The 144,179-nt window shown below is 42.7% G+C and overlaps 1 protein-coding gene and 1 non-coding gene across 6 annotated transcripts; one reads left to right on the top strand and one right to left on the bottom strand.

Moving 5' to 3' along the window:
* Nucleotides 1-35,520: 35,520 nt before the first annotated feature.
* On the bottom strand, nucleotides 35,521-35,630 carry LOC116589598. The gene has a single exon (XR_004285362.1). It is a non-coding gene; the product is annotated as a U6 spliceosomal RNA (small nuclear RNA).
* A 12,638-nt stretch (nucleotides 35,631-48,268) lies between these two features.
* ADTRP (androgen dependent TFPI regulating protein) lies at nucleotides 48,269-115,550 on the top strand. Of its 5 annotated transcripts, none has more exons than XM_032341111.1 (9): nucleotides 48,269-48,397; nucleotides 49,255-49,325; nucleotides 59,103-59,237; nucleotides 60,816-60,917; nucleotides 89,015-89,130; nucleotides 101,781-101,932; nucleotides 106,829-106,948; nucleotides 109,936-111,713; nucleotides 114,268-115,550. In XM_032341111.1, the coding sequence occupies exons 1-7, from the start codon at nucleotides 48,355-48,357 to the stop codon at nucleotides 106,882-106,884; spliced, it is 675 nt and encodes a 224-aa protein (XP_032197002.1). In that variant the 5' UTR covers nucleotides 48,269-48,354; the 3' UTR covers nucleotides 106,885-106,948; nucleotides 109,936-111,713; nucleotides 114,268-115,550. The 5 variants fall into 5 exon arrangements, with proteins under 5 accessions (XP_032197002.1, XP_032196999.1, XP_032196998.1 ...); XM_032341108.1 differs by having other exon boundaries at nucleotides 48,308-48,397; nucleotides 49,117-49,325; nucleotides 114,365-115,550; XM_032341107.1 differs by having other exon boundaries at nucleotides 48,308-48,397; nucleotides 49,117-49,325.
* Nucleotides 115,551-144,179: the final 28,629 nt, after the last annotated feature.

The following is a 144,179-nucleotide window of genomic DNA, read 5'->3' as shown; positions in this document are numbered from 1 at the left end:
TTCCTTGTTTTTAGGCAGGTCTTTTATGTTATTTTGTTTTCAATCAGTTTAAATTAAGTGGATCTACTCCTTGAGGGGATGGTGATCATCCATGAGTCAATAAGAATGATTGGCGTCAGTTTAGTTTGAGAATTTATAAGGCAATCAACCAAGAATCCCCCAAAAATATGTCCCATGTCCCTTTTTGTTGTTCTTGCAAATGTTTCTTTCAGATGTACATGTGTATGTTAATGGATATATATGTGTGTGTGTGTGTGTAACATATATATATATATATATATATATATATATATATATATATGCCACTTGCAGAAGGGGATGGCTCCCAAGGAGTCTTTGGTTTTGAGCAATTAGGGGAGGTGGAATATAATAACTTTTTTCAATTTGGCTGCCTCCATTTAACTATGCAGACCCACCAAGGACAGAGGAGTTGTTGGCGTTGGTGACTACATCCTTCTGTCACCTCCTGCCACATGTAGAATGCTGGGTAGGTGGGGACCTCTGAGACACTTCCCCCTTTGTATTGGCCACACCTGATCTTGGAGTAGAGGTCCTTCAGCTTGTGTCTGCCTGGATGACAGAGATCACCGGTGGGATCAGGGCATGGACAACTCAATGCAATGCAATTAAAACACCAGTTCACTGGGGGCCCCTGGGTGGCTCAGTGGGTTAAAGCCTCTGCCTTCAGCTCAGGTCATGATCCCAGGGTCCTGGGATCGAGCCCCGCATCGGGCTTTCTGCTCAGCAGGGAGCCTGCTTCCTCCTTCTCTCTCTCTGCCTGCCTCTCAGCCTACTTGTAATCTCTGCCTGTCAAATAAATAAATAAAATCTTTAAAACAAACAAACAAACAAACAAACAAACACCAGTTCACTGACTTATCCAGACCACCAGCTCCCACTTCCACACCGCTGAATCTACTTAACTACATACAGACAGTGTCTTTCTTATCCAGAACTATAACCTTAGCACCCAGGACAATGCCTACTGCAGAACAGACATTCAGGAACCACATTTCAACTGGGTGAATTGCACGAGCTATTGGGGTAGGAGGAAAGAAACTCTAGTATCTTATTTCCACACTGCTCAAGTTCACAGCTGTCACACCTTTAAGCTCCAAGGTCAGCCATGGCTGGGCAGCTGGTGGAGGCTGCCGTGTTCACCCTGGCTTATGCTTAATCTTTGGTCATTCCCTCTAAACCCACTGCTGAAAGGAACTCCTTCAATATATTCAGTAGATAACCAATGCAGTAAGAAATGCCCAGAGGTTTCTGCTAAAGCTAGTGTTCCTTCGCTAATGCTGGACTTTACCTTGGCTTGGATTGATGTCTGTGCCTACTGTGATAACATGGCTAAATGTGGGCTCACTTTTTTTTCATATTAACAATACTTGTGACTCTCTTGAGAGTGTACTATACTTGGGAGTATACTATACTCTTGGGAATATGACTTTGCTAAAGGTGCTTGATTTTCCTCTCTCTTTCCTCCTACATGTGTGGTGAATAGGAGATATTTGCTCGTTCACATCACTCAAGGCAGCCTAAATAGTCACTTTTGATAATATGTGAAGTTACACTATTAGTGCAAATGGTGAAGAAAAAAGTCAAAATGTATCCTTAATATTATATAAAAGTCTATATGTATAAGAAATACAATGGAGAATTTACCTCACAGTGAAATCAGAAACAATTAAACGTAGAAACCAGAGAACTATTCACTGTGTGTCTATATACTATAACAGTGGGTTATCTTTGGCCAATCGACTAGCCCTTTGGTAACTTAGGTTTGTTGCACAGGTGACTAATCATTCAATCATCCTTCTGGTGAGCAGACACCCTCTGCCCACCTCAGAGATTTCCTCTGAAGAGATGCCATTGTTCTGGGTCCCAAAAGGATGCTAGGAAGGCAAGGACATGTCTGTGCTGTTGATTAGTGGGCCCGTGGTGCCTTGCACAAGACTGGCCCAAACAGATGGAAGGAATATTTGTTGAAACAACTAATGAATGCTTGAGGTGTTCAATATGCCTGACAAATATTCCCATACCCTAGACAAGACTTACAGATTTCGTTCTTCTCAAACAAACAAGCTTGTCATGGATTCTGTGGGAAGAGAAAAAAAAAATGTCATCCAAGCAGGGCCCCCCCCCCCCTTCCTGTATATAAGAAAATAAAAATTAAAGTAGTGTAAACAGGCAAATATAGACACCAAACCCTACTAAACAAATTTCAATTGTTTTTAATTGAGTTCAATCAAATTATTTCTCCCTTGGAAAATTGAATTTTCCTTACTCAGCTGGCAGTCACTTTCAACACTCAAGAAGAAATGACTGGATTGACAGAAAGAATCTTAGAGAAACGCATATGGAAATTAAATAATTGAACACCGTCATATCAAAATGACTTAAAGCAACAGAATGTCTATTCCTTCCCACACCGTGCTCATTTACTATTCTCATTGACTGAAGTGTGGCATTCAGCTCATATCAAATAGCTGCATGTCCTAGGTTTCCTTTTCCCCCCACACTGACCTTGGATTAACCCCTCACCTTTCACTCTACAACTAATTAAATCCAGTGACGGTTCAGTGAGACATTCTTTGCTGAGATGTTTAGTGAGGGTCTTAAATTCCTTCATATTTGTCCCAACCGCTATGCCTACCTCCCCAAAGTACATCTGCTTCAGTGTCACAATATTTTGTCAGAGACTACAGGACTGCCATGGCAACATCATAAACCCACCCCTCGCCCAGCTCTTCAAGGAGTTTATAAAACTCCAGCTGTAAAAATTGGCCATAGACCACATGAACTGGTTGTTTTATGTGGGGAAGTTAACCTTTCTCCCCCTTTCTGTCTCCACCACTCCCACTACAAAACCACTCATTTTAAAATATTTGCAAAGCAATTTAACATTTTTTTAGCAGTCAAAGGGGAAATGGGAGTTAAGCTCAGGTTGACTTTCCTGACTACTATACCACTTTCTAAGGTCCAAATTGTCCTTTTTTTTTTTTTTTTTCCTTTTAGCCATCTGGGTGAACTCAGCTAAACTCAGGAGTTCATTTTTCATCTCCCCTTGTTTCCTTTTGCTTGGAGAGCTTCACTTCCCTGAGGTCCTTCTGAAATGAGGGACTGCCTTCTATATAGGAAAAATGTACAGGCATCCACAGGTAAGAGGCAAACATGTTGGGGGACAGGTCTCTCTAAGGGCTAATCTCCATTTTCACTGGAACTCACTTAACTGCATTTGAAAGATATTCCTTATTTTTTCTCTTCAAAGATGAGTTACATAAGGCTTCTCTTTCTCCATCATTCCTAGTAGTTAGAAGGGTATTCTTTCTCTCTTCCTTTCACTGGTTTTGGGCGCTTCTGCCAAAATCCCATTTATCCTTATCCTAAAGTTGTAGACAAGATGAGGTTATATCACTCATAATGGAGGAAGTTGATACGAGGGAGCTCTGATGTTCCCAAGGAAAGGGAGAATTTGAAGTTTTTTTTTTTTAATTATTTTACTTATTTTTATTTTTTAAGATTAATTTATTTTGAGAGAGAGAGAGAAAGCATGAGCAGGGGGAGGGGCAGAGGAAAACAATCTCATGCAGACTTCTTGTGAAGCCAGGAACCTGATGGGGACTTGATCTCACGACCCTAAGATCATGACCTAGCCAAAATCAAGAGTTCAAGGCTCTACTGACTGAGTCGCCCTGCCAACCCCCTACTTTTTCTTTTTAAATAAAATTAACTTTATTAGGCAAAAGGAGAAAAACAAAAACACCCTAGAAACAGTCAACCAATATCCACTGGAACTATTTTGGGTTACAACCTTTGAAAGAATATAAATATTCAACTACACATATGTTAATTATATGACATTTCCTAAATTGGATGTCCCAGAGCGAAATTCAGTTGTAGCTTTTGACATGATTATCATTGAGGTGAATTCACCTACGAGCAAACATGGATTGTCTGTGGTTCAATAGATACTGGTGAATGGAGTTTAAATTGTCCCCATCTCAGTGAAAAGTGGGGTTTCGCTGCCTCAGGACAAACATGCCTGGGGACCGTTCTTAGGTTGGCCAGCTAAAAGCATGCGTGGCCAAGATGGTCAGAGTGATTCTGAGAAGAGCAAATAGGCTGACACTGGGGAGATAAGGACACGGGTGAGCTCAAGGAGCTTGTCTTTGGGACCTTCCCATCTTTCTTTATCCTTGCCTGTCTCCCTCACTTATTTGCACAATACTTGATACCCAGTACTCAATGCATGTATCATTCTGAATGATTGGATTTTCTCTTTTCATTTCTAATTATTAACAGTTAGTAATGTATTATCTCAGGAACATATAATCACATCTAAAATCTAGAGCACTGTAATATCTTGAAACTGTCCACCATAACTCAGCACATGAAATACCCCAGCTCAGACTAAAAAAATCCCCCTCTTCCACACTGGTAGTGTGTGGTAACAGCAGCAGAGACCTTAATCATAAAATGACAGAGTTGCAGAATGTTTGCAATGGAGATGGTTATCAGTCAACTTTAAAAAATTATTTTCATGCACCCTGCAGCTTGGAATTCCCCCCCACCCTGCCCTGTCACCTTGATGTCAAGAGGAGCTATACATGTGGGTCCTCTGTCAAGGGTCACACAAGTTCATCTGAGATTACCCTGGAAATTCCCTCCTATGGGTGTTATGGTACCGTGGAATGAAAGGTGATTTTACACACTAAATGTGTTTCTATAAAGTAACCATTCTGAACAGGAAAAAAGAAAAAAAGCACTGTGTTTTTCTCAATGCCTGTTATACTCCAGGCAGGGGCAAATGCATGGGGAGGCCAATGCAATGGTACTGGTCTGCAGGTAAAACACTGAGTATTCTGTATATTATTCTGTGATGAAGCCATGTGGAGAGATGAGTTCAAAAGAAAGCAAGTACAGTGTGAGAAGGGAAGGAGTTGAGGTCAAAGTCTTAAAGAACAACATTTCATCATTAGGGAGTGAAAGATAAGTTTGAAAATGGGACTCTGAGGAGTGGTCAGAAGAACAGGGGACAAACCAGGAGTGGATAGGAGATGCAGAAAATTGGAGAAGAGAGGGTTTTTAGAAGATAAGTATGGTGGGCGCCTGGGTGGCTCAGTGGGTTAAGCCGCTGCCTTCGGCTCAGGTCATGATCTCAGAGTCCTGGGATCGAGTCCCGCATCGGGCTCTCTGCTCAGCAGGGAGCCTGCTTCCTCCTCTCTCTCTCTCTGCCTGCCTCTCTGCCTACTTGTGATCTCTCTCTGTCAAATAAATAAATAAAATCTTTAAAAAAAAAAAAAAAGAAGATAAGTATGGCCAATCTCTTGAATCCTCATCTTAGGTCAAGTAAAATAAGCAAAGGAAAAAAATTATTTAACATGGGGCACGTGGGTGGCTCAGTGGGTTAAAGTCTCTGTCTTCAGCTCAGGTCATGATCCCAGGGTCCTGGGATCGAGCCCCACATCAGGCTCTTTGCTCAGCAGGGAGCCTGCTTCTCTTCCTCTCTCTCTCCCTCTCTCTCTGCCTGCCTGTCAAATCAACAAATAAAATCTTTAAAAAAAATAAAACTTTCCAATTTGTTCATCTCTGCAAGAGCCCGCCCACCCTCCCGACAAGACCTCCCTGAGGTTGCCTCGAAAGTACTACTTTGCTGGTTTCAGTGACTCTCCTAGAATCTGAGGAGGGTTCTGAAGGCTGTGCTGCTTGGGCTTTGACCTTGGTTTTCTGGAACTGAGTCTTCAAGTCCCAAAAAACCCCTGTTGCTCCCACAGTGGCATACCTCCTGAGTAACTTAAAGGACTGATGAATACAGAATTCTTCCCACTTCCTCCTAATCAGCGAGGGTTCTCGAGCTTCCTAAAGGTACCTTCTCTCCTCTGCCAACCATTAGGACATTTTCCAGGTTCTGTCCTTGGAATGAGCAGCCCAAACTGTCTGGGATTTGCTGAATCTAAGTCCAGCACCATTAAGTTTCAGAACTGTCCTTAGAACTTGGGCAGAATCTTGATAGTAACCCTTTGGTGTAGTATGTCTTGAGATATAGACTTAAATAGCATCTATAAATGTATAAAATGATTCCCACTTCTTCAAATTTTGTTTTTTTTAAATGAAAATAAAATACTTGATTTTCTAGGAAATGGATTCATTGGGAAACTAATGGGTTTTTGTCTAAAAAATGTACTCATATTCATAACATATTATGAACTGAGTCATGTCCCCCCAAATTTGTATGTTGAAGCTCTAATGCCCTATGTTACTGTTTTGGGGTATAAGACCTTTAAAGAGGTAATTAAGGTTTAGTGAGGTCTTTGGGATGGGCTCTAATCCAGTACAGCTGGTGTCCTAAGGAGAAGCAGAGACATAGGGTTATACACACATACAGAGGAAAGACCATTGAGGACACAGGGAGAGGGAAGCCATCTATGAGCCGAGAGAGAGTTCTCATGGGAAACAACCCTGCCAGCACCATGGTCTTGGACTGCCAGCCTTCTGAACTGGAAGAAAATAAATTTCTGTTGTCATTTAGTTTGTGGTATTTTGTAATGGTCACCTCTGAACATTAGTATAAGCAACAAGGGGTCAAAGATAATCTATGATAATGTTATTTTGGGAAGTGATGGTGGTGGAAAACTGAATTAGAGTGTGTTGAGGAATGAGCAGGGAACATTGTTAACTCTTCATAAAATTTATCCAAGATTTAAGTGCAGACACATTTAAAATTTGAATATGAAAATAAAGAAAAAGAGAGATGTGCTGGGAGAAATGTGGGGTTTTAAGGTTACAAGGATTAAAATTGAAATTAACAAATAATGAATGAGATCATCTATGCATGGCCACCTTAAAAAGACAAAATAACTCTCAGATTTAACAGCAGAATTAGAATTTGATCATAACATCAATAACAATACAAATGACAACAAATTGATTTTATCATTTATTGACCAACTAATATAACCCAAGTTGTAAGCATCTTGCTTTACATATTTTTTAAAAGATTTTTTATTTATTTATTTGACAGACAGAGATCACAAGTAGGCAGAGAGGCAGGCAGAGAGAGAGGAGGAAGCAGGCTCCCCGCTGAGCAGAGAGCCCGATGTGGGACTCGATCCCAGGACCCCGAGATCATGACCTGAGCCGAAGGCAGCGGCTTAACCTACTGAGCCACCCAGGCGCCCCTTGCTTTACATATTTTATTTTATCTTTATAGCACAGTGTCTGGGATTTACTAGGTAGTCAATACTTACTTACTGACTGAATACTGAATATTTACTGGATGAATGACCCTACAAAGTAGATATTATTATTCCCAACTTATTCCCCAGTTATATATGAGGAAATTAAGACTCACTAGTTCAAAAAATTTATCCAAGATTTAAGTGCAGACACATTTAAGGAAATTATGTGTTAACTAAAGGAAAACATCCTAAGTGAAAATAAAAAAATGAAAGGATAGGAAGGCAAAACCAAGTGCACTTTTGTACTGCTCTCCAGGGGAGGGAAAATGTTAGGCACTATTAGCCTTGGAGACTCCAAGCAGTTTTTTTGTAAAAGGTATAGGAGGTTTTAGGTGTCTGGTGATTAAGGTCATTCCCACATTCACTCCCATCTGGGATGTGGGGACCATACTCTGGGCCTTGGAGGTATCAGTAAGAACTACCATGAAGATGGGAAGTTACTGGAGAGTTTGAAGCAGAGGAATTTTATTGTCTCAGATATTGGTCTGCAAGGGCTGCCCTAACAAAACTTCACTGGTTGGGTGACTTAAAAGTAATTTATTTTCTCACAGTTCTGAATGTCAGAGGTATAAGATCAAGATGTTGGTAGGGCTGATTTCTCTCCTTGGCTTGTAGATGGCTGTTTTCTCCTTGTGACCTCACACGGTCTTCTCTCTGTACATGCTTGTGTCCTAACTTCCTCATCTTATAAGGACTCCAATTGTATTGGATTAGGGCTCACTTTTATTGACCTCATTTTAACTTATTTACCTCTTTAAAGCTCCTATCTCTAAATATAGCTGCTTTCTGAGGTACTGGGGGATAGGGCTTCAACATAGGAATTTGGGGGTACAAATCAGTTCATAACACCTTGCTTAGATTTTTTTAATAGATTTTATTTATTTATCTATTTATTTACATATTGTGCACATGAGTGGGGGCAGAGGCAGAGGGAGAAGGAGAGGCAGAATCTCAAGCAGACTACATTGAGTGTAGAGCCCAACTTGGGGCTCAATCCCACAACCCTGAGATCAGGATCTGAGCCCAAAACAAGAGTCAGTCCCTCAACTAACTGAGCCACCCATGTGTCCTGCCTTGCTAGATTTTAAACATGATTACTGGGCTGCTATGATGAGAAGTGATTTCGGGGCTCTAGGGATACATGAGTGTAAAAAGGGAGAAAAATTAGGAAGCTTTTGCAACAATTCAGGTGGCTTGATCCAAGGTGGTAAGATGGTGGAGGAGGTAATTGGAGTTTGCATTTGGGAAATATTTAAAAAGTTGAGCCCAAAGAAATTGCTTTTGAATTGATTGTAGGCTATAAAAGAGAAATGCAAGAATAATTCCCGGATTTTTGCCCTGAATAGCTGAAAGAATGGAGTTTCCTTTACCAGAGATGAAGAGAATATGGGGTAGGCATCCTGGGGAGGGGGAATTAGGAAATCTCTTTAGGACATGTTAGGTTCAAGATGTCTATCAGACATCTAAACCCAGATATCTGGTGGGTACTTGAACCTGAGTCTGAAATTTGGGGTAGAGTTGTGGGCTGCACGGTATAAATTTTGAGTCATTATTAAATAGATGGTATTAAAAACCAAGAGAATGCATGAAATTGCTGAGGGGTGGGTAGGTGGGTATGGAGGGGAAAAAAGGCCAAGGGTTGAGCTCAGCATCATTCCAATGATAAGGTGGTCAAATGCATAAGGAAGAACCAGCAAAGGAGAATAAGAATGCGTAGCCATGGAGGTAAGAAGAAACTCAGGTAAGTGTGATGCTTGGAAGCCAGGTGAATCATGGTTCTGGAGCAAAAGAGGGTTTGCAAAATGCTAGTTTTATAAGATGGGGACCATTAGATTCAGCAACATGGAGGTCACTGCTGACCTTAGATAGAAATTTACTTCATATGATTCGGTTCTTAAGAACCTAATTAACTCTCAAGCACTGAAAAGTTGAGTTTGTGGCTCAAACTGTAGAGGGAACAATGCCAAGAAAAGCACATCCTTCATGGTCTGCCTTTGTGTCCAGCTGCCCTCTCTAGGTAATCTTCTGCCTCTTTGCCACTCAAATCACAATGACTTCTTTGTGTCTCAATGATAAGGCAGAAAATAAAGTCAACATGGTCTTTGAGTCTCTGTAGGCTTCAAGGTTTTTTTTTCTGTTGCCATTAAATGGTACCACAAGGCTTGGGACATCATAGATAACAATCGTTATCAAACGAATGGATTAAAAATGAATGTTGTTGAGTAATTAGATATCAGCCAAGAAATGGTTTTCTTCCTCTATTCTGTGTTAATCTAAATCCCCCAAGAAGGAGACCCCAAGATGAAATTAGCCATGAAAGAGATTTTTTAGCAGAAACGCCTTTGTGAGAAAGATTTGGAAGGGGCCATTAGACCTTACGGAAGACATGTAAGGAAGGCAGGATGGTTGAGTGGAAGTATCTTACACTGAAGCCCAGTGAAGACAGTATTGACAAAGATGATGGGAAATCCTTAAGCCATGGAAGCCAGTCAGGATAATCCTTGTCTTCCAGGAAAGAAGATAGTCATCGGCAGGAGATATGGCCTTGACACCAATGTGGCGGTATTTTTCAGAGTGCAATTTTTGGGGCTCTTCGTCAATCATACCACCTATAGCCAAGATCTGAGAGGAAATTTTAACAGTCACCTGATCTCTCATGTAGCTGTTAACTTAATATTTTCTCTAAATGATTGTGTGTAAATAAGAGTACCAAAGGAAATCTGGAAAACTTCTTTCTCAGTCTCTGCCTGAGTCTCTGCTCTCAGTCCACTGCCTGAATACCCATAATATTACTTAGTTACATACGCCAACAAATGGCAACAAAGCGTAATTCAGGCAACATAAACTGGTAGAAGATGAATCTTTTGTCATAAGTTATCATTATCTGATAAAATGACTTTGTAGCTTTTAATAGACAAGAAAAGATAAATGAACATTGTCTTTGTTCTTCTTTCCATTTATCCCTTTAGTTACTAGCCTTGTATCAGCTCAGACATCAGCTTACCTCCTCTTCTTCTGTTCTCTCTCCCCCTCCCTGTCAAAGTTACTCCTTAGACTGCTGCTCAATGTCTATCCCAGAAAGTCTAACAAAACCATGTGCTCTCAATCTATTTTTCAAATTAAACCTTCCATCCCGGAATGCACACTTGTGTTTTTGCAAAAATGGGATGCAACAATCATGTACTAAGAACACGCCTTTTGCAAGATGGGTATTGAAGGGTCAAGAATGAATGATTTTTTTTTTAATAAAGAAAAAGAGTGAAGGAGAACACCTGGATGGCTTTTTTTCCACACTGTGAGCTAAGACTTTTGTATTGTAACGTGTTCATTTTCAAAAGAAGTCAACAGAGCCTCGAGATGATGAGTGATTTTATCTTTACGTTACCTTGTGAATGATCTGAATGAAAGTCAGAATCTGATGTTCTGATCATGCACCACACTCCGCCATTACCTTGAGCTGGCACTGCTTCTGCAAGCTGAGCACATCAATAGCTGAGAATCATGCATTATATGTGCATGAGAGGAGAAATAACTGGACTTTTGAAACTGAATATTGATTCTTCAGTGGTCTGTCTCTAATAGACATACCATTTCATTTGAACAAAGCAATTTTTTTTCAGTATTGCAGAAGAAAATAAAATAATAGCCACAGAATAGATTTTCCTGCCTCCTAGTATATCTGTTACTCAAAAGGGAAGTTCTGTTTTTAATTTCCCAGTAACCATGCTAATCCCTGCTTTTGTCATTCTCCCCAATAATATTTATGTATTTGGGATTTAAAGTTGGGGGTAGGTAGGTGGGAGAGAATCACAGATCAGGGGGAAAGGAGTTTCTCTTTTTTTCTAGGGTGAAGGAAGGCAGGAATTCATAACTAATACAATAACTTTTATTATTGTCGTTTTTCTTCTGGGATTGAAGGCAGCTCGACTGGCCCTATACACTGATACCAGCATCTTCTACTATTTCTGAAGACCAAACAAAAAAAAATTTATAAAACCTCACTCACCTCAATTAAAGCATTCATTTACTGGGAAGCTTAATTACTCCATGTGAAAAAGTTGAGCAATTCAGAGGCATTAAAAGAGTATTCTTAGGTCTCCAAAAGACCATTCCTATTTTGGAGTCACAAGGTCATGGACTTACAGTCCTAGGATGGTCCCAAATATGTATCATCTACTATTTTGTTCAGAACATAACTTGGAAAAACACAGCTTGGGGAAAGCAGTTGGGCCTACTCTGCAACCTCTGCAGCTCGGGGAAAACTTGCTCTGAATTGTGGAAATGAGATATAATACAATGTTCTTTAAAAGACTTAGTATGAAACTATCACACAGAGATATATCAATTTTATTTCATATAATAAATTAGTATTTTTTAAGTGTGGCCTTTGGTCAGAAAAACTAGTGAATTCTGGTTCCCATCCTTATTTAGTTTGGCCACACTGACTGGATGCCTATGGATGGAATTAAACTTGGACTTTTTCCCATGTAGATGAAAATCTGTATAATCTTTGGTCTAGTTTACAAAGACCTTGGAAAAACAGGCAGATTATGCAAGCTTTGCTCCAGAAAGTTCTTTCCTTATTTTTTTTCTTCTCTTCAGTGATTCTTACTCCCTTAAAAGTTTTTGTTTGTTCATCTGTTTTTTTTTTAAAAATATACCTGTATATCTCGTATATACCAACTTTCTACCAACTTTCCGGCTACAATGATCATTTTTGTCTTATACTTTATCCAACTTTCTACCAACTTTCCAGCTACAATGATCATTTTTGTCTTATACTTTATCCAAAGATCTTTTATCCCAGACTTAAATAACCTGAGAGGTTTTTTTAAAAAAATTATTCATGTAATAAATTATTTGGGTGTATACCTTGGGCAAAGCCCACACTAAATGTTCTGAAGAAGGTCTGCAGTTGACATAGATCCTGAGTCTACCTAGGCAAAGGCACACGGCCCCAAATCATGCAGAACCCCCCCACCCTGTGCTTGTTTCAGTTTAGTGTACTTTTGTATTTGTTTCATCATTACATTGCTACCAAAGGACAAAAGAAAGAATGGGATGAGGGCTGACTGTTTCTTTCTTTCTTTCTTTCTTTCTTTCTTTCTTTCTTTCTGATCCTTCTTTTATTTCTCTTTTTTTTTAGAAGCAGGAAAATTTTCCCTAGAAATCCTCCAGAGCTTTCCCCTAGTATTCCACTAGCCAAGATTTGGTTCTAAGACCATTGCTAAAACTATTGTTAATAAAAGGATGGGTTATTATCTTTGGCTTAGATGAACCATTTCAGATGGTGTAGATAGCTACTGGGGAGTCAACCAGAAAAGCTACGTCGGGCATGTATACAAAACATAAAGTGCAAGATGAAGAGTGTTGAATCAAAAAAGAAACATAACTAAAGTATCTTGGGTGTTAAACCTGGAGAGACTTATTTCCAACTGGGGATTAAGAAAGAACCAACTTCTGAATTGTAGGCTGGAATCAGGCACAGGAAGACGAAAAAGAACACTTTAGTTTGCCAGTTGAGAAATGGCAATGGGAAGGAAGGGGGCATGGACAGAGTTACAAGTTACATTTGGCTGAGATAAAGGTCTCTGGAGGTGTATTGGTTAGCTTTTGCTGCAATAACAAATACCTTCTCAGTCTCAGAAGTTTATTGCCCCAATTATTTGTGGACTGCTCATAGATCTGCTGACAGTCTGCAGCTCTGTTGGGACCTATAACAAGAGTCATTTTATTCTAGGGAACCAGGCTTAAGGAGCACTCTTTATCTGGGGTAGAATCCTCTCATGGCAAAGAGCAGAAACCCACACCTACGGTGAAGTTCCTAGGGGCCCAGTGGTCTGGCCTACATTTTTTTTTTTCAGATTTTTTTATTTACCTATTTGACAGAGAGAGACATAAGTAGGCAGAGAGGCAGGCAGAGAGAGAGAGAGAGGAAAAAAAAAAGGAAGCAGGCTCCCTGCTGAGCAGAGAGCCTGACGAGGGACTTGATCCCAGGACCCTGAGATCATGACCTGAGCCAAAGGCAGAGTCTAAACCCACTAAGCCACCCAGGTGCCCTGGCCTACCTTTTCTTTTGAGGTGAAAGCGAACTTGCACCATCTCGCACCCCCTACCACTAAGGAAGTGGCACAAAGGCTGGTAGAAATCTTTAGATTGTAGAGGCAGCATGTGTCAGTTAACCATGCTCTTAGATTTGATCTACCAAGTTATTTTTCAGCCAGGCTGCTTTGCGAGGGGTCAAGAGAAAGAGAAGGATGGGCCATGGGTCCAGGCTACATGAGCTGTTCTACAATTTGTGCGCTTTCACCTAGCAGATTGGAGGACAATCTGCTTCTCTGCCATGCAGAGGCCTTGGGAGCCATGGTAGTGACACCCAGCTGGCAATGGGAAATGAGATTGGGAGGACAGATTGGGACTCATGGAGAGCCTTAAGTGTTGTACCAAGAAAAAAAGCCAAAAGGGAGTCATTTGAGGTTTTAAGTAGAGCAGTGTCACGGGCAGGGATTTACTGTGAACCTCAATCAAGTTCTCTGTAGGTAGAAAGCTCACATAGGTGGACCCAGAAGAGTCAGAACACTTACCCCTTCACTGTGTTCCTTTGTTCCTGGCACTGAAATATATCCTTTCATTTAATCTTTCCCCTCCAATCTTTTTAATCCATTATATATAATCCTTTACATATTACCCTTGTAGGGAGCTTTTATCATCCCTGTTTTTAAGGTAAGGAAACTGAGCCTCGAAGAGGTTAAGGAATTTGCTCAACTTCCCCCAGTTGCGAAGGTAGGGGAGCTGGTACCTAAGTAAGTTTCCCCGATTCCAGCATCCAAATAAATACCCACTGTGTTAGACTGTCTCTCTTTATAAATGAAGATAAAAAGACAGGAACCCCAAAGCCAGAGGAGGTATGTAAATCTGAGGGGAAACAAAAATCTCCTCTTGGCGTTTATTCATTCCTCCATTCAACAAATAACTAGTGTCTGGAAGTCAGGCAATACGTATGAGGATTAAAAGACACAATTTTGACATACCTTAAACTATGGATTTTTATATTTATTTTATTTTATTTTATTTCATTTCATTTTTAAGCAGGCTCCACATCCAGTGTGGAGTCCGACATGGGGCTTGAACTCATGACCCTGAGATGAAGGGTCATCTGAGCTGAGATCAAGAGAACATCCCTTAACTGACTTAAGCCACCCAGAGGCCAGAAACTTTGGATCTTTAAAGGTATTTAACTTGGGTCCCAGTGAATTAAACCCAATTCGAATTGCTGATTTAATTGTCATCTTTTCCACTACAGTTTAAACTCCAAGAGGGGAGACCTATGTGTGTTTTGTGGCCTCAGGGTCTAGGACATAGTAATTGCTCAATAAAGACTTGATGAATAAATGTTGAAGTGACTAAGTGATGGCTGAATGAACAAGAACCACAAAGAATTTACTTGTAGCAATATCAAGTTGGCAAAAGGAAACGAGATTGGAAAGACAGATCGGGACTCATGGAAAGCCTGAAAGAATCAGCTGGCAGGCTTTCTCTTGATGATGGGACTGGTCATTTAAGCCTGGAGCCCTCTCACTCTCTCACACACCCTCCAGGTCAAGAGCTAATAGCCTGAGAGCTCTCTTCTGGCCTCAGTTCTACTTCCTCCCCATCCCTTGCTATAAGGTAAAGTGTCTAAAACAGATACCCCATTCATCATGTTATTCTCCCAATGACAAACCTCCAAAGATCCTCCATTTGACTCCGAAGTTTAGCATTGCATCAAATTTCCTGTTAAGAGTCTGTCTTCAGCCCATCTTTCCATCTTGCTTTTCATCTCTCACCATAAGGTCCTTGACCCAATCCCCAGACCTATTCTCCATCCAAGCAAGACTATTTGCAACTCCACCAACACTCCAGTTTCTCCTCCATCTCTCCACCAGGACTCCAAGGAACCCTTCAAGATACGGTGGCTCAAAAGTTGTCTTGACCTCACACCTCCATCAGAGGTAGTCCCACCTTCTGAGATCAGTGGCACTTCGTTTGTAACAGAATCTTAGCTCTTTCCATGCTACATTCTGATAATATATTTCCATGTCTAGCTCTCTGCAGACTGAGAAAGAACTCAGCACTGAGGGTTTATTTATCTTTACATGGGTGGCTCTTAAAGAGATGGTCAGCAAATCATAGGTGTTCAGAGAGTTGTGACTGGATGAATGAGTCTACAGTGAGCGACTAGAAGACTTCCACTGGGCCACGAGGCTTTGATTCAGGTTTCTTTGCCTGGGTGCACATTCTGGTTGCAGACTATTCCTTGCCTGGAAGCTGCCACAACAAGCAAAGGAGGAAATTTCCACCAATGTCAGCATTGAACAGGTCATGTCTTTTCAGTCACAAAACCATCCTCTGCTGGTAGCAGTATCCTGGGGTGTTGTGTCTGTGTACCCAAGAAGATCCCAGGAGATCTCCTGGAAGAGACTGAGAGGTTTAAAGCTGAGATGCTAGCTTTCGAATCAGCCAGACCCACTTTCAACCTGGTTCTGTTGCTCTGACTAATTTGCTTTGTGGTGCAGGCTAATTTGTGAAAAGAGAAACACACAGTTGATGATTTTGTGAAACCATTGCCTTGTGTGCCTTTTCATCAAGGTCTGTTCTTAAAAGGGGACAGATGTAATGTTGCCTTTTTATTTATTTATTTATTTTTAAAGCCAGGGATGTCGACGATATGACCAGACCCATTCCCTTTCAGCTGAGAAATATTCCCCTCGCTTTTGTGGCCAGTATGAGGATGACAGCAAACTTTCATCTTCCCTGACAAGATAACTCAGACACTTTTCCTCAGGGAAAGGCGATTGATCATTTGGTTCTGCTCAAGGATAACATGGAGTGTATAAAAGCACTCACACAGCTCCATTCTTTATAGTCACCTCCTTTGAAAACAGATGAGGACACACAGGATGTTCTTCATTAGACAAGGAGCCCACTTGTGATTTTTATTTCTAAAGGCTCTTAAGTACTGGGAGGCATGACAAGAGGTCATTTCTGCTCTATAATGCAGACCAAAAGAGCTCTCCTCAGCCCCCTGAACATGCCTCTTGCCTAACTACTCTGACATTCATTTCTCTACTCTCTGAACTCTTAAAAGCTCTTTCGACCTGCAGCTTATTGCAAAATGTTTACTATACTGGGTCCTATGTTCTTCTCTTATGTTTCATATTGTTTCAGGTAGATTTAAAACTTCTGAAGGGCAGGGGACCCACCAAACACTCCTTTAGTAACCCTTGGAGTGCCTTACACAATGCTGAGTACATAAATCATGCTTAACAATTAAAGTGACTGATATATTCCCAAGCACATAGTGTAACAAGGACATGGGAGAGAAAATTAATTATATTATGTCATTTTTTAAAGGCAACTTGACAAGTAGTCATCACCAATTTATAACTGAACATTATGGTCTTTCTGTGACCTAGATAACAATGCTGCATGACCCATGACGCATACTGTTGTCTGTCAATGTGAAGTTGATTTTTCAGCAATAGAATTGAAACAGCGTCACGGTGTTGAGCCCAATCAGGATACACCTACCTGAGGAATTCTGTGTACCATTCTGTGGTCATACCTTAAAAATGATATCTGAGAACTGCAGAGACACATGGGAAGGCATTCCAAGAGTAAAGTGATTGTATGCATTATTTTAGGAAAAACAATTGACATACTGGAATTCTTTATTCTTTTTTCAGACTACAGAGAGAATGATAAGAAACACAATTAAAACTTACGAGATGCAACATGGGGGGTTAAGGGGGTAGAAGAAGAATAAATGAAACAAGATGGGATTGGGAGGGAGACAGACCATAAGTGACTCATAATCTCACAAAACAAATTGATGGTTCCTGGGGGGAGGAGGGTTGGGAGAAGGGGGTGAGGTTATGGACATTGAGGAGGGTATGTGCTATAGTGAGTGCTGTGAAGTGTGTAAACCTGGCGATTCACAGACCTGCTCCCCTGGGGATAAAAAATATATTATATGTTTATAAAAACTAAAAAATTAAAAAAAAACTTACAAGATCATGAAGATAAAAAGAGACTGGCTGCAGAATTACCTACTAAATCCTGTAATTCTACTACCCAGAGACACCTGGCAAAAACAAGCTTGGAGGGGCACCTGGGTGGCTCGTGGCTCAGTGGGTTAAAGCCTCTGCCTTCAGCTCAGGTCATGATCCCAGGGTGCTGGGATCCAGCCCCACATTGGGCTCTCTGCTCGGTGGGGAGCCTGCTTCCTCCTCTCTCTCTGCCTGCCTCTCTACCTACTTGTGATCTCTGTCTGTCAAATAAATAAATAAAATCTTAAAAAAAAAAAGCCTGCAGAATCCCTTACTTAGTGATCATATGACTAAAGATGTAAAGAAACCATAGAAGGATTGAAATTAATTGATGGTGGAAAGAGTTGTAATATACTATTAAAGAAATCAGGAACACTTGGGGTTCTATAGATTAACCATCACTTCCTGCAAATATCTTACTTGATGTTCTTTTCAGACACGTATTACTGAGGGGATGAGCATTTTGGGTTTTTCTATTGTCATATATGTCACATTGCTACTTCCACTCTGAAATTATTTTTTATTTTTCTGGATTCCTATAGCATTTAATCTGTACCAACAACAACAACATTGATACATCTGTACCAACAAGTATGTAATCTACATACTTTCTGCCTTTTATTACAATTATGTGCATACCATTTATCCTATTAGATTTAGAGATTCTTAACAGAAATACACTGTTGGTGGGAATGCAATTGGTGCAGCCACTTTGGAGAACAGTGTGGAGATTCCTCAAGAAATTAAAAATAGAGCTTCCTTATGACCCTGCAATTGCACTACTGGGTATTTACCCCAAAGATACAGATGTAGTGAAAAGAAGGGCCATCTGTACCCCAATGTTCATAACAGCAATGGCCACAGTCGCCAAACTGTGGAAAGAACTAAGACGGAAGAATGAATAAGGGAGATGTGGTCCATCTACACTATGGAGTATTATGCCTCCATCAGAAAGGATGAATACCCAACTTTTGTAGCAACATGGATGGGACTGGAAGAGATTATGCTGAGTGGAATAAGTCAAGCAGAGAGAGTCAATTATCATATGGTTTCACTTATTTGTGGAGCATAACAAATAGCATGGAGGACAAGGGGAGTTAGAGAGGAGAAGGGATTTGGGGGAAATTGGAAGGGGAGGTGAATCATGAGAGACTATGGACTCTGAAAAACAATCTGAGGGGTTTGAAGGGGCCGGGGAGTAGGAGGTTGGGGGAACCAGGTGGTGGGTATTAGAGAGGGCACGGATTGCATGGAGTACTGGGTGTGATGCAAAAACAATGAATACTGTTATGCTGAAAATAAATTAAAAAAAAAAGAAAGAATGATAAGGATGATGATGATAATAATGACAATGATAAGAACTAAAATTTATTATGCTCTTACTGTGTGCCATTCTTTAGTAGGCAACATTGATTCACATGTAGTCACATTGCATATTTATCTTTGTATGTCCATTAGGCCTACTATCACTTGGATTAAAATTATCTATGAAATCAATAAGTGGTTTGCAAGTTCAATGGTTTATTTTCCCTTTGAGTAAACTGGAAACATATGCACATTTGATTGAGATCTAAACACATGACTGATTTTTCTCTCTTTTTATAATTTTTCAGAAGCCTCTTCTATCAGGCAGGGAGGATCCATGCCTTCTGAGTGTATACTTCCCTGCCAGTCCCTAGTGCATGGTAACTACCTAATACGTTCTCAGAAAATACCCTTTGACAGCATCAGTGATGATAAAGCAATGAAGGTATGCATAAGCAATGATGATAGCTTGGGGACATCACTGTAGGTTACATACAGTTAACACGCTACCTTTTCAAATTTGCAATGGAATAAATATGCAGTGTTCCATAAAGATCATGAGGTCTAGGAGATATATATATATATATATATATATATATAGAGAGAGAGAGAGAGAGAGAGAGAGAGAGACAAAGAAAGAGACACAGAGAGAGAGAGAGAGAGAGAATGCTTATATCATTCACATGTTAGAGATGTGAGTTTGAGATGCCCCTGTGTATTTCTACCTAATTTGTCTACATCTCTGAAAGTGCCTGGGTTTGAAACCTTTGAATACCATGAAAATAGTAAAAGAGAAACTGCAAGTGTTATTCTCAAGCTCTACAGGGTTTAAAAATAAATTAGAAACATCCTCAAGAAACTCCCACTCTTGGGGAAATTATTAAGTTGTGAGTAATGTGAAGACATTCTCAATAGATTCCCAGTTACATATCCCATGGTGTTCATTGTTTACTCTTTAATTACAGTGAGACAGTCTCATACTTCTTGTGGACTCTCAAATGCATGGAATGACCCAACGAAGGTAATTCCTCTTCCTACTCTCCTTTCTGGCATTTTCCAGGGGGTGCAGTCTCCTGAGGGACTTTACTCTGGTTCAGCAGAGGTTGGGAGGAGAAGGTCAGGGGATATGAAAGTAGACAACCATGGCAACTTTGAATTCTCTCACTATCCTGAAGAGTTCTTCAGTGGTCTGTCTTTGCAAGAGTCTGTGGAATTTGCCGCAAAGAGAAAGTTCGATCCTATGGAGTTTTCTCTTTTTTCTAATTAGGGGAATCTTAGATCCTGGCACTCAAAGTTGCCTGTTTCTTTTTGGTGGTGGGCAGTAAGTCAAAATGGCTGAATTCCCAAGCTTTCTGAATCGATGTGAAAGTTCTCAGCCTCTACCCAAGCCTTTTTCACTGCCAAGTGGTGTGATAAAACTTGTGAGAACAGGTTTTCCTTGTGAGGTAGCTGATGCATCTGCATCTACTTCTGGCACAAAACCAAAGGAAAAAAGGACTTGGAGAAACCTTACAGAACATCATAAGGGGCTGCTTAATATGAATTTGCTTTGGGAGTTTGATGATTGCTTCAGTGGATGTGATTTTTGTCCAACCTTTATTCAAGCAGTTTCTCCCTGTCATAGCACTCACACTTAGCTATAACACAGCTTAACTAGACAGGACCTAGGTAAGCCACTTTTATTTGGATGAATTATAAGACTTTTCCTGTTCAACATGATCAACATGTGGCTCAAGAGGTCTTTTTCAACAATGAAACTTCACTATAATAGAGTCTTAGGCCTATAGTAAGTATCAGAGATTTCAAAGGGCTTTGACATGACTTGATCCTAAGAGAGAATTGCTTCATCTGTCTGATAAATTCATTGATTCTAATATCTCAGTAAAAGCAATGTTTCCTATTTTCCAATCTTTCCCTTTAATAAGAAATAGAGTCAAAAGCTAAATATGTATCCTTGGTATTTCTTCAGAAACAAAGAGAGCAATACTGTTGTATTCTCCAGGGACTGAGATCTCAGCTAATCTCTGATGATGTCACCATGATCACTTTTAACTTTTGTTTAGCCCTCCAGTCAGACACAAGGAAGCAGCCATGGGGCCTGGGTTCTCAGATCTACCATGAAAAACCCACCGCTGTGTAGTACATGTTGGCAGAGAGTCCATGCAAACCTCAAGATCACTAACCAATGTAAACTTATAAAATGCTTTACTGGTTATCTCATTGAACTCCTAAAACAATACTTTGGGGGCAGATGTTATTACTTCTTATCTTATAGATGAAAAATCAGAAAATTAGTGAGATTAAGTCACTTGCACAAAGTCACGTAGAAGGTGGATTGAACCCATGTCTTTTGACTCATTGACAATGGAGTAAATTCACCACAACCTTGCTATTCAAAGCATGTTCCTTGGACCAGCAGCATCAGCATCCCCTGGGAGTTTGCTAGAAATGGAGGATCTCAGGAACTTCTCAGACCTACTGAATCTGCATTTTACCCAGATCTCAAGTAATTTGTATGTGCATAAAATATGAGAAGTATTGCTCTACAACATAACTATTCCAAGCCACAGGGAAGTTCAGTTGAGGCCCCAAATTCAGAGTGACCTAGGGAGATGAATGTGTTTCTGGGAAGAATATTACGGCAAGCTCACTCTAACTCTGTATTATTTATTTGTACTTAATGATCAAATTTGAATCCCTCCAGCTTTTCCAAGTCTAGTAAAATAGAATCTCAACCTCTATGAGGCAGATGGATCTTTGTTCAACACTCTCTTGGAGGAGAAAAGGCACTGTCTTCATGTGAATCTTTTTGAAGATCCTTAAATGAAAACACATTCATTGCCCCTGTTAATGTCGGGAGTCCTAGCTAAAAGCCCATATGGCTTGAGTGCTATTGGAGGTATTCATAGATAAGTAATATTGATTTTTCTTGAATGAAAGATAACTTAGTGGTAGGGGATGGGTAGTGGTAAGGAATGGGAAGGATTGGGAAGAAGAGGGTTGTAAAGACCCATGGGGTAGCAGGGAATCCAGCTGCCTCTGACTTCATTCCTCTGCCCGATAAGCATCCTTTACCAAAGAAGGCTGAATAGGCTACTCAAGGCCTGTCTTTGAGATATCCCTATCTAAATAAAAATATTTCTGGATTCTTTTCACCTTCCCTTCTTCCCAGTTTCTCATAACAGTGGTCAGGAAACCAAAAGGTATGTTTTCAGATATTGGAAACATCCAGCTATCCCATATCCCAACCACCACTGATTTCCTATGCCAGGAATTTCATTAACCAATGTTTTTGCTCAAGGCATACTCATTCATATTCTAGAAATCTCTGGGTGGTTGATTAATAGCCATTGGTCCTACTGCACATACATGAAATTTGGGGAAAAGATTTCAATCCCCAAGGTTAACTTGTTTGTTTGGGACATTGGGACTCAGAAATAGACTCTTCATGACAAAATGACTCCTCTTTCTACCTCCCGTTTTGAGTGTCCTGGGTGCAAGAGACACCCACCTTATTGGACAGATGTGATTCCTCTCTTTCTGCACAGGCTGCCCATATCTCTGATGCAAGGCATGATCCAGGCTGCTTAGATAACTTTGTATTATTAGAGGACAAATGTGTGACAGTTTTTAGCATTATCTTTTTCACACTGTGGATGTTCCATTTGATCAATTGTACATGAGTTTGACCCCCATATATATTGTTTTATCTTTTTCTGTTCTAGAACAAATATAAGAGCTCCAAGCACAGTCTGTCTAGACACTAGTACAACTTGGCCTCTAAGAATCCAAATCCAGTGTGCCCTACCTCATTGTTCAAGACTCACACCAACCTTCGAATTCTCCATTATAAATCTCTAGGTATTCTAAATATTCCATGTTAACCTAGTATTGAGCTCTCGCTTGTGCCTTTTGATTCCCAGTTCTGTTTCTGATCTTAGTCTCTACACAGTGATGATTATTTTGTTCTAGCAAATCTCTGCCCCAGACAGCATCTTTGTTTTGAAAAACTGACCTTCAATTCAACATAAAAGCGTTTGTTGAAGTAAGTAGTTTATTATGTAATCAATGAAGAACATTTAGTTTTTTTTATAATATGAAACTGATATGATTCAGTCTGTATTTTAGAGACCTCGCTCTTGAAGCTGTGTGAAGAGTAGAGCAGAAATAATTAAAGAAACCCGTTTCAACCTCAAAATGAATGACACTTTTCTCCCTACCTAAACTGTGAGGTTTACTAGAAATTGTAAGTAGTACATATAAAGCATTAGATAAATGCAATGTATAAGAAGAGTTGTTTTCTTTTTTTAACACCATTTCATACACACACACACACACAAAATCTGGACCAAAAAATGGGCTTTTAAAAGATCTATTTTGGCTATCCATTGTTGAGTGACAAATTACCACAACACTTAGTTGTTTACAAAGATAAGTGTTTTTGGTTTTTTCGTTTGTTTTTGTTTTTATTTCCCACAATTTGGGCAGTTCTCCTTTCCATGATGTTGTAGGGGTGTTGGGACAGCCGGAAGTTTCAAAATGACTTCTACCACATGGCTGGTAGTTGGTCCTCGTGGCTATCTGGGAGCTCAGCTAGGAGCTTCAGCTCTTCATATGAGCCAATCCACATATCTGCTTGGGCTTCCTACTAGTATGGTGGTAGAAATACAAGAAAGAGCCTTCCAAAAAGTAAAGGAAAATTTAAGTCTTTGCCTTGGAGGTACACAGTGTGATTCTGCAGTATTATATTAGTCAAAAGACGTCACGGGCCATCCTAGATGCCAGGAGGGGATGGAGAAGGAAATAAGTTCTGCCTGTTTAGGACAGAATGGCAAGATCATAGTTCAAAAGAGCTATAGAATGAAAGACATTGTTGTAGGCACCTTTGAAAATGGAGTGCACTTGTGTGATGAGCACCAGGGGAAGTCCAGAAGTGCTGAACCACTATATTATACACCTGAAATGAGTATCACACTAACTAATGAGTATCACACATTAACTAAATGGAACCTAAATTTTAAAAAAATTTTAAAGAAAAGAAAAAGAGAAAATATAGTCTATGATGAGGTATTTTAAAAGTCTTATTGTGTGGCACTTGAACTATTCAAAATGGTGGGGAAAATATTCTATCCCTCTAAGAAAATAAAGAATAAGATGCCTGAGATTTTGATAGCCTTCCTGTTATAGAGGTATATTGCTATCCAATGGGTTCAATATATTCCTAATCATTGCACAGGGTGGAAAAGAGTTAGAGTTCATTTTCACTACTTGAATGAAAGTATTAGTTGACACAAACGAATGGAGCAACCCAAATACATTTCAGGTGCTCCCCACTGCTAGCACTAGACTGGGCGTGGTGGGCTGCACAGGGAGAAAGAGGTAGTCTTGCCCTCCTGCACTAGCCCACAAGTCTTGCAAACTTAGATGTATGCTTGAAATGAGAATCCCACTAGCATGGAGCACTCAAAAATCTACCTAGCCATATACTTCTGAAAGCCATATACTCTGGAAATTTGGCTAAACCTATCAAGAACTTAATGGAAACCAAATTAAGGAATCATTGTTTGAGTTGCTACAATGCTTTAAAAAAGAAATGGTTGGTATAATGTGGTCTAGGGTAAGATACAGACCACTCTTCTGGGGGCACTAGTCATAGCAGCATGGTCAAATTAAAACTGGAGGCTTACTGGGGAGTGCAGGAGGTTTGGAAGGAGAAGGCAACAATCTTGAGCATATTATCCAGGCATGAAAAGCTCCTAATGGCCTGGGCCCTTGTCGCAGCTTCGTGTAGGATAATAAGCTTTGTTACATGACCTTGACCTCAATGGAGAGAACTTTTTCAACTACCATGTTTTGGTGAACTCTGGCAAGACAAGAACTGGGCACTCCAAAATAATCTGGTGGTTTTATTAGAGTAAGAGACAATAATGTGATTTGTCTGTTGGCATGAGACAAAACTTTCTTGTTTTATATCATGAATAAAAGGTTGGGTCTCAACCTGCCTGGAAGGAGCAAACACATAGTAGGTATTCAGCCATTTTTGAGTGGATAATTGCATGATTGGAATAGACAAATTAACCAGATTTCCAAGTCTCCCCACCTGCCCTCAGTTCGCACCTTGCACACACATGCCTACTGTTTGAATTGCCTTCAAGGACCCAAGAAACTATAAGCTGCTTCAGATTCAGAGACATTTCAGGCGAAAGTTTAGTACACATTTCCTAAATCGAAACTGCACAGGCATTCACTCATCTACTACTTGGGAACAGTTGCTTTCCATAGCTAGATACTCAGCAGTTTTAAGTAAGAAACAGGGCTCAAGTGGAAAATATTTGTACAGGGAACAAAAGCAAATGATGTTGTGTTTGCCAACGACATCTTGGAGAACCAGTGGGTAGTAAAAGAGGGAAAACAAAGAAGCTCGATATTATAATATGCCTTTCTTTCAAGCACACACATACACAAAACCAAAATAAGGCAAGCCCCTTTAAGGGGGAACATATCTGGCAGAAATAATTACTCTATACTTATTGCTGTTGGAGTTGTGGCCCAACAGGGGAATAAAAAGTACAAGGCAATGAAGTAGAGCTGCAAGGGGGACCAACGGGCGTTGAGCAATTTACAAAGTCTCAGTTTGTTCTACCTGGAGAAAGGAGTGTATATTTTAAAATATCACATTTAATTAACACTTGAAGAGAGGAACCTAAAGGCTCACACAGTGATTCTAGGCAGCTTTTGTATGAAACAGATGAAGAGGAAAAAACCTGATTAGGCACTGGCCTTAAGCACAGTTTCCTTGGATTTCCTTTTTCCTCTTTACCATATAATAACATGGCTGAAAATTAGTTCTGACAGCTAATCAGGGTGAGTGGCTCTTTCTTCTCCTGGAGTGGTTAACAAGTACTGTGCATTTTGCCAACACACCATACTATTGAATGGGTGTGGAAAGGAGAGAACGGATTAGTTATTTCATTGTGGCCAACTCTGAGCCTCCCTTCAGTTGAATCAGAGGGATCCTGTGGTTACTGGGGTCTGGTATGTGTCTGAGGGCAGTCTGGGAATGTCAGAATTCAGTTCTGCCAATATGGTGGCTCTTCTCCCTCCCTACTGGTCCTCATGTCCCCCCCAATCTGCTTCCAATGTCTCCCACTCATAATTACTGCTGTTTCTGACGGCATATTGGAAATCTGTACATAAAGATGGAGTGTTGGCCTATATTTAAGCTGTGGAATGATAAAGCAGGAATTAACTAAAGACAGAAGAACAAAATCCAATCCTGGCTAATTCATGATAGGACAAGAATTCGTGTATAAAGGTCAGATGTGAAGTCAGGTCCTCCCCCAGGTGAGCAGGCAGGTGCTTCCATCACTAAGGGGTGTCTTTTATTTGTTTGAAGGTAGTTTGCCTCACAAAGAGTTTTGTTTTTTTCAGCTTGGAATGCAAAAGGACGATCATTGCTAAAAGGGCTACAAAGGTAAAGAGCTTTAAGACACTCAGATGAAAGCTGTGCAAAGGAATACAGTGATTGCCCCACAAATTAAAAATAATAGCAACAGCAAAAGTGGTCAAAGGGTGGTATCTGGGCCAAACACAGCCCACGGATTCCATGACACCTGCCCTGGAGCTGATCTCCTTTGAAATCCGGAGAAATATCTCCAAAACTACAGTTTCTGACATGTCCCCTTCCTAGGGAAGGAGCCAAGGGAACAGGTTCTGGGTTTAATGGGCAACATGACAAGCCAAGACCTGAACTGTGGCATCTCTGACTAAGCCGAGGGTAGCCATGTCCACATCAGTGAGCTGGGGTGCTTGATCATGCTTTTGGCTGGGCTTCTGGAAGTTCTCCCTTTTAGGTCATCCTTTGAGGGAGAAGTGGACACTCATATTTTCCAGGCCAGTTTTCGTTGGCCTTCTGGAAGGAAGTACCCCTGAAACAAGAGTGAGCCTTTCTCAGCACAAATGTCCTGGCATTTCGGGGCTCTGTTTTGCTGTGTCCCTGCAAGAAGGTCAAAGAAAAAAGTAAAAACAAGTCTTCAAAATTGCTTAAAAATTGCACCAGCTGTATTTTGGTTGGACGGACACATGTCCTGTCTTTTTTTTTTTTAAATGTGCTAAAACACACATGACAGAAAACTTATATTTTATTTATTTTAAAAATGTACAATTCAGTGGCATCAAGTACGATCAAAATGTTGTACAATCACCAGCACTCTCTAGTTCTAGAACTTTTTCATCACCCTAAAAGGAACTGGTACCCTTTAGCAGTCACCCCCACAACCCCCATTCTTACCTTCTGTATTCTAGGCAGCCCCTAATCTGCTTTTCATCTCTATGGACTTGCCTCTTTGGGATATAGCATGGAAAGGGAATCATATAATACATGGCCTTTTGTGTCTGGCTTCTCTCATTTAGTATAATGTTCCAGGGTTCATCCATGTCAGGATTTCATTCCTTTTATGGGTGAATGGTATTCCATTGTATGGAGAGACCCCATTTGGTTTAGCAGTTTGTCTGTTGGTAGACATTTAGGTTATGCCCACCTTTCACGTATTGTGAATAGTGTTGCTATAAACAGTTTTGTTTGAACCTGTGTTTTCAGTTCCTTTGGGTACATGTCTAAACAGTGGAATTGCTAGGTCATGTGACAGTTGTATGTTTTCCTTAATAAAAGACTGCTAACCTGTTTTCCATAGAGGCTGCACCATTTTTTACTCCTACCAGCAATGTATGAAGGTTCCAGTTTCTCCACATTTTCGCCAGCATTTGTTACTTTTCTGTATTTTTATTGACATCCTGGTGGCTAGAAGTGATATCTTGTTGTGGTTTTGATTTGCCTTTTCCTAATGACTAAGGATCTTTCCATGTGCACATTGGCCATTTGTCTATCTGCTGTGGGGAAATCATTATTCAAGGCCTTTGCTTATTTTTAAATTGGCTTGCTTTTGGTTTTATGTTGAGTTGTAAGAGTTCTTGAAATATTCTGAATAATTGACTCTTACCAATACGTGATTTGCAACTATTTTGTCCCATTCTGTGGATTTTTTCTTTGCTCTCCCGACTATGCTGTTTTTAAAGAGAAGATACCACACAAAGCATGTGGGTGCTTTGGAGGAAAGAGTGCCAAATAGGACAGCAACAGCCTTAATAGTCTGATCTAAGGGAAGTCTGCTTGCCATTATTTTTTCTTTCTCTCCTGGCCTCTAGTAGGTAGCCTTAGTCCCAAAGTCTCCCTGAAATAATTCAGCCCCAGTAAGTCATGTAAAGATTCCATGTACCAGATGTGGTGCTGGGCGCCTTCACATCATCTACGTCCATCTTGGTAACCAGTCTGCAACAGGAGAGCTTTTTTAATCCCATTTTCCAGATGAGAAAATCAAGGTACAGATAGGTTCATGAATGACTGAAGGTCTTCATGCTCACAAGCAAAGAGACAAGGATCCAAAGCCAGGTCTGCCAGATCTCTTCCTACTTACCCACATGTTTGTTAAATTTTGTTCTGGAACACTCTGGGGCCTCCATGTGGGTGCCCATCTGGGGCCCTCCTGGCAGGAGGAAGGAAGATCAGTAGCAGATTGGGGTCCCTGAGGCCAGCATCCACTCCTAACGGAGCAACTCTCCCCTGATCTTTTTTATAATTTGGGACTCAGGTGGAGGATTTAAAACAACAACAAAAAAGAGGCTTCCAGTGCTTTAAAAAAAGCATTTAAAAACAAGTGTTAAATCATGCTGCTTCACGGAAGAAAATCCCAACGTTTTTATAACTTCTTGTAATATAGGAGTTTGAAGAAAAGTCAGTTCTAAATGGGGAGCTGTCGTGCAGTGGGTATAAGGTTTCAGTTTGCTAAGCGAGTAAATTCCAGAGATCTGCTCTATCACGCAGTGCCTACGATTAACAATACCGCATAGCACACTTAAAATTTGTTAAGAAGGTAGATCCTGTGATAAGCATTTTTACCACCAAAAAACCACAAACCACCACCAAAAAAGCCTAAGGCACACAGGAAAACTGGGCGGGGCAGGGAGGGGGGGCGGATAAGTCTATTACTTTGATCGCAGTGATGGTGTCACAAATGCTTGTGTGTGTTCAATCTCATCCCATTGTACCCATTAAATATATGCAGTCTGTTGAATATTGATTTTATGTTAATTAAGCTAATTATTTATTTATTTGAGAGAGAGCAAGCAGGAGCAGAGGGAAAGGGGGAGGGGAATGGGGGAAGGGGCAACTTCCTGCTGAGCGGAGAGCCCAACAGGGGAATCCATCCCAGGACCCTGAGACCATCCCCTGAGCCCAAGGTAGACGCTTAACTGACTGAGCCACCCAGGTGTCCCTCAGTTAAGCTGGTTTAAAGGAAACCAGTTCTTAGCTTCACCGACAAAAACCTGTTGTGTTGTATTTGCGCGCCTCACACTACACACTCACAGTCTCTCTCTCAGTCACGTTATTCGTGCACATTCCACTCCAGGTGGGCGATGCCAGTTTGGGAGGGAGTTGCCTCTGAACTCCTACTCACAAAAAAAAAAAAAAAAAAAAAAAAAAGAAAGAAAAAGAGAAGAAGAAGTAAGAAGAAAAAAAGTAGCTTTTGCCAGGGACCACACCCACACTACTTCCTGGCAACCAAGACTGTCACCATTCATCAGTCAGGTATGCGGCTGGCTCACCTTTGATAGCAGCTGAACAGCCTCAGAGACTCTCCAAACCAGAGACAACTCTCTTGTTCTTTTAGTTTTCAGTCGCAAAATGAGTTAAGGGAGCTAAGGGGGTCCTTAGCATTTCATCAAGCCTAGTCGCGATGGTGGTATTCAGGAAGAGAGCCATGGTGCCCAAAACACACGCATCTGAGGCCAAATCTGAAGACAAATAGCGTACAGGAAGGAGACTGCCCTTCCAGTCTGACAACTGGCCTGGAGGGAGAGGTGTGACCAGGTGAGGGGTTCCTGAGCGGCCCATTCCCACTTAACGCGTCTGATCCTCTAGCGGGTGCTGCTCCGGGTCTGGAAATCTCCCCTGAAGAGACGGTAGGTTTGGCTTCCAGCTCTGGCATTTCCCTTCTCAGGAGTCTCCAGCAGTCCTGGGTGTGTTTCCCCACATTAGAGCATGGCTCCGTGAACACGCAGATCTGCAGAAAGGGTGAGGGGACCTTGTCCCAGCAATTGTGGGGACATGGATTTGTGGAGCTTCTGGGAACTCTATGCACCCTGCATGCATTTACTCTGCGTGCCAATAAATTGTTGCCAGGTATCTGCTCAATCATGGTTCTGGTGGGAAATCACATGAAGACATTTAAAGTTATTTACTTCTTTGGTCAGAGATGAGGAAAGGGTAAGGGGAAAATTTCCTGCACACCAGAGAAATTGAGATCCAAAGGTGGAACGCCATTTTATCCTTCGCTTAGGGATTCTTTCCCAACTTACACATAATTCAGGCAATCTTGTTTCCTTTGGTTCTCAAAAGTTACTCATATGAGTATTTATTAGCTAACTCCTATAGGGTGAATGGTGTTTCCTGCCCCCCTTAGGCATGAGCATTTGGGTCCAAAGGACCTGCCAACATTAACTGTGGAGCAGGCAGGTGTCAGCAGGATGTACCTTCCAAAATGGCAAAAGGCCTTCCTCATCTCCAAACCCTCCCCTGATGACTTGACCAGGTACCACTCCTCTTCTCTGATCTAGCCAACACTTTTGTAAACTTTAAACCATTGAATTCACTCACAGGTTACACCCATCAATATGGCGCCTTTGCTGCCAGAAGGCCCCTGGCGAACGACACATAGGGTCACAGACTCAGCAGCAGGGTGACCCCTTTTTGGGCTCCACAGACCACAAGATCTAAGGAGATACAGATTAGAGCAAGCCCAGGTTTGTCCTGCCACATGCTGCTTTGGTGCGCCCACCCAAACTGGGCTGCGCCTGACTCACCTGTCCAGATAAGCAGCAAGGTCTCCAGGCTCCAGCCACAGGAGTAAACAGTGAGTCATCCCTGAAACACCGTGAAGTTGAGAAAATGACCCTTTTCCTCCATTTTGGCTCCTTTCAAAGCCTAGGAGTTCACCTCTCATTTATTGTCTTCTTTCCAATCAGGAAAAGTTCTTCCTATGTCCTGAGAAAGAATATAATAAAGAACAGTCTGTTATAGCCTAGTCTGCCTTCCTAGTGTCTAAGAGATTTATGCAGTGTGGTGTCTAGTTTTTTTGTGGAAAAAATTTCCAGCTGGGAGTGATAGGTTAGAAGGAAGAGGTGTGCCATTTGGTCAAGCATAAGAGTTTTCTAGCGTCTCTATTTACCAGAGGTGAGATTAGTTGCTATGCCTTTGGGAAACAAAAGCTGTTCTGAAGGCATACAAGAGAGGGAGCTGAGATTTGGTGGGGAGGCATGGCATCCCTGGAAAGAAGGCATTGCCACGAGGTGCTGACATAAGTCCTCTAGATTACAGTGTGGCCGGCTGTTTAGATCTTCCTATTGATCCAAACAAGCAAATTTCAGGGACCCTGGGTCAGAAAACCCATGGATTTGATGCAGAATGATCTCTAGAATATCCTCTTGGGACTGACAAGATTTCATTGAGTGAGAAATATGCTTGAGAATATGTCTCCTATGAAATGAAAAAACAAAAACCAAAAAAACTCGAGACTCCTGGGAGGCTCAGTTGGTTAAGTGTCTGCCTTTGGCTCAGGTCATGATCTCAGGGTCATGGAATCGAGGCCCGCATCGGAGGTCTCTGCTCAGTGGGGAGCCCACTTCTCCTTGTCCCTCTGCCCCTCCCCCGACATGTGCTTGCTCACGTTCTCTCTCTGTCAAATAAATAAATAAATAAGATCTTAAAAAGAAAAAAGAAATTAAAAAAAAAAAAGAAACCCTCCTTGATCTGAAACAATGTGGATTGTAGGCAGCATTTCAAAGTAATCACAGGACACAATTGAACAAATTAGGTTACATATACAAAATGCGATCAGTACAAACATGCTTTTAAAAAACTGTAGCTTGCCGAATTAATTTCTATAAGCAATGAAGAAAGTAATTAGATTTTCTGGCTAATTATGTTTATTGGTTGTTCAAGGTCATGCTTCAAAACAAAGAAAATGGTGAAGCTTTTAAAATTGCAATAGGACTTTATGAAGAACCTGTATTTGAAATAATGTTTTATTTCTATTTTGACAAAACCTGCCATTCTTCTAATCAATGAATAGATCTAGGCTCCTACTTTCAGCTTTCAAAACAGAGCCCTGTGGTCATGCTGGGATACAGATAGTTCTGGACGTGTTTCAGATTTGAGGAACAGGCTCACCAATTTAGGGTCTATTTGTTGGAGCTTAAGAAGTTTCTAGGAAGTAGTGACTCAGTTCATTAAGCATCAGACTCTCAGGATTGTGAAATCAATCCTGTTGAGCCCTGCATTGGCTCTGCACTGAGTATGGAGCCTGCTTAAGGTTCTCTATCTCCCTCTCCTTCTGTACATCCGACCTGGTTACACTCACACACACTCTCTCTCTCTTACAAAAAAAAAAAAAAAAAAAAGAATAAAATAAATAAAGAGCTTTCTAGGAAGTAAATCATCCATCTTTTTTTACCCTCCCAATTATATAACTCACCGGTGGCAAATAGAAAATTGTATAATTGGAGGTCATATGATGCCTGTGTGTGTGTGTGTGTGTGTGTGTGTGTGTGTGTGTGTTTTAATGCCTCAGTAACAGTTTTACCTTGGGACCAAGATTCACACCTGAACTAAGTCTCATTGTTAACCAGGAACCAAGACATCCAATTAGGGAAAATGACACAGCTGCTAATGAGGCAGGAATTCAAAAATAACTCCTTGGAGCTATAAGACTGAAAAGCTGTAATTTCCAAAGGATTGCTTAGTTTATTGAAAATAGACATATTCAAGACAAGACAGAGAAAAGGAAAACCCATTCTAAGAGTTTCGTCTCATTATATAAAAATCTGGGGTTATGTTTATACACATCTACAGCCCCGCCTGCAACCCCACATCCTCCTCTGACAGAGGTCATTCTTCTGAACAGCAGTGACCCTGTAATAAACCTGAGATGGTTTTACCCAATACTGCAGTTGTCTTGGTGGCACCCTATTCCCACTCCACCTCATTAGACAGCACAGACATATAAATTTCTGTTGCTGTAGAAGGTTCTATGGAATAGTGCTGAGCTAGAGGATATTTCCTGTAATTACCTAGAACTAACATCTTTTAAAACAGCACCCGACCCATCACCAGTCGGTCGAGCAAACATATGATGGGCCCGCCATCTCAGTGAACACGCACAAGCATGCTGGTTCAGCAAAGTCACAGCGAACACTTTTGTTTCCAGAGTTCACATTTCCTGATGCATCAGGCTTCTGGAGCTGTGCCCTCACTCTTCCTAGGTCCCACAAATTTATAAACAGTGCTGGCATTCAGTGGAAAATGGGGACACGGCATAAGAAACATTGAATGTGACAGCTAGAAAAGATGATTTGATCCCTTTTAAATTGTGTCCAAAGGGCATGAGATCACCTTAATTTTGTTCCCATGGGTAGATTTTTCCTTGATGCACGGCGTAGCAGAGAGGACAACCGGATTTAATTGAGTTAGAGCTGAGGGAGGACATGCTGCAGGAAAATTACCTTTGGAATGTGTGGTTTTATGTCAGTCCCATCCCTGCGCCCAGCAACAGATGGCTGGAATAATGGGGCTTCGCCTCTTGTAAAGGTGGCCAGGAGTCGTGGAGAAGACAGCCCTTTGGCAGCAACCCTCTTCCTCTAGGGCAAAGGCAAGTTAGAAACAGAAACAGAAACAAACTACCTGTCTATTTGGTGATTTATTGCTGAAAGATCTAATTGTGAGCACAGAGATTTATTTGTTTTATGAAATGTTAGTGAACACTTACTGTGGTCTCTACTCTTTTATTTTATTTTATTTATTTATTTGACAGAGAGAGAGAGAGAGATCACAAGTAGGCAGAGAGGCAGGCAGAGAGAGAGGGGGAAGCAGGCTCCCTGCTGTGCAGAGAGCCCAGATGTGGGGCTCGATCCCAGGACCCTGAGATCATGACCTGAGCTGAAGGCAGAAACTCAACCCACTGAGCCACCAGGCACCCCACTATAGTCTCTACTCTTGAGTTATTTACAGTCTAGTGAAGGAGTTTGATATATTCACTGATTCTTAAAGTATATTGTAACAAATGATTATTTGTGAAGTCAGTGATGATGATGATGATGATGATGATGATGATGGTGAACATTTATTGGAAACTGTTCAAGGGGCAAGTGCTTTTCTAAGCGCTTTACATGGAGAAGTACAAAATAATATTTTGGGAATATAGCTGCCGGGAGGAGCCCCATGTGAAACTATACCACACTATTTTTCAAAATTTCTGGTAAACTCGGCATATAAACAAAACAAAACTTCCATAAGTTATTTGGGAAGCTAGAATTGTAGAGCAATTTAGATAATGGCTTTTATTTTTTTCAAATAACCTTTTTATTTTGGAATTATTTTCCATTAATGGAATAGTTGCAAAGAAAGTATATGGAACCTGAGATGATAGTGTATTTCTGATTCAGACAGCAATGACTTTAAATCCCAGGTCTGCTATTTGTTATTGTGTCCTTAAACAAATTATTTAACCATCCATTTACTTAGATGTGACTTCTTGAATTATAAAATGGTACAATAATAATTGTTTTAGAAGTCTGTAGGAAAGAAAAAAAATGATAGATATGTGAAGTGCTTTGTACACGCTTGGGCTATTGATCTGCTTAATAAACAATTGGCACTTACTATTATTTATATGGATGATATATTTGTTTTAAGAAATTAATGAAAATCATACATTGCAATAACTTTAAATGGCTGGTGTCTAACAATTACAGTTTTAGTTCTTCAAGGGATAGATTCCATTTCCTTCCTTATCTTTCTCCTCTTCTTAAGCAGTTGAAGGAACTCTTAGCTCTAACTTCCACCCAGGCTCAGTTCCCATCACGTCAAATGGACTCACCATCTTCTTGTCCCCCATGGTCAGCAAGCTCTTTCCACCTAAAGAAATGGAGGGAAGATAGAATGGATATGCCCATTGCCTTAGCAGTTCAGACTGCTTAAAAGGTGGCCAAGGGTCAACAAACATCTATTTTTCACAGTTCTGGAGCTGGAAGTCCAAGCTCAAGTTGTCAGCAGATGCAGTGTCTGATGAGAGCTCACTTCCTGGTCTGCAAAAGACGATCCTCTCATTGTCTCTTTACATGGCAGAGAGCAGAGAAAGGAAACAAACTCTCTCCATTCTCTTCTTATAAGAGCTCCAGTACCATCACGAGGGCTCTACCCTCATGATCTAATTACCTTTCAAACGCTCCCATCTGCAGATAACATCACCTTGGGGATTGGGGTTTCAATAGGTGAATTTTGACATTGAGTCCGTAACACCCATCCAGGATGAGAGGCTGGAAGAGGCTGGAACATTCTTTTGTGATCTGTTCAATGGGAGCTCACTGAGGGGCCTCACAGAACACCGTCTCAGGAACTTTGGGCATAGATACAGGACTCCTTTTTCTGTGGGCCTGGCCCATGATCCATTACTCTGTTTCCCAGTGTCGCCCTGCTGAGCTGGGAATGAGGTGGAAGGGAAGAAAAACTAGAAGACCAAGTAGTGTCTTCTGTGAACTCTGAGATGCTGAGGGCAATTTCTCTACCTCACAAACACAGAGAACTCTTAGGACTCCCCTGGACTTCTGTGTGGTCCATTAGGGTCATGCATGTTTACCTTCATCATTAACCAACAGTTACTCCTACTATCTCATTTCTTTAGAAGAAAATACTTTTATCTAGGTATTATTTGGGCTATGCATTCAAAATCGGTTTTCTCAAGCTTCAAAATTTCATGAAGGACAGTCATACTTCAATTGTCTCTGTATTTCTCTCTGCTACTAGAAGAGATGTCTTGCGCAGGAGCGATGCTAGTGTTCTCTGTTATCATTCCAATTTTAGTATATGTGCTGTTGAATGGAGCACTAGAAGACATTTCTGATGATCACTTAGCACCCACCTTGATTACCCTTGATTAAAACAAAGACACCAGCTCAACACTGAGGATTTGCTTTTCCTCCTACCCTTCCTTTCTTATGTGAACCTGCCCCCTCACACCCCCAGCACAGGCTCGCTCTCTCTATTTCTCTGTTTCTTTCTTTCTTTTTTTTTTTTTTAAGATTTTATTTATTTATTTGACAGAGAGAGATCACAAGTAGGCAGAGAGGCAGGCTGAGAGAGAGAGAGGAGGAAGCAGGCTCCCTGCTGAGCAGAGAGCCCGATGCGGGACTCGATCCCAGGACCCCGAGATCATGACCTGAGCCGAAGGCAGCGGCTTAACCCACTGAGCCACCCAGGCGCCCCTCTCTGTTTCTTTCTTAAAGACATATGTAGTGATAATTCACCAACATCGGCCTTTTGGTCAATTTCAGTTGCTCTTTTCAATTCCTAACAAACTTAGCAGAGGCATTGGGAAATTATGGGTCATTACAGTCTGAATGGAAATCCCCAGGTCAAGTGTAGTAACTTTTCTTCAGTTTAAAAGCTAATGTTGCCCTTAAGGCAATTCTAAAATATGTCTGAAAGTTGTTCCCATCAATGTTTTTTGGAAAGAATTTGGGCTTCTTCCAATGGAGAGCCTGTTGATAGATTAGGTACCTCTACTGTGACATTCATCAAAGATACTGCAAACATACTTCCTAGTGGTGAGGTACTTATGGTCCAGATGGCCATTTTTGATCAGGTGGTGGCTGTGAGGATAGACATTTTCCAAGCACTTTCTATGATAAGACCTAATGCTTATGGAGCACTTACTACTCTATAGGCTCTATCCTTAGCACTTCACAGGTACTATTTCAATTGTCCTGTATGGCAACACCACAAATTGCACACTATTATTATCCCTATCTTACAGTTGAAGAAACTGAGACACAGAAAGTTTCATTGACTTGCTCACAGGCACACAGGTGGGAAGAAGTGAAACCAGGATTTGAAGTTGGGCACACTGACCTTGGAACTCACACTCTTGACGACTGTGTGAAAATATTATGCCTCATTATTTTGGAGGCAATACTTCTTTAGAAGCCAACATTGACCTGTAGGCTGACAACCTCACCAGAATAACAGAAAACAATTTGAGAGCCATTGAAATCATCCAGCAGCTTACAGATATTTCCTCTGTCACCCTCTTTCTTGTAACATCCTCACAATGATGTCATTGATGGCAGACAACAGAACATCAACAGTGCCAGGACTGAGGGCTGGATTTTTCTACTTGGCCCTTGATCCCAAGGCTTCTAGACCCAGTACATTCTCTCTGTACTTTGAGCCAGTCTTTACCTTCAAGCTTACAACCAGACCGATAGAACCAGAGTTGCTCATACTAATGCCACTAAAGAGCCAAAGAACTATGTAAAAACTCTTTTTAAGTTGCTATTATGGTGGGGGAGGATGTCATCAGGCCTTTAGTGAAATAATCATTGTTACCAAAAACAGGGGGAAAAAGTCAGCCTCCCAGCACTTTAAGTAAATTCATTGGCAAGGAGGCCTCGTGGTTTGAGGACAGCCTTGAAGACAAGTGGTTATGCTTAATTTATTCCCTATTAGGCCTTTTCCAAATCCTTTAACAAGATTGCCTCTGACTCTTGGAAGGTTGGACAGAGACGGGGAGTAGGCAGAATATCATGGACAAAGTTCTTACCTCTTTGAAGACCAGTATACAAAGGGTTGGTGCCAGAGTTGAGGGCCAGAAAGAGACATTTCCTCCAATCAGCTGAGAATGAGCTGTACTTCTGTTTCCAGGAGCTCATAGTCTCTAAAACATTCTTATTCTGAGCAGGCCATATTTCAAAGAAATCTACCCTTAAAGGTAAGAGAGAGAGAGGCTAATTTTATTCTGTATTGACGTGTGATTTATTTTGGATACCAAGACATACTGGATTCACTTTTAGTAGCCCCAAATGCCACGAACATTCTGGGGAATGGTAGAAATTGCTTAGTGATCATAGAAGCACCTCCATCAACCAGATAATGTGAAATAGTTTGGTCTGAATAAATAATATGTAGTAACTCAGACTTGCTTGGTACAAAAAGGCCAACAGATTTGAACTTAAACTTCAGTTATTTGGTAAACAAGTATCCTGTGAGATTTCATTTAATTTTCATACAGTTTGAAGATGGCATTTCTATTCAGAGGGCAGCTGAGTAAATGATTAGCCAAAATAACTCTTTTTGGCCAAAGGAGTCAACTCTGCAATAAACAATCTGGCAGCTTTTTCTTTTCTTTTTCTTTCTTTTTTTCTTCTTTTCCTTTTTTAAGTTAAGGGGATTTTTTAAAGCATAGCAACCTTTTCCTCACTTTTATGAAACACTGCCCTATGTTTGCCAGCAGAAAATCAGAAACTTTCAACAGGTCATGTGATGACATCTCAGCAATGTAGAAATAAGAAGAAAACCAACTAACAAGCAAAAAGGATGTATCTGATAACGATCTTTGGCAGCATGTCTTAAAGCAGAAAATATAAATATGCCTTCATATATATGTAATGCTAAGAGGATTTCACCTTGAAACTTCATAGCTGTAATTTCATAATAAAGACCACTTGTTTGTTTGGGGCTAGATTAGCCTTTGAACTGAGTTATACAAGAAATCAAATCTTGTTTCATTATAGGAGGCATTGTCAGTATCCACCCTGAGTGCAAGTTTGAGCAGAGGCAGTAAGAAGCAAATTAAGCTTCCTCTTTGTCCCAGGCCAGAGGAGTTAGGCCACACAAACACAGACGGATCCTAAAGTTCTCCCATGAGGGTTTGGGGGACAATATATCCTCCCTTCCCCACAGGATCATGGCCTGTCCCACACTGGGGTTGAATTCTGGCTCGGGGTGATATTCTTCCCAAGTGACTTATGAAAATGTCTGGAGATATTTTTGGTTAACCTACTAGGAGCTCCAGTGGCACCAAATGAACAAAGCATATCAGAGAGGCTTTATAATGTCTCAGGAAATTAAGTAATCATTGGAACCATAGCCTACAAAAGTTAAACCGGGATCTGAGTGCCAAACCTAAACAGGTGACTGATTGCTAAAATAAAAGGCTTAAATAAGACTTAGAGACTCTTAAGATAGTAATCAAAATGTCTAAGATATAAGGAAAATCACCTGCCACACCAAGAGCCAGGAAAAGCACAACTTGAATGAAGGAAGGTAATCAAGTGACACCAACACAGAAATGAAACAGATACTGGAACTATCTGACAAAGATCCTACGTAGTTATTGTAAAATTGCTTTAATGAACAACTACAAATTCTCCTGAAACAAATGAAAAATAGAAAATATCAACAAATAAATAGAAATTATTATAAAGAACCAAGTTGCAATTGTACCACTGAAAGATACACTAGCAGAAATTAAAAAACAAAACAACACAACTCACTGGTTGGGTTCGATAATAGACCAGAGATAACAAAGGATAGAACCAATGAACTTCAGGACCAATTAATAGAATTTATTCAATATGAAGAACAGAAAATAGACAGGAAAAAATATAAACAGAGCCTCAGGGAACTGTGGGACAATAACAAAATCCCAAAATTCATATCATTGGAGTCCCAGAAGGAGAATGAAAAAAGAGTTGAAATAAAAGAGTATTCAAAAAAAAATAGCAACTGAAAATTTCTCAAGTTTGTAAAGACATTTACAAAACTGAACAATCTCCAAAAATGATAAGCCCAAAAACATCCATACCACAACATATCATAATTACACTTCTAAAGATTAGAGATAAGGTCATCAAAGCAACTAGAGAGAAACAACACATCAACCATAAGAGAACACAAATCCAAATAAAAATAGATTTCTCATCTGAAACCATGAAGGTCAGAGGGAAGTTGCACATTTTTCAATTGCTGAAAGACAAAACTGCCAATGGTAAATTCTGTATCTTACAAAAGTCTTCAGGAACGAAAGGGGAATTTGCAGATGAAGGAAAACTTAAGGAGTCTTATGGCTCACATGCTTGTCTTTAGAAAAATGTCTGAAGGAAATACAGTTGACCATTGAAAAACGTCAGTTTGAACTTCCTAGATCAACTTAAATGTGGATTTTTTTTTCTTTTTAAAAGTTGACAGCAAAAGCCAGGAAGTGTTTATTTACAGCTGTGTACCTGAGTCTCCACAAGATCAGATCAAAAGGTGACTGGGCAAAGGCCCCACCTGCTGCCCCCTGAGTACTCAGGGAGGCCTACTAAAGCTGTCAGTAGCCCCTGGGGGTCTAGGGACCAGGCAGATCTACAGGTTTCCCTCTGTGCCAACAGGGTGGTTGGATCTAGTGCTGGGGACTGGCAGAAGGCTATGCTGACAAAGGAACAGCCCAGAAGGCAAGGACCCCATTATGTAGGGAGTGTGAGCCCTTGATCCTTCATGCACTAGTCTCTGGAAGCTCTTCAAGGGGTGCTGGGAGCTTCAAGTCCCTGCTGGGCTGCCATGGGTCCCTCCCCAGTTGGTGTCCTGGCTCTGAGGCCTCTTGGAAGCTCAGGCACTCACTAGTGGCTATGACTGCCAATGGCTGTAGGCTAGTGGTATACTTCTCGGTAGATGGGGCGACTGTACTGTACCTCCAGACTTTTATTGCTACCAGTGGACCCCAAAACAGCTCATGCTGCTGAGCTGAAGCCAGCAAGCAGAGGAACATAGCCATTGTGGGCCAGGCCCACCACCACTGGTGCCCCTTGGCTAGCCCAGCCTACCTATACACAGAATTTTTTCAATAAATATATGGTTAGTACTATAAATGCATTTTCCCTTCCTTATGACTTACTTTTTTTTTTTTTAAGATTTTGTTTATTTATTTGACAGACAGACATCACAAGTAGGCAGAGAGGCAGGCAGAGAGAGAGGGGGAAGCAGGCTCCCTGCTGAGCAGAGAGCCCAATGTGGGGCTCGATCCCAGGGCCCTGAGATCATGACCTGAGCTGAAGGCAGAGGCTTTAATCCACTAGCCACCCATGTGCCTCCTTTTATGACTTTCTTAAAAACATTTTTTCCTCTAGCTTGCTTTGTAGTAAGAGCACCATATATAATACATATACATAATACTTGTTAGTTGACAGTTATGTTGTTGATAAATCTTCCAGTCAATAGTAGGTTATTACTAGTTAAGGTTTTGGAGCATCAAATACTACATGCAGACTGTGTGGGGATTGGTACTCCTAACCACATTGTTCAAGGGTCAGCTGTAATTCAAATTGAAAGAAGATGATAAAAGAAGGAAATCTGAAGCACTGGAAAGGATGAAAGACCTGTGTTAAGGGCAAAAATATGGTATATACAGTAGAATAACTCTTCTCACAAGCTTTGTAAATAATATTTAATGAGTAGAACAAAAATTACACCACCATCTGATGCTCAAGACTGTAATATTCAGAAGTGGTAAAAGTAAAGGGACTAAAGTAGAAGCAAGGAGTCCACACTTTGTTTGATACGATAAAATGCTAATGCCAATAGGCTCGTAAGTCACATATGTATATTACCATGCCCAAAGCAATGAATAAGAAAATTTTACAAACAGATACACTCAAACTACTATAATTCAATCAAGATAGAATACTTAAAAATATTGAGTTAATACATTAGAAGACAAGAAAGGAAGAGCAGAGGTATAGGAAATAGAGGAGACAAAGAATAACAAATAATTAGGGCGCCTGGGTGCTCAGTGGGTTAATCCTCTGCCTTCGGCTCAGGTCATGATCTCAGGGTCCTGGGATAGAGCCCTGCATTGGGCTCTCTTCTCAGCAGGGAGCCTGCTTCCTCCTATCTCTGCCTGCCTCTCTGCCTACTTGTGATCTCTCTCTCTCTGTCAAATAAATAAACAAAATCTTTAAAAAAAATAACAAATAATTATATGATAGACAGCTATCTTAAATGTAAATGATCTAAATATACCAATTAAAGGGCAGAGATTGACAAAAACAAACAAACAAACAAACAGAGATTGGCACAGTGAATTTAAAAAGAACAAACCAACCACAGCAACCAATCTATATGCTATTTACAAGACATTCACTTTAATTTCAACAAAATATGTGATCAGCAATAAAAAGATTTAAAAAAATATGTGCTACGTAAGCATCAATTTAAAAAAGAGAGAATAGTAATATTAATATCAGATGAAGGTAAATTTTATCCGAGCAAAGAAACTTACTAGAAGCAAAGAAAGACATTACATAATGATAAAAGGATTAATCACCAGGAAGACGTAGCAATCCTTAAAATGTATGTACCAAACAAGAGTCTCAATGCATACAACAAAACCTGATTGAGCTGAAAAAAGAAATACACAAATCCTTAATTATTGTTGAGGATGTCAACATCCCCTTTCAGCAAATGGTATAATTATTAGATAGAAAATCAGTAAATCAAAGTGCAGTTTATATATCTGACAATACATGACTCGTACATATTTCTATCCAGACTGCCAAAACAAGATAAACAATAACTGCTGATCTTCTTATGGTGAATTTCCCAGAGGAGCAGAAATTCACATGAGAATTTCAAAAGATTGAAACTAGAATGTGCCAACTGGTCAGCACTGAATATGTTTCTCAATTGGGCCAATTAATTCAGGATGTAAAAATCTGTTGGAAATATCTGCGTTCTCTTATGAAAAACTTAAGCATGTCTGATTAATGTGATATTTGCAAAAAAAAAAAAAAAAGCAAGCAATGAAATTTGACATGGAAGCTGAAAAGGGCATTTCTAGGAAGAAGTTTGTCTTTAATAACTTCACCAGACCTCACATAATCAAGTGACATACAAACTAATTCAAGCAAGAAAAATTCACCTGAAAATTCTAGAACTTGGGGACAAAATGAAACAATTCAAGAAACAGTAAGAGATCCCTGTCCTAATCAAGAGCCTTGTATTCTCGTCACTTGTGTTCTTTTTATTCTTGTCACTGCTCCCCCATCACTGCTCTGTGATTTGGAGTAAGTCCCTTAACCTCTCTGAGCTCTGTTTCGCCTCTGAAAAATGAAGAGGTTGAATTAACTGACCTCAAACGGTTCTTTCCTGCTCTGAAATTTTACAACGTGTCGATTTCGTGCTGGTAAACAGGAAGAGTTCTTTGGCTTGTTGACTGAAAATGGATCTTCAAAAAACTACCAATGGAGAACTTTTCTCCTCTGAGTGAGTCTGAGAAGAGCAGCACAGAACACTGCATGCCACCATGAAAACCAGCCCCGAGAGCAAAGAGAAAGGCGGGTTTGAATGAGGTTTCCCAGCACAATAGGCAAAGCTGGTGGGCCAGGAAAATTCTCGTAGACAAAGAAGATAGATTCCTCTGCCTTTCAGAGTTGGCTTGATTTGGTGGCTGGAAACCCACACATGCTCTCACTAAAGAGACTTCAGAAGGGGCCTTCAATGAATGTTCTAGTTTTTAAAAAACAGGGTAGTCACAGTGACCTCTGAGAAAAGCAAATGTTCTGAGGTGTGACATAAATAATCCAATGGGTGCAACGCTCCATTCACTCATAGCTTCACATACAGCAAATGGACAAAGGCTCCTAGGGATGCAAAATCTACTGAAAATAAGAGCTTATTTTCCTGCACCTTGGCTCCAACTGGACATCACACACACACATTTAATTATTTCTAGAATCACTTACCTTTTACTGGGGAAAGGTCCTTTAGAAGTTGGTGAGGTGACACTGAGTCAGAGGCAGCAGGGATTTTAAGGAAATATAAACAGCTCTGGGTGACTAGGATGGTAATAATCTAGAAACCCAAGGGTTAGAGACCATCCTCCACAGGTCGATATGAAGAATACCACAATACCAGAACTGAGCCTTGCAAACAGACCTTTACCAGCATCTGGAATTTACCTACATGCATGAATAGTTCTGAGGTCCCAGAGGTATTATTAGACTCCCCTGGAGGAGCTCACAGTCTAGTTGGCTACACCAGTTAGGGTTCCAGCAGGAAAAGATTACCCACTTAGAGGGGAATTTAATGATGGGACTATTTACTGAAGCGTGGGCAAAGTTAAGGGAGCCTATAACGTGTGTGGAGGTATTCTGGTTCTAAAGACTTTATTTATTTATTTTTGAGAGGGAGAGGGGAAGGAGCAGGGGTGGGGCAGAGGGAGAAGTGGACTCCCCACTGAGCAGAGAGCCCAGTACAGGACTCCATCCCATATAACTTCAAGAAGACTTTAGAAGGCTTTATCTACCTCAACTCTAACCTCAAGAATTCTGAGCACTGACATCCTGATTTCCTTCACACCACTGTGCTACCTGTACTGAACAGCACAGAGCATCTTCCAACACGTTGTGCTCTAGTTGGCTTCATTGTATGTATGGGAGTTGGTGTATATCTATGGATTTTGGGCTTCCCTCCAGTGCCTTCAGGGGCTAGCCTTGGTCAATTATTCCCTTAGCTCAGTAGATGTCCTGGCTTCAGGAAGCAAGACAATCACCCGCTCTAGGTACCCCAAGTTCCATTTCATACTTCAGGTAACTAATGCCCCAATGAAGCATTGGCTGACCAGCCCAAGGTCACCAGTAAACTTGAGCCCAGGTTAAGCCCCTGCTTTTCGTACCTCCTCATTTTGCGACTGGCCTGGGGATGGGTTACAGTCTCTACTGGACAAAACCATTATCCAGGCTGGTGGCCATGGCTACTTTGCTTAGAGAGATCACATTAATCCTTATCTTCTACTACGTAGCATCTGAAGTTTCCAGTGATTCACTCAAGGCATTTACCTTGAAGTCAATCTTCTGTATATTTAGAATGACAGAAAATGTGCAAGATAATTGAAGTTCCATTAGTAGGTTATGCATACCTCTATACCTCTATTATAGTACTTATCATGTCATGCTATAATTTTTTTGTTTAGATTTCTGTCTCTGCCACTTGACTCTGAGTTGCTCCAGGGCCTGGGCTATATCTTACTCATCTTAGTGTTCCATCTCCTCCCAAGAAATCAGCAGCTGAACACTTTAAACATAGTTAAGTTTTTCATGGGTGAGCTGGCTTTATAGTAAGGCTCAGTAGGCAAGTATGCGTGATATACACATATTTGTCTATTCAACAGACATTGATTAAGTTTTTACTATGTGTCCAGCACTATGCTAAGCTCTAAGAACCCAAAAACACCATCTCTGAACCCAGAGAGATAACAGTTCATAAAAGAGATTAATTTCTAATTGCTATGGACTAAATGTTTTATTTCTCCAAAATGTATATGGTGAAATACTAACCCTTAAAGTGATGGGATTAGGGGGTGGAATCCTAAGTCAGTGGTTGGACCAGAAGGGTGGAGTCCTCATGAATGGAATCATTGGCCTTACAAGGGAGTCCTCAGAGGATGATCATCCCTTTCCACAGGTGAAGACATAGCAAGAAGATGACGTCAATGAACCAGGAAGCTCTCATCAGACAGAGTCTGCTGGCACCTTGATCTTGGACTTCCCAGACTCCAGAACTGTGAGAAATAAGTTTTTGTCATTTATAAGCTACCTTGTCTATGGTATTTTTGTCATAGCACCCTGAATGGACTAAAACAGTAATAGTCATCATGCAATTTTCAGAGATGTATGGGGTATTAAGGAACTAAAGGGGGATATTTAATATGGCTTAGTTGAGAAGATGTTCAGGGAAGAGTTCCTAGAGAACTGCTGAGCTGCATTTTGGAGGATGGTTATGAAATATCCAGCCAAAGACACATTCAGAGGAGGTGGTAGGAGCAAAGCACTTGCATGTGACCTAGCCAAGTGTGGTCAAGGAAATCAAATATGAAACCAGATGAGGCTGGAGAAAGTACCAAAGCCAGATGGGTATTTGTTTATAAAAAGTTATGAAACTTGGATGCTGTCCTGTAGGTGATATTGATGCAGTAAAGGGATTAAGCCAGGGAGGAATATGTTAAAATTGGCTTTTTGGATAGACTCATCTTCTGACCTAGGGGAGAATGGAGTTGGGGATAAGACTAGAATCTGGAAAACTGGTTAGAAGACAGTAGCATCTGGGAAGAGATTGGGAAGATCTTGAACGAGGGCAGTAGACAGAATGGAAAGAAGAGGACTGACTTGAGTTTGATTTGGGAGATGAAGTTTGCAGGACTTGGGCAGTGAGGGAGGCAGAGGAGGGAAAGGAGATTCCCAGGTTGGACAATGGGGCTATCTCCCCCAAGAGAGAGGATAGAAACAAAAGTTCAGATTTGGGGCAAAGTAGTGCATGCATTTTAGACATCTTGAGTTTGAGGTGCATCTGAGTCATTCAGGAAATATGCAACAAGTACTCGAGACATGTTGGAAGCTTTGTGGGGATGGGGAGGGCTGGGAATACAGATATAAAATTTGTGGCTATAGACTGGAAAGTCGTGGCAGAAACCATGATAGTGGGCAGCATCACTTGGGTGAGTATGTAGGGAGATGGACGGAGGGCTGGAGCAGCTCCCTGAGAAATATGAACACATAAGGAATGGGCAGAGAAAGAGGGGCTCACAAAAAAGATTGGGAAGGACAGTGGAGTTTCTTGGGAGTGTTGAGAGGACACAGCTCTGCTCACAGGTGGTTTCCTAAGGCCAGCTTCCCTGACCTCAGACCACTGCAAGTCTCACACTGTTTTTCTCCACAGAAGCTACCATAATTATAAATTAACACCTGATTTTATTATTATTTAATGTCCATATTCCTTACTAGAATAGAAACTCCATCAGGGCAGGCATTAGAGCTCTCTTATTCCCCAGGGAATCCACAGAGCCTAGTAAGTACCCGGCAATTAGCAGCTGTTCGATAAGTATTTGTGAAATTAAAGATTGATGTTCTAAATTCCCAGAAGATAGTTTCAAAGGATGTTACTTTTAATAGTCAAATTATCTGTTCCATTTGAAATGTGAAATGTGCTTATTTTATATTTTTAGTATTTCCCATGGAAAAAAAAAGTGTGTATTTCTGTCAGTTTTTTATTAAGTTAGGGAACAATTCTCTTCTCCTCCTGGAAATGACATGAGGCCTCCAAATACTTGCCGAGTGGAGAAAGGCAGGCAAATAGCAGATTCAGTACATATCAGTTAATAATATAATGTAGCTAAGTGGTGACACTGTCTTTATTCTCCAAAGCTCCACCTGGTCTCAGAGCAGGAAACAGATGGTTAAAGTGTTTCATGGAAATTTATCTGGTTATTCAACCACAGATACAATTTATGATGTGAACATGGTCACAAGGTAGAATTTCCTTTAGACATTTCTGTGAAAATTTTTATAAGAAAATATATAGAATTTTAAAATTACATATTTTCTCTATATAAATCCTTATAGATGGTTGATAGGTAAAGTTATCATTCATTAAAAAAGCTAACAGTTGGATTCCAATATCAAACATTGAACAACATATACATAAATTTGAATAACTGTATATATCTATATTTATATTTATATTTGAAGCGGGGAGGGGTAGAGGAAGATGGTGAGAAAGAATCGTAAGTAGGCTTCACACCTAGCACAGAGCCTGATGTGGGGCTCAATCTCATGTCCTGAGAGCATGACCTGACTCAAAATCAAGAGTCAGACACTTCACTTACGTCACCCAGGTGTCCCAACTGTATTGATATTTATCAAAGTCTTCATCTATGGCCATTGAGGTTAATGCAGGGGAAAAAATCCAGGTGTTCAGGGACCAGCTTCCAGGTGGATATACATGTTCCAGAGACTTGGGTCTTTGTTTCCCTCTCTTTTCTCACTTTTGCCTCAAATCCTTACCCTATCTGCAGACGACTTAGGCTTGAGATTTTTTCTATAAAAGGATAAAACCCCTAAATCTATAATGATGTGTACCACGAAAACACCCCAGGAGGCATAGCACAATAACTTATATGTGCACCAAGTTTCAAAACAGATCTGATCCTTTCCTGAGGGACTTTTCCCTTGGGAGAAAGAGAGGCCTAAAAGAGGTTCAGCCACAGGTGGAGACACTTTGCAGAGGCTGCCTGAGGGTATGCAGTGCAAACATTCCTTCGTTGTGGTTGCTGGGCAGAGGACAGACTGCCGCTCTGCCTCTTGCTACTTTTTGCACATCCTCTTAGCAGCCCCATCTGAAAATGAGGTTCATAGTAGTGAGGTTCAGAACAGTGCTTCCCTCAAACTGGTGTTGAGAGTGTTAAATGAGCTAGTATGGGTAAAGCACTTAGAGTAAGGCCTGTTACACAATAAACATGGTCAAAGCATGAGCTGCTCTATTTGCAGTTTTAACCGAGGCCATGGAATTGTGCACAGAGTTTTATGTCACCATTTGTCAGGTCATCCTTTTCCTTGGGAACACTTTCAATGAAGACCCTCTAGTGCTGGTTCAGGTTTGCTCTCCCCACCCCACCTCCCTGCCACCATATACCATATATTATTCTTGATGACTCTTAGGAGGTGGGTTTGGTTTGGTTTTGCCCTCTATGTGTAGCCTGCAGTTCTTTCTCCCAGGACATTTTAGCCCTGATTAAACCATTGAACAGCACCAGCTCCAGACTTACATAATAGCATTGGGAGCCTTTCCTGTAGGGATTTGCTCAGAACCCTCAGAGTCAGTTGCCCAGGGAAACAAGCTGGTGATGTCACAAGGTAATCACACTTCTAGTGCTCTCTCAGGTGCCTTCTGCTGAGCCTGAGCAGGGCCCAGTTCTGCAAATTCTGCCCAGCCTAAGCACATTCTCATCCTCTCTAAGGCAATGCAGAGACTCCCCACTCTTTCCCAGCAATGTCTAAACTCAGGTATGTTGGGGTCATGGCTACACACCTCTTCCTTTGCTTCTTTGGCCACAGACCTCTTGCTGTGCTTCTTCTCATGGCACAGAAACACCCTTGTAAATGATCTGGGGCAGCCCTGGGTAACCTTTGGTTCTCTAGGGCATAGATACAAAACTTAAAAAAAAAAAAAGTGCCTTGGGGCCTCTCCTTGGAGGAGCAGTTTGCTGCAGATTTTATAGGGCCCTAGAGACCTCAGGAGCAAGATTAGAATATCCTTTCCCTTTCTCCTGACCTCCCTCTGTGCCATAAACATGCCCATAATCTCTCCCATCTCCTCAACCTGATCCTCATCTCTCAAGAAGTATTATTCCAACTTCCTTGTTCTGCCCAGATAAAAAGAAAAGAACAGAGGATATGGCCCTGACAGTATTGATTAGGGTTTTTTGGTGTTTCACAATAAGGTCCCTTAACCCTCACCCCAGCCAAACAGTGCAAAGTGCAGATCTTGCCTTTCCCCCTGCTCCTCTTTCAAGCCTAAGCATTGAAACTTCTGTAAATCTGGGGATTACTTATCATTATCTAAATAAAAGCATCTAAAAACCAGCAATAATCCCATCTCCCAAGTTTATCAGGGAAGGAGCCTATGAGAGAAGCCAAATTCAGCCTTGCTGGAACTCCCAGTCCCAGAGGGGTGTGGTTTACAGCTCTCGGGCATGCCTTATGACTTCGGCTGTGACCCACAGACGGACACCAGAGGAAAGCTACCTGAGTCATCACGGCTCCCTGGTCAGAGCTAGCCATGACGAAGATTTGTACCTGCGTATACCACTTCCTTGTTTTGAGCTGGTATATTTTTCTCAATTATTACATCTCACAACAAGGAGGAGACCAGCGGAAATCCAAAGTCTTTCTCAATGGCGGACAGTGGAAGTACTTGACATTCCTAAATCTGGTAAGTCCATATGACCATACCAGGAAGCAAGCTGTTTGTCCTATAGAGTACCAGTGTTTTTACATGTATCACCTTTGAGTTTTATTAAATACAAAATTCTATTCTTTGTCTTCCTTCTTCATTGTCTGTGCATTTTGACTTTCTTTTTGACTTGACAATCTGCTCTGAGAAACCCAGCTCAGAAGTTATCGGTAGCTGTATTTTGTGCTAATTGTTAAACACTCTTTTGAAAAGAATCATATCTTGCAGTTCTTCTTGGATGAGCTCAAATGGAAAGACTAAATTAATAGTTTCACTGTGGGACTGACTACCAACACAAGCAGGATTTTGAACTTTGCTTGGGGAAATCTGTGAGGGAAGACAGAGTGGCGTATGTTGCGTGGGAAGCACAATTTCCAATGGGGGAATGATGCCATTTTCCAGCACATACTAACAGATTTATCTAAGAAAAGCAAACACATTTTGCCATGTTCAGATCCCACTTCAATTTTTTATAGGCTCAGGCTCCATTGTAAAGGATGGATCACTCAGCCAAATGGCAAATACACATTTTTAACAATTCACCAACCAATCCTATGACTCGATTCCTTCTTGTCTCTCTAGCCCAGCTGACCACATTCTGATGAATGAAGTGTGAATGAATGAGAGAAAGACGGGTTTTTAAAAAATGTTTTGGGAGTATGTAAAAATATTAGTTAAAAGCTAAAAATAGTCCATCCTTTGGGGATGCTAATTACTGTTTCAGATTTTTTTAACTAAAATGTAGGGTGCTGTAAAAACCTGTGATTTCAGGGCGCCTGGGTGGCTCGGTGGGTTAAGCCGCTGCCTTCGGCTCAGGTCATGATCTCGGGGTCCTGGGATCGAGTCCCGCATCGGGCTCTCTGCTCAGCAGGGAGCCTGCTTCCCTCTCTCTCTCTCTCTGCCTGCCTCTCCATCTGGTTGTGATTTCTCTCTGTCAATAAAATAAATAAAATCTTAAAAAAAAAACCAAAAAACAAAACAAAAAAAAAACCTGTGATTTCAGAAACCGGGCAAAATATTCCAGTCCTTGGGATTCACAATCCTAAGAGAAGTTATGCATGGTCAGAAAAAGTGATATTCCAAAGGGCTACCGAGAGGAAATGCAGAAGGTTCAAATCCAAGGGGCCTGGACATTCTCTTCCTGTCTGGCTACTTGCTGGCTTTTGATTTTGACTTGAAAGTTTCCAGCCTGGGCCTCTCTTGTGTACTTGAAATTATCAAGGTGATTCTTTTTAATCATAGGATTTTTTGAAACAAACACACAAATAGAAAACCACAAAGAAATAGTTTTGTGGAGCAGGATAATATAGTGAAAACCTCAGCTTTGAGTTATCCATTGGCTTTATATTAAAAATAGTCAACAAAAGACAGGGGTGTCTGCAGCCAGGATTGATGGTGGAATCTAATCCAAATTCCGATATGGACGTCCCACCTCACAGTAAGCATGGCTGAGAACATACTTCTCACCTACTCCCACGAACCATCTCCCTGACTTCTTCATTCTCTGTTCCATGCCCCGGAGCCCTCATATTTCCAAGAATGGAAAAAGCCACTTATCTTGTGGAAGACACTCTTCTAGTATTAATACTCTTTTCACTTCCCTGATGAAATCAGCCACCAGATCCTATGTTTTTCCTTCTTCCCCAATCTTACTATCCCTGTAATTACAGGCTCTTATTAATTTGTACCTAGGTGACAAGATTATCTCTTCATTGCCCTCTTATTAGCAAGCAATCCATGCATCTACCTCTCAGATTTCCGATTCATCTTCCCAAAGCACTGGTTTTGGTTGGGTTTTGTTATAACCGTCATGAGCTTGCTTGCACAAGGTGGTTCTGCCCCTCAAGAAATCACAGTGGCTCCCTCCTACTTTATGGATCCAACTGTGAACTCCTGACTGAAGAGCTCACCAGCCGACTCAGCCTTCAGGTCCCCTTCTCCCCAGAAGAGCTGGTCTCTTCTCCAGGAAGGCCTGTGTCTTCTCCAGCGTTGGTCCCTAGGCTTCTTGCCATCACCTTTCTCACACTATCTTTGGATGAAAGGCCTATCCACCTCTCTCCACCACTTTACTGCTTTCATAGACCACCCCAGATTCCATGTTTTCTTTAGAATCTCTGCTGACCAACTCCAACCCACATTTGTTTTTCGTTTGCCTGAGTTTTCATGGCATCATTCAGTCTCTGGTTATTTATGTAATAGTATTATCTTCTTATTTCTACCCACGTGTGAGTCTTAACATTCCAATCAAAGTGTAAATGGCTCAAAACAGGAGTTCTGTCTCCTAACATTCTATGAGTCTACACTGTATTTGCTACAGTGGCTGGCGCGGAGTGCCCCCAGAAAAAAAAATTGAGCGACTTCGTATGTTGAGTGCACTTGAACTTCAGTGTTTTCTGCCTTCCTGAGCAGTATTATCTCTTCTGACATCTTTTGGCTCTTGAAATGAGCACAGAGGGGCTTGCTTACCTGTGGCTGTTTCCTTTCCAGGCTCTGTTAGGTGTCATCTTGAAAGTATGACTTAATGTGAAGTTTTCTTAATAAAACATTAAGTTTTATGACTTAAGACGGGTTCACTGTGTTTCAGAGGATCAGTTTAAAGATAGATTCCAAGCATGTTGCTCAAGGTGAGATCCTGAGCCTTAACATTTCTCGCTCTTGAGGCCTCAGGGGCTGATTTCATAATTGTGTTTCCTACTGATTAATTGGTGTGTCAACTAGTGATTAATTAATGACTAGCTAGTGGTTGTGTTTATAAAGGCACAGAAGTCTCATAACTTGCTGTAATACTCCTTAAGTTATTTTATGTAAACTTGCTGGCTTCCTTGCCTTCCTTCTCTTCCTTGCCTTCCAGGAAATTTACCACCTCCCTTTAAACAGCTTTAATTTTTACTTGGCAAAATATCTGTTTTGCCCCATTTCAAAAGCACTATCCACCTCAGCGCAGGTCAACTTTCTGACCATCCTCATTTTTCTTCTTGAAGCATCCAACGGCATTCAGAGGGAAGATGCACAGGATTGGTGGCAGGGGGCGCTGTGGGAGGGGTACCACTGAGAGTTGGTCCCAGTGGCCAGTTCCTGCCTAGTTCCCAAGGAGAGTAACGAAAAGAGCGAGGAGATGTGAGCTTTTGCCTAATGAGGGAGTGCACCCACCCTAGGGAAGGGGCGGCCACTTCTCTGTTGGGAAAGAGAGGCTGTGTAGCCCCATGGTTATAAGCATGAGCTCTGCTGTCGTGAGCATCTGGGATGGCAGCTCAGCTCTACCGCCTCCAGGGTCTGTGATCCTGGGCCATGTATTTCTTTGTGTTTTGAGTTTCCAAATCTGCCAAGTAGAAATAAAAGGAGTGCCTCATCACAGAATGACCATGAGGGATATGGGACTCAAAACACAGAAAGCTCTCAGAATGCTGTACACACTGGGTGTGGAGATAGGAGGGTGGCGATAGGCTTCTAATCATCTCATCTTTGGGTAGAGGTCATGCAGAGGCCAAGGCAATTTATTGGGATGTGGATCACCTGACCAAGGTTGGTGGGTCATGGGTCCAGGCAAGGGTCATCCTCCTGCCTCACTGCTCTGGCATCTCCCTCTGCAGGGTGCACACTCCAGCTTCCCAACCAGAGGACGGCCACTGTAGAGCCCCCTTTAGCTGCGCAGATACAGCCTTCAGGCACCAGGGCTGTCCTGGGGGTGGAGATGGCCAGCTCCAGCAGAGAGCAGTGAGCTGTGCTGAATGGGGACGCCCCTGAAGCTGGGTGTGGAGACATGGCTGTACTGTGGATATCTTCAGGGGCCTCGTGTCAGTTCAGGCTTCCAGTGCCTGGGACAAATGTTGTGTCCCCTCCTCCCTATCCACTCCATTTCTATCCAGGGACTGCCCCTGACCTCAAGGAAACTAAACTGGGAGACAGGGGATTGGAGGGGATTTTAGCTATAATTTAACTTGTTGGCTTTATACAGTGTGCTGGGTTTTCCTCTTTTTAAAAGTAAAATTCCTCATGAAACTTTGTGCCACATAACTGGGATCTCCAGGGGAGATTCTGGATGGTCCCCTCCCCCCTTAACCAACAGAGACACGACCTTTCCCTCCATTTATCATGAAGTTGCCTAAGCCTCCCACAGCTCTGACCTCATCCTCCTCAGTCTGTCACCCTGACAACAGTAACTTCATCACATAGGTCCTCAGAGATGGCAAAGCAGGGCCGGGGGAAGAGAAATCCTTGAGGACCTTCCATTGGTCCAAACTCCAGAGCAGTGCACAAACAATGAGAAGACGGGATCCATTTATGTTACAGGACCCAATGGGGGCCAACATTTAATTTTCATTAACAGGCTAATACATTCATCTGTGGAACAGAGAATTTGTTCTCTGTTTTGACTTAACAGAGTCAAAAATTGATTATATGTTCACAAAAATGCTTAAGGCCACTGTTTTCACCTCTCAGATAGCTGAAAGGGTAAGAACTGATGGCAGGAAATCGTCACCACCAGTACCTAAAATAAAATAGCTGTAACATCCCTGGGCAACCATGACATTCTGGTAGGTTCTTTATATACACACTGTATAGAGGTCAGTGATTGAAGACCCCTCTTCTGGGGCCAGGTTGGCTGGGGGTGAGTGCTGGCTCCTCTGTTCACTTGTTGTGTGATCTTGAGTGAGTTACCTAACATCCCTGAGCCTCACTATCCTCATATGGTGTGTATCCCCTGGTGTGGCCCCCAGATTCTCCCATGTCCCCAGCATCAAGGTACTTGTTCCCTAGTTCCCGGCAGGAGTGTTGGCTGCTGATGACTCACAGCTGAGGTCTTATCCCAGAAATGCCCTTAGGAGAAGGGAGCTGTCTAGACAAGGCTCAGGGTCCTCCCTGAGGTTGCTGCATCCAATGACTGGTTGATTTGGGGTAGAGAGGCGGGTCGCTAGGACAACTCTGAAGAGCCAGCTCAGCTCCAGAGCTCCTTCGGAGACCAGCTGATTCCATGCAAGTGCATTGCCTTTCATCTTTTCCTGCAGCTCTGTCCTCCTCCCCCACCCCCGCCCCTCCCTCTCACAGTTGTTCTGAGAGCACTCCTCTATGAATGCTCTGCAGGCAGATCTAAGAATCTGGTTCTGTTTCCCAAGGAACCTGACTACATGATGTAAGATAGTAAACATACAGAAAGGGTTCCTCCTCCTCTTTCTCCTCTCTTTTTCCTAATAAAGACACATGAGCACAGAGCCCGCCCTAGCCTGTACTATGTCTAACACAGTCTCTGAGTTTCTGGCACCTAACAGGCACTCTGTGAATGTTGGTTGCACGAATAAATAACCAGGTCATGGGTCTACCTGGTCAGAGCCACTTTCTAGGGAACCCCACCCCACCTGTAAGGGAACCTACCCCCAGCCTGTCCATTCTGCTGTTACTCTGATGCCAGTGGTCCACAGCTATGCAACCCTGGCTGAGCATCCTTAGAACTCATCTTCCAACCTGTCCTTCAGTGCTCTCTGGGTTTCTTCTCTTCTTATTTTTTTCCCTCCTTTTTATGCCAGCTTATATTCTTCATATCATTTCTTCTGTTTTTTTGTTTGTTTGTTTGTTTGTTTTTTCAATCTCAGGTTTTTTACTTAAGCTAAGTGCACATGAATGGTGCTTGAAACAGTCTATTATATAAACTACACATCTATTTCAGCAAAGGCTTTCTCTACCTGCACCCAAACTACCCTCATCATCCCAGTTATAGAAAATCGTCACCACCATTAGTCCCTGTTTGCTCTTTTATTCTGGAATAGTCTCCTACTGCAAGTCTTGCATCATTTTGAAGGCGAGACCTAAGAAAAGTCCCAGCGTGTTCAAGTCAGGCATAGAGCTGGGCTGGGTGTTGGATGACTTGACTCATCCAATAAGATTTGTAATGTCTTGTTCAGGAAACTTTTGGAATTTCCCTCTCTGGAATTATTATTATTTTTTTTTAAATAGAAGAAATTCTCATTTCCTGAGATAGTTGAAGAAGGTTCTGGCTTAAAGGCAAAGAAATTAACTTGATGACTTAGAAAGGCGAAGTTTCCATCATTTCAAGATTTTTGTGAATCTTGTGAAAGCATGTGAATGCAAAAACAAAATTTCCTTTAGCTATGGTTTCTTAAATTGCACTACTTAAATTGCACTACTTAAATTGCGCCTTCCCAGGTGGTAAATTTGTTAGCGAGCAGCAAAAACGGAAGCCAGCTAACAAACTTAGACCAGCAACATTTCAGAAAAAAAGCACAAGGAACAAACAGACTTAGAAAAGAATTGGTAGAAGAGATAAATCACAGAGCTGTAGCTCTGAAATAACCCCTGATCAAGATTCCATCAGCTCTGCTTTCCTGGGCAGCCCAGATAGGTGAGAAATGTAAATGACAATCATTTTATTGTGAGATTCTTCAAAGGAGGCCGGTTGTTGCCATCTTGTTTTATCTCTACTGTGTTGGTCTGCTTGGACTGCCATAGCAAAATACCACAGCCTGGATGGCTTAAACAACAGAAATTTATTTTCTCACAGAGGCTAACAATCAAGGTGTCAGCAGGGTGGGTTTCTCTTGAGGTCCCCTCTTCCACCTGTGGATGCCACCTTTTTCTCCCTGTGTCTTCACATGGTCCTGCCTCATGGTGCATGGGGTCTGCATCCTAGTTTCCTCTTTTCAGAAAGACACCAGCCATATTGGATTAGAACTTGCCCTGACTGACCTCGTTTTCACGTTTTTACTTCTCTAAAGAACCTATCTCCAAATAAAGCCACAGAGGGTCATAATTTCAACATAAAAATTTGGGGGGGAGCATAATTCAGTCCCTGATAGCTACCATTTTCTCCCTCAACTTTTTTTTTTTTTTCTCTGCTCGTTTTATAAACATTTCATTATATTGTCCTTGGGGAACGTGCAGACCCTTGTCGCATTGGGTGAGCTGATACCAACCTGACCTTGGGGCCCTTCAAGAAGCCTCTCCACTGAACGAGCTCATGGTACCTCCCTCTCCTTGCCCTCCAGCTCTGTTGCGTGGCTTCTCTCTGGCCTAGTTCTGGCTTATTTATTTCTCTTGGCAACACCCTAGCACCTCCCTCCTGAGTTCCTTTGTGAGGGCTCCACAAATATTCCCTGTTGGTACAGATGATGGCATGTCAATGCAGATTGAGATCAGTAGGGACAAGGCTGCCCCACGCACGCAGTTGGCATATACAGTGAGCGGGGGTGGGGGAAAAGGGGTGGGGTGGGGGAGGTGGAGACGTGAGTGGCAAGTTTGTGGTGTGGAGAAAAGTTTTACTGATGAAGGAGAAGCCAGGGAGGCTCTGAGTTATGTGTTCTTTTCTCCCAATCCCATTTCCACATTTTTGACTGGGAAGAGCCAGAGAAAGTTAGGATGAGCTTGACTCATGGTGACCCTAGGAAGGTCTTGCTAAGGAAAGCGGTCACATGGACTTCACATGCTGGGTGGAGGCGTCCTCTCCCCAAAGACAGAAAACCTGGCAGACATTCAGTGCTCAGTACGTGATTAATTGCTCTGTTGATAGAAGAGCGCAGGCCTCCTTGCCGGGGCCAGGCCCCATGCCTGCCCTTCCCAACTAAAGCAGCTGCCTGCTGTGGTCTGAACAGCTGGAAGTAAAACCAGGGGTGAGGTGAGAGCTGCTCTCAGGGGTGGAAAGAGTGGAGGAGGACGCAACTTCCTCTAACATCCATGTGCAAAAGACGGCTCCCAATGCTACAGCCCAGGGGCGGAATGTCAAAAGTAGATGGCGGGTGTTGGGGTGACCTCCTCTTCAGGACATTCAAAACCATTGCCCACCCCTCTTTGGAACCACCCTTCTGGCTCAAAAACTTCCTCCTCCTTTCAGGGATCATGGGACTCTTGTACGTTCTCCGTTTTCTATCTGGTCATTCTTTGCTACTTTGCGGCCCCCTTGTCCCTCATGCCTTGTGGATAGGGCATTGCCCCCGCATTCACTTTCCACTTCTCTCTCTCTCCAAGCTCATCCCACCAGTAGTGCTCACTCCTGGATCTTCACTGTCCCACCTCTCTTGGATCTAAATGTCCAAATGAAAGTTCCTTTAGGCAAGTGGTTTTCAACCGTAGCTGTCCTGATGCAAATCACTTGAGAGAATTTTTTAAAAATCCTGAAGTCCAATCCACACCTCTTAGGAAATTAGACTCTCCAGAGAGATAGGTTGAAAACCAGGCGTCAGTATTTTTCAGAGTCAATTTTAATTCTCCCACCTGGAGATAGCTGGCTTTCTTCTGACCTCCTTTGGTGCTTTACTTTTAATGAAACCCGACTTCTTCTTCTTCTTCTTTTTTTTTTTTTAAGTGTGACTCACGAACCAGACTCTGCGTTTTAAATCCACATTTACCAACCTTAAGACTTTAAGTAAGTTTGTTCATGTCTCTATGCCTCAGTTTCCTATTCTGTAAAATGAGTTAGGAGAGAGCATAATAATAGCACTTACCTCATAAGGTGGTTATGAGACATTAAAACCTAGATCAGTGCCTGACACATAACAAGAAATCCATGAAAGTCTGTTATTAGAGCTTTGAGTAGTCACTAGGAATTTTCAGTGATAAATTTATGTCTAATCCAGTGAGTGTTTCCAAAACTTGAGCATCTGTAAAGATCACCTGGAGAGTTTGTTAACAAGTTCCTGGACCCCACTCCCAGAGATTCTAATTCCCAGTCCAGGGTGGGGCTGAAATCCTGCATTTCTCACAAGATTTTGGGTGACACTGGTGCTGCCAGTCTGAGGACCCAGCTCAGGTCTGGGTCCTGGGTCTGGATTAGGCTGGACTAATTCATGTCTGGATCCTCCCTCACCCACCCATTCAGGCTGGGAGGAAGGAGGTCCGCTCCGCTAGAACTTCTTTTTTCTAGAGTTCAGACCTCAGAGGTTAATTCCCCAACAGCTAATCTGATCCATCCTGAGAGCAATGTCCCAGGTTCCAGACCTTACCTGACTCATACTCTGCCATAAGGCCATCAGTCAGAAGCCACATGTTTGTTCAAAACAGTAAGAATGGGCAAAGTTTGCCCTTTCCTGGTCTTACTTCGCTGAAAAGAGCCCTATGTCTCTTTGACCTCGCCTCAGGGACCTCATGGTACTTAGTGATGCACCAGAGCCTGGCCTGCTCTATCTCTCTGGATTTAATTCACTCCTTTAGCCAGATTTTCTTTGTAAGGCCTTCAGGCACCCCATTCAATCAGGGAAGATGTCAACTTGCCCCTCAGATAAGCAAGACACCATTTTGTGCATCTCCCTCAGAAAGAGCACAGAGCCCCTTTGTGGCGCTCTTAACCCTGACTCCAGCTTCTTTAATGGGATTACAGCACTGGGCATTTAACATCTTTTTTTTTTTTTTCTTTATGGGAAGAGGCCAGAATATGTCCACCATTGTGTCTGGCTCTTTGCCCTTGTGCTATTTTATTTGGTTTTTCCCACCTCCGTGCGGCTGAGGTAACTCTCATTACATTCTCCTTTTAAGCTGACTCTTTATTTTGTTTCCATTTTAGCTCGAGTCCATTACACTAAATACTGTACACATTATTATCCCCTAAACGACTTTACTCAATCAGTTTTAGCGAGCGAGGTCAGGGCCCACTGAGTTGGAAGACCAGCCCTTGAATTGGCTCTCAACCAACATAGCCAACTGCCCCCTCCTTCTCAAACCAACATTGCTCCCAGAGGGATGGAGCTTTACATCAGTGAAGAATGTATTAATTAAAGCAAATGAAAATGCCCTCATTTGTTGTAATGAATTCAGCTCTTGCAGGCCATTTTCTACGGGGTCGTCTGTGTGGAAGATGTACTAAAAAGAATTAAGGGGGAAAAAGACATTAAGTTCATGACCGCCTTCAGAGACCTGCTTTTTACCACGCTGGCTTTCCCAATCTCCACAGTAAGTCACAAAGATGTATTAGTAATATCGTACACATGTCCCTTTGGATGAACATCACTCCTCCTGGTCAGCAAGGCTGTTCAGGTGCCCATTATTGTGAGCCAGAACAAGGACTTTTGCATGAATGTCTTGTTTGAGGACTGTACTGTGTTGTCCGGTGTCATCAGGAAATAAGGCTCATTACTGACGAGAATTATCACTGCCTTCTTATCTTTGGAAACATTTGATTCAAAATCCTTGTGGATGTCCAATGGGGAAGTTTGAAGGATCTTTCTTAATCAAACTACAACTAAGATGGCCTTGGCTCCACCAGAGTCCTGGGAATGCAGTGCTGGGGAGACAGATGACTCATTTTCCCTTTTATACATCTTGTTTCACTTGCTACAATGAGCATATGTTACTTCTGCAAGTGGAAACCATTAGAAAAAGGGGGGGTGTGCAGGGGTATGAGAACTTCAGCGTTGGCTCGTGGAAAAGACAATTGGGGAGAGAGTGAGACAGTCTGTCCAAAATATCTAGTGTAGGGTGCACAGTGAGTGCCTCATTCATTTTGTTGAATGAATGGACACTGGAAAGAAGCCTGACATATGCCAGCGACAGCGAGCGTATTTGCTGACACTGCCCACGTTTTGATGACATTGCTTCTGTTTTCATTCATTGGTTAGAATGGAAGCAAACTGAGATCAAGCCTGCAGGTTGCCCAGCAGGGCTTATGCTTAAGAATGACTGCCTCCCTCCGCCTGTCCTGGTCTTGCCTCCTATATTATTGAGATTTCAGACTTAAGTGCAAAATGAAACTGCCCAAACACTGACAAGTTCTCAGATAACAGAGCAAGTCCTGGCATTCCAGTTTTACTTTGCAGGAAACCTCCTCCTCCACCCCCATAAATCTAAAGGCCAGGTTTTTAGTAGCAATGGAATTTATTCATTTTTTTAAAGACTTAGAAATGGAGGCTTTGGAATTCAAGAAGATAGGAAGATGGGAAAATTAATGGTTATTTTCACCCCCATCTCTACATTGGCTTTGTAACCCAGAGGATAGACACTTGGCCAAGAGGCACGAGAAGATGGGGATCATTTCAAAGCTCTGAGAAAGGGGGAGATACAACTTTCTAATATTAACTAGCTTGTGAATTATCCTGGGCGCTAATCACTTCTGTCCTCTCCCATTCTCCCTGCATCCTCTTGCCATGTCTACTAAAAGGGGTGGGGGGCAAGGAAAGGGTAAGACTCAAACCACCCAGGTGGCTGATCTTAGTACTCCCAGTGAAAGCTTAGACAAGAGATGTCATTGGTTAAAATAAAATGACTTAATGGTCTGTGAAACCTGTTCGTCCATATCCTCCCTGACTGCCATGGAGACAATTAATTGATCCCCAGTTCTCTGGAATCCCCAGAGAGTGGACAAAGGACTTCAACAGTCAGGAAGTCTGTCTTCATTTTACATTTCTATAATGTGTCTATAGGATATCTGTAAAACTGGTGTCTATTTTTATTTTGCCATGTTTCCTTGGTTAACTTAGAAAGCTCTGATGGAAAACAAACTTAATGATGCTATTTTTGTCTTGTGTTTTCCAGTTTGTGTTTTTGTCGTTCTGGATCCTCTTTCTGTACGATCGAGAGCTTGTTTACCCTAAGGCCTTAGATGGTATCTTTCCAGTGTGGTTGAATCATGCCATGGTGAGTAAAGGGCAACTTCAGTGACTACACAAAGGCATCAGCCTCCGTACTGAGAACTCCAAAGGGCCTCATTTGTTTCCAGACTTCTCAGTCCCCATCATCCTGTACGTTACTTTTCCATCCCATCACTGTTTATTTAAAGAGCACTGGGAGGGGGCGCCTGGGAGGCTCAGTCCGTGAGCATCTGACTCTTGATGTCTGCTCAGGTCATGATCTAATGGTTGTGAGAGGGAGCCCTGTGTTGGGCTTCATGCTCAGCAAGGAGTCTGCTTGAGATTCCCCCTCTTTCTTTCCCTCTGTCCCTCCCCCTACTCTTGCATGCTAGCTCATGCTTCTTCTAGATAAATAAAACCTTAAAAAAAAAAAATAAGTAAAGAGCACAGTAAGGATACAAAATAAACAAAACAGCTACTGTATTTGGAGTCACTGTGAGGAGAGGGGATGCCCAGGCGACATTCTTTGCAAGTTGCCTCTGAAGTCATTAAGAAGACACCCAACCATAAGGACAGGCAATGTCTTGGCAGCTGCAGTCCTGAAAGAGAGGTGACTTCAGTGAATAGCATGTAATGAAATTCTGACCTAGGAAAGAAGTTAAGCCACCTTCAAGAAAAACCCACTCCAACACCCACAGGACATATCTCAGCCCATCAGCCGCTCTCCAGCTAATACTTGATTGGGACCATTGGTCACAAACGTACTTCTTCTTTACCTGTTTTTATGGAGTTACCCCCATTTGGTTTTTTATTCATGCATTTATTTTTGAGGGGCTAAATAGTAAATAGAACCTGTTCTGAGAGATTCAGGTCACTGGTATCTGAATGCCAGGAACAGTGAGTTGGACAAGAAGTGCTGGTACATGGTAAGCCCCATCTTGGATGAAAGAGGAGGTCTGAGTCGTTAACACTGCATGTATGCAGGAAACATTCAAAGTCCTAGCTCAGCTTCTCAATATTTACAAATGCATATCCACATGAATCAGGAGTTCAGAAGGAGGTCTCAGATTCTGCAAAGCAAATGACATTTAAAAAAACCCAAAAAGCCAAAAAAAACAGGACACCACAAGGGAGAATAAGAAATCTCTTCATGTTCACAGATTTTCTTCTGCTCCTAACCTTTCCATTGTCTTAAAACCTGCGTAATTGCCAATTTGGAACAGCAACTCCATTAACTCTGCCCCTTCATGTGCCCTCCCCCCAGAAAAGTGTACTTTCGCTTTAACTATGTAATCAGTGAGATAGTGATTATTAATTGACAATGATATACAAGTTCCGCTCTAACTCAGAGTTCAGGACCAAAAATTTATATTAAAGAAGTCCCACCTCTCAGGGACCCCTCCCACCACCTCCTTATCTTCCCAAATCCCCATTGACATTAATCTGAGACACACATGTGGGGAATATTCCTGATTTTTAATGGTGCTCTATACTGTGCTATGCTAAGCCTGTTCTTCAAACATGAACTCATTTAATTCACACAACTTTCCTTAGATGACAACCATATCCTGATTTTTTATAAATTAGAAAAAAAATAAAAGGCTCAGAGAGGTTAAGCAATTTTCCTGGGACTACCAAGCTCATAAATGGGACAGCTGGAATTAAATCCAAGACTAACTCACTCTTCGTTGTTTTTTGTTAAAATAAGTGTAAAATTTGTGGTTCCATCTGGTTTCATAATTCAACAGGCAATCAAAAAGGATGTCACTCTGCTTGATTAACATAGTAAAGTGGGAATTCTCATTTAAAAAAAAAGAAATCCAGAATCCCCATCTGTATGGTAATAAGCCAAAACTTGACTTAAGAAAATGAAGTGATTTGGGACAAATAACTGATGTTACTAGATGTTACTAAATGAAAAGGCAGAGTGTAGGAAGTGTCTTTTATTTATTTATTTATTTATTTTTTTTTGGAGCCAAACACATATATTGAACACACTTTATGGCTTTTTCATGGCTTTGTAAGCTCATGTAGGAGTTTTCCTACAACCATTACAAGCTTCCTACCTCTTTGGGGTTCCATGTTCCACATAGACATGAAGTTGGATTTCTTCCAAACAGTTGTAATGGCAATGCCCAGCATTTGCAACCTTGCTAAACAGCTATACAGAATGTTGGTAATTTTGTAAGCAGATAATTGGATAATGTATGTCGTATCTGTGAACTAATTAGCAAGGCAGATATTATACAACAGGGGTCTTAAGATTATTTGTGCCTTCACAGTCTGGGGGTTTCTGTTGACCCTGCTCCTTGTCCTATGGTCAATCAAGTAAATCCCTTAGGGAGAAAGGGCCAGAGTCTACGGAGGAATGACACTGGTGACAGAGAAGAGAGGAGGAAGCAATCTGCCCTGGGTCAGACACAGACTCTTCTGTTTTCTGTTCATTTAATTGGAGAAACTCTCAACAGAATCTTTATTGAAAAATGTTGACATCAGCAAAACCAGCACTGGGTATCCTTAATGTGGTCACCTCCAAACTTCTATGCTTCCTTTTATTCTGCTCCAAACACAAGATCTTCAGGACTGCATTTCATCCCTCTTTCCCAGATCATGTCCCTTTCTCTGGACATTTTCTGTCCTTACTGTTGAATCCCCTTGGTGCCCCTGGTCTGTTGCCTCAAAAAACGCTTTCTGCTAATTTCTCATACCAGTGTGAATGAATATGGAAATAGCTATTACTGGGTCCGTTTCTCAACTCTTTCTCCATGCTAACAGTGTCCTTCCATGACAACCCAAAGGAGTGAGTACCTGGAGACCACCACTGTGGCAGCCAGACTGATGGTAGGCAATCATGCTGGACACTGCACTAGTTGCTTCCATATGCGGCTGGACCTGCTCTAACCAGAATCCCCCTTTTTTCTCTTCCACAATATCAGGATTATTGCTGTACATAGCCAGTGTCATGCTTTCCTGAAAGATTCTTTCATTCCATAACCGTACTTAGTTTGCTATTCTAGTCTTAGCTTTGAATGTTTTTCCCATTACCATTTGTGATACTGCCCTGGGTTTAATGAACAGCATTTGTCAGATTAAGAAATAACACTTTTCCCTTTGGCACAGTGAGGTTCTGAGATCTTTGTGATTCATCAAGTCTTTGGAATCCTCCCAGCCTGATCCTTCTAGCTCATTGGAGACTCATTATTGAAGTACGGCCATTCAAAGTTGACTGTCATCTCTAACGGACATTTTTCTACCCTTGCTTTTTATTCAAACCAAACAGTAACATCAGTGAGATATTTGCACTCACGATTGACAGGCTGCCATTGGCTGGTGCCCGAAGAACGCCCATTAGAACCAGGCTGCCTTGTTTAAAGTAGATCCACCTGCCTCTTTCATTGCTAAGCCTTCTCCAGGCTTCATGAAAGAAGGAAAAGAACAGCAAAGTGTTCCTCCAGGTCTTGCCAGGAAAACGTTAACTACCCGGTTCTTATCTAAATGACTACTAAAGATAGAACGAGAGCAGGCAGACTTAAATAGCAGGAAGAGGACTCTGTAACTGAGGAAACCATCAGATCTTAACCTGAAGGGAACCAGGGAACTTATTTTTCTAGAAACCAACCCAAATTGTCCAGGTTGCCACCAGGGAGAGTTGAAATAGATCAGAGAACCCCCTCAGAGCCCCTCAACATTTGAAAATAGTACACAGTCTTTGAGAACGTGCATGCAAACACTTTACAAAGTAGCATGGGTGGCATAGGTATCTTATCATAGAAAACTCTCAATGCATGGTTACAGAATTTTAGAACTGATAAAACTTTCATTGGTATTAGGTTTCAAAATAACCTGCTCTTACGAGATAGACCTTACTCTCGCTCCTTACATTGGAGCAAGTGCCAATGTCAGTCTTAGTTATTTCATGCGTTGTTATTTATTCATTTGAAAAAATAATTAAGTACTGACTGTGTGTGTATCACCATGGTCAATATTGGACAAAGCTTTTGATTTCTAGCACACTTAAATCTGGTTGAGCCTGGTATATACACACAAAAGTGAAATAATAAAATAACAGTTAATACTAATAGAAGACATTATTGCCATGTGAGGTGTTACTCTGCCTTTTGTGATTATTGACCAATGAATGACATGAATGGGAGGAGGGCTTCTGTGTCCCCTGTGTCTGGCCTTGCTGTGACCATACATGGGTCATGAAAGAACAACCCAGAAGGCCTTTGGGCCCTCTCTGAGGGTGTGCTGGGGAGTTGAAATGTTGAGACAGGGCAACTCTACACCTTCATGGCATGCAAGATGTTGTCTCTCCCTAAATTTTGACCTAATCTCAGATTTTTCGCTCCTACCCCTAAGCCTGATGTATCATAATTGGTTTGCTAAGTAGAGGAAGTGAACTCTGATGAATAAAAATAAAGACCGTCATCTGTCAACACGTCAGTACCAAAGAGTCACCTTTTGTCACACAAATTACCACCCCATCCCCAAGCCCTCCTGACTCTTCACCCCACCATCCTTCTAAGCAGAGGAGATCCACAATCTAGATACTACGGGTAGCTCAGTGTTTTTCAACCTTTGGGAACAGATCGTTTTGTGAATCAGGAAATCTATGACTCTGTAGATTGCTTTTATGGGACTCAGGTTAAGATCTCCTGAAGTAACTGAGCTTATACTTGAAAAGAGGACTCCCAGATGATTTTGATACTTAGTTCGATTCTAAAAGACAAAATCAAGAACTATTCATTTTTAAAAAGCCATTATGATATATAAAGAGCTGTTTTCATCTGTATGGGGAGATAAGAGAAATTTCTAAGAAGTGATTAGAGAAATGATCCACTCTCCTTGGGGCCAACCTTAGCAATTTAGGTTGGTTTCTAAACTTCAGGAACCTTAAACTATAGATATTTTATATCTAATCTTTTACATATAAATTACTTACTAAAAGTAGAAACTGTGTTAAGCAGCATCTTTGACAGAATGTTTGTGGCAGTAAAAACAAAGGTACAAAAACAAACCCCGCTCCCCCATTACCATTCCCAGAAAGTCCACATCTGAAAAAAAAAAAAAGGGACTTGGTCAAGATTCCCACGGGAGACTCCACCTCCCATCCACCGCTGCCTCCCCAGGACACAAGATACCAGCCAAAGTACGTTCTGCTGATATCAGCCCATGTCACTCATAGGGTGGTAAGTGAGATCCATCAGAGAATACTTGAAGCAGAGCTGAAAGTTAATAGAAACCATGCAGCTCTTGTATAGTGAGAACTGGAAATGCACTCTCTTCAAAAAATAACTTTGTAACCATATCTTCATTGATGCCATTTTTATCAAACATAATCTACTATAGGGAGACTGCATTATATATTTTTATATAATATATAACCAGCTAATACATATAATAATAAGAAAGACATTTAACTTTAACATGAGTGATAATAAGCATTGATAGAGTGCCTTCTGTATACAAGGCCCTCTTCTAAGCACTGAGGATGCAAAAACAAACCAACCACAGAAATCTGTCCTTGTGGAGAACATATACATCCTAGTGGGGAAGACAAGCAAATGAATAAAGAATAAATGATGTCAAGTACTTTAGTGAAAATACTAAAACTAAAAATAAAGCAGGGTGAGGGAACAGAGCACTGTGTGTGTGTGTGTGTGTGTGTGTGTGTAGAACTAGTGGGTCTATAGGATATATGGTAATCAGAGTGGTCAGGGGATGTCTCTACGGTAAGCTGATGTTTTCAGAGAAACTTGGATAAAGTGAGGAAGGAAGCTACTGAAATTTTGTTCTGCTTAGACATGTTTGAGATGCCTATTAGACAACAAAGCTGAGGTACAGAATAAGCAAGTTATGTATAGAGCACAAGGGAGATTTCCAGACTGGTGCCATAAACTTGGTTGTTTTCATCATAATGATTCTTTTCCAAGTTAAATAAGATCACCTAAAGAGTAAATATGGTTGGAGAAGATACCCCAGGATGAAGCCTTAGAACCTTCCATTTTCCATGCCTGGAAGGGAAAGCAAGAACATTTGACAAAGGAGATTGAGAAGGAGGTACCCATGAGTTAGGAGGAAACCCAGTGGCCTTTGGCCTCCCAGAAGTCAAGTATGCAAAATTTTCAAGAAAGGAATTATTGCATGTCAAAAGCTTCAGAGAGGTCAAGTACGATGACATTGTAAGATGACTTGAGTTAGAATTTTCCACTGGTTTCAGCAATATCAAACTCTCTGGTGACTTGCACAAGAGCAATTTGATGGGGTGGTGGTAAGGGGAGGTAGAGCGTTTGTCATGCTGTATGCATTAGTTTCCTGTTGCTGCTTAACAAAGTAACACACACCTAATGTCTTAAAACAACACAGATTTATTACTGTGTAGTTCTGGAGGTCAGAACGTCAGAATGGGTCTTCTGGGATAAGGTCAAGACATCAGTAGAACTGCATTTCTTCTGGAAATTTCAGTGTCCTTACATTCTCCACTACAGTCTGTCTACATTCCTTGATTCACTCCTGTACCTTGTTCTTCAAATCTATTTTATCATTACATTCTGAAATCTTCTCTGGCAATTTTCTACTTTAGACAAGGTCCACATCAGGAAGAAAATATGACCACCAACAATGAGCAGAAAATAGTATTGATAAAGAACTTGTCCTGTGACTCTAGGGAGGGTAGAGACATACCAGAGAAGTCCATGAATGGCTGGTTTCGTGGTATAATACAGAAAAGATCTCTTCCAAAGCCTTGTTCCCAAGGTCCTGAGCAAGACTGAAAAGGCAGTGATTGGCTACATGAGGATATTTCCTTGGATATTTTCTTCAGGTTTAATCACTATGATTGTCCTCTTGTTTGAAACCATTTGTAGCTATGCCTTTATTCATTCTAGTTACTTCCTAATCTTGGAGGGGTTAGCTGTTCCAAGGCCTTCACCTGGGAAACACTGAGAAGTTGAATGAATGCTTCAGGCTCCGAGGTGAAATCCGAAGCTAAACCAGGATTAGGGAGGAGAGTTAACTGAGGAAGGACAATGAAGCCATCTTGCCCCTCAGGAAGTCTTAGGGTAAACAGGAGATTGTGATAATGAACTGCCAAAGGATTACCCAGTCGGCTCACAGGTTTATGTAACTAGAACCAGTGAACACCGGACCTGCTTGCTTCATCTCTTGAGAGCAGGAAACACAATGGCCAAAATTTATCTTTTTTTATTTTTTAAAATCCTGTTTCAGAGAACTTCTAATGTGTGCTGAAGAGTGGCTTGCTTTCACAATTCCATTACCCTGTGGTTTTCTAACAACAGGCTGCTTTCTAAATAAAAAATACCCCTTAGAAAATACATCCCAATTTCAAAATTAAGGACAAAGGTTTTTTTATTTTTTTAATTTATTTGACAGAGAGAGAAGAAGAGAGGGAACACAAGCAGGGGGAGTGGGAGTGGGAGAGGGAGAAGCAGGCTTCCTACTGAGCAGGGAGCCAAATGTGGGGCTGGATCCCAGGACCCTGGGATCGTGACCTGAACCAAAGCAGACAATTAACAACTGAGCCACCCAGGCACCGCCCCCACAAAGGTTTTTTGGTTTTGTTTTTTTTTTTGTTGTTGTTGTTGTTTTAATGATCAAAACAGTCTACATATTTTTTAAGAAGTTATTAGGCATTTGGATAATTAAAATCCTTCCGTGTCCTTGAGGGTGTGCTGGTGGGTCTCCCTTCCTCTGTGGCGTAATTCATCTTTACTTCTCTGGCAACCAAGGAGAAGAATGACTTTATGTCGGAGAGTAAGCAGATGGAGAAACTCATAACAGAAGATCCTAAACCCTTCCGAATAACCAAGAGAAAGAAAAAAAAAAAAAAAAGCTAAGTGGGTGGGTCAGAGCTAACGTCCCATGATCTCAGATCAGAAGTGAAAATGTCCAAGAGCAGCCCAGGAAGGAGAGCCTTCTCTGTCAGATTCCAAGGAACATCCCTGCTTGATGAGAAAGTCAGCACAGAAAAGCCACGCCATGCTTCTGGCTATTTCAGAAGCCTACTGCCAGCCGCCCCAAGACAGCTGTGGAGCCCCATCCTTGCCTGGGGCAGGGAGCTGCCCAAGGGCTTTCTCCTAGCTCCCACCCTTTTTCCTGGTCTCAACATCTTCCCTGTTGCAGAGCAGTCCCTCCTGCCTAACTGGAAATTCAAGTTTGTCTAAGTCCACCTCTCTCTCACCTCCACCGTCCTTGCCTTACTGGACAGGGGAATATTCCTGCTGGGCATCATCTTGTCTCCTGGACAGCGGTGATTCCACTCACCCGCAAGCCATGGATTTCTAACTCTCAAACACCTTGAGTTTTGCATGGCTGGCCCTGCCGTTTACCCCACCCCCCACAATCCCATGGGAACATCCGTGTCTACAGGGGATTCCTTTGGCAATTGATTTCTAAATTTTGCCAACTCCACCCCCCTACTGGTAGCCTTACGTACTTAACAGCTCTATTGTTTCTCACCTTCATGTGCTCATGAGATCCCTCCATCTTCTCTAACCTTTCTCCCAAGAGCAAAGTTAGGAGGAGTGAGCCCACGGGGACAAGAACGAGCTCCGCACACTGAGCTGCATGGCATTAGGTGGCTGGTCACCTTGGGAGTGGGAGTGAGAGCTTTGCTCAAAGTGGGGATCCTGCTTTTATGCTCAGTTTTTATGCTACAGGAGTGTAGAGTGTATCCTTGAAGCCTTTTTTTCTTTGTCTTTTAGATTAAATCCTTGTTGCCCTATTCTCTGTGCTTTTGAGGGAGAGATGAATGAGGGAGTCTTGGGTGTCATGTTCATGTGTGTTGTGTGTATGGGGGCTGGCGATGTAGGATCCAGACAGAACCCCCGCCTTCACGGAGTGTATAGTCTAGTGAAGGGATGGATATTAATCTCCCAAGTTAATGTATGAGGACAAACTTTTAAATATTCTAGGAGAAAGACCGGCAGGAGTGCCTAATATGGATTTGTGGGTCAGGAAGATAAGATTAGGTTTCTGAAGATAAGTAGCTGCTCACAGGTAGGAAACAGGGCAAAAAGAAGTTCAGGCAGAAGTCAGCACCCGTGTGAAGCCCCCTGGGGTGGGAAGGAACTCAGTGTGGAGGAAGGAAGAGCAGGGGAGGTGTGCCAACTAGGAGGGCAGCTGGCGGGGTTGTGGGAGCAGCCCAGGAAGGCCAGGCTGAGGATTGTGCATCCTGGTTTTCCCACCATGGGAAGGCTTTGCAGAGTTGTTCCTGCGGTGTGACATGACCTGCTCTGTATCAGGAGAGGCCCACTCTGGCTGCCATCTATAGAACATTGTGCAAGTGGGGAGACCAACAATGACGCCATTGCAGGCATCCCGGTGGGAGTCCTGGTACTTGGGCCAGGGATGTAGGTGTGGAGATGGACAGAAATGGAGAGACTGCAGGAGTATTTTGAAGGCAGAATTTATAAACTTGCTGTTGGATTAAAGGGGGGCAAAGGAAAAAAATCCAAGATCATGCCCATGATATTTAGCATGAGAAACTGGACGAATTTGCATAGATGGGGAAGACTTGTAGAGAAGGGGAAAGGAGAAGGAGCCCAGGGGCAGGGAGAGAGAATCTCAAGCAGATTCCCCATTGAGCACAGAGCCTGATCGGGCGCTCGATCCCACAACCCTGAGATCATGACCTGAGCTGAAATCAAGACTCAGATGTTTCACCAACTGAGTCACCCACGTGCCCTTGGCTAGAGCTTATTTTTAGGGAGACAAGTTGGTGTGGTTGTGATACGTGCCATGTGCCCAGCACTGTGTGAGACACATGGTTAAGACGTTAGCAAATGGGGGCTTGCTTTCCCTTTTCTGTGGCTGTGGCCTTTTTGTATTCTGTTTAGCAGCCAGAAGACCTAATGGCCCTTCTAAACTTGAATGGTGGGTCTACCTGTAATTGGACGCATGAACCCACATACAGGTAGACTTGGGGTCTGCCATCAAGCAACAATGGTGGTTGCATTTTCAGTCCCGACTTGGAAACTCTAAAATTACCAGATGTGCCACATGGATCATTTATTACTCAATTTCCCTACACTGTGGTGTCCCAATGCTGATCCTCCCCGTGGGAGACTCTCCAAGTCCCCAAAAGGTCTCTGGTGCTGCAAATATGAGCCATCACTTATCTTCATGGGCCCTTCTTCTGTGAGTACATCAGGATTTAAAAGAAAGCATTTGGGGCGCCTGGGTGGCTCAGTGGGTTAAGCCTCTACCTTAGGCTCAGGTCATGATCCCAGGAACCTGGGTTCAAGCCCCGCATCGGGCTCCCTGTTCCACAGGGAGCCTGCTTCCCCCTCTCTCTCTCTCTGCCTGTCTCTCTGCCTACTTGTGATCTCTGTCTGTCAAATAAATAAATAAAATCTTTTTTTTTTTTTTTTTTTAAAAAGAAAGCATTCTTGAAGGACAGCATTTTTTAAAAAATCGCTTTGGGTCATTATTGTGATTGCTGTAATTTCTTTCTAAATAAAAACCAAGGGGCAGATGAGAAACATGATGCCAGGCCTGTGTAGTTAGATGGGTTGGGGTTGATGGCAGTCTGAGGTTGAGTTCACAGTTACACGGATATTCTGCAATTTCCTTTGGTTTTCTGGATCTGGCCCTGGATGGTACACTGATGTGGTGCCATTGGGCCAATAAAGTTAAAACCCAATTCAAGGTAACAAATGTGGGTGCTGGAGGGGCTGAGTGGGTAAGGCAACTAAGGGAAGCCAGCAGCAGACAAAAGAAACCTCACTGAGATTCCAGACTTCACTACATTCCTCTGTAATTTTCTCGTCTTTGAAAACAGAGCAGTTCTTTAAGCACAGCAGTTCTTTAAGCACAGCAACAGTGAGAAGGGAGAAAAATCCCCCTCAGTGCTGTGGAAACAGTAGGGAGTCATCTCATATGGTCTAAGGGGTACCTGTCATTAGGGAGGGAAAAAAAAAAGAACAAACGCAAGTTGGAAATCTGCATTTGAGCAAACGTGAAACCTCCATATTTAAAAATAACGGCTCACAGTTTTTGGGACACTGCTAAGGGGGACAGTATATGTGCCTACCGGGTACAGTTTTGTGGGCTGGGTGCCTTTTACAGCCTCTGACTTGTGGGGTCAGCTCTGAGATTAGTTGAATGTACTTTCCTTTTAATCAGATTGTGTTTCTTATCATGAATGCCTTTCTCACTGATCATGATGGAGAAGATCAAAAACATAGCAGCTTCTTCTGCTGATTTCGACCCACGTAAGACAGCCTTGATTAAGTCTGGAAGTGAGGGCTGGGCTGTGAGACGCATACTTGTGTGGGAAGCTGGAGTTGGCATAATCTGGGTGGAACTTGGACTTCCTAAAGCTTTCATTCATGCTTCTGTGAAATTTTTTTGCATATTCCCATCAGCAAAGTATATCTTTTTGCCAATTATCTCAAGGGTTTCTGAACCCTATGGACACTCTACTTTTTGTACATTTTCTTTCAACAGACGTTTTTTGCACATTTGGACCTGCCTTTCTTGTGGTGAACTTACTTGCCATCCTTGAACAGCTAAAATAATTGAAAATGTCCTCGATGTCATTAAAGAGACCCCCCACACACACACTTCACACAAAAATCTACAGTCATGTTGGCTCATACCCTCCCTGTCTCAGCACTCAGAGAATCAGCTGCCTAATTATGAATGTTTAAAAACAGAATGAAAACTTGATGTTAGTAAGTGGCAAGAGGGCATGGCCATTGCTTGAAAATGCTGCTTTTTGCTATTGCCTGAGACATCTGATTCAAACAGACAATAATACAATGATCGTTCCCTTTTTCACTATTTCATGACTGACAATAAATATTCTCTTATTCATTTTTATTCAATATGCATTTATAGCAATGATTGGCAGAGACACTAAAATGCTTAACCTACCTATCAAATAGTATTTAATAAAAGTCTTTTGTCTCCCATCAGCCCAAGAAGGTTAGTATAAAGCTTATATGTGGGAACATTTTAATTAATATGCATACTTTTACTGACATATTTTAAAATACTTTGCTAACCTAATAATGTCAGAGGTAGTAGCATTAAAATATCATTATGATCACAGAAATTGTAAGCCTGACACAAAAAGTGCTTAAGAAATATTTGTCGAACGCTATTTGACAACTGGAATATGAGTTGCATATCCAGGGAGAATATTTATGGGGTTTTTCTTGAGGTGGTGACTTCTGGAGCATGGCACAGATAATCTGAGACATCTCCAAGTGTAGGTCATCAGGAAATGACCATCTGGTGAAGCATTTTCTGTCTTCACACGTGTTAAGTTGCTTCTTAGGCTGAAAAGTTGAAAGGGATAAATTATTAGAGAAAAGGGCACTGGAGGTTGATCCTGAAAGGTCAGATTAGGGTGAATGGAAGCGAAATTTCTTCGCTCTCTATCAAGTTTCAAAAAAGGATTGATCTCTGATGTTTCCTACAAGTTAATTTTTGATTTCATGAAAAGAATTGCCTTCGGGACGCCTGGGTGGCTCAGTGGGTTAAGCCGCTGCCTTCAGCTCAGGTCATGATTCCAGGGTCCTGGGATCGAGTCCCACATCGGGCTCTCTGCTCAGCAGGGGGCCTGCTTCCCTTCCTCTCTCTCTGCCTGCCTCTCCATCTACTTGTGATTTCTCTCTGTCAAATAAATAAATAAAATCTTTAAAAAAAAAAAAAAAAGAATTGCCTTCAAGTCCCAGAAAATCCCAGTTTTGGCTCCTTTTCTGCCATTGTCTTACTGCATGATTTGGGGAAAGTGGATAAACCTCTCTGGGTAATGGGTTCCTTAAAATAAGTGTGTTTAGGGGGTGAGCTTCTGACTCTTGGTTTCAGCTCAGGTCATGATCTGAGAGTCCTGAGATTGAGCCCCGTGTCCAGCTCTGCGCTCAGAAGGGAGTCTGCTTGACATTCTTTCTCCCTCCCACTCTGTCCCTCTCCCTGGGTTCTCTCTCTCTCCTTCTCTCAAATAAATACATAAATCTTTCTTTAAAAAAGGTATTCTGTTCTTTTTTAAAAAAGATTTTATTTATTTGACAGAGAGGAAGAGAGAGCACAAGCAGGGGGAACGGCAGAGAGAGAGAGGGAGAAACAGGTCTCCACTGAGCCGGGAGCCTGATGCAGGGCTCCATCCCAGGACCCTGGGATGATGACCTGAGCAGAAGGCAGATGCTTAACTGACTGAGCCACCCATGACTGTTCTGTTCTAACTCCGTCTCATCCCTTTCTCTGATTCTCCTTAAAGAAAAAAAAAATTTCCTGTTCTTCTCAATGGTATTACTAGGAACAAAGAAAATAATATATGTAGAACATGGAGATTTCAGTGATCCATAAGGACCTATGCCCAGTCGTTGTCTACTTAGAATCCCCTTTACTCCTTCTCCATCCTCCACGGAGTAGCAAGGGATAAAGCCCCAAACCACACACAGCTCATAGAATCCCTTTCTCCATATGGTTCCCAGTGAGAGTCATCAATAAAAGGCACTCTTGTGAGTGGTACAAGAGAAGAAACGATTGTTCTGTAGTGGTGGCTAAAAAGAGCTATGTGGAGAACAGACACAAGGTCAGCCGTGGCTACCTGGACAAGCACCTAGGAATCACACACTTTACACTACAAGCAGACGCCATCAATGGTGGCAACTCTCAGAGATTTATGATCTCACAGAAGATCTCAGAGAAGTTTCCCACTCTTACTACCCTACTCTTTCCAGCAGCTGCCTATGCCTCTAAAACCTTCCTCCTTGCAGTCCCTCAGTGGGCTTCTGTGTTCCTGCTGACATCCTGACTGATACACATTCATAAAATCCCTGTTTCCTTCCGAATCATGTCCACACCCTTCGTGGGAGCGAGTTATTCTTCCAAAGGAAACAAGGTCTTGAGTGACTTCTGTTTCTGGCAGTAATATGCAACAGGAGTCCCCCCCCACCCAAAAAAAAACCACAAACATTACAAGACACCCGTAATGTTGACTAAAACATTTTTGAAAAGATGTTTAGATGTTTGACTTATTGACAAGAAAGTAATGAAAGTCCCCAAAGCTAAAATAAGACCAAAGGGGAGCTAACAAAGAGAGGGAGGTGCCATATTTGAAGGCGGGAGGCCATGTTGGAAGAGAGAATCACTGATTATTTCCTAGAATATTGGAAAAATAATCCTCAAATTCAAGAAGTAGCAAAAATCGCCATGCAGGACGAAGGGCAGACATCTAGCCATGTGTGTGACCCTGCGGACACCTTACACGTGAAGAAGATGCTAGAAGCAGCCAGATTAACGAGCTGGGTTTCCCCAATAGCAACTACTGTTAGACTGAGAGCTGGTTTCTCATTAGTGACAAAGAAGCTGGGAGACAGTGAAGTAACAGCTTCAAGGCTTGACACACACACACACACACACACACACACACACACAAAAACCCTGCCAGCCTATTTACTCCCTGAAAGTATCTTCTGAAACAGAGGCAAGATGAAGACATTGTCAGAGGCGTGGAAACAGATTTTATCACCGACAGACCCTCAGTAATGGGAAAGGCTAAAGGGGAAGCTTCAGGAGGAAGGAAAAGGATCTCAGAGGGAAGGACGGAGATACCAAAAGCAAATGGCAAGCAATTTGCTCAACTTATGGTGATTTAAAAAAAGAATGAGTTAAAATGCTGGATGAAAATAGAATGTAAATTGGGAGGGCGAGGATTGGAATGAAGGCATTCTGAGGCTGTCTTGGGCTGTGGATGGGGGGGACGTAAGGGGGGGAGGGGCTAGAGATAATGACTTCTATCATACCGTACCAAGTTAAATGAGCATGTTATAATGTCTAAAATAGCCACACGGAAATGGAGTGTATGACTTCTGCATCTGTAGGAGCAGAAAAGCTGAAGAGGAAAAATAAAACTATACTGATGAGAATTTGAATTCATGGTCAGGGGCTTTTCTGAAGCACAAAGAAAAGCCTGAGAACAGGACTCCACATGGGATGGGTTCAAACCCATGAATGTAGGCGTGCTTTATGGCAGACAGACCTTTGTGTATGAATAAGATACCTCTTCCCCTTCAAGCATTTCTACTGCTCCCCAAGGCACAAATCTCTAAATTGTGCAATTAACCCCTAATCAAACTATTCTGGTTGATAATATAGTCAGACATGGGGAAAGGAGTGGCAACATGGGAGGGTCAGGGTACATTTGAGGGAAAATGCAAAGTGTTGAAAGTGGTCCTTTAAAGGGGATAGGCATACACAAAGAAAAGAAATGATTCAGCAATCCGTTTTTGTTCATCCCTTTATCAGGGACAAGAGCCCTGTTCCCCAAGGCGTATTCCATGGGCTGCTCTTTAATAATTCTAAATTGTGATTATAGATGAATTTGGTGGAGTGTTCTCCTTTCTAATCCTGGCAGGTGTCCCTGGAGGGGCGGCCCTTAGACATTTCTGGCAATTAAGGAAAAGCTCTTGATCATAAAGTGATCTCTCGAGGTGACCAGATTGCCTGCCTTCTATGCTGGGCAATGTGACAATTAAGCTCAAGTGTGTGTTTCTTTATATTCTGGCACACGCTGCTTCATTTGTATATAACTAATGCTCAGGGTCAGGTTTTTATGTTCTCAGGTTTGCTTGATTTGCTTTCTAATTAACATCAACATGGGAGTTCTGGACAGACCTATAGAACCACCTGGGCTACCTCACCAGGGGAAGGGTGAAATGCAAGTTCTGTTTATAAACTAGGATATGCCCCACTGAGAGATTCAACCAGAAACCAAACTCCCGGCGCTCCTCTGAGCTTCCAGTAGCTGCAAATGCCCCAAGACACAGACTTTGCCAACGTAGATGCTGCTTCTTCCCTACCACACCCCACCATTTCCTAATCCCTTCTATTCTTGTCACAGTGGCCCATCTTGTCCCCTTAGATTAGGGCCTTGCTGAAGCAAGAGGGCAGCCTGCTGCTTGGCTCTTTCTCTGAGATTTATTCTCTGGCTTCGCGTCTTCCAAACCAACCACTCTAGGAGAGGATGAAAGGAAGGACATCCCTTCTCTCTACCACCCAAGGCAAAGACAAATCTCAAGTTATAACTTCAGTTTCCAGAGCCCTGCTCTGATTCTTACCAGGATTTGGAGGGGTGATGGTGGGGTTGGCTAATTAGGAATTTCCTTCTGGGCAGACCAGGCACACGAGAAAGCAGGGAAGCCTTTCTGAATGGAGCAGACCCATACTAAGGATCATCTGTGCTTACTCCACTCATTCCTTTTATTCTGGTCACCAGCTATCTCCACATGGCCAGCCAAACCCCGGACTCCTGCTTTTGTCCCCCACTTACACACTTCTCAGCAGCATTTGGTATAGTCGACTCTTCCTTCTTGAAACTCTGCTTCTTTGGCTCAAGTGATACCACACTAACTAGCTTTCTTCCTCTTCGGTCTCTGCTGTGTCCTTTAGCTGCCCTCGAAATAATGGTGTTCTTCCAGTCTTGTCCCGGGCCACCCTCTCTATCAGGACTCTCTCCCTGGGAACACATCCATCTCCATCCAGGTGTCCAGTCTACAGCCCAGCCCTCCTCTGAGTTCCTGACTTCCGTCTCTAACTGCCTACCTTATGCGGCTGTTACAGATGAATCTACAGACGTGTCCCAGACACTTCTGAGTCAACAGGTCCTGAACTGGACATGTTATTCTCACTGCCAAATCTGGCCAGGGCTCCTCTCTCTTAGAAAATGGAGCCGCCATTTTCCCCAATGCTTAAGAAAGAAACCAGCCTTGACCTCACTACCTCCCTCCATCGCATCATCCTCATATCCAATCCATTAGCTAGTCATGTCCATTCTACCTCCAGAATGTTTAGCAAATCTGCTCACTTGCTAGCTCCATTGTCAACATCCTGGTATCCACAGGCTCTTCTCATCTAAAGCACTCACCACCTCCAAACAGGTCTTCCTGCTTCCACGCTCAGCCTTCTCCATATAGCAGCAAAATAGACTGAAACTGAGTGTTCCCTCCTAATATTCTTCAGTGATCTTGTGTTACACTTGGAATATACCCAAACTCCTTCCTGTGGCCTACCAAGTCTGATGAACGCGGCCTCTTCTCTGAGCCTGCCACCCTTCTAGAGCTCTTTCCAACACCATGACCTTTACCCATGCTCTGTTCCCTTTACCAGAAATGTTCTCCTTCCGTTCCTTCCTGGATCACTCTTATCATTTAGATAAGACCTCTTCAGGATGGCCTTCCCTGTCTGCCCTACTTAAAGTATGCCCCCCACTTTTCTTCTGGTGAAGATTCCTGTTTGTTTCCTTCATAACATATAACATGTTTGGTATCCGTGTGTTTTACTTGTTTATGGAAAATCTTGCTGACTAGACTATAAGACCTCAAAGAGGAGGGACCACAAATGTTTACCTTTTTTGTTTTGTTTTGTTTTGTTTTGTTTTGGAGACAAGGGGAAGGGCATAGGAAGAAAGAGAGAATCTCACGACCCTGAGCGGGGTGTGTTGACGTGGAGGAGGTGTTGGAGGCAAAGAGGAAGCTTTGGGAGGTCTTCCTTTAGAGTCTGTGGCTGACACTAAGTGCTTTGAGACTGTAAGGTGTTCTTTTCTCTGGTAAGTTCTAAATGAGAAAAATTCTAGAGGGATTATGGATGCCTTGAAGTATCTGTGCAGATTTTGATTGTTCTGACACATGGTACACTATTGACTGACTTATGTTCAAAGAGATACACAGTCATGGCAATTATATATCTTTTATTAAAGGAAAGATACGGTTTTTTTCTGATCGGGACTGAGGCTCAGAGGTGGATGGTTTTAGGCAGAAACGTGTTCAGTCTTTTCAGGCTGACACCTTCCTCTGTTACCAGCATCGACAGACGTTCATTAGGTAATGGAGTTTTCATGTAGCCAAAGGGAACTCAAGAAGCCATTGCATCAGGGAAGAAGATTGGGAGAGGCTGAAACTAAGAAGAATGAAGACATGACCACGTTGGAGGTAACCAGATGAAAGAAAGGTGGTCGAAGGAAAAACAGGGAGAATCCATCGAAAGAACAGCCTGTTCCCATCTCTGTGAACATGTGTGAAAGGCCAGTTTCCCAGCCTCTTTAGTGCTGGGCTTGCCTGGTTGGTGATAGAGCCAACCACAGGTTTCTAATGATAAGCAAAGAGGCTACTAATAGAGTACATTACTATATGTATGTGAAAAGTGAACCCACAAATGTAGAATTCAATAGAAATAGGACAAGTTCTTTGGTGACCGCTGTGGAACCTAGCGTTTGAACACCTCAAGCATAATCAAGAGTCTTCTTATGTTTTAATTTAATTTAAATTTAATTTAAAATTTTTAATTTTTAATTTTAATTAATATTTTAAAAAAGAAACAAGAAAAGCTTCATAAAGCAAGGGAGAGTTTCGCATTTCACTTCCCTCCATTGGAACAGATTTTACCAGTGAAAATTCAGATTGAAAGGCTAAACAGAACAAAACAAAAACCTTTGTGGGTTTTTTTTTTTTTTTTTTTTTTTTTTTTTTTTTTCTGAGTGTGGAAGCCAAAAAGTGCTGGATTTATTACACAGGGTTATTCCGGAGACTTTTCCTTCTATGAACTAGTTAGGAATAAAAGCTTGTGTGTTTTGGGCGTCTCTCTCAAAACACATCTAGGAACTCATAAAAGCCGCATTTTACTATGCAGTGGTGAGAAGGAATTTTCTGACCTTTTGAGAAATTTTGTTTTGTTTTTCCTAAGAATACCGCGATAAGGAAGTGGAGCAAATTTCTTGGCAGTAGGAGGATTGTCTCAATGCCCCAGGCTTGCATTCCCAGGGGTGTAGGGGCTCTGAGCAGGACTTCGGTCATTAAATTGTCCTGCGTGCGGTTCCCAAACTTTGCACTCTGAAACTCGTTATACTTTCTACCCACCCTTGGGGTTTCTGGAACAGATGGAAGTGGAAGTAGCAGAGACATCCCATGCTAGCCCTTCCCCGTGCCCAGGGGCTCCAAGGTCCAAGTCCAAGATTATCATGAATAAAAGGTTTAAACCCACAGGTACAAGGAACTGGACAAGGAACATGGGAGTCAACCTAGAAGGAAGAACAAGCGAGTGGGAACACAAGAAACCAGCTCCTGGGTGTTTGTTGCAGCCTTCTTGTCTCTGAAACTGCAGTGTGGGATAGAGAGACGGGCAGGGCGGGCTCCTGCCTTAATGTGTCTCAACATGTGACACATTAAACCATATTTATCAAAAATTTCTCTTTCCTTTTTTTTTTACCTTAACTCCAGACTTTCTTTTCTTTTTTAAGATAGTATTTGTTTATTTGAGAGAGAGAGAGAGAGAGCATAAGTGGTGGGAGCAGCAGAGGGAGAGGGAGAAGCAGACTCCCCACTGAGCAGGGAGCCTGACGTGGGACTCCATCCCAGGACCCTGAGATCATGACCTGAGCTGAAGGCAGACGCTTAACTGACGGAGCCACCCAGGTGCCCCTTCTCCAGACTTAACTAACTGCTCTTTGTCAACTACCTCTGCAAGATGTTCTTCCTTTGCTAATTACTCAAATCAGGCATTCTCGGCTAGGATTAATTTTGCTCACCAGGGGACACATGGCAATATCTGGAGACAGTTTTGATTGTCACAACAGCAGGGAGTGGGGGGGGAGAGGGGGTAGGTGCTCCTGGCATTCAGGGAGTAGAAGCCAGAAATGCTGCTAAGCATCCTACCATGGCCCTCCCAGTCACCGCCTCCTCTATGGGTGAGACCCCTCTGCTGCAGTGACCTCATGCATCCCACCTCGTGCACCTACAGACTACCCCTAAACCAAATGACTACTTGTGTTTGGCAAAGTCACCAGGCAGCACCTGCTGCACTTGCAGAACAGTTGGTGAGTCCCTCTAGGAATACCCTGATGGCTCAGCAAGGGAAAGCCAGAGTCAGGAAGGAGAAACTGTGGAAACCCGTCCATCATGGGATCAGTCATGTGGGGAGTTTGGAACTCTGCCCTGGCCCTTGGGGTCACAGGGTGCTTTCCTGCATTACTGTTATCTCCCAGGGAGACCAGCTGCCTGCACATTGAGTCCTTTATTGCCATTATGATGTGGTATCTGAGGGGAGGCGATGGTGCCCAGAGACACCGTGGCTCTTAAAGCAAGAGCAGATTCTCGTGCTTCTGAAACTTTCTCTTTCTTGAAAAGAACAGTCTCCTCCCTCCAACTTGGAGCAGCTTTCTAGAGAGCTGCCCATCTGTCTCTGTCTTAAAAACAAGTCTCCATGTGTGCTCTCTGGAGCCAGGCACAGAAGCAGGGAGGAAGGGCGGATTACACACTGACACAGAGGAGGAGACACAAAGATGATAGTGAACAAAACCTGGGGGTGGGGGGGTTCCACCCGGCCCAGTCTCTGAACAGAGGGTCACGGCTGGCAGATCCCAAGATGAACAAAGCACAGCCTCTCTTGGCTATGTATGTATGTTTAGACTTCCTGTTGGGCTGCCGGCTCCTGGAGGGTGACACCTCTATAATTGAGTCTATAATCAAGTTACCACGACATTGACACCCTGAGCTTATTCCCAGTAGTCACACTTGCTCACAGGTTTCCCTGTGACCTGCAATGCCCACTTTTCAGCATTTGGGGCACCACTGATGGCCAGGGCCAAGGATAAAGGTGACCAGGCTGAAAAGAGATTGGTGTACCCTTGTGACCGTGGACACAGTCTAGCACGAGGCTGCCCATGTCAGTTGAACGTGGCCTCAGCAGCTGTCTTCTCATATCAGAATGCCAGACTGTCCCCCCAAGCTAGACAGAAGACTGTCCCTTCTTCTTCTGCCCCACTCTGTTGTTTCATTGATTTGTTCATTAATACCAGAAATTGTAGGTAACCAGAGTAGATCGAGTACTGTGCTGGGCAACTGGAGATGAGATGGGGAGAGCCCTAAGCCTCCAGGTGGTTGCACCCCATGTGGCCAGTATCAGGTGAATGCAGTCATATGATGCTGTGTGCACGTGAGCACGGGGAGGGCCAGCTGTGCCAGGGAAGGGCACCTACTGGATGCTTCGGGAAGGCTGCGAGTGCTCCCTGGAGGTGGGAATATCTGCGCTGAGCCCTGTAAGGTGCAGAGAAGGTGGAGGAGGCTGATGGAGGGGAGGTATGGTGAGGGAGGGACATGTGGGTGGAGGAGGAGAAATTAGGGGGTGGAGGTGGGTGAGGGCTATAGATCATAGAAATAAAATGGGCAAGGTGACCCGATCATCAGGGGCTCTGCAGGCTGCATGCGGGACGTAATTCTACTGTGTGATACGTAAGTTCAAATACAGAAAATTGGACAAAAACGCATTTACTGAGAAGAGGAGGAGTTCTGAAAAAGTCAGAGACGAGAGCTTTGCCCTCAGAGTTTATAATTGGATGAAACTGGGAGAGAAAAATTGGCTGCGTAAAGATTAAATTGATAGTGTCACAAATAAAACTGAATGTAACTAAGCACGGGGGAGTCAAGTGCAACCCCACAGAACTGTGGGAGGGACAGGAGCACGAGCATCTTGTGCAAAGGCAGCATGTGACGTGGGTGTGGTGTGGACGCGACATGGGCCCCAGAGGTTGCAGGAAGGGCTGGGCACTCAGCTCCCAGAAGCGGGATGGTTTCTTTGGTGAGGCTTCTTATTTGCAGGAAGGGGCTGTCAATGTTACCACTGACTGAATTCCTCCGAGCCCTTAGATCTCTGTGTCATCAACAGTGTTTAAGACCTTCACTCCAGGCTAAATGGAGAATAAAATACTGGCTGATGTCTGACTCATAATGGGAACAAAAACAAGCAAAAACACCCATCGGGGGAAAATGGTATTTCTGGAGTCCATCTACTGTTCTGATCACCGGAAGCCTACATAATTATGCAATATTATCTCCTTACTGGCAGAACCCCCTTCTAGAGATTGCCTTTTATTATTTTGCCTTCAGATTTTATCAGTTTATGGAACCTAGATCTCTGAACCGTTCTGCTTCAGAGACACCGCCTACTAGTGGAAAATACTAGTGGAAAAACTTGATTTCCCCTGAACACAGACAAACAAACAAAAAAAGGGACTATTCATTCCATCTCTCTGTTTCTACTTTGGCTGTCTGGAAACCTAGTGCTAAGTTTGAATCTCAGCCCAGAGAACCTCTGGTTGGCATATTTGCATCTCAGTGTTTTCCTGGGTCCTAATTTTCTTTTACATCTTCTCATGTTAATGTGTGCGGTTTTGGTTGTGAGGCATCTCAACGGTGTGTGTGGAGAGTTGGGAGAGAAGAGTTAAAGAGCTCGCTAAATGGGAAGAAGAGGAGTGCTAGGGAAGGGAAGAAAATGAAAGACCAGGATGAGGAGGAGACTGGTTTGAGTCAAAAGAGGGAGAGCCTGTTGAGACACTGTGGAAAATGAAAGGGAAAGATGAGATTAGGGAAAGAGGGTATTCAGGGGACCAAAGCAGCAGGGAGCCATCGGAAGATTTTGAGCAGGAGTAGCAACATGAAACTTGTTCTCGGAAGGTTGGTCTAATTGCAGTGTTGAGTATGTACCAAGATAGGAAAGAGCTAGGGAGAGGATGCCAGGCGGAGTAAAAGCCTGGGCAGCTGTGGGGAGAATTAGAAGGAAAAAGTGGATCAAGTTTGGATATAAGACAGGGAGGAATGAGTGCTTGATTACAGCAGGTGTCTAGGTTGTTACTACAGCCAGAGAGAATTAAACAAGGGGAAGGGATTTGGGTGCTTTGGAGAGGTATGGAGCGAGAGAGGAGAACAAGAAGGGGCAAATATATTCCTGGATTGCAGGTCCCAATCTCGCAGGTCTTTTTTCTGTCTTACCCTTAATTGGATCGAATGAACCTAAACGGCCACTTCTTCACCACCCTGCGTGCTGTCGAAGCCAGCTAGCTTCGTATTAGGAGAATGCTGCTTTTAAGATGTTGGCCGAACTACGTATTAACCCAAGCACAAGAGTGTAGAAAGTAAGAAAGCACTTATAAATGCTCTTTCGAAGATCCAGAAAGTTACTATTTAACCACCTGTTCAATTCATGTACGGGTTCATAAGTAACACCCTGCTTTTCTTCCTCAGCCCAATGGAGCATTTACTCTTTCCAAGTCAGTAAAGGCTCTCCATGTTTTTCCCAATCTTTTATTATGAAAATTTTCAAATAAGCGCAGTCGAAAGAATTTTATGGTGATCACCTGTGTTACCTGCGACTTAGATCCTACTCCTCATAGTTAACTGAATTCGCTTTATCTCAGATCTGTGCATCTACCATCCATCAACTCATCTTATTTTTGGCATATTTCAGGTAAATTACAAAAAGTCCTACTCTTCCGTGGTAAATAAGACTTTCAGTTTTTAACTTACGTTTTCTGAGTTTTTACCAAGCTGGGCTGTTGTCAGCCCACCTAGGTAGACTGTAAAGATCAAAGGGAAGACTGTGGCTCTTTCTGTGGGTGGATTATCTTCCCAATCCCCCTCCCCAGGCATTTATAAACATTGGCTCTTTAATTATAGTGGTGCCTAGCTTATGCTCTCTAGTTTCAAGAAAGTGGAAAAGGGAATTTTTACCAATACAATCACAGTATCTTCTAAACTCTGGTACTTGAGGCCAAAAAGAATAGTGTAGGCAGTATAAGTGGAAAAAATTTATAGAAAAATAAAAAAGTTATCCCCAGATGTATAAACAATATAGCCTATGTCTACATTTCTGGATTCCCATGTATCAGATGGACTTAAAGCAAAATTGTAACTGTAACAACACAGTGATCAGAGAGAGTACAGATGGCTTCTGCTTTTGGATATAAAATATTCCCAAGAAGACCTTCACTGTTGTCCCAACCTGTGGGTTTTAGAGGCAGAAACTACAGTGTTAAAGAATGAGGTACAAGTTTTTAGCTGGCAAATGAATGGTGGTTACTGAAATCAGAGACGGTCTTGTTGGGATTTATAAAACAATTATTACTGTGTGTTTTTACCACATGTAGTTTTCGAGCTTAAGGATCGTGATCAAGCAGTGTATTAACAAGCCCGAGTATAATAGCATTCTATTAAGGCTTGTTTTGCCACCCTTTTCGTGTCTGTTGTATTTACATTTATGTTTTAATTGATGTCTTGGCCATGTGTTTGCTGCTGAAGAGATTGTGTAAAGACTTTCGTTTTTGTCATACATAAAAAGTGTTATATTGCATGTATGGTGAGTAAAAAAATACACTTCATGTCCTCAGAAATGAGATCTTGCCAGTGTAATAAAACTTTATTTTAAAATATCTATCCAGGGCACCCGGGTGGCTCAGTTGGTTAAGCAACCGCCTTTGGCTCAGGTCACAGTCCCGGAGTCCAGGGATCAAGTCCTGCATCAGGCTCCCTGCTCCATAGGGAGTCTGCTTCTCCCTCTGACCTTCTTGCCTCTCATGCTCTCTCTCACGGTCTCTCAAATAAATAAATAAAAATCTTAAAAAAAAAATATCTATCCATTAGCACCATAAGTAAACCAAAAATATTGTCTTAGAGACTTGGGGAAAAGGACCTCGGGTTGGAAAGCGTCAGTGTGAGGAACTGATTCTCAGATGTCAGCATTGCCTGAATGAGGGAGGGAGGCGAAATTTGAAACCAAACACAATGCGGGCAATATTATGTAAGCTCACTATGAGAAACAGCATCTCAAGGAGAAAGTTGCTCCATGACCAGTCTGAGAAGGTCGAGGTCGGCTTGTTTCTCTTGGTCAACTCAAATCAACTCAAATCAACTCAAATCAACACCAAACTCAAATCCTAGTCTGACAAGGAAATGAAATCAAGGAAAGAGGCAGAGATCATATTTTTAAATCTTATTATCTGATTTTTTAAAAAAATGTAGAGGTTCCCTGAATTTCTTTCACTGGAGGAAATTAAGTGCTCTTGGCTCCCCCAAGGATCTTAGAGATGAGTGTGACCATCCTGGTCCTATGGATTTAGTCTTTGGAACTGCATGACAATGATGAAACACTGTTGCCTCCATGGGTTATCTCAGGGATTAAGGCTTGCCTCTCTCCCAAGAATCAAGCAAAAGCATCCTGTGGTACATTTAGCCTCAAACCAGGGAAGCTGTTTGTAACAGCTCTGGGCTCACTGGCATGAGGCGAGGAAGAATAAGTGTTCACTATGTTACGCGTCACACTCACATGACCCTGTAAGAATGCCCTGCGGGCTGGTAAGTTTCAGTACTTACGTACAAGGCTATTTTGCAACCAGGGGATCTAAAGCACATTTCTACACTAACTTAAATCGCTTCTTCATGCTCAGCGTTCCATCTCCAAGATAGTCACATGGAAGTAGGCATTGCACCAAGGACAGGAGGAGAAGGCAGGATTTAGTAGAAAAGGATGGGAAAAGAGCAACACTGTCCTTTTAACCAATACATCTGGAATGAGATATTTAAAGGAGAATTTCCCCCAAATGATGGCTAATTGACAAGGAAAGATAATTTGATTCCATCGTCTCTGTTCACACATACTATTGTTTCAGCCCGTGATGTTTTGTTTACTCTGGAAGGAAATATTTTACCCCCTCTGAGATAATTAATTTTTGTCAGCTTCACTGTTTATAAGGGAAACTGAGAAACTGTTAATTGAAATACAGAATGAGTCACTGTTTTCAGTAATTTTTGGCAGCATTCTAATTTGTGTCAATCCCAGCCTAATTATTAGATTTTTTGGAAGCAGAAAGCATATTTGATTTTTCTCTTACTGACTTTTTTCTTCCTTTTTTTTAAAAAAAAATATGTGCTGCCTGACAAAGGTTATACAATTGATATGAACACGAGGTAAAATACCAGTACTTTCGAAATACCAGGAGGTTTAAGGTGTTACGCTTGGCTCCTCACACTAGCCCAATGTTCAGAAAGTTCACAGACTGGTCGTCCTCCTCCTCCCAGTCTCGATGAAAAAATGTGATTCTTTTAAAGACCTTTTAGCTGGTATTAAGCCACAGTATATGGCCCGTCACTAATGACATCACTGGAGTAAACTTCCCAGAAGTCATCAGAGAGAATTCATTTGGAAATCCAATTGAATGTCACTTGCAAAGGGCAGGCTTCTAGAAGAGGTGACCAGTCATGCATTCCTGAGTTATTTGTTGTAAAAGCATTAATCACTCTGAACTCATTTGCTCCTAATGTGAACGCACTACATTATTCCACAGGAATTCTGTTCCCCGTGATCATTGATGTAGAGAGCTGAAGCTGCTGACTATGGGCAGGGTTAATAAAATCTGTCAGATCAATGGCCAGGATAATGGGACTGTTAATGCCTTCTAATAGAAGTTGGATCTTCCTGGTTGTGGCAGAATGAAGGCAGGAGGAGAGGCAGGGGGCTGTGCTGGGGAGATGGCCCCATCACTCGCCTCCTGAGGTAACCTCTGGGTGAAAAGAGCATGGATGTCAGTCGCCGGGCGTTGTTAGGGCTCCAAGGCAGCGCAGCTAAGAGTGGCTGGGAGCATGAGCAGCAGCTGTGGGCTGGGGAGGGAGCCACAGGGCAGCCACGGGGAGGCTCTGCGGCCATACTCCAGCTGCTTGCCTGCCTGCATCTGAGCGCCTGGCACTGTGGGCTTCCTAGAACCTCGCTTCACCCTGCTCCCCATGGGCCACTGATGAGCTGAAGGACAACAATCACAGTGATAATCATGGCAATCACAGCTAATGCTCATGGGCACCTCTCAGGGGCTGAGGACGAAGCTCTTTCTATGCTCTAATCTCAATCCTCAGAGCCGTCCTCTCCATGACATGTAGACTATTCCCTATTTGATAACAGGAAGTTGAAGTTCAAACAGATTCAGAAACTAGTCCAACGTCAGATCTGAAAGTGCGTTCTCTTAACCACTATGCTCCTTTATTAGAGGGAGAGACGCAGAAGCTGTAGCCTCAAATCAGACCAAAGAGAGGTGCAGGATGTGACAGTTAGCCCAAATGTCTTGTCACTTGTATATGCAACCCGTCAGTATGTTAGGGACCAATCCTGGACAAAACCTATAGAAACCATGGTGTGTCTGCAATGTTGTTCTTCTAAGCTTTGCTGCTAAAATGTGGGTACTGGGGCCCATAAGAGGCCTCATTGCTTTGTGCCACCCACCTGCAGCCCTGTTGGGGCCCCAGGGGGCCCTCTCTGCCATGCAATGCCCTATTATTAAGACTGATTCCTTCTCATTCCACCGCTGCCCGATAAAAACTTGCCACATTTCTTGTCATCCAAGGGTCTTGATCTCCTGACTATCCCATCACTAGTTCAGGTTCGAATGAGAAACTGTGGCCCCCTGGGGATGCCTCTGAGCACAACACTGACATGACTGATAGCAAAGGCCACCCCAGGGCCCCAGCCACAGAACTGAGTACGGGAGCATGGTGACACAGGCTCTGTGACATTTCTAAGCCCCAGCGATTACCCTAATGGAGGTGCTGACCCCGCTGTCTTGGGGCTCAGGAGTGGGAATGGGATGTAGTTCATAGGTAAAGGCTAGAGATGCAAGAGGGCTGCCAAATGCTAAGGAAATGAGGGGCCCGGATGAAAGAGGAATCATAGCTGCAAAAGGAAAATCTGAAAAATACTAACACTGTTCAATGTTCCCAGTAAGCAGCGTTCTCCGCTCACCCCACCCCCAGATCTTCCAGCTACACCTCCTAAGTGCTAGACGACATGGCACAGGATAGAAAGGCAGTCGGACTGAGTGAGAGAAATTAGCAGGAGGAAAATGCAGGGACAGCGCCGTGGAAGATCGCGTTGGCCGCGGAGAACACGAATGATTCAAATGTAGGGAGAGAAGAGATTCCACAGAGCGTGGAGGGATGAACAAAAGTGGGAGGGCAGGAACAAGCACACTGAGTACAAAGCGGAGTGAAGGAAACAGCCGTGTTCTAGGGGAGGAGTGGGTGTGGAAGTGCGGGTTAGGGTGCACGCCTGGGGCGGGGGGAGGAGGACAGTAAGCAGGAGCGAGAGGAGGGTAGCACATTCCCGAGAGCCTTGGTGGCCAGACAAAGGAGTTTGAGCCATCACCGAGGGCAGTAGGGAGCCACAGCAGGCCCCAAAGCATCTAAGGAGCACGAGCTAAGCCAAGTTAGGGGACATCTCATCTGGCAGTTGCCTAAGAAGCTAGAGTGGGGAGGAAAGAGAGAATTAGGGCCATGGCAGGCAGCAGGGGCAGCCTGACATGGTTTTTCATTTCCTGTCCTTCAGCACACATCCATCCTGCCCTTTGCACTGGCGGAAGTCATCCTCGGCCCGCACTGCTATCCACGGAAGAAGGAAGGTCTCACCTTGTTGGCTCTCGCTAGTCTTGTGTACATCAGCAGGTAAGAATTGCAGAGAGAAAATCTACTTGGGCTTTTTCCTTCAGGATTGTGAGGTACTCCAGAAGGAGCATACTGTTTTGTAGGAATGTCTTTATCTTGGGTTAACAGGGATTTAACCATCACTAAATTTTTAGGTAGGAGAGGTTCTTATTGTTTGATGTTTTGTTGTTGTTGTTGTTGTTGAAGAATTTATTTGACAGGGAGAGAGACAGAGAGTGAACACAAGCAGGGGGAGTGGGAGAGGGAGAAGCAGACATCCTGCTGAGCAGAGAGCCCAACAAGGGGCTCAATCCCAGGACCCTAGGATCATAACCTGAGCCGAAGGCAGTTGCTTAATGACTGAGTATTGTTTGATGCTAATGCCATGGAAGCATCATGTACCCAAGAGGACACAGGTGTGCATGCACAGGCAAGTCACGCATTCTTTGCTCCCTCTCAGGAAGAAGTCATCATTGCAAAGCTGCACTTATTAGTTTCCCCAAGAAAGTATTGACCATTGGTTTCATTTACAATTAAAATGTTTGGATGTTTATAGAAGCAATGTCCAAATAGTCAAGCTATGGAAAGAGCCCAGAGGTCCTTCTACAGATGAATGGATAAAGATGTGGTACAAGATGTATAGTGGAATATGACACAGCCATCAAAAAAGATGAAATCTTGCCAATTACAACAACATGGTTGGAACTAGAGGGTATTATGCTAAGCAAAATAAGTCAATCAGAGAAATACAATTATCCTATGATCTCACTCATATGTGGACTATAAGAAACAAAACAACAAGCAGATCATAGGGGAAGGGAGGGAAAAATAAAACAAGATGAAACCAGAAAGGGAGGCAAACCATAAGAGACTCTTCACTCCAGAAAACAAACGGAGGGTTGCTGGAGGGGAGTTTGGTGGAAGGATGGGGTAATTGAGTGACGGACATGAAGGAAGGCACATGATGTGATGAACACTGAGTGTTGTATGCAACTTAGAAATCACTGAACTGTACCCCTGATACTAATAATACACTCTATGTTAATTCATTGAACTTAAGTTAAAAAAATAAAATGGGAAAAATTTTAAAAAAGAAAAAAAAAACAGTAAAATGTTTGGATGGCTGAATGATCTGAAGCATCCAAATATATTCCAAAATATATTATCCAAATATATTCCATCTAAAAAGGAACATGCTCCATTTGGCCCATTCCCATTGCCTGTTTTTTATGGGCTCATTTGCATCAACATCTGGCCCTGGAGCTCCAGTAGGGCATTTGGGCAACTGCCCAGAGGCTTGCAGAACAGCCTTATTGGAGGCATGAGAGGTAATTCAAGGAGCTGGCCTAATTTTCATTATTCAACCACCTGGTGACGCCAAGACTCAGAAGGGCTGCTCAGTGGTCTGTAATCAAGGGAAAACCCTTGGCATTCCACGCAGTGATTGGAAACCCCCTTTTCCATTCTGTCACCTTCTCATCCACTACCATGCTCTTGCTCTATGGATAGGGGCCTGCCAAGCATAATACATCTTAACAGAAGCTAATCAGAGTGTGCCTTCTCTAGCCTAGACTGCATCAGCTGTTCCCATCAGAGAATCTAGGTCATCCCCCAATTCCTTCTTATTTGGGGAAAGTTGAACTCAGTAGAGGGCTCTGCTAGAGATGGAAGCCAGAAAGAGAATGTAATCCAAGGGACTTGGGCTCTTCCAGTGCCTGTTTAATTGGCTTTTGCCATCCTTTATTTCAGAACTCGTAAGCTTGGCGCCCGGAACTCCGTTGATGGTTCTTCCCTTGCCTTTTCTCCTTCTGCTATGTAGTCACCTCCCACCCTTCTGCACCTCTCCTTCCCTGGATGTCCCAAATCTTTCTTGCTTCTCCTCTCTAGAAGAAAGAAAGTACATGCTCCATAAATCTACCCCAAGACTCCAGTGATCTAACATGTTCTCCAGTCTGGGCCTCTGCATTTTTACCAAGGATACTTTCAGAGAGTAGGTGATAGTTGGGAACCTACTGGTGCTTGATATCTGGAGCACCAGTAGGTGAAAGATTCTGAGACCAGAAAAGAGTTTTGTCATCCTTTAGCAATATCTGCTGATAGTGTAAGAATGGAAAGTGGCAGGATATGTGCCTTGTATTTGCCATATCTGGCTTAACCCAAAAGAATAAATCCCTAAAGATAGACTATCTGGAAAACTGAGGTTGGGTAAGAGTATGTATACATCAAGATATAGTTTCCTGTTGTCATGTGTGGAGCAGAAGCAGAGTGGTGTCTGACTGATTATGTATATGAATTTCCATATTTTGTTTTTTTGTGTGTGGACTTCCATCTGATTTGGTCTTCCTTGCTGAGTATAACTTTTGGAGTTAGTATATAAGGCAGCATTTTGTAGTCTGTTATTATTATTTTTTTAGTTTGTTTATTTGTTTTTGCAAGAGAGAAAGGGAGAAAGACAGAGAGAGAGAGAGAGGGAGAAAGATCACGAGTTGGGAGAGGGGCAGAGGGAGAAGCAGGCTCCCCATTGAACAGGGAGCCTGGTGCAGGGGCTTGATCCAGGACCCCGATATCATGACCTGAGCCAAAGGCAGATGTTTAACTACCTTAGCCGCCCAGGTGGCCAATCTGTTAACTTTTTCTACCGAAGGACTTGGAATTTGGTCATCGATTGTCACATCTGATTCTTGCTCTTTTATCTTCAGAGACCAATGGAGTAAAAGACCACCAAAAGCCACTGGTATTTGGGGGAGAAATTGTGGTGGCCATAAAGATGAGAAGCAGTGATCTATAGGGCTTGGTCATGCAATCTGACAATGCAGGGAATTGAGGGGTTGGAGAAAGGAGGTACAATGAGATGGGGTCCCGTATGAATGTATCCTGTGTCCTTTCAATCATTCATCAGCTCCAGGCAGTGTGCTAAGTGACTGAGGATATGGTGATGTGTAAGGCACCACGCCCCCTTTGGGGACTGTCTGAGAGAGAAGAAAGTGCCCAAACAAAGGGACAATACGCGGAGGCGGAAGTGCACGGTGCTGTGGGTACCCAGGAGGGATATTGAAAGCTAGCTGCTATAGGAATTGAGGTGTAAGCTGAGACTCAAAGAATGAGTAGGAGGAAGTCAAAAGAGATGTGAAAAAGAACTTCAGGCAAAGGAAACAGCATCTGCTAAGGAGTTGCTGAGGTTAGGGTTGACCTGGAGGACAGGGAAAAGCTGTATCATCAGTTCACATCAGTGAGTCCGGACTCTGAACCTACTTGTCTGTGGGAAAGTTTTAAGTGGAGGAGAGAAATGATGTGGCTTATGTAAGAAACATGATTGGACTCTGGATGAAGTGTGACATTTGAAGAAGAACAAGACCAGGACATGGGTTAGTGACATTTGTGCTATGAATTGACGTTAGCCAACGGATGGCAATGCCAGTAAGTCTGCAAATGGAAAGAGAGAGGCTGAGTGGTAGAGGTGAGGTAAAGGTCATCCAGCATGACATGCCCAAGGTCATAGGACTGGGGAAAATCAGTCCTGGGACTTACACTCAGGGCTCCTGTTTCCAAATGCAGTTCACTTCCCACGGTATCCACAGGGCTGGGTGTTGGTTCAGCTCCCCATTTGTGCAAAACACACTGTACAAAATGCAGGGGGAAGGGGAGGTAGGCAAACAACCTTAACTTCATTTGTATGGTCAACAACTTTCCATGATGTCATGGTTTCCAGCTCTGTGTTGGATTGGACGTTCAAGTGTTAAAGCTACAAGGGAGCAAGGGGAGGGAGGGCCAGAAACCTGTCACCAGCAGGAACATGCTGGGTGGGCCCCAGTGGGGAGCTGAAGGGGTTTGGGATTTGGACCTCTTATCCTCGATGAGGCCCTAAATCAGCATCTGGCTCACTGGGCTCCGTTTTTGCTAGAACGAAGCGACTACGCCCATCTGCTGCCCCACGGGCTGAAACTTCCTTCTCTCTGCCCATCCATCCCAACTGTGGGTGCTCCCACTCTGTGGCATGCTGTGTCTACCCTTACGCAAGGCTCTGGGGCCCATGGGCCCTCCCAGCCACAGATGGCCAGCAACAAGCTTTCACAAACTGTGTCTATCCAGGGAGATGTTTCAGGGAAGTGGCCGTGGGCCAGCTGTTAGGCATGCCAGTTTGGATGGTCAAATAGGGAAACAGCCTAGCAGGAATGAGGTAAAGAATATGGGCCGAGGCCAGACTGAGTGTGAGAAGCAAACATGAGTCAGAAAAACGGCAGTAACTCAGAGCTGGAGAAGCACTGCCCAGATGAAACCACATTACGATGACCTAAAAATAGCCACCCAGACCGTGGAGACTGCCTCGCATGTGGCACTTGATTTTTGTGATTTTTCAGATTGCAGAATTGGAGGGCTGACCTGTAAGTGGGAAAATAAAACTTTGCAGAATAGTAATAACTGCAAATCTTTTATTTCCTTTGGAAAGCATGACTCACCTATAAATACGGTAGCTTGCTCCCCGCTCCCATATCTCTCACCCCTAAACACCTCTCCTCACTCGCTCTGAGGTCTTGGTGAGGAGCAGGAAAACAGAAACCTTCCTACAGCTCGCTCTGATTCACTCTTTTATGGAACAAATATCTCCCCTAACACAGGGTTGGTCTTGCTGGGAAAACCAAGTGCTGTCAGGCCAAGCGCCCGCCTATAGGGGATTTGTGCTTATTAAGGGGGGAATGAGCATTTTAAGAACACAAGATGGGGAGGGATGACATCTAGCAAATACAAGGAACGCCAGGAATGCAGGGGAGGAAGCAGTTATGTCCCGCTGGGAGGTGTGGGAAGGGCTTCAGGAAAGGTGGGGGTTGGATCCAGGCCTGAAAAGACTGGTGGGTGTGACAAAAGTGAGAGAAAGCGAGTAACAGAGCATGGTCCCAAGGCCAGGAGAGGACCGATCCCTGTAAAGTAATGGTCAGCACCTTGCTGTCGCCCGACCTACTGGTAACATTGGCTAATAGGAAGTGGTCCTCAAACTGCCCACCCCCAGACGCTGACCGCCAGCATGTTAGAGGTTAGACACAGGGTAGACAACGTGCGGTTTCACTGTTGCTACTTGTTTCTACAGCCGGGAGGGGAAGTGAGAGCTGCTAGTAACATGGCCAGAGAATTATGTTGGCAAAAGGCTGTCTTGACAATGGTGCATTTTGAAATGGATTGGAGCAGCAAGACGTGGGAAGCAAAATAGAGTAAAATAACACACAAATAAAAGTTAGTTGGAATATTCTTACCATGAGGTTGAATCCCCATGACCTATATTTTGTCCGTAGTTATGTCATAGCTCCGGGATCAGCCCAGGTCTGGGGCTTCAGAGCCCCCTTTTCCCAGCTTCAGGTGGCCCAGGCTTCAGGACCCTCTTCTCTAAGAGTCCTAATAAGCACATGTGTGCTCACAACTGCTCATATTGTCCACCTGCGCAGATTGAAAAGTGACGACCCCTAGTTTCCTGCGCCCACACCTGGCTCTGCTTTCAGTACAGCTTGCCGCCCTCATTGGTGACCTACTCTGCTGTTGTTCACTGTGTCAGTATCATGATACTACTGGCTACTGCAACAGCCCCAGCTGGCCTGTGGGGCCCTACCACATTGCACTTGGTAGACCAGAAGTCTTTAGGTGCCACAAGTGTCTCTGCTAGTGCGTAAGGCATTGCATGCTGAGGACAGGTGTCAAGCAAATCTGCAGCTATTACCCAGCAGTGGGTGGGTGGGGGGAATATTTGTAGAGTTCCTCCTCAGTGGTCCTTCCTATGAAGCACGGGAGATCATTCCTTTCTCCTCCATTGTACTCACTTGACTAAGCTCCCACATAGAAGCCGCCCAGGGCCGTCCAGTGTAGCAATCCTCTAAATTTGTTCATCCATTTACATACACACTTACACATGTACTATATACATAGAGATATGTTACCTTCCGGAATACATTAAAAACTGACAGAGAGATGCACGGAGCTGAGTTCCCAGATCAGCTCCTATTTCCACTCATGACTTGTAATGAATTCCTGCCCAGAGCCCCTGTTACTCTCTCCTGGGTATAAATACAACCTTCGTCTGGGGCCATCTACACGCACTGTAATTGCAGAACCTTACATTTTGAGATCAGAATCCCAGCCCCCGTTTTCCACACAAGTACTCCTTAGCCCCTGGGTAAATTAATATATGAAAAAAATATAAAGATGCCACATGGACCCCCTTCTTTTTTTTTAAGATTTTATTTATTTGACAGAGATCACAAGTAGGCAGAGAAGCAGGCAGAGAAAGAGGAGGAAGCAGGCTCCCGCTGATCAGAGAGCCCAATGCGGGGCTCGATCCCAGGACTCAGGGATCATGACCCGAGCCGAAGGCAGAGGCCCTAACCCACTGAGCCACCCAGGCGCCCCACATAGACCCCCTTCTTATCAGCATTTGGAGCTTAAGTCCCCCAGGATGCAGAGTGGAGACAGGTGATAGCTGAGGAGCTGGGACAGAACATGGCCATCCGCCCTCTTCACGCCTCCTGTGCAAACCTCAGCTCCTGTTCAACCAGAATGCCTGCTGCAGAAATTAGAAACAGTACCAACCTGAAGAATGATATGTCGGCACCAGCAGGATGGAGGGCAGCCCACATTGTGGAAGGGATGGAACAGGTTTTGTGGATTAATCAGCATGCCGTGGGCAAATGAGAAAGAAAAATCAAGGACAAGTCTATGAATTTTGGGCCATTGAACTGGGAAGGTGGTGGTTGCCCTAAAGAGAAGCAGAAAAATAATTTGGGGTGCAAGTGAGACACTCCACTTAAAATCTTAAATCTGAATCCCATTCTGGTTTAATTGGCTTAGGATATGTCCTGAGAATTCAGGTTTTTAAAACCCCCATGGCAATTCTAATCTTCAGCCAAGGTTGAGAATCATTGGGTGAGAGGAACTTCTGTTTGGACATTTAGACCTGGGCCTCCCAAGAGACGGGGGTTACGGTGGAGATCCAGGAAGCAATCCCACCTGGTGGGATGAGGTTGCTGAAGAGAGAGAGAGAGAGAGAGAGGGAAGTGGGGAGAGAGTGGCAAGGGAGACAGGGATTGGAGGGGAGGGAGAGAGGAGAGAGTTGGGGGGAGGCAGAGAGAGTACAGTAGAAAGTGAATATGAGGGCATCTAAGGGGCATGAGGGGCAAGGGGACAGCAAAATAGCAAAAATGATCAGATGGTAGAAAACCAAGAGGGTCCAGGAGTCATCTTTGTAGCTTAAACTTGGTGGGTGTCTTCAAGGTGCTATTGCTCATGTGTGAGCAGGAACTGTTTGTAGGAAAGCCTGGCAGGACGGTGAGCAGAGGGGTGACAGCTCAGTCCCTACCTTAAGGAATCACCAGGTCCCAGCCGTTGTCACGGACATTTCCGTTGTAGGAGGTCTGCTAACTTGTTGAGTTATTGACAAAACAGGAATCCAGGTTTTCCTTTCCTTCTGGCCTCAGGTGCAACTGTGATCATCTCACATGCTTCTGTTGGAAGTTGGCATGAAAATACAGGGCTGGGGGGTCCTTTAATTCTATTATTCTGCTGGGCTAGGGAGAGGCAGCATGAGTATTAGCACTTTAAGAATTATATGCAGAAAGCCCACCAAACCCCTTGTTATCTACTAGTCCCTAACGCACAGACTTCCACTGTGGCTGTACTGATAAAACACAGAAATTATTACTTTTATGACAATCATTGCATGCTACAAGATTAGGAGGATAAAACTACAGAACATTAATTTTTGGCTGCCAGTCTGTGCCTGCCCAGCCTGACTCACATAGATCCACATGGCAGACAGCTCTAGAAGGACATATAAAATTGTTCTCTGAAATGAGGGACAGAATGATTGGCCTCTTCAAAGTGTTAATGAAGTGAGCAATAGATTAACTAAAATTTGGAAGGCTATGGGTCCATCTCCCAGGTTTCAGAGGCTGTGGTGTCCTTGGTGGATCAGGCAGCCGAGAGCTGTCCACAGCAGCCACATTGAAAAGTAGTTAAAGGGAACCGTATGTGCTAGCAGAACTTCCCCGAAAAGTCATTCCTGTAAAGATCTACAAACTTGCCATCTTCTTGGCCCTTGGGAAACAGATGTGCATGACAGATAAGCTCCCTGTGCCATTCCAGGCTATGGAGAAAGACAGTCCAATAAGCCACAAGGTAAGTTCACAGTAAAGGAAGTGTGTAGCATAAGAACCTCACTGAATGAGTGATACAGGAACTTTGGGAAATCCCTTCTAGAGAAATTGACTTTTAAGCTGAGACTTGAAGCGTGAGTATGGTTCTGCCAGGCACAGGCCAAGGAGAAGTGTGTCTTGGGAAGTACAAATGTCTGAGGTGTTCCAAGCAGAGACAACAGCATGAGGGAAGGCCCAGAGCAGCAGAGCTCGGCTCATTTAAGAAACAGAAAAGGATCCAGTATGGGTGGGCTGTAGATCTGGAGGCGGACAGCAGGGCAGGGCAAAGCCAGGTAAGCTGGGTAAAGGAGCTTGAGTATTTTCCGAAGGCGTTGGTGGGGATCCCTTGGAGGCAGGAGAGTGCCATGGGCAGATTTCTCTTTTGGAAAGATTGCTGGATTACTAGTAGCTTGTGGTATGGAAAGTAGATTGAAGGGTGTAAGAAAGCCCAGCAAGAAGACAATTACATCTGTCAGATGAAGGAAGCTGGAGTGGAGTGCAGCAGACAAGCATTTAGATACGGTTGCACAGGATCCTGCATGGGGCTGGGGAAGAGTTGACACTGACTAGGAAGATAGTGGTGAATTTCACTTTGGCCTCCATCTTTCTTTCCTTCCTTCTTTCCTTCCTTCCTCTCTTCCTTCTCCTTCTCCTTCTCCTCTCTCTCTCTCTCCCAACACCTTTCAACATATATTCTGGCAAGCCATAAAAAAGTAATCCCAGGGGCGCTCTGCCTTCAGCTCAGGTCATAATCCCAGACTCCTGGGATCAAGTCCTATGTGGGGTTCCCTGCTCAGCGGAGAGTCTCCTGCTCTCTCTTCCTCTACCCCCCCCCCCCTTCATGTGCATGTTCTGGCTCTCTTCCTCTCTCTCTCAAATAAATAAATCTTAAAAAAAAAAAAAAAAAAAAAAGAAGAAGAAGTGATCCCACTTCAGTACGAGCATCTCCTCCCCGGGCCTCCCGCGGGCTGCCCTTTGTCAAATATTTGCCCTGTTGCCTGATACCGTGTTTGTTTTCATTACTTTTCCGCTGACAGTTCACAAACCTCTAACTTTCTTTGCACTTTCTCTGTGAAACTACAGACTTCATGAACTTACCTCAGGAACTTTCCTTTGTGGAACCTTACGCTGAAGGAAACAGAAATGAAGTAAATAAAGAGAAACTTTCCAGACCTCTAGGGGAATGTCCTTATTCGCTGACTATCTTGTATAAATGGGCATAGAAATTAAGAGCCCTAATTTCTAGTATACAAGGTAAACAAAGTGAACTAATTAAAAGGATCCATTGGAGTGCATTCAGGTCTCCTTGGTGTCCCCAAATTCCTAGCCCCATCTCTGGGGATTTATTTTCTGTCCCTTAAACCTTTCCTGGCCTATCATAAGAAGCAGACGGACAGAAGACAATGGAATGCACATCTCAAAGGACTCCAGTGTTGGTCAAAATGAAAAGGTAGTGGAGCAGAATTTCCACCCAAAATGTGCCTCTTTGACATGAAGAGTATTTTAGGCTCATTATTATTTTTTTATTGTGTCACGTTAGTCACCATACAGTACATCATTAATTTTTGAAAATGTGTTCCATGATTCACTGTTTGCATATAACACCCAGTGCTCCATGCAATCCCCCGCTCCTTAAAACCCAAAACCGGCTCACCCATCCCCCCCAGCACCTCCCTTCTAAAACCCTCCCTTTGTTTCCCAAAGTCCATAGTCTCTCATGGTTCGTTAACTCCGATTTCTTCCCTTTATTTTTCCCTTCCCCGTGCTATTCCTTATGTTCCACAAATAAGTGGAACCATATGATAAGTGACTTTCTCTGTTTGACTTACTTCACTTAGCATAATCTCTTCTAGTCTCATTCATGTTGATGCAAAAGTTGGGTGTTCATCCTTTCTGATGGCTGAGTCCATTATTTTTAAGAAACAGAGGCTCAGGAAAACCCTTGGACCTTCTCTTATTTCCAAAAAGAATTTTGATAGGAGGTCTGCTCCAGGAACGGAGCTATTATCACCATAGATAAAAACAGTGTAATATGAACCAGGTGAGGTAGACCTAGCAAAGTCTATTGAAAGATTTTATTTCATTAATAATTAATTAATTTAGAGTGGGGGGTGTGGGGAGGGGCAGAAAGAAAAGAAGAGAGAGGAGGAATCTCAGGCAAGCTCCATGCTTAGCATGGAGCCCAATACAGGACTCGATCTCATGACCCTGTGATTATGACCTGAGCCAAAATCAAGAGTCGGATGCTTAACCAACAGAGCCACCCAGGTGTCCTGAGTATCTGTACATATGGAACAGTAAATCCCCGTTCCCTCCCTCCTTCAAGCCCTGTTAAACACCATTCTACTTTCTTTATCTATGAATTTGGTGACTCTAGGTACAATCGGACAATATATTTCTGTGTGTGTGTGACTGGCTAATTTCATGTAACATAATATCCTCAAGGTTCATTCATGTTGTAGCATGTGTCAGAATTTCTTTCTTTTTTAAGGCTTAATAATTTTTCATTGCTTATCTCTACCACATTTTATGTTTCCGTTCATGCATGAACGGACACTTGGGTGCTTCTGTGTTTTCGCTATTGAGAATAGTGTTGCTATGAACAAAGGTATACAAATAATCCCTTTGAGTTCTTGCTGTCAGTTATTTTGGGTATAGATAAGGAAGTTGAATTGCTAGATCATACGGTAATTCTATATTTAATTTTTTGAGTAACTGCCACATTGTTTTCCATGGCATTTAAACCATTTTTTGTACCTCGCAACAGTGCATAAGGGTTCCAATTTCTCCACAACCTCTCCAACACTTGATATTTTATTGATGGTGGCCATCCTAATGGGTGTGAAGTGGTATCTAGTTATAGTTTTGATTTGTATTTCCCCAATAATAAGTGATGTTGAGTATCTTTTTATGTGTTTGTTGACCATTTGTATATCTTCTTTGGAAAGATGTCTATTGGGTCTCTTGTCCATTTTTCATTGGGTTGTTTGGGTTTATTTCTTGCTGTTGTTAAGTTGGAGGAGTTCTTTGTATATTATGTACACTAATCCTCTATCAATTATGATTTGAGAATATTTTTCCCTTTCCATAGGTTTCCTTTTCAATTTATTAATTGTGTCCTTTGAGAGACAGAGATGGCCCCTTAAATTTCATGCTTCTCTTGCCTTACCCCAGGCCTGACCCTCATATTAGTCCTTGTCTCTTCCACAAGCCGTTGACAAATCTGAAGTATCTGAAACAACCAAGAGTGCACTTGGATTTCTGAAGTTAAGCTCAGAATTCTATTCTTCCCTCTGAACTCTTTTGATAACCTGAGGTATCCAAATTTGAATGCTGTTTCTGAAGCATGACCTCGCCTATCCTAATTATTACAAGAGATAAGGAGCCTCAAAGAAAGGTTGCTAGGACCCCTCCATGCCATACCTAAGAAGAGAGAAGCTTTCGAACTCTGATTAAAGGCTCACAATGGGCCAGGCGCTATTTTATTTTACATGTGTTAACTCTCTTAATCCTGATAACACCTTTACAATATGGATCCTGTTTGCACTCCTCACTTATCACATGAAGGCAGGGGACAGCAGGGCTGAATAAATTGTTGAAGGTAAGATAGCTAATAGGTTGCAGAACTCGGATTTGGATCACAGAAGGCTGGTTCCAGATTCTGTCCTCTTAACCAATTATAAACTGTAGTTGATACATCATGTTTCTCATATTTAATTTTAAAAGTTATTTCAGATTTTGGCATCTTTCAGTGCAGTTGGTTTCCAGCATACTGCATTTTTGGGGCTTTGCTTAGACATCGTGGCTCCTCTCCTAGCATTTCTTTTCCTTCTCTTGGCTACCAGACATGACTTCTATTCTCTACTCACATGAGCAAGATCTGAGCCTCCTGTAAACCCATCCCTTCCTACTGAACACTCTGTCCATGGCTATATTCAGTAGCTGAAATCAGGGCCGACAGTTAAACCCCTCCTACCTCTAAAAGGCATATTATAATAGAACAATAGTGGTCCATCTCTGTCCCTCCGACCCCAACAGGTTTGGAGGGCTAATGAAAAGCTACACCTGACTCTCAGGTACAGAAAAGCAAACCTGCTTGTCTGGCTGAGAGTCAGCGAATGATGCCGTCTCAGCAAGTTCAATGTCTCAGCAGGTCATACCTCTCAGGGAAAGGAATAATTCGTGTCCTCACATACTCTCTTTGGCTGATGATGTGTTTGATGTTCTCCCATATTCTTTCGCCAACACGGAATTCTAATGGATTAGGTAAAATAGCCAAGTCCAGCTTATGATATAGGAGGTCTCTTTGAAACAAGTCTGTTTATCCAGAAAAGACTCACTTCTGTAGGTTTGTGGAACACCTCAGCTGTTGACAAATGATCCCCATGGCTTATTTTCATCTCCCTTGGCTCCAGAACCCCATTGATCTTGAGGATAAAATGGCTCTACCACCAACCCGCCCCTGCCTTCCTAATTATTGTGACTTGTCATTTTCTGCAGGGTCCTGTGGATCTACTCTGAGACGGGTACGTGGGTGTATCCTGTGTTAGCCAAACTCAGCCCGGTGGGTCTAACAGCCTTCTTCTCTCTCAGCTACGTCTTTAGTGCTGGCATCTATCTACTTGGAGAGAAGCTCAACTACTGGAAATGGGGTCAGTTTATTTCTCTTTTACCTACAGAGGCATGCCTTCCTTACACGCTCTCCACCCCTCCTGGAAACAGAAGGAGAAACTAGTCCAAAAGCAGAAGGCAGTAATGCTTAATGCCTTTGTCCAAAGGATTCAGACAGGTCCTACCAAAGTAGGCAGAGGGAAAGCCTGGGGGAACTTTGGATTTTCTCAGAGGACCCCATCAAATTATTTCTCCTCCTCCCCCAAACAATACCTCATTTAACTTCAAGGCTAAAAATAATTTTGTTTAGAGAGCTCAGGACCCAGAGAGCAAGGTGTCACCACCCGAAGCATGGAAAAAAAAAAAAAATGAACTTAGGGTCTTCCTCCCGTAAGTGAGGGACTGGGGGATACAAATGGTTACATGTCAAGGTTTCCGTTTTTGAAGGATAAGGGTCCAGAAACCCTCTTTATTCTTCTAACCTCAGCAGTGTCTTCCCAGATGATTTCCCATCCTTCTGCATTTAGGTTGCCTCTCAACCCTTAGTAAAACATTTACCAGATAAAATCACATCCTATACTTGAGATGGGAATTCTCATTTACACAGGGTCTTGGGCAAAGTGAATATGTCAGTAAGCTAAGCTTTCTAATTATAGGCAGCTGGAACCATGTTGCTTCCTAAAAACAACAAACAAACTAAACCAAAAACCCTTAACTCAGCTGATTTGAAAATGGAAGACTTTATCCTTCTCCTTGCTCACCCCCAGAATATTATTTTGTTGGAAAAGTAACCGTCAGAGTCAGGTTGCAAAATAATCATGATTTTCCCATCCCCAAGGGGAAGTACAGGAAGCATACCCTGATTCTGTATATAAGGAAGCAAGAGTCACATACAGTCCCCCACATCACACGCCCACATGCCATTCTGTTCTATCAAAATAGAAATGGCACAAGTGGCATCTTCCACCCAATCTATAAACTGGTGTGGAAACATAAGCCCGTGTAAGCAAAAACAACAATACCAACAATAAACCCAACAATAAAAAAACCCACGATGGTTTCATAAGATTGTATATTTCTTTCTTTCCTTTTTTCTAAAGATTTTATTTATTTAATTGACAGAAAGAGAGAGAGATCACAAGTAGAGATCACAAGGAGGCAGAGAGGCAGGCGGGGGCGGGGAGCAGACTCCCCGCTGAGCAGAGAGCCCGATGCGGTGCTCGATCCCAGGATCCTGAGATCATGACCTGAGCCAAAGGCAGAGGCTTTAACCCACTGAGCCTCTCAGGCGCCCCAAGAGTGTATATTTCTGAAAGGAAAATGAGACCTCAGAGAAATAAGCATGCCATTTGGCTTTTTCACATGTTTTCTACTCTTGGAGAATGTAACTGGTTGGGGAAATCTCAAAGACACTATCCTTGAAAGCAAACACTTAAAACACGGAATACTAAAATTTACTCCCAAAATCAGGATTCCAACTCACAGGAATCCAGAGAGGAGGAAAAAAAAAATGTGTTGACATTTCAGATGTGTTGACATCTAATTCTAACTAGTTTGGCTCCTTGAAGTTCTTGGTAAGGATTTTTGATGCCTTCCCCATATCTATATGAAAATTAAGAAAAAAAAAAGAAGAAGAAAGAAAGGAAGAAACTAATCCATTTGAAATTTGCAGAGAAAAACTTGATTACTCAGAGCTTATGGACCAATAACCTTTTTAAACAATTGTCTGAATTATGATTATCTTCTAAGTTGTTGCTCCCCAGTGACTTTAAGACATCTGCTAAATTAAAAAAATTTTCACCAAATTTAATATTTTCAACACAAAGCTTTTTTAAATAAGCTTCATCGGTTAAGAGCTTCATCCAATTTTTTGCTACAGTTAGGTACCAATGAGCAAATAGGCTAGCATCTCCATGTGGACCCACACACGCATGCACATGTGGAGATTGGGGTGAGTAACAGTCACACACATAGGTGGCCATATGTCCCTGTCCTCTGTCTAGATTTTTAACTCCTTAAAGAATAGACTGGCCAAGGGGCACCTGATTGTCTCAGTGGGTTAAAGCCTCTGCCTTCAGCTCAGGTCATGATCCCAGGATCCAGGGATCAAGCCCCACATCGGGTTCTCTGCTTGGCAGGGAGCCTGCCTCCCCCCACCCCCCTGCCCCGCCTGCCTCTCTGCCTACTTGTGATCTCTATTTGTCAAATAAATAAATAAAATCTTAAAAAAAAAATAGACTGGACCAAAAGTCCTATATAGCATCAGAATAGGATCATAAATGTGTTAAGTTCTAAATGGATCGTAATTACAAATGGTCTAGTAAGAATTAAAAGAGAAATTAGATCACTTAACATCCCAGGTGCAGTGAACACTTTAAATTGCCTAAAACTAAACAGAGCTATCTATGTGAGCACATTTTTCTGTGTCTTATTCTGCTTAAAACACTTTAAGCCTTCCCCAGTTTACAGATGAAAGTCCAAACTCTTGGAATGACACATGGGGGGCTCTGTGAACCAGTCCCGCGGCTTTTGCTCTCCATTGTCTAAATGCGTGCATCAGCAGAACGACCAAATTACTTGTTTTCTTTACACATTGATGTTGTCCCTCCCCTCTGTGGGTTTTAGTGTCTCACAACGCCCAGTCTTTGCCTGTCTCACACCCACTTAATCATATCAACTCACCTCTTCCAGGAAGCCTTCTATGGTCTGCATGGAGTTGGGTTTTTACACAAAACCCTGAGTTCTTAAGGGTTATGAGTGTGTCTTATCCATCTTTGACTCTCCAAAGACTCTCCTTTGGCGTATCCAATGGATCAATCAATGCAGACAAAGGATGTCTAAGGACTCTTCTCTCTAGGCATTAAATGGGACTTGGTGCACAGGATTTCTGGGGACAGCAGTCAAGGAGAGACGGTAATGGTTGGAGATGCAAGTATTGGGCAGAGAATTTAAGGAGCACAGATGATGGTGCTGTGGTATACTGGTTGGAGAGCTGTTGAATAATAGATGCACGTTAGGGCAGACAGTGCAAAGTAGGGATAAGGACACTGGAATTGAAATTTTAAAAACCGGGGTATGTCTCTCACCTGGCCACAAACCAACCATGTAAGCTGTGCCAAAACACTTCAACTTCTGTGATGGGATAACCTCTAAGTCAGGTGACCACCCCTGCTAGTTTGCCTAGGACAGCCCCGGTGAATGCCTGCTACGGGAGTGTCCATGTGATTTAGCATTGTCGAGGTGTGGACGATCAATAGTGTGCTGCTTCTGTCTCTGAGCCTCTCCAAATCTGTTATGGATCTGTGGAGACATGTAAGTAGCTGCATCTTCTGTCCAAATCCAGGACTAACCCTACTTTGTCACCTCTTTACACACATGAGCTTTCTTGGATGACAGCACAATTCTAAGGAGAGCTTTGGTGATGCCATGGGAGGCAGTGGTTGGGAGAAAAGTTCTGTGCCACACTGCCTGGGCTCCTACCTTGGTCCTGCTATTGGTAGACCCATGACCCTGAGCAAGGCACTTAATATCTTTGTCTTCCAGCTTTCCTTGTGCATCATGGAGACAGCACTAGCACCCTCCTCCTGACATTGTGGAGAAGCATAAAGGACTTGAGAAATGTCAAGTGACCAAAACAGGGCCTGGCACGTGGGATTCATTGCTGTTAAGCTCATTCTCCCTCCTCAAAAATCAGTAACCTTTCCTATGTGGGTATCCCATCCTGTCCTTCAATTGTATGCATCTGAATTGTATGCATCTATATACAGCTGAAGGCGATGGAAAGCAACAATTACATAGCTGAAATATCAGTCAAGGACCATATAATATGGAAGTATCTCTCTAGCAATGGTCCTTAACCTTTATTCCACATTATGAAGGCACCGGGGGAGTCTTAAAAATACTAATTCTCTGGTCCACCCCAGACCAATTAAATCCCTATCTATGGAGATGGGAACTTGACATTGATATTTTTTTAAAGCTGTCCAGTTATTTTAATTTATAGTTAGGGTCAAGAGCCATGATCTCAGAGTAGGGCTTCCCAAACTTATGTGCTTCCAAATCTTGTTAAAATGAGGCTCTTGTTAAAATATAAATTCTCATTCAGGAGATCTAAGGTACAATGTGGGATTCCCTCCTTCTAATGTGTACATCCGAAGATTCCAATGCTGCTGGTCCGTAGCAGTGACGGCCACACTCGCTGAATGTCTACCTACTTTCTACCTCCTCATGTGTCATGTCAGAGAAGAGAGAGAAGGGCAGTAGTAAGAGGTGATGCCAGTAGTCAAATGTGAACTTGGATAGTGGGTGTTATCCTTCAGGAGTACGCGGGTGCATGGATCTGGCTCTGTGTACCAGGGAGACAAAGCTGTCAGGCCCTCAGGAAAGTCCTGCTGGTCCTCAAGAAGAAGCTGGGGCTCAAAAAGCTCTAGAGAGTTTCCAGAGAGCCATCATTCCTGACTTGTCACCATGTCCCCCCTTCCCTCTGCTAGCTTTTATGTGTCATAGGACAGAGGGCTGGACAAGCACAGGGTCACATACAGAGACCAGACACCCACCCGGAAAGATTCAATTTCTATTTTGGGGGCATAGTTAGATGGAATGTAGATTTCAAACAATAGTAGGAATCAGGCAAGGGGAAGCAGGCTCCGCAGATCATTATAAGCTTGGTCCACCATATCTGAGCACCTAGGGAAGCCTCAGACATATTCTTTACACCCGGAAAAAAGGGCTGCCAAGGGATTCCAGGATAGGCCTCCTTGTCTGTCTGCCACTGGAGTACCTAATTTTCTTTCTTCCTTTCTTTCTTCCTTCCCTCCCTCCCTCTCTTTCTTTCTTTCTTTCTTTCTTTCTTTCTTTCTTTCTTTCTTTCTTTCTTTCTTTCTTTCTTCTCTCTTTCTCTCTTTCTCTTTTTCTCTTTCTCTCTTTTCCTTGATAAGACGCAAGACTGCTGACATCAAGACAGGAGTTCCTCAGAAAGAAAAACACAACCTAAAGAATCTATCAGGCACAAAAAGGAACTAAGTGCTCCCAGATGGACATGGCAGGGCCTCTTCTAGGTAGGTGTGGCTGGAGAGGCAATCAGCTTATCTCTGGCCCTTGACCCCTCTGCTAACATTCCTGAGGGCAATGTGCCAGGAGTCAGACTATCCTTTGTCAGGACCTGAGACCATAAATCCTTTCCCCCCTAAGGAGAGTTCAAAAGCTGAAAATTCAAATCTAACCAAGTGACTTTGTGGCTATGGCTTGGAAAGAAGGACATTAAAACCTTCCTTTAATACTATTTTCCGTAGACCAGATTTTTTAAAGAGATATTTTATTGCTGAAAGCTACTTAGAAGCCATCTTTAGTTTTAGCCATGAAGAAATTTAAGTTTTTTTTCTGCCTTGCACATTGCCTCTGATCATTTCATAACAAAAGACTCTTATCAAGAGATAGTTCCATGTGTATTTTGAAAGCATGGTACCACAGGAGCAGCATTTGGTTAATAACAGAAATATATCTCCTTTTTGCCTTTCTTGTCCTAATTTCATCTCCCTCAGCTCGGAATCCATGTTGGATTATTGCTTCTCCTTCTTTCACTGCCTCTTTTCCCACAAGGATTTCTCCAGCCAGAACCTCAGCTCCATCTCCTTCATGCTATGTCTGCACTGAAACTTTTACTCATTCATGTTCAAACCTCATTCTTATAACACCTCCTATCTCCCCAACCATCTGCCTTCTCACCCTTTTCCAAGCCAACCCACGGAAACTAGGCAAATGTTCTCCAAATTTTCAGTTCAAAGTCTAGCAGCACTAGCTTTTGTGATTGTAGAAACAGAGGTGTAAATCTGAGTGAATATAATGTTTTTACTTACTCTGTTTTCTGACTATTGGAATAATAAGGAATATAATTATATATGGTATCCATAGTGATGTTGATTGATTTTTTTTTTTTTTTTTTTTTTTTTTGCTATGACAGCAAAAAACTTTTGGATCTTGCACAAGACAAACATTAAATGTTTGGCCTAGGATATCTCTATTCCTTGGTACTATCTAACAGAGGATAAAGAAAGGACTAAAATGAATCAGGGTTGGGCTTAGCTTCCTAACTGCCAACTAGGAGGCGTTCCACTGGAAAAATTACCCTTCCATGAAGGAAAGAAGGATAAAGAACAACATTATTTCCCAATCAGAATATGAAATCCATGTTGTGGACTTTGTTTGAGTAAGATAATACAACCTATTACTAAGTCAACAGCTCCCTAATCTCCAGCCATGTATTGGAATCAGAGTCAGAGATAAATTCTGAAGACTCAGAGAAGCCTAGAGACTGCTCTTCTCCAAGAGAATTCAAGAATAAGGACCCACCTTCCACCTGCTACGAACAAAAGAAAAATATGATTTCTGTGATGTTCACACACGTAAATCACTGCAGAAGAGATGACTGTTGGAAGTCTGTCCCGAGACACATTTTGGGACGATGCCTTCTCTTGTGTATTTGTGGGCCTATGTCAATGTCTTAGTGCTCTGTCTAGGTGCCTGGTGTTGGATGTGGGAGACTCTGATCCCAGGAAGGAGCCACCTGCTTTCCTCCCTAAAAGAACTTCTGGCCATCACTTCTCCTGGGCTTGTTCTCTCTAAGCCTTCAGTATCTGTTTTATTTCATCCATAGAGAAGGACTCTCCAATCCTGGGCACCTGGGGTTGGAGGAGTGTGGTTATGATTACAGTTAAACTCGAATGGCTGGGGTTGGTAAGAGGGTTTTAGAAGCCTTCAGAGGGACCGCAGGGGCAACTAAGTTGAGAAGTTTATGTTGCCCAAGCTCTTGAAAATGAAGGAATTAATGTGTCATTCAGCTGACGAAGGATTTATTACAGGCAAAGAGTGTATGCTTCAGAAAAGAGAAGGTTCTGGGTTTGTACTTGGAGACTTAACATACAGAAGACCTGATGGGGCAGGAGACAGTCTACATCAAAAAATGAGTGAGAACATAAAGGAAAAGGACATAAAGCTGCGTAGCTTAGGAAGGCTTCCCTAGAGTGACTGAGGATATCTGGATTGATGAGCAGAAGAAGAAGAGAGAGCACTGTACTTAGAAATGTTGAGAGGCATTAATATAGGATGGCCCCAGGAGCTGTGTGATTAGGAGTTGGCTGTCCTAGAAAATCAGTGTGATGAGGGAGACTTCAAGTCATCAGTCACTATCACCTCTGAGAGGGCAATTCTAGCAAAATAAAATTAGTAGAAGACATTTAAGGGCACAACTGATGGACTGGGGAAGGACTTGAAGGGTAAAGCATGGAAGTAGAAGCATGAGGTTTCTATGGCACTGAGTCAGGACTAACAGGGCTGTGGAATGTGCAAGGAGAGGCTGATTTGAGAAAAGTTTTCAAAGTAGGATTGATAACATTTACAACAGGTGGGAAGGATAATGCATTAACGGAGTATTAGAAACTTCAGAGCGTATGCAAAGATTTATGATCAATAAATAGAGAGGTATCAACTTGTTGAATGGAAGTCATTCTAGAAATGCAGGGTTATAATTTTAGCAGAAGAAAGCCTTTCCAGTGAGCTCACTAATATCCAATCAATATGCCAGTACTTCTCCATTCAGGCTGTTCAGTTGATTTCGGGAGAGGTCATGGAATGAACCCTAATTAGGTGAATCTCCACTTTTCTATTCCTTCTCTAATTTGAGGTCTCTTCATCTCCATTTGCACAATCTTAGAGTTTGTCGATGGATTGTGTGCAGCCTATAAACACTTGGCCCAAGAACAACTTCAATCAGTGGCTCACATTTGATCTACAGAACCCTGTGAAGGCAAATGACACTATTGGTCAACAGGTTACCTATGAGTCAAGCACCAGTGGGGACAAGAGAGCTGTTTCTTGTCCTTTCTGTAGAGGTGGAAGGTTTTCAGAACTCCACAAAGTACATCTTCTTACCTAAGTGGCTAAGTGTCCTTGACTTTCCACTGTCCCAGGTCAGGGTGAGTATCTACCCATGCAAGAATACCCATTAGGGAAACCCTGAAGTCTGATGTCTCTGTTCTTCATCGTACAGGTGACATGATGAAGCCAAGGAAGAAGAGGAAGTGATCCCAGGCGGTTTTCCAAGAACAAAGGAGGAAGAAAACATGAGAGTTTCATTTCTATTCTTTCTTTTCTTTGCTTTTTTTTCTTTTCTTTTCTTTTCTTTTCTTTTCTTTTCAGGTTGAGGGAGGTGGTGGAGCAACATAGGAAGGTAGAAAGGACAGTGAATGACATTTAAATTTAATAAGAGTGTTTATGAAGGTAGCTTAATGTGGGGACTCTGGGGTTTTTTTGTTTTGTTTTGTTTTGTTTTGCAAGTTTACTGGACATGCCAAAAACAACAACTTCTGTCTCAGAATCCGTTACCTTGATCTAGCCTCTGTGGTGAAAATCTGCCAAAGTCCAAGGAAATTCACGTAAACTCAACATTAGAGAATGTTTAGAGAGAGAAAGGGATTTGGCATCACCAAAACTCTTCACCTTACAGAGGAGGGTGTTGAGGACCTAGCTGGGAAGTAATCTGCACGAGGGCCAAGGAGCTAGTATCACGACTAAGGTGACGGCATTTGTCCCCCTGATCTTCTAACTCCCAGTCCTATGCCATTTTTAATGAGTCCAACTTTTCTAAAATCAAGTGTTTTCATCAACTAGCTATTTTCATGGACTGCTCATCTATTTTGTTTTCCTCAGTCGAGACAGAGATGTAGGGAGATGGATGCTACCGAAGTCATCTGTCCACCTGACCAGAGAGCAAATAAATTGGGCAATGAGAAAGTAAGTTATAAAAATTATGGAGAAATCTGCCCCTCTTGTGAGCAAATATGGGGTTTTGCGACATCATCATCGAAATCTCTTCCATTCGAATATTGCTTCCTTTGTCAAATGCACAACACTCTTGGGGAGTAAGTGATGGGAAGTGACATGGCTATGAGGATCCCTGAGAATGCTTTGATACATTTGATACAGTTAGCTTATGCTTTAACAAAGCTGATGGCTAGGGGATTAACACATTCACGAACTCTGCTCTGATCTTCCCAGGAAATTTTCCTGGGTGTTTATTCACAGGCACATTTTATAAAGAACGTGGATGATAAGGGTCTACTGGTGGGTAAGCATGGAGTCCAGTGGTGCGTCACCAGGGTCGTGTGGGCTGGGTGTGGGCAGCAGAGTAAATTGTATTTGGGTTTCCCAACCTAACACCATGCAGGAGAAATTTGGCAAAAATGGTAAAATTTGGTAAAACCTATTCCTAGAACCACATCAGAACTTGATGGCTCTATGACTGGCCACTGTGCCATATCTATTCCAAGACCAGAAAACCTCGGAAATACCAAAAACAGTCTTGAGTAAGAGAAGAGGGCAGACTGCCACAACTGGGCAGGCAGCGCCAGGATGCCTAGGACAGGCACCAACAAACCTGCTATCTTCCTAATCCTTTATCTACTAATATATAAACATGAGCCGCAAGTCTTTTTGGATTGAACTGGGAACACTATTCCTGTGGCTGCTTGAGTGCTCAGAACACCTGGTCTAAGCAGGAGCCCAGAAGCAGTTGTCACAGTGGAAATTCCCCAAACACGAAGCCCACAGGGGATCACCCAAATTTTCCACACCCCAAAGGTGACGGGGGCTGCATACTTCTTAGAGTAAGCTCCTCGTGGGGATGAACCTGCAGAATTCTATTTGTGGCTTCACTGTCCCTGGAACCAAATTAAACCTTGATTTTTGTATGATTGACCATCCCTCAGGATCCATTCCAATGCCAGAAATACCTGAGAACCACCTCCCACTGAGCAAATACACCAGTAGGTAAGTGGTTCTCCTGTCCTGCTGGAACTTAAGAAAGGAGAAGCAACAAAACACGTGCAGCAAACATGAAACACAACAAACGGTCATTAAGAGGTCTAGGATTTGCTGCCTACAGAAGGTCAGGTCCATAGGGGTTAGAAGACAATGCCAACCACACAGGGAGAGAATCAGCAATAATTTTTGTGTAGGGCCATGCCCTCACCCCCATGGTTCATTTCATGCTCACCAGAATCATTTAAGCAGAAGCTGTATCATGTCCTCCTTTTCCAAATGAAGAAACCAAGTTTCTGATATTGGTGGGCTGGTAAATGTTTAAAAACCAACACTCTGGGAAAAAGAAAATTGGAGCATTTGCCCATTCTGCGGTGTGAACACTCCACCACAACTTCTTTCAAGCTAGCCATGGGCCACTGAATGCAGAGCTGGGAAGAGAGATGCATAAGCCCTTGGTCCTCTCAAGGAGCACAGGAGCTGACTCTGGTATGCCACTGGCTTCCGAGGAGGGCAACGGCCGGTCCAAGGTCACACGCGTGGTCGATTCCTGAGCCCACCTATCACTTGATTATAGAGCAGAGCCATAACCGGCCATCTGAAAGCTTCCACTTAACAAAGCAAAAATGCGTGTCTCTCTGCAAGGCTGGACAAAAGGTGGTGGTCGGGGGACCCCAACTTGGTGGAGACTCTCAACCACAGAGGCAGAGAGAGGAACGCCTCCAGTGCCTCATGGACTGGTCTCCGTGGGTTCTAGAGCTGCTTCATCACATGAAGCACCAATTTTCGGCGTGGGGTGAAGATTAAACTCTGTTTGCCTAAACAATCCATTAGCCCCATCCTCTCCTCAAATGGGTCATACATTTCTCAAGCTATTTTCAGCTCCTCGGCACCTACTCGCTCGCAATACTTGTCATAACAGGAAGTTAGTTGCATATACTGTAATCCCCAAACACATGGCGTGTGCACGTGGGCAGGGGAGGGGGCCGAGGGAGGAGTGGGGAGGCCGGGCTTCCCAGAAGGCTGCCTGGCTGAGCCCTGAACCCATCCCAAGTCTGGGCCTCTCCCTTCCGGGCCCAAGTGTCAGAAACCAGAATCCATCCCCAGACGCTGTTTCCCTCTCTCATGCAGTTGGTGGCTCTTTTTCTTTTCTTTTCTTTTCCTTTTTTTTTTTTTTTTTTTTAATAAAGCACTTGAGTAGGCAGCAAAGCCAGTCAGAACTGTTTATTTATAGCTGTGGATTTTCAATGCTGTATGAATTAGAAATCATTGCTGAATGAGGCCCGCGCCCACTCACACACGCAGGGCTGCTATCCACGGTCCTTTCACACAGTTTGACTGTACACAGTCTAAAATGGGAGAAAATGACATGCTCCGAGTCAAATGACGAAGTCACAGCTAAACTGCAAAGCAGAAAACCAGCAATTATTTTTCCTCCGCACAATATGGGGAGTACGACAGGTGCAATTATCCAATATTATTTAACAGCACCGGTTTGTGGTGTAGGGAGAAAATAAAGGTTTCCGTGTCTCAGAGAGAAAAAAAAGAGAAAGAGAGAAAGAACCTGCCTCCCAGCTCCTGTTTCTGTGGATTAAGCTGTGTTATGTAAATTGAAACTGGCCGGAATTCCAAAAAGGGAAGGGAGAAGCACCTGGCTTCCTCACCCTCCTTCCCCAGAAGTTCGCATGCAGCCTTGTGTGTGTCAGGGGCTTCTGAGAAAAAGCCCCTCATCTTGGGGACCCTGACCATCTTCCTCTGGAGCAGTGGCTCCAGATAGGACTGGGGGCCAGGCCAGGTTTGCACTTAGACGAGGGAAACCTTCTCCCATGCTGGCCCTCCCGGCCTCCCTCTGCTGAACAGGGATGTGGTCTAAGAGCAGGTGAGCCACAAGGAATAATTTTCACCCCCTTGAGTACTCCTGTTTTGGCCTTCGGGATTATTTTATTCCTATTTCCAGGCCTTGCCTTAAACTGGTCTCCCTCCCTGAAAAGACCTCTGTTTGTCCAGCGACTGTTGTGTAAACAAGTTGTTCTTCATGGCTTCAGACTTGACTTGTCGCCACTTCACGGTGTTCTACAAGGCTGGCTCTAGCTCTCCGAGCCGCAAGGCTCATTCCCTTCTCTGTACCCCGACCCCGGAGCAGGCCACACCCATCCCACCCAGCCCTGCATCTCTGTCCCTCCTCCAGCCTCTTCGTTTCTGTTCCCATAGCAGTTGGGACACTGGAAAGAACGTGAGTTTGAGAACCACGGCTGATCTGAATTCAAATCCTGACTCCGCCTCTCACTACGTGTATAGACGCTGGGGAAAGAGTTTACTATTTAGAGGCTTGATTCTTTCAAGTCGCATGATAATACCTACCATGAGTAAGTAAGATTATTTCAAGGGGTGGTGGCATCCAAGATTCGCCGTCCCACCTGCTGGACTGCAAGCTCGTTGAGGCCAAGGACCACGCATTGAGTTGTCTGTAACCCTAACAAGGCCTACCTTTGCTCCGTGAGAGTACTAGCACTATATACAGAGAACTGACTTAGGGGTAACTTACAGCTTCTTCATTCTATAGGCTTCCTCACCAATAATCCTTCCCGTCCCAGAAGCTGAGGTGGTCAACATGAGAGCTACTGTTTCACTGAAGATACTCTCTCCACGTTAAATCCTAGAATCCTGTTACCAGTGGTGATCAACTTATAGTTCCACGGGACTCAGCAGCGGAAAACCCACTGACAGAATGGAACATAGAGCAAGTAAATTTTGAAAAAAAGGAAAAGCAGACGAGGAATGGCCTGGAGAATAAACACTGCATGTGAGTGGAGCTCCAGACGGATTGACTAGACAGCCCAGACGACCCTAAAGACTGCCTACAGGGTACAGATCCAAATCAGGGAGACTGATCCCCAAAAGAGAATTGGGAGCAGGAGAGCATTGAAGGCAAATTCTGTTGACATCAGAATTTATTTTCTTTCAGGTGCCTGCTTGGCCCTTTCTTACAGATGATAGCTCTTATCATTAGGTTTTGGTCTAGTCTGACTCTTCTTTGTCTTGAGACTTCTTTAACAATTTCCATGGTATGGCAGGGACCACGGAAAGGGTCTCTGCTCTTACTGCCACTCCAGATATCTTACTAATGTACAAAAAAAAAATCCCTCACCATGGATAAAGTATTCCACTGAACATGGAGAGACCCATCTAACTCATAAATGAGAGAGGTAACTGTTGACTTATACTCATTCGTATTCAATGATCAATGAAGGATATTTGATGACTTGAAAGCAAGTAATATGGGAAGAAGTATGCTTAGCAGAGTGAAAATGAGGATATTGGAAAGAAAGAGGTTCAGAAAGGGTCAGCTGCAGACCCCAAGAACAAACCTTACCTAGTTCACAAGTTTTTATCACATGAATGGCCAAGAGATGACTGGCTATGGGTCCTGGCTCTCCGTCCCACTCTGAGGGAGATGATTTATGGTCAGTGTACACCCAAGAGATCGGGACAGTGATCTTGGCCACTGGTGGGTCAACAAAATCCTGCATGCCTTTGGAGGAGTGGAAAGAAGAGGCATGGAGAACGACTGGAGACACGTCATTCTTCATATTTCCAGTCTTGGTTATCTGGCTGGCACTACAGGAATTTCAATTTACTCTGGAACTGGAGAGAGGACTTAGTGTTGGATTGTCACCATTCTTAAAAAGAGAGGAGGCAGGCAAAGAAAAATTTGGATTACGTTGGCTCTTGAAGGGCTTCACCTGGATTTACTTTCCCCAAAGATCCCTGTCTTGTTTTTGGTGTTTTTATTGTTTGTTTGTTTGTTTTGTTTGTTTTTTGTTCTTTGTTTTTTTAGTATTTTATTTATTTGACACAGAGAGAGAGAATGCAACCACGGGGAACAGCAGAGGGAGAGGGAGAAGCAGATCCCCTGTTGAGTAGGGAGCCTGAGATCAGGACCTGAGCCAAAATCAGTAAGTCAATGGACTGAGACATCCCGTTACCCTGCCAAGTTTCCTTCTTACCCACACATCTCGTCAACCAGTCCCAGAGCTGCTGAAGTGTTGAGGAAGGATGGACACTTACTCAAGGTACACTGGGCTACTTTGAGAGCAAGCAACAGAACCTGTCACCGTTGTATCCCCCACACAGGACCCAATGTGTCATATACAGTAGACTTTAAATGCATATTTGACACTCAGATTTGGGTAACATGTTCAGTGCCTCCTGGTGGCATGGGAATTTAAACCTAGATCTACCCAACACACATGCCCCACTGGTTTCCATTCCACCAAAGTCTTACTGACTGATACCTCAGAAATACATTTTACATCATGACTATAGAAACACACACTTTTTAAAAAAATATTTATTTATTTGACAGAGATCACAAGTAGGCAGAGAGGCAGGCAGCGAAAGGGGGAAGCAGGCTCCCTGCTAAGCAGAGAGCCCGACGTGGGGCTCAATCCCAGGACTCTGAGATCATGACCTGAGCCGAAGGCCAAGGCTTAACCACTGAGCCACCCAGGCACCCCCAGACACACACTTTCATATGTGTGATAGACCTTCTTTCAATATGTGTGATAGACCCCTTTATTTTCCATCCTATTGTTTTCCATTGTATTACCTGAAATATGTTGTGACCATTACTTCGATTTCTTTCTTTCTTTTTTTTTTTTTTAAGATTTTATTTATTTATTTGACAGACAGAGATCCCAAGTAGGCAGAGAGGCAGGCAGAGAGAGGAGGAAGCAGGCTCCCTGTTGAGCAGAGAGCCCGATGTGGGGCTCTATCCCAGGACCCTGGGACCATGACCTGAGCCGAAGGCAGAGGCTTTAACCCACTGAGCCACCCAGGTGCCCCCATTACTTCGATTTCTTAATCCAACCATAAGACTGCAACCTGGTTGTAGTTGAACAACAAACAGAGTGTTCCACCTTACTGTAGGACTCATTCATTCATTCATGGGGCTCTGGCCATTTGCATTAAGGTTAGGAGTTTGCAGCCTTTCCTCCTGCAGCATCTGTGGGAGTGTCGAAGCAAGCCCTGCTTCTGCTCACTGTGTGAGCACTGCCCTTCTAGACTCAGCCCCTCTGAGAGGCAGGCAGGAAGACGAGAACAAACATTTCCACTGCCAGAGCTTACAAACCATTCCGCTGAAGGTGTACGTCTTCCCTGAGCTGCCACCTTTGGTGACACTGTAGGGATTTGTTTTCTCTCAACACTTAATTTTATTAAGACTCAAATAATGAAGTTAGATGAAGTTGAGTTAAGGAAACAAATACCGTATGACTCTTACCTTGGCAGGAACCTGATATTCAGTTCTGAAAACTCTCAGTCTGAGGTGTTGGGTTTTATTCCCCCGGGGAAACTTTTCCTGAGTTTATTCTAAAATGCACTCATGTTGTCATTTTATATAGTGCGTTGTTATCTCAAGTTCGCTAATTTTGAAAGTCACGTAAAGTAAAATTCTTTTTATTATAAAATAAATTGCATTGGTATTGTCCATATTTTCCTCTGATAAGTGGCCATTTTGCCCTTCCGGTGCCCTTGCATATCATAAAGCAAAGGGGAAGATGCCAAGAGATAGGTCTGCAGCCAATTCAGTCATTCCTCCCTGCTCCATGGCGGGGATTTCTGGGTAAATCCCACATCATGGGAAAGAAAAGACTTATTGCAAAATGTCCTTCCAGTTCACAGATGACCTCTTGGGGGCTGACCTGGGAGCCATATTAGACCCTGGGATTACTGAAAACAGGGATTACTTCCATGACTGCCTTTCCAACCATAAAGGGAGATTGCTGTGCCTTCTAAGGGGTTGAGTGAAAATGCCACATGCCCATCAATCTTGGTCCTGTGGTTGCTTACTGGGCAAGAGATGGAAAGTGCAACTCCAGGATGGGGGTGCAGAGTCTCGGAGGATGAGAACCAGCAAGGGTCTGAGCTATTTGCGAGTGAATGTGTTTATGTATGCATTACAAGAGATTGTGCTGTGTGCCTGAGATGTAAGGGAAGCAGCTCTCTTCCCTGTTGGTGGGTGGAGATGCCCAGGGCGAACAGCTCTTACATTTGACTTATTGCACGACTGCCTCTCACCTCGCCCCCTTCTCCACTCAACATTTGTCCCGTCACTTCATCTCTCATACAGACACCCTTGAAAGACCTCCGGGTGTCAGTCAGCATCAGGCTGGACTGTTTATCCAGCATCTGGATAATCCCAGTTAACATTTAGCCTAGATTAACCATCACTAAATTTAATTATATTTACAGTATAAATTCACTTGTAGTGGTAATAGTCTAGAAGTGGTAGAGCTATTATTATCTGTATTTGTTTCCCAGAGCTGCTGCAACAAAGGACCACAGACTAGGTGGCTTAAAAGCAATAGTTTAACCTCTTATGGTTCTGGAGGCCAGCAGCCTGAAACTAAGGTGCAGCTACACTGTGACACTAGAAGCCTCTAGAGAAGAAGGCTTCCTTCCATGGCCCCTGAAAATCTTTGGTATATGGCTGCACCACTCTAATCTTGGCTCCCATTTCCATATGACATTCTACCCTGGGTGTCTCTGTGCCTCTTACCATAGTGGGAATCTGAAATTTGTGTCCAAATCTCTCTTTTCTCTTTTAAAGACACTGTAAGAGACTCAATCTCGCAAAACAAACCGAGGGTTGCTGGGGGTAAGGGGGGTGTGCGGAGAAGGTGGTTGGGTTATGGACACTGGGGATGGTATGTGATACGTTGAGTGATATAAAGTGTGTAAGCCTGATGATTTACAGACCTGTATCCCTGGGGCAAATAATACATTATATGTTAATAAAAATAATTAATTAAAAAAAAAAAAGACACCAGCCATTGCTTTTAGGGCTTCCCTGAGTCCAGAATGATTTCATTCAAACTACCCACCACAGAGATGTCCCCCATCCGCTAGTGCACCTTTCCTGGCTGCAGGGGTGGTGCCTAGAGGAGAAAGATATGGAGCTCCAGAGTTAAATCCACCTGTGCCATGGAGATGCCAGGCTCTTCTCCCACAGTGGTAGAAGCAAAAGAAGGGATGGTTTTCTAGATCAGGCTCTTCAGTTGAGGAAATTAAAAGAAGTTTTTTTCCTAGAACACTTTGTTGGCCAGGAAACCTGTCCGCTCTCCTAGGGAAGGAACTCAGAGCCACACAAGCCCGTCTGTCTCCAGGTTTCTGGGATTTCCTTGTGCCCCCTTTGCTTTGAGACTTTCCCCCTTCCCCCTTATGAGACTAGGGGAGATGATCACTTCTCATCTAACTTATTTGGAAGATGATCAATTAACTAATCACCTCTGCAAAGATCCTATTTCTACATAAGGTCACATTCTGAAGTTCCAGGTAGACATAAATATTGGGGGAGGGGGGAGGCTATTCAACCTGGAACATTACCCCTGTTTTACAGGTGAGGGGATTAAGGGTCAGAGGTCTTCGGGTATTAAACTCCAGCTTTTAATTCTTCTTACTCGTCTGTCTTAATTTAAGAAATCATAAGTTATACCACTGGTGACTGTATCACCTACAACACCTGGCTGTTTGCTGTTCCTTATCTCTAGTCCTCGAAAGGTAGACATTATTATCTTAATGTTAAAGATAAAGCAATTAAGGTTCAGCGAGGTTGATGGGTTTTCCCAAGGAAGAATTGCTCAAGAAGAATGGAGCCCAAGCCCAGTCTGGTCAGCTTGAATACCTGCCCCCTTTCCTTTATGACCTGTGATCTCCACCAAATCCTGCTTCTCCTTCCCTCATGATGTCTAGAAGGTCAACCCTTCTTTCTGTTACAAGGTCAAAGTGTTAGACATTTTCACTTTAAACCTTCTGAGGCAATATGGGAATGGTACAGGCTCTAAGAAAATCTCCTTTCCCATGTCTAGCCGTTTGAATCACCCCCAAAATGGGTTAAGTGGACATTGAGAAGACCCTCAAGGGGTGGGATGAGGGAGGGAAATACAAAAGGCTGCTGAAGGGGTCTAGCAGAACTCTTCAGCCTTGCCTGCTTTTTGGAGCCCTCAGGAGCTATAAAAACCTGATGCCCAGCTCCCTTCTCCAGAACTTCAGAATCCATCTGGGCTATAGATTAGGCATTGGGAGGTTCAAAAGCACCTCTAGGTCATTCCAGGGCACAAAGTTGGAAGCAATGATGTACGGGAATTCTACCTGGATTTTCCCTGGATATGGCAGCAACTGAGATCTGATGGAATATAATTGAGTTTTGGGTCATTTTGAACATCACTTGGAAGAGCCTTCTTTCCAAGCTGCCTCCTGGAATCCACCCATCCCAGTGCTTGGCAAAGCCGGTAGCATGACTGACTGCCTGGTCCCTTTGGAAGCAACGTTGAGACAGGATGTGGGGCCAGGCCCTGGGAATGGTTCAGAAGCCTCTGCCCAGCTTTGTGGTTGGGTGTTCTCACGTTTATCTCAGACCTCAGTGCACTTCTTTCACAGTCAAAGAGCCCTGGTCACTGGGACACGGTGGAGACTCCCTGTGGCAATTCTGCCAGTGGTCACCCTTTGGACTAGAACTGTAGTGTGAGTCCTTCCCTGGGTCTCTAGCCTGCTGGCCCACCCTGCAGACTTTGCACTTGCTGGCCTCCATGATAGCACGAGCCCATTACTTAAAATCCTCCCCCTCTCACGTACACACACATATGCACACAGACAGAGCCTATGGTGCCCACGTCTCTGGAGGCCCCAGACTCATGCGTTCTACCTTTCCTCTTCCCTGGCATGGCTTCCTTTCTCTGGGTCTGCCTTCCAGCCTTGCCTCACGCCTACTCCCACTCACTCAGCCTCTCTAAATCATTTGCCTGCAGTCCCTCTGACTCATAGGCCTATAATAAGCCCTCAGCTTCCGTTTGCCAAACTCCCTCTCTTCCTTTCATTCAAGAATCTCCTGAAATCCCACAACACCCAATCAAGGAAACAACAGTCTGTCCTCCTTCGGATGAGCCCATTCAGTGGAAAAAATTTCAGAAAAAAACCCCTAGTGTTGGAATGTTGCTTTAAAAATGACCTTGCTCTAAGACCGTTCCACACGTGACTCTAAGGGAACGTGGGGTTTCCTAATGCTCTACCTTAGATGGGGCCAGGGCTGGACTCCCTGTGCAGATCTATAGTCTGGCTACGTCTTCTCACGTGCTAATGATCCTCACCAGGCCATGGTCTTGGGTGTGGCTTCCTGACTGCGCTGCTGAAGACCACTGTCCTCCAGGGTGCAGATCTCACAGCCAGTCTCACATTACCATCCTGCTCATATAACATTGCTTTCCAGGTGAACTGGGTGACAAGGTGTGAGGGAATCAGTGCAAACACAGAAGTATATGTCCTCTTGACCTTGGGGCACTGTGCCTTCCTCCTGAGAGTGAGGCTCATTATTACGCAAGCTCAACGTGTATGGTTAATATGTAAAGCCCACAGCAAGGGGCACAAGCGCTCACCTGGTGGCCCATTAACCCCACCTGTGTTGACTGGCAGGCTGTCCCAGAGTCAGAGGTCATTAGTAGCTGAAAAGGGAAGAGCAGCCATGGCCATACCAGGGCAGTTACTGCAAAAGACCTACAGGGTTGTCATTGCTGTCCACTGTATCCGCTGTGGTTGACGGACTGTTGGCGCGACACTGGAGAGGGGCATTGCATTGTGGCTGTAACCATCATTAAACCCCATCCCCAGTAGATACTGCAGAGGCTACAGAACACACTGCCTTAAAGCCCCACCTGAGATCCTGAATGGCTTGGGGAGCCAGAAATACAGCAAGCCCAAAGCCTGAGCTCCTATTGTAGGGCATAATGCAATGTCAGAAAGAGCATGACTCTATAGGGAGGCAAAATCCAGTTAGTCCCACAGAATTTACCATTCGGAGTGACTCACTCAACCTTCAGAGCTGCGTTTCCTCAGCTATGAATTTGAGAGAACAATACGTACCTTATGTTAGAGTCACTGTAATGGAAGGATGGAATGTCATAATGGTCCAGAATACAGCCCAGTGTCTGGAAATCTATGAACATACATGTCCTTCTCTGTTCCCTTAACTCAAAGGCTCTATTAATCCAATGAAGGATATTTATAGGTTATATGTGTGGCCTTGACAGATGGAGTATTAATCACAGTGGACAAAGCAGCTGATGAGGGCACCCGGGGTCAGAAGATGTTAATGGGAGAGACACTAACTTACTGTCCAAGTGACTTCACAAAATCAACAAGAAGCCCCAATAATTCCCTGACTTGAAGTATACATAAGAGCCTATTACATATGACCCAGCAGAATAAAAATGGGAAAATAGACGAAAAATTGCAAATGCGTAGGCTCTGGTAATCCTAGTTTTTAGAACCCTCAAAGTCTTCATAAAGCACTAAAATTTCAACAAACATCACTGCTTTAGGTAGTTTTACATTAGGGGACCCAGCCCGTTACGATTTCCTTCTTCTTGCCATCCAGTAAGTGGGAAAACCTTCCAAGCAGTCCTTGTATTACAGGGTGGTAGAGATAAGTTCAGTTTTCAATGAACACAAGACAAAGATGCCATCCTCGACATTTAGAAATGTAGTCTTTAAAGCACATTTGCTGAGTTTCAATTCCCTCATCTTGTAATAAGATGACTTGTCAGAATGTCCTTACAATGGTACTATAAATTTAATGGTGTGGGTGAGGATATCTATTCTCTGCCAGTCTTCAACCAGCATTTGTCTTTATCTCGTGAGTGATTCTAGGCCTTCAATTAAATGGAATAATGAGAGCCCTCTGCTGGCTAGACTGGCTCTTCCCCCTTTTTGAAAGATCTTACAACAAATTATCTTAGGTTTGGAAAGTTCTATGGCTTGTTCCAATTAACAGCTTGTTGCATGAACTTCTTTTCTCCGCTTGTGCCCCTTCACCCTCAGATAAAGAGATGATTAAGATATTTTATTTTCAATCTCTTTGATGCTCACACTGCACGTATCTGGGCAATTATTTAATCTGCCTTCTGAAAAGACAAAACACATTTTTACAAATTTCATTTTCAGACATTTATCTAACAAATATCTACTGGATATCTATACAATACTAGGTAGTATAAGAGATACAAGAACATTTAAAGTCTCATTCCTAATTGTAAGAAGCTCATGGGAAAATACAGAAAAGAATAGCCTTAAAAAACTACCAGAAGTGGTAGTTTTTTAAAAAAAAATTTGACACTTTTACTAACTACAGAAATTTCTTTTTTAAAATGCAGTTAACAAACATATAGTCCATCATTAGTTTCAGATGTAGAGTTCAATAATTTATCAGTTGCATATAACACCCAGTGCTCATCACATCATGTGTCCTCCCTAATGCCCATCACCCAATTACCCCATCCCCCAACCTACCTCCCCTCCAGCAACCCGCAGTTTCCTAGAGTTAAATTTCTCGCGGTTGTCTCCCTCTCTGATTACTTCCCATTCAGTTTTCCCTCCTTTCCCCTATGGTCCTCTACACTGTTTCTTATATTCCACATATGAGTGAAACCATATGATAATGGTCCTTCTCTGACTGGCTTATTTCACTCAGCATAATACCCTCCGGTTCCACCCATGTCTATGTAAATGGTAAGGATTCATCATTTCTGATGGCTGAGTAATATTCCTATATATATATAGGAATATTTCTTCTTATCTTCTTTATCCATTCATCTGTTGGTGGACATCTGGGCTCTCTCCATAGTTTGGCTATTGTGGACATTGCTGCTGTAAACATCGGGATACATCTGCCCCTTCATATCACTATATTTGTATCTTTGGGGTAAATATGTAGTAGTACAATTGCTGGATCGTAGCTCCATTTTAAACTTCTTGAAGAACAGAAATTTCCTCTAAAAGATATGCTCTTAAGTTCTCTTTCTTCTATCCACTTGAATGCCTGCACCAGGAATCTGAGCACCATTCTGAACTCTTCCTTCTCCCGCTCACCAATACAATTATCCACCATGCCCTACCAATACCCTTCTCTCTGTTTCTATTGACACCAGCTTAGTTTAAGGCACAATCATTTTGGTTTATTATAATATGCTTTTTAAAAGTATATTTTTATTAATAATTTTTTAATTTTTTTATAAACATATAATGTATTATTAGCCCCAGGGGTACAGGTCTGTGAATCACCAGGTTTACACACTTCATAGCACTCACCATAGCACATACCCTCTCCAATGTCCATAACCCCACCACCCTCTCCCTCCCCCCTCCCCCCAGCAATCTTCAGTTTGTTTTGTGAGATTAAGAGCCTCCTATGGTTTGTCTCCCTCCCAATCCCATCTTGTTTAAAAGTGTATTTTAAAAATTATTTCAAGTACTAAATGCACACACTATAAAATTCAAAACACAATAATGAATGCATAAGAAATAAATCTTTCTCCACCCTTATTCCCTAGCTACCCAGTTCCCCTCTACAAAAGCAACTATGATTCCAATCTCTTGCATATGCTTCCAGAGATATCATATTCATGTGCAAGCATATACATACATTTTTTCTCACAAGTGGCAATGTGCTGTTCTGCACCTTACTTTCACATCTTTCAATATATGATGGAGAAAATTCAAAATCGGCCTAGAGGTCTGCCTCATTCCTTTTTAAGAAATGCATAGAATTCCATTATATGGAATTTATTACCATAAATTATGTAATCAGTTCCCTTTAGATGGAAATTCAGATGGTTTCCAATCTTTTGCTATTATAAGTCAATGCTGCAATAAAGATCTTCATACAGACATCATTTTACACATTGCCAGAATATACTTAGGATAAATTCCTAGAAGTGAAATTGTCAGATCAAAGGAAATATGTACTTCTACTCTTGATGGTTTTTGCCGATTTATTCTTCATAGAGATTTCACCAATGTTTACCTTTGCTGAAAAAATAGAGAGCCTATCTCCCCAAATCTTCAACAATGCAGTGGGTTATACAATCTTATGTGTAGACATGGCATCTAGGTATAGTTTTAATTGCCATTATTCCTATTTTGAATGAGGTTGAACACCTTTTTTATGTTTCAGATATATCTTAATATGTATTACTTATGTGTATTTTATATGCACAGACTTTTAATTTTTCTATGTGGGTTTTTAAATTTTGTATTGAACTCTTAGCAGTTTGTAGTGGGCAGCCTCCAAGACGTGCCAGATGACCTTTACCTCTTGGTTTCCACCTTCATTCATAGTCACTTCCTACGCTGTACCAGGTTGGTCTCAGTGACCAACAATAGATGACAGAAGAAATGGTATGTCATTTTCAAGATTAGCTTGTAAAACACATTTGGCTTCTCTTTTGGTGACTCTCTTGAGTCACCTTTTCTGGGGAAAAACCAGCTGCAATGTCAGCCAGATTCTGATGGAGAAGTCCAGGTGATGAGGAACAGATGCCTTCAGCAATTGGCCAGTGAGGAACTGAGGTTTCCTGCCAAGAGTCACATGAACATCCTGTGAAGGGGGTCTTCTAGCCCCAGCTGAACCTTCAGATGAGACTACAGTCCCAGATGACCATAGTCTTAACTGCAATCTTATAATGGACTCAGAGCCACAATCACCCAGCTAAGCTGCTTCCATATTCCTGAACCTCAGAAACTGAGAGTTAAGAAATGTCTCTTGTTCTAAGCTGACAAACTTGGGGGTAATTTGTTATGCATCAATCAACCATAATATAGAGCTTTACATATATTAACATTATAAGTCCCTTCTCTTGAGTTTGAGCTTCTTTATATGAGTTTCAAACACTTTTCCCTATTTGTCAAATATCTATTTCCTTCTTTCTTATGATTTCTTTCTTTTCTATGTCCTTTATTTCTTGCCACGCAGAATTTTAAATTTTTACACAGTGAAACTTACCAATTTAGAGGATTATTTTTATACCTAGAAATTATGGAAAAGAGCCTATTAAACAGTATTTCAAATTTCATTTCCCTCCATTTCCAATAATAAAAGGACAGGCCAATTGAACCAACCCTTCTGCTAAAATCAACTAAAAATAATGGAAAAAATAATTTCCTAATCTCTTTTAAAAATACCAAAGAAATAACAAGATAATAAAAAATGATCAGAACAAGGTCCAAGAGACTCCAAGAACCTATAAAGGCGAGAAAAGTAACAAAATCCTTTTACCTTAAAGACATATGCTGGGGACTTATGTAACTGTTTTGAAGACCTTACAAACTAAGAAGGACAGAAGTCAAAACTTAGTGTCCACCAGGTTGAAAGACTAATATTAGATGCCTCTCTTGTGTTAACCTAGAATCCCAAAGGAAGAACCTTCAGAATAAAAATAAATACAAAGTAAAACTACCTGCTCCTCCCCCTTCTAAAAACCTCCTAAGATAGAAGTGTTTTAATGTTGAATAGAGAAAAGGAAGAGGGAGAAAACACACACACACACACACACACACACACACACACACACTCTCTCTAAGAAATTATAACCTAACTTAAAAATCCAGGAGTAATTCAGAAAACTTTAAGCCATGACTTAATTTGAATTGGTTACAAAGAGGTAGTGTCCATAGTTGCCTTGCAAAAGCAAATGCAAAACTGGAGAATAACCCCTTCACCCAAGCCACAGTAACCACCAAAAATCATGTCTCATAGATAGTGAGCCGTGCAAAGTCATGGTAACCAAGCCACAAGAAAATAGGTTATAAACATCGGGGGGTGGGGTGAAAAACAGCAGAAAAAAAAATTATCTAAGTAGATCCTTAGATACTGAAATACTTCAGTATCTTGAATAATCAGAGGCAACTTATAAATTAGCTATGTTTAAAAAAATGAGAATTAAAAATATCTGCAGTAAACAGGAACTTGAGGGGGAAAAAGTGACCTAACAGATTTGAAAAACAACCAAATGGAACATCTAGAAATGAAAAACACAAAAATGCAAATTTAAAAACTCAATGGATGAGTTTGACAGTGGAATTAACACAGCTACAGAGAACAAGAAGACAGGTCGAAAGAAATGATCCCAACTGTAGACACAAATGGGAAATATAAGTGGGTAGTTAAGAGAAATGGAAGGTTGAAGGAGGTTTACCATGTTCAAGACCCAGAGAAAATGACATAAAGAACCAACTACCAGAATGAATGAGTGAATTTATCAATTTTAGACCATATAAGGCCAATATGCAATAAGTCATTGTCTTGCTACATATGAATAGCAAATATTGAAAAAGTAAGATTTTTAAAAATACCATTTATAATAGTGTAAAAACATAAAAGACCAAAGAGGTTTTTGTGTATTAAGGTAGAATGTATACACAGTGAAAGGCACACATCTTACATGTCCAGTTTGTTGAGTTCTGACAAGTTCATCCACCTGTGTATCCTATTCCATACCTCCCTCCATCAGGATAGAAAACATTTCCATCATTCCAAAAAGCTCCTTCATCCCTATTCCTGGTCAATACCTGCCCCGCCTCCAACTCCAAGCAATTACTTTCCTAATTCCTTTCACCCATGGATTAGTGTTATCTATATAGAATTTCACATAAGTTACATAGGATGAACTCTTCTGTGTCTGGCTTCTTTTTTCTCTCTTTTTTTTTTTTTTAAGATTTTATTTATTTATTTGACAGACAGAGATTACAAGCAGGCTCCCCGCTGAGCAGAGAGCCTGATGTGGGGTTCGATCCCAGGATCCTGAGACCATGTCCTGAGCCAAAAGCAGAGGCTTCAACCTACGAGCCACCCAGGCGCCCCTGTGTCTGGCTTCTTAACCCTCAGCATGGGCATCCATGTCCTTGCTTCCAGGAGTCATCCTTTTGTGGCTTTTTGTGTGTAAGGATATAACCCAGTCTGGTTTTCCATTTTCCTACTGTTAGACATTGGGGTCAGTTGCATTTTGAACCTTTGTAAATAAAGTTGTGATGAGCAATTCCATACAAGGACACTGGATACGTGTTGAACTGTATGCTCTTCTCTCCTAGAAAAATACTTAAAAGTGAAACTTCTGAGTCCAGAAGCACTCACCCCACTGTACTGAGATAATTCACATAAACGGCTGTCCCACCAGACTGTAAGCACTTGAAAGCAGGACCAGGTTTGGGGCATTGGCTCATCTTTGATACATTGTGCAATAAAAGGTACACGGGATGAATTAACTATGTATATCTTCAGTTAATATATTGAGAAGAAAGCATAAAAATAATACAATATATAAGCAGACAATGTAGCTTCAATCCAGTTTGTCTTGATTATTCCTTGGTACATTTCAAGGGTATGAACATCTTTTTGGCAGTTTTGTAAAATAAATCTCATGAAAAAGGTCCAAGGACTTTTGAATCTCTAATGATAACCAGTTTTAAATAGTTATTATTTATTGAGCCCTGAAAATAAAAAAAACAATTTCCAATGATCATCACATTCATTCCTTGTACTCCGGAAAGTCAGTGCCAGGAACAAAGGTTTAGAGAAGCTAGGTAGTTTGCCTAATGACACACAGCTAAAAATCTGTGGATCTGCCACAAATATGAAGGAGGAATTTTGATTGATTATTTTAATGAGTATTACTTTCAATACTTACTTTGAAAAAATCAGTTTTCATCCAAGTTTTCCTACAAAAGAAATAAAAATGATCATAACAAAACCTGCATCCCTGGTGTACTGTAGGGATCTGATGAGATCACTGATTTAATGATAATCTATTCTGTAAACAGAAGAGCATGATAGATAGGATCTCTCCCTCATTGTCATCATCATCATCATCGCCATCATCATCATTTTACCACCTACTGACTTAGGTATGTGACTGTTTACTTGTATAAAGAGGATCTTAATACCTATCATCATGTTGTGGCTACTCAAAGATAGGATGTATATTGTATCACTCTTGGCTTGTCCACACCATAGTTCTTTTTTTTTTTTTTTAGTTTGGTTTTTTTTTTTTGAAGATTTTATTTATTTGACAGAGAGAGAGAGAGATCACAAGTAGGCAGAGAGGCAGGCAGAGAGAGAAGAGAGGAAGCAGGCTCCCTGCCGAGCAGAGAGCCCGATGCAGGGCTTGATCCCAGGACCCTGCGATCATGACTTGAGCTGAAGGCAGGCACTTAACCCACCGAGCTACCCAGGTGCCCACACACCATTGTTCTTTTCATTCCTGGCCAACTGGTCACTCCATGGTTGGTTGGAGAGTTCCCTTTCTCAGCCATAATGAAGCCTTGTCCATCGTCACTGATCAGAATGTCCATTAGTAGAGTATCTAGCGCCAATCACATCAGGTCCCAGCAACTCATCCAAGTATTTGCAAATAGCAGCATGCCCTGTTCTATCACAGAAGCTTTCAGGATTTTAGCTTAAATGCTATAACTCTGGCTCTTCCGTACTATGAACAAAGTGAGCTGTGTACACATAAACTGGCCATCAATTGTTTTAGACATAAAGTGCCTCACTTCCAACCATTTTCATTTTTATATAAACCGGGAAATATAATTTAAACTTTGTTAAGCTATTTTTAGTTCTATTTGGAGTCTTGAAACACTGAAATTATATTATCCTCAGTGGAAAACACCCTTTTCACAGGAAATATGAAAGTTACAAGGTCTCGCTCAATCGCAGGCCACGTTGATAGCTCTTCTGATCTCACAGCAACCAAAAGGGGTTGATGGCCAGGTTGGCTCAGCTGCAGCAGTCAGCACACAACCCTATCCCCAGCCAAGGATACACCTGCCGAAGAAAGCGACCCCACAGACACCATGGCACTCAAACACTACCACAGGCCTGGCCACGCTCTGCCTTCTCCTGTACTGACGGATGGACCAGTGATGCCGAGTCAAAGTGAAGAACCTCAGGTTAACAGGATCTTCCAGGACAGCTGTGACCCTGCCCAGAGCCTTGTCTAGGGCAGACCCCTGGCTGGTCCCCTCTCATTCCCCCCATCCCAGTCTGGCCTGATGCCCATGAGGTGGGCCAGCCACTTCCGCTCCTTGCTCTACTCCTCCTGCCACAGTTGTTTCTACCACCCTGGTGCTCTGCCCTTCCCGTTGTCACTGGGTCACTGACTTTCTGGCACTCTCCCCATTTCTGTTCCGAGTGTTACAGGTAAACCTTTACCCGAGGTTGTTAAATTGATTCACATTTATAGCTTTCTCTATTGAGGTCATGTTGATTGCTTGTTCTCTATTTAGGAACTTAAATGATGTCCTCAAGTCGGTACACTGGGAAGCTATTCAGTGTAACACCACACCACCTCCAACTGCTCTTCTCCCCACCACCTACTCTGTGCTCCGCAGACAACACTCTTGCCCTGACCACTTCCAGCCCCAAGTAGGCTTTCCACCTCACCATTGCTCTCTTGCCGGGAATCACAGGCAAACACCTCATTTCCCTTTGCTGCAAATATGGGGAGTGGAGAAGGTCACAGTTGTAGTCTTTTTCCTTAAAATGCAGAGGTCCTTCTCCACACAGGGTCCCCAAAGACCCACGGGCCATATGTAAATTGATCAAAGGCCCTGGACTTAGCTAGTCAAAACAAACAGACTTGCTCTCAGGTGCTCTCAAACTGGTGATAGCCTCACACCCCAACATTTCATCAACGAGCATGGCGGCAAGGACTGAACGTGGTGGGCGACCCAACCCCAGCCCTTTGCATCTGAAGGAAGGCCCTTGAGAGAACTCTGATGGATGCAGCGGTTTTGTGTTTGTGTGTGTATGCACATGTGTTTAAGATTTATTTATTTTACAAAGAGAGTGGGAGGTGCAGAGGTGGGAGAGAGAATATCAAGCAGACTCCCTGTTGAGCACAGAGCCTGAGCTGGGGCTTGATCTCTCGACCCTGAGAGTATGACCTGAGCTGAAATCAAGAGTAGGATGCTTAATTGACTGAGCCACCCAGGTGTCCCTGTGTATTCATTTTTTAAACTGCTTTCTCATCATCTCTTTTCAAAGATGATGTTTCTCACTTCATTGGTTTCCCATTCTGTCAGTGGCAGGAATGCAGGGAGTATGAGATGATTTAGACACAAACTTACTGTTCATTACACATGAGGATGTGAACCTTAAATGGGAATGTAAACCAATTGGAGTATGTGTTTTCAAGACTCAAATCATTCTTAAGAACAGTCAAGGAAGCGTCTTCCCTGGAGGCCCCCACTGTAGGAGACACCTGTTGCTTCATTTGACCTTCAAGTTTGGCTGAAGACAAGTCCTTCAAACCTGGTCCTTTAAACTTAAACCACTCAAGCTCCCAGGAAATGGTCCTTCTCTGAAAGCCTTAATGTTCTCCCTCAGTTGTTGTGGTTGTTTATAATGGTTCCTTCGTTTTCACAAAGACTTACATATGAGTCCCATTTATTTATTAGAATAAAGGCACACTTATTTATTGAAATATCAACATGTGGAAGGACACCAAGAATTACAGCAACTCAGAGAGGACCTAAGTTCATACTTATGGACCTGATGAAAAGTGAAGGCAGAGAAACAGTTAAAATAATATGTTACATAGGGGCACACTGAGTGGCTCAGTGGGTTAAAGCCTCTGCCTTTGGCTCAGGTCATTAACTCAGGGTCTTGGATTGAGCCCTGCATTGGGCTCTCTACTCAGCAGGGAGTCTGATTCCTCTCTTCTCTCTCTGCCTGCCTCTCTGCCTACTTGTGATCTCTGTCTGTCAAATAAACAAATAAAATCTAAATAATAATAATATGTTACATGTACGGTATTTGTCATGCTTTACAAGGTATTTTTTACATGGATGATATATAATAGTCCAACTTCTTGGTGGCAAATGACAGAAGCTAGTTTCTGACTAGTTGCTGGAGAAATAAGTGTATTAGAAGGGCAGCGTACAGTTCACAGAACTTACGTGAGCCCCGAAGCAAGGAGAATAGTCAGAAACTAAGGGGACCTGGTTCCACGTATCATAACCAGTCAGATCACAGTCCCATCTTGTCTGAAAGCTGTCCTAGGCTCTGCTGTCACTGCCACCGCCACTGACCTCAAGGTCGACCTCTAATAGTCTCTGAGCCTTTGTGTCTCTCTCTCTAGATTCAGAGTTCCAGGTGGGCACATCTGATTGACCACACCTAGGCCCTAGCTTGTGGTGGGGGGTAGGGGAGAGAAGAGAGAATCTCCATTTCCTTCACCTCTCACCTGTGATGTTCAGTACCAAGTACCTGTTAGTTCAGGTGGTGTTCAGTACCAAGTACCTGTGTTAGTTTGTATTGCTGCATAATAAGTACTATGTTTAAAATGACACTAATTTATTATCTCACAGCTTCCATGGGCCATAATTCCAGTCAAGTCTCTAGCTGGGCTTTCTGCTTACAGCCTCACCATGCTGAAATCAAGGTGTTGACAGGGCTGCATTCCTACTGGAAAGCTCTCCTGAAGAAGAATCCATTTTCAAGCTCCCTCAGAACACAGCAGAATGTTGTATTTGCCGCCATATGTCTGAAATCCCTGCTTTGTTGGTAGCTGTCAGCTGGGACCATTCTCAGCAACCTGAGACACTCAAGTCTTTGTTGTGTCCACAGGCCCATTCCTCCCACCCCCATAGACAGCTCACAATAGGACTGTTGACTTCTTCATAGCCAGTAAGAGTATCTCTCTTGCTTTATATTCTCCCTTTAGGAAGGCTCACATTCTCTCTCTAAAATTAACCTGACTAGTTCAGGCCCACCCTTTTGATCAGCTCCTTGTCAACTGAGTTGTAATCTGCTCACTGCAGTGAAATCCTATCACAGTCACACATCTTGCCTATACTCAAAGACTGGAGATTACACAGGGTATATAAACCAGGGGGTGGGGCCTTAAGATTCCCACCTCCTGGTTTGAATTCTGCTTATCACACTTATCAGAAAATGACAAGCTCTTTCCCAATTTATTTCACTGGAGCAGCAGATCAGGTAGAAATTTTCCAGATTTACAGAGGAAAAAAAAAAAAAAAAAAAAAAAAAAAACTCTGAGAAGCCAGAGTGATCTGGTTCTAGCCACAGAGTTAAGAAGTGGTTAGTGTCAGAATTTTAGACTATGCTCTTCGCAAAGGTAAAAGGAAATAAATAGTAACAAATAAAAACATTCATGAAAATTGATTATTTGATACTTGGTGCTACAGGTTCTGATGGAAAAAAGAAAGGAAGGGTGCAGATGGGAAATCATGACTCATGAGCCCATGGCCTGCTATGGGAGGCTCTTTTTGAGCTAAAGGAAACAATTCCAGGAAAGAACATGAGCTGTCTGTTTGATGTCAGAAAAAATGACATGCATCTAGGACACAATCACTATATTTAAAGGAAGGAATTAACAGCGAGTCTTAAGATGAATATGCAAGGTGGCAAAGGTCTCTAGAAGAGACCAAACAGGAGGACCTAGAGACATCACTGCTGAGATCCTGACGTTTTCTCTAACTCAACCCCTCCCAGTGTTCCTATTCTCCTCTTGCCAGCTCAGAGACCACCCTGTCTCCTCAGGAACCTTTCTTTGACATGGTTATCAAAGGGAACTCGAGCTTATATCAAGCTAACCAGATTATTTTCTTCTTCATCATCCTGAAACTTTCCCCAAAAAGCATTTTATAGTTTTCAAAGTTTTATTTACTTAAGCAATCTCTACACCCAAGGTAGGCCTTGAATTCACCACTCTGAGATCAAGAGGTATGTGCTTTTCCGATTGAACCAGCCAGGTTCCACTCCCCAAAAAGCTTTTAAAAGTTAGGATATAGAAAGATAAAAGGATTAAGGTTCTCAAAAATACAGTTTGATAGTTTACAAATAACAAAATTGTGTTGTTCAAGAATATCCAAGTAAAAGCTAAATAGGTCTTTGAACCCATGGCTGTGCATGAAAAACAGAAGTATATAGCAGTGAGAGCACAGTTTTTAAAAAAAATATTCAAATATATTATGTCTGATACATAATAATGTCTTCAGCCTCTTCTAGTCACATGTATGCCACATGAAAATGAGAAACAAGAAAGTTACTCAAAAACCTTTATGCCGATCCTGGCCCAGGCACCGTCCAGCTGTGTGACCTTGGAGATATAATTTAGCCTCTCTAGGCCTCAATCATCTCATATATGGAGACAAAAAGTTAGAAAGTTTGATTTCTAAAACCCTTCCAATTTAAAATTTAGTAATTCTTCCATAGGCTGGATAACACGCAATAGTCAATATTAAGTGAAGAGCGTCCCCCTCTTTCATCTTAGATGAGAGGGCTAGCTCCTATTAATCACAGGAGATTATGAACTTGATTGCATTTTGGATTACATCCAACCAAGAATATTCTCCAGCCCTTTTGGTTATTTTGGAATCCTTGCTGTCTGTAAAACTGCTTGCCATAGTTATGTAGCTAGCTATTTAGAATCTCTCTCTCTCTCTTCCTTTCTCTCTCTCTCTCTCTCTCTTTCTCTCTCTCTCACACACACACACCCCACAGAAATACAGAGACAGAAGCAGGGCCACCAGGTTAACAGGGAAGAGTAGCTGAGTTAGCAGAAGCCTGTTAAGGAGGCCAGAGGAGGAAGAGAGAGAAGAACAGAAGAAATTAGAGACCAGCACAGCTTTCACAGTTTGACATTATCCATATGTATCACCATTAATTAAAATAATCACCTCCTTCTACAAGTACTCTGCTTGACCCTATGCCCGTGTTTTATTTATTTATTAAGCATTTCTTTCTCCTTTATCTTCTTCCTGAGCTGGTTAATTAACTGCACTGAAAGACAAGAGAGGTCTCCACACCTGGTCTCTTTGGCCTGTTCTTGCTTTCTACTACCTTACAGGGCTTCTAATGCTTAAAAAAAAAAAAAAGAAAAAAAATTACATTTGGCATGACCAACAAGATAGCTAGCTCTGGTCTCTTAACCCCTCGCTTTCATTTTTTTTTTTTTTTTTCTGCACAAAAGCAAGGCACAGGGATGCTAGATCAGAATCCAAATGCTGTCTAAAACACAACTAGAATATCTGGGACACATGTCCACTTTATTTTTCCAATCCATGCAAGAGGAATGCATATTCTTGCTATGACCTTCTTAAAAGCCAACAGTATTCTCTTCCAGAGAGATACAGAATCACATATTTTTTAGGAAAAGAAACAGGCTGTCTACTTTGTTGCCATTTCTGCTTTGCATATCCACCCAACCGACACAGATGAGACATCCTATAAAGTTATCCCCCAGGTGACTTCCTTAACACATGATATCTCAAGTTTGTCAACCACAATTCAAATTTCAGTGACTCCCTATCTGTCCACTACCTTAACTTATTCTCTTTATGTGCAGAAATTGCTTACAAATGTCTCACTCAGTGGGCATGGTGCTTTCATTGTTCAGTCTATCTGAGGTCCAGTTTTTATGAGGCACTCTCTTCTACATGAAAAATCTCCAGACCTCCTTTGGCTTCTGTGCCTTCTCTCTTTGTTTCCCTCCAACCACTCTGATCATCTTCTTTTGGTCTTCTGTGGGGCTTTCCTCTCTACCTGCCCCTAAAAGGTAGGTGTTTACAGCTTTGATGCAAGCTAGCTGTGTCCAAGGACCAGAGGGGAGTCCCTCAGGAGTAGCCAAGAGGGTCAGTGGCTTCATGCAGGGTAGAAATCAAGAGCCAGCCGAGATGAAGTGAGAGCAGAGTTCATTACAGACATAGAGGGAGAGTAGATACAGACATAGCATCCGGGAAACTCAGAAAGGAAAAGACAATGAATCTTGTCTTTGCTTGGGATCTGGGGTTTTTATTGTGGGTTGTGGTCCAGGGTACATGTGTTCTCAGCATCCGAAAACAAAGACACGTGTTTCGGAATCCTCCATAAGTCACTTATGCCTTGGAGCCAGGGGTCTTAATGAGTCCGTGGTCTTGGAAAATGTTCACGACAACCCCACTCAGTCACTCTTTAGATGTTCTCTACTATGCTTGAAGACTCCAAAGAAATCATTAACTCCTTGACCTTCACAAGGAGGACAAAAACATCTGTTCTATAAGGCTTGTGAAGGCAGAGATGTAGGTCCTAGCAAGGGTAAAATCAGGAAAAGGAGCAAAAAACAAACAAACAAAAAGTTTCTCATGGGATGCCTTCAAGTTCCCTGTCTCAGCTTCATCCTGTAACCCTTTTCTCTTCTTAACCTTCCCACTTTTCCAGATGACTTCATCCAAATTCATGGTTTCACTTACCACCCACTCAATGACTACTAACTCCATTTCTCCAGCAGAGACCTCCCTTCTGGAGTCCAGATTTATGTATTCAAAATATCTACTAAGAATCACCATTCAGATGTTTCCCAGATATCATACACTCAACTGTGCTGAGTGCACTTGGGCCTGCCATAACACAACACCGTGGAATGAGTGGCTTAAACAGCATAAAATTATTTCTCACAGTTCTGGAGACCAAGATCAAGGGGCTAGATAACTTAGTTCCTGGTGAAGCCCTTCTTACTGGCTGGCAGATGGAAACCTCTCACTGTGCACTCACATGGCCTTTAGTTCATGCACGCTCATGGAGAAAGAGAGAATTCTTTCTCTTCCTCTTCTTTGAAGAGCACTGAACTCATCCTAAGGGTGCCACACTCACTACCTCATTGAATAGTAGCCCCCCTCCCAAAGACCACATCTCTGAGTATCACTGAAGCACCTGGGTTGCTCAGTTAGACATCTGACTCTTAGTTTCATTTCAAGTCATGATCTCACGGGTCGTGAGATCGAGCACTTTGTCAGGCTCCAAGCTCGGTGGGGAGTCCATTTGAAGATTTTTCTCCCTCTGCCTCCCCCCACTCATGGGCACGTGTGTGTGCATCTACCTCTAAAATAAATAAATCAAATTTTAAATACATACATACATATCATCACTTTGGGGATTAGTACTCTGACATACGAATTTCTGGTGGGAGGAGGGAAATCACAAACATTTAGTTGGTAATGTGGGCCAAAACCAAATGCCTTGTCTTCCCTCCCAGACCTGCCCTACCTCTGCTGTACCTCATCTCAGGGGAGAACAGCACCACCCCCCGCCCAGCTGCCTACCTGGCAACAAGGAGGGGTCACCTTCTAGATTTTCTGTTTCCTCATCTATAAAATAACAATATAATAGTATCTACTTCACAGAGAATAAGATCAAATGAGCCAATGCATGCAAAATGCTAATGAAATGCGGAACACGAAGTAAGTTGTTAATAGTATTGCCGTTAGTTTTTTTTCTAAAATTTTCTTTTTTTTGGAGGGGGTTGCCTAGATGGCTCAGTCAAGTTAGACATCCAACTCATGGTATCAGCTCAGGTCATGATGTCAGGGTCCTGAGATCGAGCCCCGAGGTGGGCTCCATGCTCCGTGCAAGGTCTGCTTGAGATTTTCTCTCCCTCATCCTCTCTCCTCCCCTCTGCACACCCCACTTGCAATCTCTCTTAAACAAACAAACAAACAAATAAAATCTCTAGATTTTCTTTTTTTAAAAAACTAACCCCCAGAAAAGATTCAGATCCTACCTTTCATAATATCCTTGGACTTGCCAACTTCCCCCACCCCAACCTGTCCTACCTTGACTTTGGGTAGTTCACTGCACACATGGAATATGGGCACTGCCTCCTAATTGGCTTTTCTTCATTGTCTCAGCTTGCTGTCAAGTCGTCTCCACACATAGCTACAAGAGTCACCTTTTCAAGCTGTACTGATCACTGGCACATTTCTATGGTCAAGTCTTCAACGGCTTTGCATGCTTTCAGACAAAGTTCAAATTCCTCAGCATCATCTAAAATGACCTTGGTGGGAGACCCTCTGCTTAGCTCTCCAGCCCCTGTTGGGAGAGACTGTCTACATGGGTGCTGAACATAAGTGCACACTCTTGCCGAGTGGGTCAGACAGGAAGACTTGTCCATCTCCTCACATCGAGCAGTACCAGCAGCCAGTCACAGCGGGACCTAAGGAGATCCAGGTGACCACAGCATGATCACTGCAGACCTGTTCACTGCCTTGGAGTGGGGGGACTTAATAGCTGGTTGCTTGTTGAAGAAAGGCTGTGCCCTTGGGTCTGAGATCCTCCACTGAACGTGTAGCATCCTCTTGAGTCCATCACATGACTCATGCGGGATTTAGGGGAAAAAGAAACAAGTGTGAATATGCTGCATCTCCTGTTCTTGCTACACCATTCATAATAAAGTACTTTGTCTCCGCCCCAGGATTCTTGTGTCACCTGCCAAGATGCTAACATGTTAGGCTGTGAGTAGGGGAAAATTCCACAGCCTCCACAGTGTTTGACAGCCCATCTCCTCCTATCTCTTGTTCCGTCTCTCATCCCATGCCCTGGTTGCACTGATCTATTTCCTGTCCCTCTGCCTTAAAAGATGCTGATCCTTGGGCACCTTGGGTGACTCAGTAGGTAAGTGTCTGCCATGCTCAGGTTATGATCCCAGGGTCCTGGGATAGAGGCTCACATCAGGCTCTCTGTTTGGTGGGAAGCCTACTTGTCCCTCTCCCACACCCCCTGCTTGTGCTTTCTCACTGTCAAACAAATAAATAAATAATCTTAAAAAAAAAAAAAAAGACGCTGATCCCACCTCCCCAAATCTTATCTCCTTTATTTTCTACCAACTGAAAGTACTGTCTCCTCTAGGAAGCCTTCCAGAATTCTAGTGTGATTTTGATGCCGTCCGGCACCCCATGTACATCCCATCAGAGTTCTCTGTATCACACTGTGGCTTATTTCCCTCATGCGGCTTCTCCACTGGACAGAAGGTTCTTTTTTTTATAAATATTTACTTATCTATTTGACAGAGAGAGAAGGAGAGAGATAGCAAGAGAGAGAGCGCGTAAGCAGGGAGCGCAGCATCAAAAGGGAGCCCAAGGAGGGTCCCGATCCTGGGACCCAGGCCGATGCTTAACAGACTGAGCCACCCCGACGCCCCTGGACTGAAAGCTTCTCTTTTTTTAATTTTTCTTTTCTGTATGCCTTGCATCTACAGACTCTTTCCTGCCACACTTGGCCTGTGAATGTCAATAAATATTACATATGATGGAATGAGTGACAGGATCCTAAGAGGTTTGACCCATTCCGAAGGATGAGCCTAGAATTGAATTATCCTATGTATCTCCCTTTGCCCTTCACACTTTTTTTTTCCTCTCTTACCTTCCCATTTCTTTTCTATTCTAAACTACACCCTACTCCGTGTTCTTAGACGCAAATAGATTTACGTGAGGCAGAAGCATGTCTGCAGAGCAGTGAGATGGATTTCATGCACATATGGGAAAATTAATCTCACCTTATATAATCAGTGTCTAAAGACAGAGACTCAAACTTCCTTCCTCTCCCAAATTTCTTGAGATTGCAAAAAAATGGATTAAGTAGAGGGGATGAGGTAGTGTTTATACTTTAAAATATCTTTCATTTTCTCCCTCTCTTTTTCTCTAACACAGCCATCCTGGTGATAAAGAGAGGACCATGGTGAAAGATAATTGTCCAGGACCCTGGCCAGCGTTAGACACATTGGCTATGGCCACAGTGGAAAACTTAGCTTTAAATGAGCCCTCTTTTCCATCTATAGAATGCTTAGCTGCATACACCATGAACCTAGGAGGGACATCTTGACATGTGTTAAATAAATGAATGTACTAATAAATAAGGTTCAGGAGCATGCATTAGTTACCCCACAGGGATGCTTTAAAACTCAACATTTTCATAGGGAAACTAATACTATTCTCTTTCCTGGGAAAGGCATATGTCTTCCCCTACTTCCTTAATTACTGTCCTGACCCTGACCGTGTCTTCTGAGTGCACTAAACAATAGCGTGTCTAGGACTCCATCCTGGTGAACTTCATTAGGGAAGGTTTTCTCTCTTGGCTTCCAACTCAAGCTTGAATATTCAGCTCTGTGCTTCTGACACTGACTCTGCAAATTCTGTGTCTGTTCGGCCAGTTGCCTCTTTCAATGGGGAACAACCAGGGAAGAAGATTACTTGCTGCTTCCTGTCGCTTTGCTACTGTCACCAACGTCATCCAGCCTCACTCCCTCAAAATTTGGAAGAACCTCACTTTTCTCCCATAAATGCGAACGGCCCAGCCCCCTGCAGGGGCGGTGCCTTGGACCTGACTTCCTCTTGCTCTGGGGGCAGAACCTCTGCCCTCCTAGTCCTGCCTTCATGCCGGCCTACCAAACATTCTGTCTCTTTCACAGCACCCTGTGAGATCCCAGAGCCAGCCCTTTATAGGACAAATGCTAAAATAGAAACTGAGGTGAGACCGAAAACTAGCAGCCACGAAATAAATATTTGTGCTTACATGCTTAAAAATAACCATTCTGGAATGACATAATAGGAAAAACCCAGCTACAATGACATTTGCTCCCGTGTGAAGTCGCAAATGGCTTTACCACTGGGAGTGCTTTCTCTCTTCCGTCCCACAAATGTTTATAGGCACAGCTCATCTCCTGCATTTCCTCATCTCTCTCCCCTCCAAAACGCGCTAAGGAATGATGATTTTTCATTTGTGTCCAGCATTACTTTTTTCTGTCTTATAAATTAAGGTGCCAGTGGTTTGAAGAGATCTCTTGTTAATTTCAGCTCCAATGAAATTGTAAAGTTTCACTAATTTCTTGAAGAGATTATGCAGCTTTTGATGGGGGTTGGGCGTGGGGAGAAGAGTGAAGAAGGAGGGGAAGGGAATGCAGCAGCAGGACGGCCACGGGGGTCACCCCCCACCTCCCTGGCTTGAGCTGCTGACACCACCTTGCTCTGGGCTACCCTCACCCACACTACCCTTCTGTCTTCTAGAAGAAGAGAGAAACCGTGGGGGGATAGCTGCAGAATGCTTGCTGGCCCTGGGCTTGCCTCCAAAATTTATCCTGCGTCCCTTATCCGTTCCTTGGGGGTAGATGAGTTGAATAAGGACATCAACAACGTTCTCAGCAAACCGTCAATGGCACATTGGTAGAAACGCTAGCCAGAATCTTCCTTGGGAAAATCAGAGTCCCAGAGATCTCAAGCAGATCAGCCATACTCATTAAGATATTGATGTCTGGACTAATGTATAAAATAAGGGAAGGTTGGTACGTATGATGGAGATGAGACCATTTTATTGATAGAACATTCAATACCAATCATTCTCACGATTATAGAACCACGCATGATCACACGTTGGGGTCCCCTCCTAGATAGTCTATTAGCAACTTTCATCGTATCTTATTACAGTGGTCATTATGTGGGATTACAGTTGTCTGTCTTTCTTCCTGCACTGTAAGCACTCTGAGGGCAGAGACAGTGCCTTTTTCCTTTTCCCTTTTTGTAATCCGCGGGTCTCCTATGATGTATAACCCATTGTGGGTGCTTAATGCTAATGCACATGATATGGGGTCTAGCTTTTGACTATAAAACTCAACACCATTTATGCCATACAAGAGTTAAGTCTTGAACACTGTTTTACTCTTTGTATTGTATTAAGATGAGGTTATATGAGATAGTCCAGTGATTAAGAATGAGCACTCTGTCCTTGACTGGCTGGACAACCTTGATTGATTTCCTTAGGTCTTGGTATACCTAAGTTTCTCTATCTATAAAATGGGGGTATAATGAGCCTACTTCATAGGCTCATTGTGAGAATTAAATGAGATAATACACAGGAGTTATTTAAACAGGCCTGGCAGAAGTTAAGCACTCACTAATTATCTTAGTGGTAGTCACGGCATAAAAATGATGATGGTTATAATGAAAACGATGAATTAAAATCATGATACAGGGACTGATTAGAGGTCATATTTTTAACACTAAACCAGACAAAGGATTAACATAAAGAACTTCAAATTTCAATTTTAAAAAGAAATATGGAGCAATACTTATTAAAAATAAAATATTTCAAATTTATTTTTTATTATTTTTAATCTTATTTTATTTATTAAAAATTAAAATGAGGCAAAGAAATAAAGATGATTTACTTCCCTAGAAACTCAGCTGACAATTCACTAATACTTTGGAACACGGGAAGCAAAATCCATGAAATCATTGTAATTATTTGGAAATTTTTTGAAGTTGCCAAGCTGATGAAACTTTCAGTCTGTTGGTTTCAAATGTCGGCAGTCAACTAGAGTGATGGGAACTCTCGACCCTAGGTTGGTACCAGCACCATGGGGGGGCAATTTGGCAGTATTCATTAACATTGAATATGTGCACCTCCAGATTCCAGGAATCTGGTGGCTTTTACACCAAGGCTATTCAAAGGGTTCGTCAGTTCGGAGGGTTTTACCAGACTGACCTAAAAGTCTACCTGTGTTCACAGAAGACTCTCCCACATCCACCCCAAATCCTACTTCAGTTCATGGTTCCTGAGTTCAAAAGCCTATAGGTAACCAGACAAAGAGAAGCCTCCTTTAAGGGCTTCTGAGAGCACCATGGAGCCTTTGGTCTCCTGGTCTCTGGATACACATTTCTGTTCAGAGGGAAACCTTGGTCTAAAATGAGATAATAGGTTACATTGTAGAGCTAGGTGGAAGAGATGGCCATGTTCATTGAGCCATTTTGCTTCTGTTATTCCTAGACCAATGTCAAAAATTGCAACTCTGTTTGTAGTGGTGGGGTGGGGGGTGTTCACGATTGCAAATCATGGGTAAATTTTTTAATTATTTAAAATTTTAAAATTATTTTAATACTCTATGACTTTTCTTGTGTATTTAGGTGCAGGCAATTCTGTTAAGGAATTCTCAGTATTTATGGCTAAAATTTATTTCTTTCGCAGGAAAGAAAAGCACCTTTAAACAGAGAAGTATACATCAGGGAATCAGATTTTTAAAAAATGGGTCCAACGTGTCTTTCTCTGGACAGTTTGGGAAACCCCAAACTGCCCAGAGCAAATTGGATAAGAATCCACAACTAAAATATGTTCATCATTTCTTTCTTTATGGTGTGAGCTCTTAAATAAAGCAGCTAAAATGCACATTATAAAAAGTATATCATTAAACATCTATTCTAGTTTAAATTAATTCCCATCTAATTTTATCTATAAAACAATGTTTTTTTTTTATTACTGTTAACAACAAAAAATAGAAATATAAGTTTCTTCCAGATGAGTTTCAGCAGTAAGAATCTCTCGTCCTTTAAATATGAGGACATGTTTTACCCCGAGGTCTAGGAATTAATGACATTATTTATGACATCTATACTGGGTTCTAAGTCAATTAATTATTCCCCAAAGCAGAATACCAATAATCCATACATGCACACAAACACACTTACCAAAGGAATACCATGCTTTTTTATCATATACTCCATTTCAGAAATAATTTACAATTTTAGCTAAATTGTACATTACATTGTTATTAATTAAATAATGAGAAATAACATGTCGATTCATTTTCTTGTTTGGATGACTTATTATAAAGTGAATAAATCAACTATCTCTACACCATTTAAATCATCTCTTTACAACATGCGTCTTGAAATTTATTTCTCAGTTGTTCGGTAGTGTTTCATATTTATTCAATATTAAATTCAAATTCAATTCAAGGAATAGCTAATGAGATTTTTGAATCCTATATTAACATTTATTTGAATCAGAAATGAAGTTAAACTATTGCTGTCAGAAAATATTTTATTTTGCTGATCGGTTTGACAAAGGTTATTGGTTTTGTCAATATAGGGAGGGTATTTTTTATAAATTAAATGAGATGAATCTGCAGCTTCAAGGTTTTGATGAAAATATACATATATTTTTTAAAGATTTTATTTATTTATTTGACAGGGAGAGAGATCACAAATAGGCAGGGCGGCAGGCGGTGGGCAGGGGGGAGGAGCAGGCTCCCGGCTAAGCAGAGAGCCTGATAGGGGGGTCAATCTCAGCACCCTGACATCATTACTTGAGCCGAAGTCAGAAGCTTTAACCCACTGAGCCACCAGGTGCCCCAAAAATATATTTTAAAATGTGATAAGATTGGTGTGATAAAAGCTCAGTCTGTTAAGCAGCTGCCTTCAGCTCAGGTCATGATCCCACAGTCCTGGTTGGACTCCCCACTCAGCGGGGTGTCTGCTTCTCCCCCTCTACTCACCCCTCCCCTGCTCATGCTCTCTCTTTCTCTTTCTTTCTTGAATAAATAAATAAAATCTTAAAAAAAATAAAATACAATAAGATACATATTTCTATCAGTAATGAAAGTTGCAATGTTTCCATTTTTTTCAGTTATTACAGACACAGTTGACGTCCCACCGCGTATCCTCCAGCCCACCTCTAAGTTCACCGAAACTTCTCGCGGTAAAGGCTGAGTCTTTGCCTAAGGAAGGCTTTCTCTGACCCTCAGCCAGGCACAGGAGCAGTTAATGAAAGGGCGTGAATGCCCCACTTCCCTGTCCTTTGATGGGACATTTCTGAGGTGCCTTCTACATGATACTCAGAAAGTCCCCACTGTGATATACCTTCTGGGATGGACGCTCAGATAAACCACTTGAACCCAAGACCTCATTTTAGAGTTTGCCTTTCCTTCTTGGAAAACTCTGAAACAGTGATCTGTTCTATACACGGTGCTGTAAGTTAAAGAACTATTTGGTAAATCTAGGTGTTCCTCCTAGAAATTGAACGTGTGAATAACTCTCATTCACGTC

This window comes from Mustela erminea, chromosome 4 (genome assembly GCF_009829155.1).
Source record: "Mustela erminea isolate mMusErm1 chromosome 4, mMusErm1.Pri, whole genome shotgun sequence".
NCBI lineage: Eukaryota > Metazoa > Chordata > Mammalia > Carnivora > Mustelidae > Mustela > Mustela erminea.
Note: the sequence above shows the minus strand (reverse complement) of the source record. Positions and strands in the feature narration are given on the sequence as shown.

Coding starts and splice junctions, on each gene's coding strand:
- ADTRP (XM_032341108.1), top strand. CDS start 49,173: ATGACGAAGATTTGTACCTGCGTATACCACTTCCTTGTTTTGAGCTGG. Junction 49,326..59,102: donor ACTTGACATTCCTAAATCTG/GTAAGTCCATAT, acceptor TAATGAATTCAG/CTCTTGCAGGCCATTTTCTA. Junction 59,238..60,815: donor TGGCTTTCCCAATCTCCACA/GTAAGTCACAAA, acceptor TGTGTTTTCCAG/TTTGTGTTTTTGTCGTTCTG.